The sequence below is a fragment of the Megachile rotundata genome, chromosome 13 (genome assembly GCF_050947335.1).
Source record: "Megachile rotundata isolate GNS110a chromosome 13, iyMegRotu1, whole genome shotgun sequence".
Taxonomy (NCBI): domain Eukaryota; kingdom Metazoa; phylum Arthropoda; class Insecta; order Hymenoptera; family Megachilidae; genus Megachile; species Megachile rotundata.
This window is the reverse complement of record NC_134995.1, coordinates 7012609-7156787: the sequence shown is the minus strand read 5'-3', so window position 1 is coordinate 7156787 and position 144179 is coordinate 7012609. Positions and strand designations below refer to the sequence as shown.

Genomic DNA, 144179 nt, shown 5'->3' with positions numbered 1-144179 from the left:
CCCAAATATCCAAATTCCCAAATATCCAAATTCCCAAATATCCAAATTCCCAAATATCCAAATTCCCAAATATCCAAATTCCCAAATATCCAAATTCCCAAATATCCAAATTCCCAAATATCCAAATTCCCAAATATCCAAATTCCCAAATATCCAAATTCCCAAATATCCAAATTCCCAAATATCCAAATTCCCAAATATCCAAATTCCCAAATATCCAAATTCCCAAATATCCAAATTCCCAAATATCCAAATTCCCAAATATCCAAATTCCCAAATATCCAAATTCCCAAATATCCAAATTCCCAAATATCCAAATTCCCAAATATCCAAATTCCCAAATATCCAAATTCCCAAATATCCAAATTCCCAAATATCCAAATTCCCAAATATCCAAATTCCCAAATATCCAAATTCCCAAATATCCAAATTCCCAAATATCCAAATTCCCAAATATTCAAATTCCCAAATATCCAAATTCCCAAATATCCAAATTCCCAAATATCCAAATTCCCAAATATCCAAATTCCCAAATATCCAAATTCCCAAATATCCAAATTCCCAAATATCCAAATTCCCAAATATCCAAATTCCCAAATATCCAAATTCCCAAATATCCAAATTCCCAAATATCCAAATTCCCAAATATCCAAATTCCCAAATATCCAAATTCCCAAATATCCAAATTCCCAAATATCCAAATTCCCAAATATCCAAATTCCCAAATATCCAAATTCCCAAATATCCAAATTCCCAAATATCCAAATTCCCAAATATCCAAATTCCCAAATATCCAAATTCCCAAATATCCAAATTCCCAAATATCCAAATTCCCAAATATCCAAATTCCCAAATATCCAAATTCCCAAATATCCAAATTCCCAAATATCCAAATTCCCAAATATCCAAATTCCCAAATATCCAAATTCCCAAATATCCAAATTCCCAAATATCCAAATTCCCAAATATCCAAATTCCCAAATATTCAAATTCCCAAATATCCAAATTCCCAAATATCCAAATTCCCAAATATCCAAATTCCCAAATATCCAAATTCCCAAATATCCAAATTCCCAAATATCCAAATTCCCAAATATCCAAATTCCCAAATATCCAAATTCCCAAATATCCAAATTCCCAAATATCCAAATTCCCAAATATCCAAATTCCCAAATATCCAAATTCCCAAATATCCAAATTCCCAAATATCCAAATTCCCAAATATCCAAATTCCCAAATATCCAAATTCCCAAATATCCAAATTCCCAAATATCCAAATTCCCAAATATCCAAATTCCCAAATTCCCAAATTCCCAAATATCCAAATTCCCAAATATCCAAATTCCCAAATATCCATATTCTCAAAATTCCAAAATTCCCAAAATTCCAAAATTCCCAAAATTCCCAAAATTCCCAAAATTCCCAAAATCCCCAAATATCCATATTCTCAAATTTCCAAAATTCCAAAATCCCAAAATTCCAAAATTCCCAAAATTCCCAAAATTCCCAAAATTCCCAAAATTCCCAAAATTCCCAAAATTCCCAAAATTCCCAAAATTCCTAAAATTTCAAAAACACCAAAAATTCTGAAGTCCCCAACTAACCAACGTCCAATAAGAATGTACTTCACACAGTAAACCCCAATCTTGAACTGACAAAAAAAAATTAGATCGTGCCATCGAACTAGAGTCGAATTCAGTCGAAGCACACAGTAAGTATCGGATATATTGCACGAGTTGCTCTACAACCATCTTTCGAGAATTCCTTTGTAAGCACAAGACCCTCTTCGACATAGGCAACTTGAGCCAGCGGAATGAATCTACAAATAACACCGACGAAGCGTTACGCGATCCTTCAGGAATGCTTTCTATAATGTACACCACTTCTTCATTTTTTTTTTTTGGTGATCACTTTTTCATTTGCTGACAACGGATTTTAAGAATGATAGTTTGAACTAAATTTAGAAATTTACAAATTTAAAAATTCACAAATCTTAATATTAAGCAATTGCAGAATATTGAATTTTACAAGATTTACACAAATATTGAATTTTAAAAATTCTCTAGTTCTCAAAGTTGTAAGTCTTAATATTCTCAAGTTTTATAATTCTAAAATTAATCTCTACATAGGAAAATTAAGAAATATTAATCCCCAAATCCCCTAGATTACAAATTCCAAAATTCCTATATATGTTACACACTTTTCAAAGTACCTAGTACCCAAATTACTAAATTTCTAAATTTCAAAGAACCTATATGCTAAAATTTAAAAATTCCCTAGTGCTTCAATTTCCAAACCTCGAATTTCCAAATGTATGTTAGAAATTCCCAAGTCTTCTAGTTCCCAAATTTACAGAGTCCCAAATTTAAAAATCCCCAAAATCCCAAATTTCTAAAATTCTAAAATTCCAAAATCTAAAAATTTGAAAGTTCAAAAATTCCAAATTCCCCTAACTCAAAAATCCCCAAATCTTGAAACACCAAAATCTCAAAGTTTCAAAATCTCCTAGTTCTTAAATCCCTAAGTCCCCAAATCTCCAAATCCCTAAATCTCCAAATTCTCAAGTCCTTAAGTTCCTAAAATCCCCAAATCCCCAAACTCTCAAATCATTAATTTCTTAAAATCCCCAAATCCCTAAATCTCCAAATCCCCAAACTCTCAAATCCTTAATTTCCTAAAATCCTCAAATCCCCAAACTCTCAAATCATTAATTTCTTAAAATCCCCAAATCCCCAAATCCCCAAATCCCCAAACCCCCAAATCCCCAAACCCCCAAATCCCCCAACCAAAAATCCACAAATCCCCAAATCCACAAATCCACAAATCCCCAAATCCACGATCCCCCCAACCCCCAAATCCCCAAATCCACAAATCCACAAATCCCCAAATCCCCAAATCCCCAAATCCACAAATCCACAAATTCCCAAACCCCAAATTTTCAAATTTCCAAATCCTTAATTTCCTAAAATCCCCAAATCCCAAAAATTCCCCAATTCTCCGAAATCCCAAATTTCCACCAAACTCTCGCAAAGAAAACTAAATATCGCAAGAATACAGCGTTTCAATAATTAATACAAACTATAATAGACGGATTAATTGCAACGAAGAGCGAGTCTATGATCCAACGGAAGATACGAAATTGGTGGGGCAGCGTATCAGAAATCCCGTACGCGGCTCACGTATCAATAACAAGGTGCACGCGAGTAGTAGGTGGTAGCCAGTTCGCCAGCAATTCCCGAGGGAAAAGCGCATGCAAACCGGAAATGTCGTGATACACCGTACAACACGGTTCATGCTCGACACCTGATGCACGCTCGCCGCCCCGTATCGCTGTACACGCGTCGCATCTACGCGCGGACGTTAATAATCCGCGTCGCGACGCGTTGCGTACAGGTGCTATTTGCATTCCTCGGCCTGAAGTTGTTGGCCGGCTGAATAATGCGCGATCCACGCTACTGGAGATGTATCGATAGCGTAGTTACTGGTCGACCAACAGATTCTCGTTGGCTCATTAATTAACGCCGGTTCTGGACGTTTCACACGTTTGACGTTTGCGATCCTACGTTTGCCCGACACTAAATCCTCGCTATAATTGCCATCACGCGATATGTCATCAATTTTCATTAGGAAAATATGTCCATCGCGGGCTCCTGAATATTCATAATTCGCGGCGTGTCAGTTAATTTCGCGTAAATGAATTTCATTCGAATTATTATTCCTTTAGGAGGACTTTGTCTTTCGTGTTTTTACGAGCGTCGTAAATACTTGTCGACTGTTACATGAAGAGTAAAACAGTAATAGTGTAGAAGAAGTTAAATAGTAGTAATTATTCTACAATTTCAAAATGAAGAAATAGTAGTACAATAGTACAATAGTATAATAATACGATAGTACAACAATATATTTGTAAATTGAAACAGCATAGTAACGTAGCAATATACAGTAGGATAGTAGCATAGTAATACAGTGATATAGTAGTCTAAAACTATAACATTATAGTACCGTAATGGTATAGTGGTTTACTAGTATAATAATATAGTAGTGTAGTAGTACAGTAGTAAAGTAGTATAATAATATAGTAGTGTAGTAGTACAGTAGTAAAGTAGTATAGTAGTATAGTAGTATAGTAGCATAGTAGTATAGTAGTATAGTAGTACAGTAGTAAAGTAGTATAGTAGTATAGTAGCATAGTAGTATAGTAGTATAGTAGTATAGTAGTATAGTAGTATAGTAGTATAGTAGTATAGTAGTACAGTAGTATAGTAGTATAGTAGTATAGTAGTACAGTAGTATAGTAGTATAGTAGTATAGTGTTATAGTAGTATAGTAGTATAGTGTTATAGTAGTATAGTAGTACAGTGTTATAGTAGTACAGTAGTACAGTAGTACAGTAGTACAGTAGTATAGTAGTATAGTAGTGTAGTAGTGTAGTAGTGTAGTAGTGTAGTAGTATAGTAGCATAGTAACATAGTAGTATAGTAGTATAGTAGTATAGTAGTATAGTAGTATAGTAGTATAGTAGTATAGTAGTACAGTAGTATAGTAACATAGTAGTATAGTAGTATAGTACCACAGCAGAAAAGCTATAATATTATGGTTGTATGGTAGTATGATACTTCAGCAATATAATGAAATATTGAACACATGAAATATGTAGTGCAATATTAAAATAATGCAATAGTGAAATAGTAAAATAATGTAATAGTAACAATAGTGAAATAGTAAAAAATAATGGAATAGTAACAATAGTGAAATAGTAAAATAATGGAATAGTAACACTTTAAACCAGTGAAATAATGAAACAGTGAGGAAGTAAAATGGCGAAGCAGTGAAACAGCAAAATCGTAAAACGATGAAACAGTAAAATAGCGAAGTAATGAAACGGCGTAGCAGTAAAGAAAAGAAATTGCTCGTTCGGACGATTTCTCATTCAGGGCTAAATCGTCGGGCGAAATAATATCGGAGATGCGTCCACGTTGAACGCGACCGTAGTACATTTATCTTCGAGCCACTATTTCAAACGGCCACTTTGTACAGTATTCAAGATTGTTAATTGTTCCCACCGGAAAATTCGATTCTGGTCCTGAGAATAGGGACAGAGGGAGGGCTAGATTGTTCGCGGCAAGATAAATTTACAATGTTTCGCGGTTACCAAACAGTACGCGTCTGTTTACTCTTTATCTCGGTATTTGTCAACGTAAAGCCCTCACAGCTTAGTCGGAGAAATCGACATTTCGATTCGATACGTTGGTTGAGAATAATTGATGTCGTGGTAAGATTGAAAATTATCTAGGAAGGTAATTATAGTACACAGTGATGTGATCTAAATGCCTGAATAATAATATAGATGTATAGTAACATAGCAATATTGTAGCATAACAATACAACAATCTAGTAATATAGCAGTATAGTAATATAATAATGTAACAGAACAACAATACACCGGTGTAATAACATAGTATGACAGTAATAGTTGTATAGTAATATGACAACGCAGTAATATGAATGTGCAGTAGTACGATATATTAGTCGAGTAGTATAGTAGTATAGTAGTATAGTGATATAGTAGTACACTATTATAGTGTAATATACAATTCCAAAATCTCCAAATCTCCAAATTCTCAAATCCTAACATCTCCACATCCCAAAATTTCGAAAACTCAATATCACAAAATTCCCTAGTCCCAATTCTCAAAATTTCAACATCCTAAAATTGTCAAAGTCCCTAATACCCAAATTTCCAAATTCCCAAATCGTAAACTCCCAGATTCCAGAAATTCAAAAATCCCCAAATCCTAAAGTTCCCATATCTTAAAATCCCAAAATCCCCTATTCCCATATCTTAAAATCCCAATATCCCCTAATTCCCAAATTTTCAAAATCCCAAAATCCCCTAGTTCCCAAATTTTCAAAATCCTAAAATCCCCTAGTTCCCAAATTTTCAAAATCCCAAAATCCTCTATTTCCCAAATTTTCGAAATTCCCAAATCCCAAATTTCCCAAATTTTCAAATCTTCAAATCCCAAAATCTCCAAATCCTAAAATCTCAAATTTCCAAAATACAAATTTCCAAAACGTTCACAAATCACAAAATCTCCACATCCGAAAATTCCAACCCTTAAATGCATACAACTCTTTTACCAAATAATCCTAAATTAAATATACAGAGCAATATGTAAATATTCCTATACGTGAAAACGTAAAATCAATGATTTTCACGGTAGACCGCATCCATAAAAATCCGAAGTATCATGCATTTCCCCGGTCGTCGAAGCGATTCGTATCGTAAACATCGTTCGCCGATTATCAAGCGTTAATTGCAAAAGTTTCCGTCTGTCTGTGCCGCGTCGAACAAAAACTTTACGCTACGAACGACGACGCTCGTATCTCGACGATCCAGCGTCGCGTGTCTGCACAGTTAGCGTTGTTCACGGGGATGAATGCACGCGTCTTCGCCGCGTCCCAGACTCTCTATACGCAACGTGAATGCTGTTGGTGCAGTTGCAACCTGTGTGTTCGCGTCTACGTGCAGTTGCAACCCGTGTGCCGGCTTTGGTCTCCGGTGTAATTGAATAGAGTACCGAGGCTGGCGGCAGAGAGCAAGACACACACCCTCCGAGACTGCGGGAACAAGAGGGGATGAAAACTGAGAGAGATAACTTCCGACAGTGCAGACCGGAACAGAGTTGTGCGCAGCAACGCGTCATTGTTTACGGATAAACCGACCCTACTCTGTTCGATGCGTTTACACCCTTTCGATCGAATTCTACGGGAGTTCTCTGCTTCCGGTCGAAAAGTGTACACCCTTTCATTTGCTGCGTTAGCTACATCTACTCGTCAACTTTAGCTACGTGTACATATTTTCTAGTGTTTGTCATTCATATTTTTAACATCTTTCGATACGGTGCAATTGTTAATTCTCCTTTAATTTATAGCTTGTCAAGAATAAAGGCTTAACTGATGTATCAAATTTAATATTAAGCTAGTTTAGGTAACATTTCAATCTGATTTTCAGGCGTTTCATAAATTTACCAACCCCTCACATTTTCAATGATTTGAGCAATACGTATACATATGTATATATTACCATGTATGTTATGAACATTACCATATACATATATGTATGCTTACATATGTATACTTACGTATATCATATATTAGTATTAGTATATTTACATGTATATTTACAACATTACCATATGCATATACATATACATTGGTATGGGCTCATATGTACATATGTATACATATGTGTGTGTTTATATGTACGTACACATATGTATATATCCAACAACATAACTAATATTTCAATAGTATCTCATACAAAATAGTTTGTGGATGTTGATCACACATGACAGTCATTTTCATAATCACATACTCACATGGTCACACATGGTCACATTCTCACATATGCAATAGTGAGAACATTTACCTTAATTTTACCGGTTTAATTGTACATGGAGTTACTTGTAATCAAGACAGAATATTCTTGGATGCATTTTTCTCTATTTATTCAAAATGTTCCTTCAAAACGTTCATTCGAATAATATTCAACCCCAATTAACAATAACAACCCCAATATCTTACCCGCGTTAAGAATCAGAATATTCGGTAAAAATGAAAATTTATCGAGCAACTCGAGAAGGTAAACGGAACTGAAGAAACAAGAATTACAGCGGATAAACGCGTTAAACATTTTTGAAGCGGCGGCGAAGAACCGCGGGGCATAAACGCGACGATGAAGAGAAAAGGCAGATAATGGAGGGTTGTTTTCTGACATCTTCGCGAGATAAAGGCGGACCGGATACTCGTCACCTGTCTTTTATAATACTAGGAACGACAAAGGGATATCGCGATGGAAATACGCGATAAAATTTGATTCACCCCGAGCAATTTTTCGTTAATTGCGAACGACGTACGTTTGAACGGGGATGCTGAAACTTAATGAGCAAACAGATCATCTATGACCGTCACCTCGTGGTATCTAATTAAATTGTTTACGATACACGGACAATATTTGCGGAACCGTCAATATTTAGTTACAGAAATAGACTGTACCGCAGGAAATTGGTTCTGGAACGTGTAAATATAATAATCCTGATTTGCTGTTGTAAATTAGAGAGCAAATGCGTTATTCGATCTAATGAGTTGGAAATAACGCGGCGAGTTCTGGGAAATATTTGAAATGGGAAGATATTCTTGTTTAATTATTTCTGGGTTTATTTGAGCTTCGTGGTAGTAACAATATTAGGATATATTAATTAGTTGAGTGAATAATAATGATACATAATTTTGTAATTCTATAATAATTACTTATTAAATATTCTACATAATTAAACATAGAAACTATATAATTACTTGTTTAAATTTCTATATACCTGTTAATACCAATAAACAAAGTACACCTGTAAACTTTGTTCATTAATATTAATAAATCTTTAGATATTTAAAAATGTATTCTATACAATATGTAATATAATCAATACATATATGTACATGTGTGTACATGTTTTAATATTCACTAAGATTTTGATAATTCTTTCAAACGAAAAATGTACCATTAAAATCAAAAATACAAATAAAATAAAAACACGATACTTGCAATTATTTTCAAAAATATATATTTTGCGCATTAACGAAGGTAGTTAGAAAATTGTTTCAAAAAACGTTGTAATTAAGGGATCGCATAAAATTCCACGATAAAAAGGATATTTAATTGCTGCGTAGGGAACACTTGCTACCTGCAATTACTATTAAAAATATGTATATATCGCAACGAAGGTATTTAACAAAATTTTTCACAGATTTTGCAATTAGGAGATGCCATCAAATTGTGTAAAAATAGAAATATGGTTTTTAAATGTTTCGATATGAAATCTTTGCGTTTTTATAATTGAAATAATAGGAAATCTTTGAAAAGAAAAGAAAAGAAAATTACTAAACTCATACTTTCTGAATTCGTAAATTACATAGTAGATTCTTCTCCACACTTTTCCTAACAAATAAGTTACATTATAAGATTAAATTATTAAAAAAAAACCTCGACAATAAGTTAACAAACGGAATAAAGGAGAAGAAATCCATCATCATTCCCAGTCGGACGCTCGAAATGAAACAAATATTGTTTCAACTTGCACCCCTCGCGAGCTACAAAAGCTAATACGTTCTCGTTCGCAAGGAGACTGTTTGTTTTCGAACGCTCCTCTAACTACTCTAAAATTCTATTTGCACCTTAATCTCGCCGGTGGACAGAGGATTTCATAGGAGAGCAGACAAAAAAAACGCGAGAGAGAAGAAAGTTTCATGTAAAATGAAGTAGTCGACAGTTTATTTCGGCTCGCTTGTGCAGTACAAACGGTTTAAAATTGCAAACCCACTCGATTGATCTCGGATGAATATTTAAGCCGCCTGCAAAACTCGCGTCGCTCACTTTCTCTCTTTTTCGCGACGCTTTGACTCGATCTCGTCACTGCACTCGCTATGTCACATCGATTAAATTAAATTTCCTTTTTTCCCCCGGCGAACTTTATACCATCCCTTAATTGCAAAGTTTGTGCAGGCTTCGCCAACTATCTTCGGCTCTGCTGCTCTTTTTAATACTAATTGCATCTTGCTATCTACTTATTCAGTATCTCTTTTTCGGGGAACAATTTTGAGCGGTTATTTACAATATTTAATGTAATATTTTACAATATTTAATTGTGGAGTTATATTTTAGTAGTAATTGCTGTTGGGTGGCTTATAGATGTTGAGGGGGCAGAGTTTTAAGTGCAAAGCTTGGGGAAGCTTTTGAAACTATGTTCACTTTGGTGCTCTTTTTGATACTAATTCACCTTGCTAGCTACTGATGTCAACTCACGAGTTGGCGCGACAGGTGGACCCAGTTCACGGCTTCAATTGGATGTCCAAATTTTCAAATTTCTAATAGGTAAATTTCTACGTTTCTATCTAAATTTCCCAATTTCCAAGAGTCAAATTTCTACACTTCTGCATATCTAAATTTGTCAATATACAGAAGGCAAATTTCTACCCTTTCAATATCCGAATTTTCAAATTTTCATAAGCCCTTTCTACTTTTCTAAATATCCAAACTTTCTAATTTCCTAAGCCCGCTACTTTTCTAAATATCCAAGCTCTCAAATTTTCATGAGCCCAAATTTTTACATTTTTGAATACGCAAACATCCAAACTCCAAATTCAACATTTCTGAACCCCCAAACCGTCAAACCCCAAATTCCACATTCCCATATACCGATGCAACCCACAAGCTTGCGCGTGGACCCAGGTGTTTAGAGCTACGGCTCCAATTGGCCAGAATAGAAAAATGGACGCCTCACACGTATTTTCGGCGGTATACTCTCGCGATCGCCAATTAGGCTAAAAACTATGACAAACGTCTCTCAAGTGAGGTGCTACTTGCGTTCAGCAGTTGTCATTATTATTCTTATTTGCCGAAATGTAACTGAAAGTGTTCATGGTGAAGCTTCTTTTACTTTCAGGCGCCAACTGTGATCTGATACTGATGGGTTGACATCAGTAGTTACTGAAGGTGGATCTCTGTAATACATTGACTGCCACACTGAAGCAGTTACAAAAAGCATCCAATATTCCTTTAACTTTTAATAAATTTAATATTTCCATAGTTTCTTGTTACATTTATTTTCCACAGATCTATGTAATTAACACAAGAATTTAGCAAAGTGAACCAATTTTAAAATTGTCAAAATTCTTAAATTTGTCAAAATTGTTAAAATTGTTAAAATTGTTAAAATTGTTAAAATTGTTAAAATTGTTAAAGTTGTCAAAATTGTCAAAATTGTCAAAATTTTTTAAATTGTTAAAATCCTTGAACTTGTCAAAATTCTTAAACTTGTTAAAATTGTGAAAATTGTGAAAATTGTTAAAATTGTGAAAATTGTTAAAATTGTTAAAATTCTTAAAATTCTTAAAATTCTTAAAATTCTTAAACTTGTTAAAATTGTAAAAATTGTTAAAAATGTAAAAATTGTAAAAATTGTAAAAATCGTAAAAATTGTAAAAATTGTTAAAATTGTCAAAATCGTCAAAATTGTCAAAATTTTTAAAATTGTTAAAATCCTTGAACTTGTCAAAATTCTTAAACTTGTTAAAATTGTGAAAATTGTGAAAATTGTTAAAATTGTTAAAATTGTTAAAATTGTTAAAATTGTTAAAATTCTTAAACTTGTTAAAATTGTAAAAATTGTTAAAAATGTAAAAATTGTAAAAATCGTAAAAATTGTAAAAATTGTAAAAATTGTTAAAGTTGTCAAAATTGTCAAAATTGTCAAAATTGTTAAAATCGTAAAAATTACTAAAATTATTAAAATAGTGAGAATTGCAAAAATCATGAAAATTGTTAAAATTGTAGTAAATTTTAAAAAATACACATGTTAGATCTTAGAATCTTAAATGTCAGTATAGAAACTAAAGTGTGACCCATATATTGGGGAAGTAACTATCAACGTGTTAATATGTGATCCCTCAAATATGTAACCTAACTCTGCAATTTTAAAAATAGTAAATGTATTATAGATTTATGTGAACATCCATCGCTAGCATCAAATATTTTCTTAAATGAATATTCTTAAAAAATGTGTAAGATTGAATTCAGCATGTAGAAAGGGTTAATAGTAGCAGAACAAGTGTATCAGGATTAAAAGTCTCGTTTTACCCCATTCTTTTCCTTTTAGATCCTTGGGACAATCCAGAGAGAAAGACAATCTTCGAGAACAGGAAGAAGAGGATATCGTTAGTCCTCCTGAAGACCCGCGTGACTTTAATTATGATGTAACCGGATCCTCGTCGTTTCCAGGGAAAGTAGGACAAGCAATAAAGGAATTCAAGGGTGGAAGTTATCGAAATTCATATTTTCCCTTTAGCGGATTCCTTTTACTGGAATGAATATTAATCAAAACAACGTTTAGGAGAAGCACATCGGAGAGGATGGGTTCTTGTGCGATTGCGATGAATTCGAGGAAGGAAATTATTATTCGTGCTGCGATAATTAAAATGATGAAAGTTTCTCTTGACAGAGATATTTATCTATCTTTGTATATATTTATACTTTATCTATGCATAAAGTTATAATATATTTATACATATAATTAGAAGTAATTCTGAGTTTCATGTGATGCTATCAGATGAAATATTTTTTGTAGAAAGTTATTATAGAAGATTTAGGGTATTTAAGTTACTTGCTTTTCAGTTCTAGGAAATTCGCTGAATATGCAGTAGAGATTATTATTATCAAACTTTTAGAATTTTTATGGATTTAACGGGTTTCACAATTTCGACGATTTTCACGATTACCACGTTTTCGACGATTTCCGCGATTTTCACGATTTCCACGATTTCCACAATTAACACGATTTCCGCGATTTCCGTGATTGCTACGATTACCACAATTTCGACGATTTTCACTATTTTTGTAATGTTAATAATTTCTAACAATTTTAACAATTTTAACAATTTTAACAATTTTAACAATTTTAACAATTTTAAGAATTTTGACAATTTTGACAATTTTAACAATTTTAACAATTTTAACAATTTTAACAATTTTAACAATTTTAACAATTTTAACAATTTTAACCATTTTAACAATTTTAACAATTTTAACAGTTTTAACAGTTTTAACAGTTTTAACAATTTTAACAAGTTTAACAAGTTTAACAATTTTAACAATTTTAACAATTTTAATAATTTTAACAATTTTAGCAATTTTAACAATTTTGACAAGTTTAAGGATTTTAACAATTTTGAGAATTTTGACAATTTTAAGAATCTTGACAATTTTATGAATTTTGACAATTTTAAGAATTTTAACAATTTTAAGATTTTTGAAAATTTTGACAATTTTAAGAATTTTAACAATTTTAAGATTTTTGAAAATTTTGACAATTTTAACAATTTCAACTGCTCTAACAGTTTTCACAATTTTCAGATTTTTCTATTTTTTAAAAATTATTATAATAATTATTGAGATTATTTCAGAACTCCCAAATTTCTAAGTTCTTAAATCTTAAAAAATAAATTTCCAAATCACAATCTTCAAATCCCAAAGTTCTCAAATATCTATTCTCCATAATTCTTTGATTACAAATTGCTACATTCTTCAATTCTTCCAAATTCCAAAATTATCAAATCCTGAAGTCTCCAAATCTCACAGTTTCTAAATTCTCAAATTCCTATGATGCAAAATTAGATCACCAAATTCTTATGCCCCAAAATACCTAAATTACCAAATTCTAAGGACCCCAATCCCCTAGATCACTAAATCCTAAGAATCCCAAATCACTAAAGTATCAAATACCATGGACAACTAATCCCTAGATCTCAAATTCCTATATATCCCCAAATCTCCAATTCTCCGCATCTCCAAATCCCCAAATACTCAAACTTCAAAATTCAAAAATTTTCAAATTCCAAACTCCGCAATCCCCAAGTCCCCAAATCTCCAAATGTCCAAATCGCCAAATATCCATATCTCCATATCTCCACATCCCCAAATCCTCAAACCCTCAAAATCCCAAAATTCCCAAATCCCAAACTCTCCACACTCCCAAATCCCCAAATTCCCAAATATCCACATTCCCACATTCCCACATCCCCACATCCGCAAAGCCCCAAAGCCCCAAAATCCTCAAATCCCCAAATGTCCAAATCTCCAAATCTCCAAATATCCACATCTACACATCCCCAAATCCTCAAACCCCCAAAATCCCAAAATTCCCAAATCCCAAACTCTCCACATTCCCAAATCTCCAAATCCCCAAATATCCCACATCCCCACATTCCCAGATCCCCAAAGCCCCAAAATCCCCAAATCCCCAAATCCCCAAATTCCCAAATCTCGAAATTCCCAAATTCCCAAATCCCAAATTCTCCACATCCCCTAATCCCCAAATCCTGAAATCCTTGTATCCTGAAATTCCTACATCTTCAAATTCTCAGATCTCCAAATCTCAAAATCCCCAACTTGTTAACACATGCCTCAAACTCCCCGAAAACCAACATACTAAAGTCTCCTCCCACAAATACCAAATTTTTCACAAACACGTCGTTTTTACCCTCAACAGTAAATGTTTCGATACACAGAACTTGTGTGAGTATTCACGATCTATTTATTTCAATATACTATAAAGCTTGACCCGTTCGCAGCGTTCAGATTTCCCGCAATCTCGGCATAAATCGAAAAATATCTCGCATCTTTCTCTCCGCACCAATCGGAAATATGATGACTGCGATCGCTCGTATCGGCAATTTCGACGTGATTCAACCGTACCGACATATCTGTACGGATCGGGCAAAAATTTCGCGAGATTCGAGCGTGCGGAAATGGCAATCGCGCGATCGTTTGTCTTGCGTTCCTGTTTCGACGCGTGAAAACGTACCGTGCGCTTATCGAAGACGGCCGGTCGTTCGATAACGCGAGCGTTAAAAAACAAAGGAAACAATAAAAAAAAAACACAGAGAACGAGAAAGAGAGACGGAACGAAAAATAATGAAAATCGAGACTCTTCCGATAAACGAATAAGCGACGAGTTTGGTCGAACGTGCGGATTCCACGGAAAGCCAATTTTCCGCTCTGGCTCCGTGGATCATGGTTCAGAAGGTATAAAATGGAGGAGAAAGAACGGGGAAACGAATAAAATGATACGGCATCGTACTCGAGTGCATCGTTACACCTCAGGAACGAATCACGGGTTTCTGTAACGGGGCGGCGGTGGCGGGGGAGGGAAACGGAGAACGAAATGAAGAGAATCGCTAGTGGAAAATATCGTTCTTTGAGTAGAACAAGATGGGAAATGTATATGCGGGAATGAGGATAATGTTACAAGGAGACAGTATTGTGAATTCTTTTCGTGTTATTACTTGCATTTGATATCACACTGCTTGAGATTGCAGATCAAATAGAGTCACGTCTTACTGTAGTATTCTGCTGTTTTAGTTATATTTGCAGAAACATGCAATCATTATTCGTCCATTCTTCTGCATTACTATTCTACTGTTTGTACTGCACATGTTTACTAATACATTACTATATTACTACACGGTATTACATTAGTATTGTACTGCTAATTTACTATTCTATCATTCTGCTATTCCACTATACCATTTGACTACTATACTATTATACTACTGTATTATTGTACTACTGTTTTATTGTACTGCTCTGCTACTATGCTACTATGCTACTATACTACTATACTACTGCACCACTATACCACTATATCACTATACTACTATAGTACTACAGCACTACACTACTACACCACTATTCTACCATTGTACCATTCTACTAATTTTCTACTCCATTACTTCACTATTTTACTCTTGCACCATATAATTAGTTTACTATTTCGCTTCTTTGGTGTTTCACTACCTATCTATTTTACTCATCTAATGCATTACTATACTACTATACTACTATACTACTATACTACTATACTACTATACTACTATACTACTATACTACTATACTACTATACTGCTATACTACTATACTACTATACTACTATACTACTACACTACTACACTACTACACTATTCTACTACTATACTACAATATTACTATATTACTATACCACTATACTGCCACACTACCACACTACCATACTACCATAATACTGCATTACTTCATTAGTGTATTACAACATTATTGTACTACCATAGCATACCACTGTACCATTGTACCAGAGTACGACTGTATCACTGTACGATACTGTATTACCATTATACTACTATACCAATATACTACTATGTCACTATACTACCATACCAACGTTATTAAACTACCACTATCATACTTGTATGCTGTAATACTACTATACCACTATGCTACTCTACCAATAGAGTGATATTTTGTTGCTGTATTGTTTCAGTGTCTCTATTATACAACTATGCTACTACCAACGTTATTAAACTACTACTACCATACTTGTATGCTGTAATACTATTATACTACTATGCTACTCTACCAATAGAGTGATATTTTGTTGCTCTATTGTTTCAGTGTCTCTATTATACAACTATGCTACTACTGTGCCACTATTGTTCTATTATTCTACAGTGTGACTGCTGCAGTATGTTACTATCATATTCCTCCACTATTCTGTTTGTTCCTCAGTATAACTATAGTATTATACTATAATTTCACTACTATCTTATTGTTTTGTCATTTTACTATTTTGCTGAAAATTATGCTACTGCAATTAAGCTACTATACAGTGATTTTGCTATTCTACTATTTTATTCTAGTACTATACTACTGTTACATGGTTTCACTATATCACTATGCTACTATCATACTATCTTGTTAATTTATCTACTTCTATTTTACTGTTTTATTATTTTATTATTTTACCATTTTGCTAGTTTGATAGTTTACCACACAAGGATTGTAGTATACAACTATCTTTACATTTTATTCCACTGAATTTATTGTACTATACTACTATCACAAGTATACTACTTCTCACACTACTACCTCAGTATTCTGTCCCACTATTACTGTCGTATCTCACTATTCAATACAAACATAATTTTGTACATCTCTTTTCTCTGATCACTCAAGCACAGTATCTGTTTTAGCGTAGAAACATATCCAGTACACAGGTACGTATAAAAAATCTAGAGCGACGTAATTGTATCCAGAAACAAACGTCCTCCAACTGCGCCAGTTCATTGAACCTTAACCGTACAAGGTTTAAAATATAGAGGTTCTCGGAGCATTTAAAGAGGAATCGATATCGCGCATAAAAAATGTGCATCGTCATCTCCGAAAGCATCTCCGCTAAACACGCTGAAGCATCTCCTAAAACCTCGACGCGCAACAAAACTTCGAAAACGAAGCGGCGTCGAAGTCAGAAATGAGCGATAAGGGGATCGAACGAAGCGTCGTAGCGAAGAAAAAGAGAGGACAGTTCGAGGGGACCGTGACCACGATTAGGAGCAAGAAGGGAGCAGCTTAAGGAACGCAGGGGGAAGAAGTTAAAGAAGCGTGAGAAAAAGAAGAGAAGGGAAAAGTGTCTGGGTACGTGGAGATAGAGAGGGCGAGCGAGTGGAAACGAGCGCATCGGGGAGAAGGGAAGCAGACTATAATAGAGACTGAAAAAGAAAGACCGGCCAAGGGAAAAAGAGAAGCCCGCGGACGGAGAGAGACGGTTAAAAAAGAAGAAGAAGTAGAAGACGAAGAAGAAGAGAGAAAGAGACGTGACGCGTGGCATCACGTGGTGTATTGATCGTCGCGCAGCATCCACGAGAGCCATTCCGGCTGCCAACCTTCCTACCTACCCCAAGCACCTACCCCTTTTCCCTCATCCCAGCCCCCCCCGCCCCACCCACTTTCCTCCAGACCACCATTCTCCTACGACCTCACCCTCCCCCACCCACTACTCCACTTCACCCTGTTCCATACTCCGGCTCCTGCAACAAACCACCCCTTGGCTGCCTGCGCTACCATCCACCCCTCCGTACTCGCCAAGCCCCCGGCGAAACCCCGTCAGACATCCATCCTCGTGTATCCAGCGAGTTAATTATTAAATGCATCGTCGTGCCTGCCAGGCCCTGCGATACACCGCCACGGACACACCTCCGTCTATATTTCACGGGGAAACTATCGAAAATAACTATGTGGAGGAAAGGATTGTTGGGAAGATTGGAGGTTTTGGGATGTGGGGATTTTGGGAATGGGGGATTTTGGTTGGAGATTTGGGAATTTGGGGGTTTGAGAGGTGGGAATCGGAGTTTGGGGATTTTAGACTTGGGTTTATTGGGGATTTGGGGTGGTGGAAGGGAGGATTTAGAATTTGAAAATTAGAAAATTTGTATATTGAAGGATATGGGGATTCGAAATTCAACATTTTAGAATTTAGGATCGTATCAATTTAAGAATTTGAATACTAAGAAAATTACAAATTTGACAAATTTATTTGGAAATTTGGGAATTTTCGAATATTAGACTTTAAGAATTTTGAATATTTGAAAATTTGACCAGGTCCAAAATCCCAAGGTCTCTCAATAATAATAAAATTCCAAAATTCCCAAATTCCGAAATTCCACAAATTCCTAAAATTCATCAATTCCCAATATTCCCAAATTCTCAGATTCCCAGATTCCTAAATACTCAAAATTCTCAAAGTTTCACAATTTCCCAAAGTTCTAATATTCCCAAAATGCCAAAAGTTCCCAAAATCCCCCAAATTTCAAAATTCCACAAATTGCCAAAATTTCCCAATTCCCAATATTCCCAAATTCCCCGATTCCCCGAATCCCAGATTCCAAAATTCTCAAAATTCCCAAAGTTCCAAAATTTCCCAAAGTTCTAATATTCCTAAAATTTCAAAAATTCCCAAAATCTCCCAAATTTCAAAATTCCACAAATTCCCAATATTCCCCAATTCCTAGATTCCCAGATTCCCAAATTCTAAAAATTCCCATATTCCCGAAATTCTAAAAATTCCCCAAATTTCCAAAGTTCTCTATATTCCTAAATTCCCAAAATTCTAAAAATTCACAAAATTCCCCAAATCCCCAATTCCCAATATTCCCAAATTCCCAAATTCCCCGATTCCCAAATCCCCTAAATTCCCTAAATTACCAAATTCCCCAAATTCCCAAATTCCCAAAATTCCCAAAACTCCCAAATTCCCAATATTCCAAAACTCCAAAACCCAAAACCAAAATTCCACAGCCCCAAAAAATTACAATATTAAAAAATCCTAAAATGTCGGGATTAAAACATCAAAAATTGACATAACCTTAAAACAACAATTATTCCTTAAACCCGTGATTTCACCGTGATTAAATTGTACCACGATTGTAGCGGACGATTTGCCAGCGAAACAGGCGCACCAGGTTAATTATTAAATGCATCGTCGTGTCTGTCGGTCTCTACACCGTATCATCCCATTTAATCTGTATGGCACGAACAAAATCTGTCGGGTCAGAGACACGATGAAAATGTTACAAGGTTATAGTCGATTGAAAGCTTTTAAGAGAGCTTAAGAGGAGACTTTTGTGATTAGCTATTAGCGGACACTGCTTTAGCCAACGACAACAATCACGCGATTCCGAGTGAAATAGTCGACGAGGGTGTATTCGGTGAAAACATATTTCGAATTATCATGGAAAACATTGGTCGATCGGTAATTGAATACCGATATAATTGGATGTAAACACGGTTGGTGATTATTCTCAGAGGGTTTGCAAACAGAATGTGGGATTTGACCGATCACGAAAATGTTGAATTGTGATAATTTTGTATCGACCAACCGGAAATAATTGTTTGACGAACGATAATTTATATTAATTGTTGAATTTACACTGGCTTTGTCGGTTCAGGTGTTAATCATTAGAGATTCATTTTCTTTTATCAATTTTTCATTATTTCTTATTTTCTGCTAATACATTAATCAGGGATTATATTAATTAGGACTATTAATATATTAAAATTATTATTGACAACATTTTTTTTTTTATTCTCATACTGTAGAAAGTTAGTATATTGAAATCTTCTCAAAGTCTAACCTCAAAAATTTTAAGAGGTCAAAGGCAATTTTTTATTCGTATATTGATTTGTTATCATATCGATTTGTAATTACAATTGATTGAAATGAGTGATTTAATAATACAAATTTGACAATAAAATTTATTCAATTACTCGATTTATTTAATAACTGTCGAGTACGAATTGAGGTACAGCAGCAACGAATAAAATTGGGGTGAATATTCTATAAAATAAATTAATTTAAAAAATATGTACATTGTGTAACAATAAATAACGCTCCACACTTTTAATTATTACAGTATTTATCCAATTAATTCAACTACTTAATTATTTAACGACTTCCACAAAAACTTCTAACCTAAAAATTTTTTTAGGTTAGTTAGGAGTTTAATTTACAAATTTATTTTGCAAAATAAGTTAATCTGAAAAATATATATCATAACGCTGTATACACTTAATTATTACAGTACATTTATCCAATTAATTCAACTACTTAATTATTTAACGACTACCACAAAAATTTCTAACCTGAAAATTGAGATATAGCAGTAATTAATAAAAATGGGGTTTAATTTAGAAATTTATTTTGCAAAATAAATTAATCTGAAAAATATATATCATAACGCTGTATACACTTAATTATTACAGTAAATTTATTCAATTAATTCAACTACTTAATTATTTAACGACTTTCACCAAAATTTTTAACCTAAAAATTGAGATATAGCAGCAATTAATAAAAATGGGGTTTAATTTACAAATTTATTTCGTAAAATAAATTGATTTGAAAAATATATATCGTAACGTTGTATACACTTAATTATGACAGTACATTTATCCAATTAATTCAACTACTTAATTATTTAACTTCCAAAAAAAATTTTCGAAGTAATTGAGGTACAAGGAATAAAGTCAGGGTGCGTAATGAAGACGAATTAATTCAATGCTGCTAATTAAAGCGTATTTTCTTAACGATCTACCTTATCCTTATCAATCTCAATTTTTCATAAGATTAGCGAATAATGAATCTATCTTTGGTCGTATATAACGCATTTTCGTTGAAACGACGTCGACAATGGCACGTGAAACGGACGTCAGAAACAGGTCATCGTGGTGCATGTACCTACGTTTGGGCAACCAATCAAGTTGCCTCGCGACGTTGCTTTGCACAGGATTGCCAAGAACGTTATTCACTTGCTCGGTGAATTGCCAAAATGTGTTGTTGATTAGAGAATCGTACAGTGCGCGATTAAAACTGATCATTCGTTTTGCAATTCGGAAATGGACAAGCGAGGATAATAACGAAAATTGCGTTTTGCGAGAATTTGCTTTTCGATTATTTGGATTAGTCATGAAGGATATTAAGGCGAAGTCCGATGACACACAAATTGAGGACTGATTTTTGGGATCTCTGGATTGATGGCTCTGACGGTTTAGTTGTTAATCGATTTTGCAATTTCGCTGTGAAAGCTTTTTCAAAAATATTTCTTATGAAGTTTCAAAAAATTAACGAAATTACAAAACTAGATTCTGTATAACAAAAGTTATAGTGTAGTCTGAAAAATATCTCTAAAAGCGTGACAAAATATTGCTCTTTGGTTTGAAACCAATAGATTTTTGGAATTTTTTGGATTTGGATTTTTTAAAATTTTTGGAAACCAAACACCTGTTCTTGTCGCTTCATTTAAGGACTTTGAAATCTTTAAACTTTCACTAACCTTGAAATCTTCAAATTTAAAAATAAATGAATACCTAGGGATTTTTTAAAAGTAATCTTAGAAACTGGAGACTTTTAATTGAATTTTAAGACCAGTTCTTCATAAGTTAAAGAATCTTTGAGTCTATGATCCTTAACACTTTACAACTACAGTTTTCATTTCTTCAGTCAACGAAACTTTGAATTTTTAAAATTTAATACTCTCACGTCAGAATCCTGCGATTATAGAATCCTTGTATTTCGGAAGCATAAAATTGTCGTTTTATCTTCGAACAGTAATGCATCGTAAGTGGGTCACGTAAAATTACTGTTTCCTAAAGCGTATCTCAGTTCATGAAAGTTTGAAAAGCTTTGCCCTACATAAATGTACGATCTCCTCTCCCTATATTGCCATTTTTCCTACGTAAGTCTCTCACGCCTGTTACTACACCAGTAAACCCTATCACGCTTGTTCAAAATTTACACTAGGATTAAGAGTGAAGTCGTGTGACGAACAAATTCAGGACTGATTTTTGGGTTCTCTGGAAAATTGAAATATGGTGCTTGTTTGATTTATGTTTGGCTAAAATTAAAAATTTCCATAGTTCTAAATTCGCAATAACAAAAGTTAAAAAATTCCAAGATTTACGGTTTCAAAAATACTGAGATCCCATAATTTCAAGGGCTAAAAATTCAAATATTCCAATATCCCAAAATCTCTAAAAATCTCAAAATCTTAAAAATCCCAAAATTCAGAAAATTTCAAAAATCCCAAATGTCTTCAAAGTTCTAAAAATCTTCAGGTGCAAAAAATCCCTAGATCCCGAACCCCTGAAAATCCCAAAACCTCAAAAATCCCAGAAATCCCAATAGTCCCCAAAGTTCCAAAAATCTTCAGGTGCAAAAAATCCCTAGATCCCGAACCCCTGAAAATCCCAAAACCTTAAAAATCCCAGAAATCCCAAGAGTCCCCAAAGTTCCAAAAATCTTCAGGTGCAAAAAATCCCTAGATCCCGAACCCCTGAAAATTCCAAAACCTTAGAAATCCCAGAAATCCCAAAAGTCCCCAAAGTTCCAAAAATCTTCAGGTGCGAAAAATCCCTAGATCCCGAACCCCTGAAAATCCCCCCCAAAAAAAAACAAAATTCCGCAAATCCTTCAATCCCAAACCCTTGAAAATCGCAAAATCTTAAAAGTCCCAAAATTCTCAGGTACGAAAAATCTCCAGATCCCGAATTTCAAAACGTCCCAACCTTTTAAGTTTCTAAAGATTGTCTAAACCTTGTCCACTCCTTAAAATCGTCTCGCAAAGTGTAATCGCTAATTTCGCACAATACCCCCGTTCGAACGAACGCGTGGAGAAACGATAAACGTCACTAAGAGTTAGGGAATTTACGGGACGTAAGAAATCAAAGTGAATAGTGGACGACAAGAGTCGAAGGGGTAGCAAAAGGGCTTTTCGCCGTCGACTTGAAGACACTCGGTCAACAAGCGGCGCGAACCTAAGTCCCTTCTCCTTTTGACGTTCGCGAAGACGATACTTTAAGCCGCTACCGGTCGCACGCTTTTTACCCGATTCAAGATACCGTCACGATTTTATCCTCTTATTTAGATGTCGAGTACAACCAGACAACTTGATGTTCATCCCTTGATGAGTTCCAAAATTTTTGTTGCACCAATTCAAAACATAGAAACGCACATATATAATGCTGTATTATTCATGTTGGTATTTAACTACTGCATGAATGATTCTTTATGATCGTTAATTTTATGTTGTTACATAATATTAATTATTATGTGGCTTGCTTAAGAGGTTTCGGTAATTTAATGTGTACGTGTAAAATTTATTTAAGAAGAAGTTTGATACAATTTGATAGTTTGTATCAATATGTTGATTAAATCTGGTAATTTAACGTCATTTAGTAACTTCATGTGTTTAACTTATATGTATTAATAAAATATGTTATTCCTTGTATACACCTCATTGATTTTTATGACCTTGAAATATTATCAAGGTTGTCAATGTCCTACATATACATATGCATATGCAATATGTAATATATACATATGCATATGTTATATTACATGTGATACTAACAACTTTTAATACAGTATTACATCAATATATTAATTATATTAATTTTTAATGTTTAATAATAACAAATAAATTTTTAAATTAATTTTCGACATTGAAGTCATTTTCAATAATAACAGACATTACACAGATAAATCTGAACAGACATTAATTCAGATTAATCACAATTAATATTATTCGGACGTACACATTTGAAGGTCATCAAAATGATCAAAATCTCCCCCAAATGTCCCTAAAAATGTTCACAAGCCCGAAATCGCTTAGCAGCCCGCGATACCGAACCGCAACGATTTCTCGGAGTAATACATACTAAACGCCGGATATCAAGGGACATTAACGCAATAAGAAGCAGAAGAGTGCGCCGCTTCTGTTATCAGCTGAAGGAGCACGAAATTAAGACGGTGGATGGCTGCGAGATAAGTGGAGAAATAGAAAGCAGAAGAAGGCCGAAAGAAAGTGGCGAGAAAGGAGGACAAGAGAGAGGCGGGGTGCGAGAAGAAGAGCAGAAGAAGTACTCACCCCCTGAGGCTCTCTTCGCCAGCCTCGAAGACACTCGGTCAACAAGCGACAGAAGCCCGTGTCCCGGTCGTTTTCTTCTGGTACAAAAGGTCGTTACACCGACCGTTGGTATCTCTTCGATTCCGTGACCCGACCTTCTTCTCCGTCACACAATCCACGGTTTACCTAGCGAAGAGTCGTCCGAGTATTTCGCGGCAAAATTTGCCGAATTTGCAGAGCGACTCGAAATAAGACCGAATTTGCCGAACAACTCGGAGCAAGACCGAATTTGCGACCGCGTATCGAGTTTGCCGAAGAACTCGAAGAAGCAGGACCGTGTATCGAATTTGCTGGGAGAGTCAAAGCGGCTGGGATCAGAAGGGACGAGGACTCGAAAGCGAGCTAGTTGCAGACCGACAGGCACACTCCTCGAAGAGGATGATGCAGAGAGGGAGACCGAGAAGAAAGAGGGGCTAAGTTTAGAGTACACTGAACGATACGGAAGAGACATAGGATGGGTGCATGTTGTTCTTCTGGAAGAACTAAGTTGAAGATGGCGATGTTAGGCTGTTAGATTTTGAAGCTGGCTTGGGGATTGAAGACATCGTGAGTCGAGATTTGTTTAAGGACAAGTCAAGATTGTTGGAGAACAAGTTAACAGTGTTATAGGGTAAATCAAGGTTGTTAGAAAACGGATCAAGTTAGACAAGTCAAGATGTTAGACAAGTCAAGATGTTAGACAAGTCAAGATGTTAGACAAGCCAAGATTGTTAGAAGACAAGTCAAGTTACAGAACAAATCAAGCTTGCTACAAGTCAAGATTGTTACAATTAAATGAATTAATACACTGAATCCAACCAGAAAACTACCCTCAACTAATTCTTTAAGAACAATAACTAATAAAATACAACCACTAAGCTATAGCCTATAACCTAATAAATCACTCCATTAAGTAATAAACCATCACTTCCCAACAATAAAAACAGAACTGAACATCAACAAAACATAAAATACCTGACACGTAACAAATTACAAAATTTCCGATTCATTTTCCCCATTATTCCCTTAACACAAAAGTTGTACCTACTGAAAATGATTAAACTATTCTGTCACGAATTACAAAGCTCAGTTCGGCAAACAATATCTTGCAACATCTCGGACAGATTTTATCCCATTACTCTTAACAAAACTTTCGCAGAAGCACTTTGACTAATGGTCCTGGCTGTCCAACCGACACGATCATTTATCGTTATTATCACGAACGTATCCTTTAATTTCCCATTTCTTTAATGTACCGTATCCAACAACTTCCAACGAAAGTTTCGACAAAGCAGTAGCATTCTCGGTTTGGTGTACCGATGTCAACCTACGAGGTGGCGCGTGGAGGCTGACATGTTTAGAGGAGCTACAATTGATCGGATTAGATGCGTAGACTCAGGATGCAACGATTATATTTGGTGCTCTTTTAATACTAATTGCATCTTGCTATCTACTTATTCAGTATCTCTTTTTTGGGGAACAATTTTGAACGGTTATTTATAATATTTAATGTAATATTTTACAATATTTAATTGTGGAGTTATATTTTAGTAGTAATTGCTGTTGGGTGGCTTATAGATGTTGAGGGGACAGAGTTTTAAGTGCAAAGCTTGGGAAAGCTTTTGAAACTATGTTCACTTAGGTGCGCTTTTTGATACTAATTCACCTTGCTAGCTACTGATGTCAACCCACGAGTTGGTGCGACAGGTGGACCCAGTTCACGGCTTCAATTGGATGTCCAAATTTTCAAATTTCTAATAGGTAAATTTCTACGTTTCTATCTAAATTTCCCAATTTCCAAGAGTCAAATTTCTACACTTCTGAATATCTAAATTTGTCAATGTACAGAAGGCAAATTTCTACCCTTCCAATATCCGAATTTTCAAATTTTCATAAGCCCTTTCTACTTTACTAAATATCCAAACTTTCAAATTTCCTAAGCCCGCTACTTTTCTAAATATCTGAGTTCTCAAATTTTCATGAGCTCAAATTTTTACAGTTTTGAATACGCAAACATCCAAACTCCAAATTCAACATTTCTAAACCCCCAAACCGTCAAACCCCAAATTCCACATTCCCATATACCGATGTCAACCAACGAGCTTGCGCGTGGACCCAGGTGTTTAGAGCTACGGCTCCAATTGGTCAGAACAGAAAAATGGACGCCTCACACGTATTTTCAGCGGTATACTTTCGCGATCGCCAATTAGGCTAAAAACTATGACAAACGTCTCTCAAGTGAGGTGCTACTTGCGTTCAGCAGTTGTCATTATTATTCTTATTTGCCGAAATGTAACTGAAAGTGTTCATGGTGAAGCTTCTTTTACTTTCAGGCGCCAACTGTGATCTGATACTGATGGGTTGACATCAGTAGTTACTGAAGGTGGATCTCTGTAATATATTGACTACCACACTGAAGCAGTTACAAAAAGCATCCAATATTCCTTTAACTTTTAATAAATTTAATATGAAAGTGTTCACTGTCAAGCTTCTTTTCACGCGCCATCTCATGGGTTGACATCTGTACTTTTCCAACTGATCTGCACAGTTTTCTGTCAACTTCTCGTTACCTGTTCCCAGTCCAAAGATCAATCACGATAAAACGAGTCTCTTTCTTTTCGTTGGATACCCAGTTCCATCGATGCCAGGGACAATTAAGTGGCCCGATCGATGCCGGCACAATTTTGTCCTCTTCGCTTTAAAGCCATCCGATCGTTGTTGCACTTTCGTATCAACTTACTGCCACTGCTATTTTCACCTTTTTTCAAATTCAATTAAGGACTTAGCTTTGATTTTTACTAGCGAATTTTTGTAATTAATTTGGAAAGAAAATTTTATAGGTATTGTTGAGGATATGTTTCGAAATTCTGTGGGTAGAGAAGGTGATTTTTTAAAATCTATTGTCACTTATGATTGTAAAGTTTGAAGTAATCAAGGTTTTAATGTATCAAGGTTTCAAGACCACAAAATTTCAAAATAGTTGTGGATTCAGGGTCAAAAAGTCGTAAAGTACACGGAAATTAAAAATTCGGGAAAAAAATTCCAAAGTCCTAAGGTCCTAATACCTTGAAAAATCTAATATCCCAAAATTGCAGCCCCCAAAGTCCTGAAGTCCCAAAAATCTTGAAAATGCCAAAAACTCCAAAAAATTTTAAACTTAAAATCCTGAAATACCAATATTCCAAAAATGCTTTCAACCCAAAATCCCTATCGTTAAAATCTAGAATACCCAAAATTAAAATACTGCGAGCGAATATCTTTCACGCGATTGCTGCGTACATTTCCCGCCATGTGTCGCATCCGCCATGGAGGAAAGTAAGCGTGGAGAATTATCCAAGGGTCTAAAATGGCGTTGGCCGTGGAATTCCGTGCTCGCAGCCCGTTACCCTGATAACTCACGAAATCTTAAATTAATTCTCGAGCGAGCGAACGGCCAGGTCGTAATGAGCGTAGACGGCTTTACGAGGTTTGTTTCCCCCGATGGGCAGGTCGTGCGAAATAACCGAAAACGAGCAGGAGGCAGAGAGGAAATGACAACACGCCGGGCACGCCAGATGAGACAGAGCAAAGTGGCGTGAAAATAAACTCGGCCGTAGCAGTTCACGAGGAAGTTTATTGCATACGACCGATTTTCTGAAAAGACGAGCCAGACGAACAGGTTACTCCCGCGAGGCGGAACGAAACACGAGCGAGGATCCTCTTCGGTCTGACAGTAACATGCAATAAAAGAAATTCATCTGTGTATCGCGAATAATTTTCCATCGTATAAAACGACCTTACGACGAATAAACTGCGATATATTAGATGCAGCACGGTGTCGAGTGAACAATTCTTATGATTTGATCACCTAGTATCATACAAAACGCTACTTTTGGTGTAATAGTTCGAACAGGAAAGTTTCTTGGACTTCGAACACAAAATGGCGGTCTGCAAGTTACGTGACAATGATGGATAGGAAGATTGATATTTGATGATGCAACAGTTTCACAAAATGGCACTTGTAGTATATCAATTTAAAGCTGCAAGTTCTGGGAGAATGACGATATGTATTACTTTGTCATTTTCTTAATACAAAATGGCGACTAAAAGTTGATCATGGATTTCAAAAGATATTGTAATTAATATGGTTTGATGAAGCAGAAATATCACAAAATGGCAGGATATTAATTTAATGCTTAAAGTTTGAACAAAATAGCTGGATAAACGATTTCAATACAAAATGGCGGCTTGCCAATTACGCTAAACAACAATCGATATCAAACGTGCAAAGTTTAACAATTTGACAACACAAGAACAAAACTAAAAATTGAATAAAATGACTTAAACGCTAAAATAGATTGCAATAAATTAACTGTAATATTTCAAGGTTTATGGGCGAAGAAAAGTCAAATTCCGTTTGCAGCTTCAGAAAATGTTTCACGTACGCCATTTATTAACTACAACGCTAAGTATGACACAGCAAGAAGAGGAAATTGCGGTAGCACTTACTCGGATAGAAGTGAAAAACTATATACTTCTCGTCTTTATACTTAATAATTTATTACTGTACTACGTCTTCGGCTATCCTCGTGTGTGCTACTATTGCGGGGCCATTATTTTATTTCTAACAATTATTCACTGCTTTATTTCTCCTTGTCCTCTTATCAAGTCAAAAGTAATCAGAGGGTTTAACTGTGGCAATTTTACCGTAAATATCAGACAAACGCTGTGTAAAAATTGTTGCTTAAATAACAAAAATTTTGCTTAAACAAGCAAAAACTACTAAATGGAAAATAGCGAACCAAAATTATGAAATTCAAAATGTTCATAAAAAATGAAGGTAAATTGTCAAATGGAAAATACAACTTATGTTAATATTTACGTTAGGGAAATATCAGATGGGAATTATCTGTAGTGAGTTCGTTACATATACATGACAGATAATTTCTTGTTAGATGTACATACTAAATAATTTCCTGTTAGATATAAGTATTAAATAATTTCCTATTAAATACAAATATTGAAGAATTTCTTACAAAATATAAATATTAAATAATTTCTTACAAAATATAAATGATACATAATTTCTTACAAAATATAAATAATAAATAATTTCTTATTAAATATAAATAATGAATAACTTCTTATTAAATATAAATAAAGAGTAATTTGTTATCAAACAATTTGCTGTTAAACATAAATACCTAGTTTCCTATGAATTACAAATACCAAATACTTGTCTATTAACTATTTAATTTCCTACGATAAACAATTTTCTTAAATATAAAACTCTACAAACATTCTTCACAATGTCTACACAACACGTACGTAGTTTTATGTACTAAAAGGAACATAAAAGTTAACAATGAGCAACGAATGCTATAATAGGTTGAAACCATAAGTAGATAAGGAGTAGACAAGCAAGAGTCATGTCACTGTTTTATATGCAAACGGCATAACATCGTTAATGGTTGCTATCTAAAACGCAAGTGAAAGCCTGTTATAGTAACCGTGGCAAATACGTTTGTCGTATAACAGGGCGGATAATCGATTAAGCCAAGAGATTCACTTACTTGTCGGTTCTAGCACGAATTTCGGAGTCTCAAAGCGCTGAAACGCGCGAACTACCTAAGACAAGGTTCTGCAGCTCAATTTACGCGGATTCGCGACTAAGCTTCAACAACTGAATATGATACATCTATTAACAACAGTATTATATCAGTGAAATCACAAAAAATGGGGATTTACAAATTTTTGGGTTAGTAACTTCAAGTATTTATTCCTAAATCACTAGATTGTCAAGTTTTCATAATTTTTCAGTTTCGAACTTTCAGAGATCAAATTATTTATTGTTAAATTTTCTTTGAATGATCGAATTCTTAAAATTCTTAAAATTCTTAAAATTCTTAAAATTCTTAAAATTCCCAAAATTCTTAACAAATTTTAATTTCCTAAAACTCATAAAAAATACATAAAAATATTTATGATATTAACAAATATTAATATAAATTAATATCCTTGTACATTTCAGTAAAATTTTATTAAAATTAATTCCTAAAAAATGAAAAACTGATCGCGTCCCCTGCAGCAGATAAAATGTGTCGTCCGACAAAAATTATTTATTAAATTTAAATAAATAAAAGCAGCAACTTGAAAACGAATTACCGGAACATCCTTTGAAGTAGAACAGTAAAAGGTTAAAAATATCATCGCATTTCGTTCTTCCAAAAAGCATGGAACGCAGAGAGAGTATTAAAATGATGTTATCAAAAAATTAATTTTTCAGTGGCCGATAAATTTTTTGAAAAGATGCCTGGCGGAATATTGCAAAATGATCCGGTTCAGAAAGGTCCGCGCAATTTATTCTCGATATTACAGTCCCTTAATGAACGTATTAATGCAGCGTGCGCGTATGAACTTAATTAAAAATGTAGCGCGACGTACAATTAAAAATATTGAGCGGGACGCCATTATCAGGAATTCTCTTAATTAAAAGTGCCATCGACGTTGACATGGACACACGTTGGAAACGCGAGGAAATAGATATTCCGGTGAAATGATTGCATGAAATACACGTATGTACATATATGTACACACATACGTGAACATGTAAATGCATGTTATACTTTTAGCTTCGAACGCATCGAACGAGACGAGCTGAATATTAAATCTTGTTTCTTCCGGTCCGAACGAATCGATTTTCAATAATAATGTTTCTATCGAGTTACTTGTAATTTCATTTACCGTCTTTATAATTAATTAGTTCGATACTGGCGGGACTTTTAATTATTTCGTTATTCTGTTTTTATGTTTAAGTTAGATGATTTTTAGGATAATGATTTTACCAGCTTTTTTTATTTCATTTACATATTTTTTTCTCCATGGAAGTTTAGAGGAATATTTCATTCTTAAATGATGCACATATGCACTCATATGAATGTATTGTACATACGTGTACACATATGTATATCGTTGTATGTACATATTATATGTATACATATACTGTACATATGTACATGTACATATACAAAAATGTAACGTATACATATGCACATATATACGAACATGTGACATATACATATGCACACATATACTAACACGTGACATATACATACATATGTACACATATACAAACATATACAAACATATGACATATACATATGCACACACATACAAACATGTGACATATACATATGCACACATATAGAAACATAAAACATATAAATATGCACACATATGGAAACATATAATATATACATATGCATGTGTACACATATGTGCACATACACAAACATATAACATATGCATATACATACATACGTATAAAAATATATGCACATTCTCATACACACAATATACGTTATTAACACACATACATGTACACTCGTATCACTGTGTTACATATGTTATTAGATCATAACACATATTAACAAATTAAAATTCAAAAATATGTATGTTTAAAAAAATTAATTACAAATACTTCGTGATATAAATTTAAGTTTAATAACCAATAAAAAGAATCAATAAAATATTAATAAAGATAATATTAAGAGTGCACGAATTTAAGGAATAGAAGTTTTATGAAGATAAAAGTAGCCGGTATTGAAAGTTTGATGAATAAATCGGTCGTTTCGGTGACTAAGTAGTAAGAAGTGTGTCATCGTCACGAGACTCAGTGTCTGAATGTATTAAAATGATATTTTTGAAAGAAGTATATGAAAAGTAGGGCAGAAATAGAGTGAAAAGCGACGAAAGTAGCTTGACATGGCAAAAGGATCTGGGACAAGTGGGTAGCAAATAAAATAAACACCGATGGTGCTCCACATCGATGAAACGAAGCTGAATATTACGATACCTGCAATTTATACGGTGGTTTTGATCATATTAAATCAAACGTAGGTACTTGCTTTGCTAACACCATTACGTAATTGAGGGAAATGAATTTCAGTCCGACGGATGTTCCTGCTTTGATCTACTAACATTGCTCGTTTAGATTAATTCCGTTTCAAAATGTAGCTATTAAAATTAGAAAGATCGATCGATCGAGATGAGTTAATGGAACTAGGAAACTAGTAATTAATTACTTGGGACGACATCGAGGTATGAGGGTTCCATTTCATTTTCTTTGTGGTGCTTACTTAGGGGATTTTTGTAGAATTTGGTTATGGGGTGAAGAGATTGAAATTGTAAAGTTATGTAACTTCTTAATTTTTGCATTTCTCGATTTTTAATATCACAAGTTTCAAAATTTCAAAATTTCCAAGTTTCAAAATTTCTAAATTTCTAAATTTCCAAGTTTCAAAATTTCTAAATTTCTAAATTTTCAAGTTTCAAAATTTCTAAATTTCTAAATTTTCAAGTTTCAAAATTTCTAAATTTCCAAGTATCAAAATTTGCAAGTTTCAAAATTTCTAAATTTCCAAGTTTCAAAATTTCTAAATTTCTAAATTTCTAAATTTCTAAATTTCCAAGTTCCAAAATTTCTAAATTTCCAAGTTTCAAAATTTCTAAATTTCTAAATTTCTAAATTACCAAGTTTCAAAATTTCTAAATTTCTAAATTTCTAAATTTTCAAGTTTCAAAATTTCTAAATTTCCAAGTATCAAAATTTGCAAGTTTCAAAATTTCTAAATTTCCAAGTTTCAAAATTTCTAAATTTCTAAATTTTCAAGTTTCAAAATTTCTAAATTTCCAAGTATCAAAATTTGCAAGTTTCAAAATTTCTAAATTTCTAAATTTCTAAATTTCTAAATTTCTAAATTTCCAAGTTTCAAAATTTCCAGTTCCAAAATTTCCAAGCTTCAAAATTTCTTTCAATGTCTATAATCTCCCATTATAATTCCCTATTTTTCAAATTGAGAAATTTTCTGATCTTCAATCACCAATATCATAACGTACCATATCAAACCACTTATTCTTCCCTTCTCCGGCGATATAAAATTTAGAGTCGCTGTCATGCAAAATAAAAAGGTATACAACATCGCCTGAAGTGGGCCCATAAACACCGTAACTCAGCGATTGCCCTAAAGGTTGCCGATTTATGCTCGAGAAGCAGCCTTTGAAGTCGCGTAAAACGTATAAAAGTTGCGAATATTGCAGCCATCCGCGACGATATTGTGCCACGAAATTCAATTTCAATCTTCCGCCACGCCACGATACTTCGTTAAGGACACTTCACTTCGGATGTCTTCTTTCTTGTACACTCAGCTGCAGCCTGAGACGTCTTTTGAATATGGTCACATATGAATATTCCACGATTCTTTAATTCCTATATTATTGTATATTCAAGTTTTCAAATTTTCTGATTTTTATATTTTTTTAAGGGTTGAATCTTCGAATTTTCATGTCATTGATCATCTCATTGATCTCTTCATGTCATTCATCATTTTATTGATCTCTTGAAAATATCATGTTTTCTTGTATCAATATCAACATTACTGAATTGTTAGATTTACAATTGATTAAACTGTATAATATTTAAATTCTTGAATTTGTTTTGCTCATAAGTTCACTTGATTCTCACTGGATACCTGAATACCTAGATTATTATGTTTCTGAATTGTCAAATCCACAAATCTTGAAATACTCACATCTCCAAAGCCTAAAGTTCCTAAATCCTCAAATCCCTATATCCAAACTCTTAAAATCACATAATCTCTACATTACCAAATCCACAAACTAGCAAACCTCAAAATCTCTACATCATTAAATTCCCAAATTTCCAAACCTCTACATTTTTACATCACCAAATTCTCAAACTTTCGAATCCCAAAATCTCTACATCAGCAAATTCCCAAACTTTCAAATCTCAAAATCTCTACATCACCAAGCTTGCAAACTCTCAAATCTCAAAATCTCTACATCACCAAGTTTCCAAACTCTCAAATCTCAAAATCTCTACATCACCAAGTTTGCAAACTTTCAAATCTCAAAATAACTATATCACCAAGTTTACAAACTCTCAAATCTCAAAATCTCTACATCACTAAGTTTGCAAACTTTCAAATCTCAAAATAACTATATTACCAAGTTTACAAACTTTCAAATCTCAAAATCTCTACATCACTAAGTTTGCAAACTTTCAAATCTCAAAATAACTATATCACCAAGTTTACAAACTCTCAAATCTCAAAATCTCTACATCACTAAGTTTGCAAACTTTCAAATCTCAAAATAACTATATTACCAAGTTTACAAACTTTCAAATCTCAAAATCTCTACATCACCACATCCAAAAACTTCAACATCTCAAAATTCCTAAATCACCAAATCTCCAAGTACCAAATCACAAAATTCCCAAATTACCAAATCACCAAGTCACCTAAATCCTGAAATCTCCAAATTTCCAATTCTCAAAATTCATAAATCTCCAAATCAGCAAATTTTTAAATCCTAAAATCTCCAAATCATCAATTACCAAAATTCCCAATTTTCAAAACGTCCAAATCTTACAATCTTAAATGTCAATTACCAAATACCAAAACCCCCAGATCACCAAATCTCCACATCACCTAACCTTTAATCTCCAAATCTTCACATCCCCAAATCCTCAAATCTCCAAATCTCCAAATCTCCAAATCCCCAAATTCCCAAATCCCCAAACCCTAAACCCCCAAATCCCCAAATCCCCAAATTCTCAAATCCCCAAATCTCCAAGTCTCCAAATGTCCAGATCACCAAATCCCCAATTCTCCAATTCCCCAAATCCCAAATCCCCAAATCCCCAAATCTCCAAATCCCCAAATTCCCAAATCTCCAAATCTCCAAATGTCCAGATCACCAAATCCCCAATTCCCCAATTCCCCAAATCCCCAAATCCCCAAATCCCCAAATCCCCAAATCCCCAAATCCCCAAATCCCCAAATCCCAAATCCCCAAATCTCCAAATCTCCAAATCCCCAAGTCCCCAAAACCCAAAATTCCAAAATCCCCAAGCACCAAACTCCCTGCATCCCCAAATCCCCAAATACCCACCCCTAAATCCTTCCCTAAACTCCAAACTTCCAAATTCCCATAAAACCAAAAGACCGTAATATCTGTTTGCCGCACAGTTGCCATATTTTCCCCGGAGAAAGGAAACTCGCTTTTGAGCGTGCATCCCAAAAGAAGAAGCGCCTTTCCTATGACAGGGCTCTCGTTCGCTCTCTCAATTGAATTTCAAGCCCAAGAAGGACCTGTGTCGCGACCTCTAACCTCTCTGGTGGAAACACCGAGGCGGGTCCGACGACGAAACTCGTCGGGTAACGCGATTTTCAGGTAAATTTCACTCGTCAACATTGCCATTAGGGCTACACGCCATGGCTCTTAGCCGGAGTACTGCGGATTTAGTCCAAACACGTCGGTTCTGCTACACGGCCACGCTATAAGCCACTTCTCACCCGTTAACCGGTTTCTATGTGTGCGATCACAAAAAGCCGCTCGAACGTTGCTGTTGGCCAGAATCGTTGATTCTATTCCGGAGTGAACATTCGCGCCATGCCACACCACGGAAAAACACCAACGTCAAGGAATTATTTGTCGCGGTTTTTTCGATGCGTTTTGCCACCGTGCATTCGTTTATGTACCCGGTTCGGATTATCGCTCTCTATTTTAGCATGCAGTCTTTTTCACACTAACGTTTGCATAACTAGGGTATATGTGTGCTCCAGATACTAATACTAGATACAGAATACTTTGCGTGTTTTGTATACTTGGTATACTTTGTAATTATCTCTGTATAGTCCCCATCGAATTTGGACCATGTACGAAAATTTCACTTTTGTGGTTATAACGTTATGTCATTTATGGAAAATTCTTAGGTCATACAAAATTATTACTAAAGCATATAATAAGCATATAGAAGATATGAAGCATATGATCCATGTATACGGAGCATGTCGGAAGCTGTGGCTAAAGTAAAGGGTGGAAATGGAAGATATTAACATGTAGTAAATATGTAGATATTAAATGTAGGAATTTTATGAAATTTTAAAAATATGACAAAATTTATGAAATTTAGGAATATGAAAAATTTGAGAACTTTTACAAGAATAAAAATTTTGTAAAATGTTAATGATATAGGAAATATGAAAGAGTGATGAAATTTCTAAAATATGAAAAAGTGATGAAATTTTAAAAATATGAAAAATTTATGAAATTTTAAAAATATGAAAAATTTATGAAATTTTAAAAATATGAAAAATTTATGAAATTTTAAAAATATGTAAAATTTATGAAATTTTAAAAATGTGAAAAATTTATGAAATTTCTAAAATATGAAAAAGTGATGAAATTTTAAAAATATGAAAAATTTATGAAATTTTAAAAATATGACAAATTTATGAAATTTTAAAAATATGTAAAATTGATGAAATTTTAAAAATGTGAAAAATTTATGAAATTTCTAAAATATGAAAAAGTGATGAAATTTCTAAACTATGAAAAAGTGATGAAATTTTAAAAATATGAAAAAGTGATAAAATTTTAAAAACATGAAAAGAATTTTTAAAAACGTGGGAAACTTGAGAACCGTAGAAAATTAAGTAAACACTCGATCCAGATGAAAATGTTCGAGTAATTTCCCGTGAAAAGAAAGCGATATCTCCCGTCATCTCAGCGTTTCGATTAAATTGCGACCGGAAGTCCAATTAATCCGACAATAGAGTATCCCAAATTTAAATTCCGTTTAAGTTTTAAACTAGTCCCGGACGTTATCTGAGAGTCAATTGATTCGGTGTCCCGCGCATTCGGCTAACGAATAAATTCATTTGAACGCACGCCGACTGCTATGCATTCTCATTTGCTTGAAAATAGCCCGGGCCGGCCGACAATGGGACCAGTATAATTAATGAGAGAGCTCCACTGAACGAAATAGTACAGTTGAATTGACTAATAAAGCTTAATTTTGCAAGCCCTGTTGACACAGATTCCTATCCCAACAGGTACTTAGCTGATGTTGCAGTTTCTTTATTTCGCGCCCAATTCCAATTTCAATTTCTTTCTGCTGTATCAGCCTAGAGTCATTGTTGCTATTTAATTGTCCTTTTCACACCCTTGCTTCTCTAATTTATACAAATTTTTTAAATTTATTCAAGCTTTTCAAATTTTTTATTTCATTTTGGATTTATTGAAAGACGAATTTACCCCAGGTTCCCATTTATGAACATTGTTTATTTTACATTGTTGTATACAATAATTAAAATATATTTCTCAAGACTTGGATAGAAAAATAATTAAAGTATGATGCTCAGGACAATTGCAGTTTAATTATTTCAAAGATTATTTTTCTTAAATATTGTAAAGAGTTGTTTGTCTACTAAGATGTTACAAAGTATAATTACAGATTTTTACAAGATAAGTTATTGAATATATTTCTAAAGTCACCAACTTCACAAAAAAGTTTATACGTTTATAATTCGCGCCCTGAACTGGCTCCGCCTCTCACGCGCCAACCATGGGTTGACATCGGTACAATTTATCTATGTCGATTATTTTTGCATTTAGAAATTAAGCTACCTATAAAGCTATCATATAACAAGAATATTATATCAGAAAACGAGATTGTCGATAAGAACCCCGAAGTGCGTCGATAATATCCTAATAGACTTTCCAGGGATAAAAAGCAAACGTTTCCAGGGTCCAAGCACCAGACGTGAAATAATCCCGAGAAAAACAGCAGGGAAACTCTCTCTGTTCGTCTTTCCTGAACTTATTCTTCCCCGAATGCGAAATTAAGACGACGCGACGCGAAGTTTGCACAGCGAGTGCTCAATGTTTAGAGAGGGGTCTACTTTTCAGACGGTGAAACAACAGTGGGCTCGATATCGATTTTGAAGAGGGGATAAATAAAAAAAAGGAGGAACAGGAAGAAGAAGAGAAGGAACATAATGGTCCATTCTTCGGGCAAGCGGCGTTAGAACGAAGGGAAACATCGTGACGAGGCCGGTGAACGTCTTGAAAGTCCCGTGGCGGAGATCCTTTTAGGGAATTACGAAGTTATCGGTAAAGTTCCCGAAAGGGGGACACGCCTCCCGGCATTACATTTAATAACGTCCAATAAATGTTCCTTCGCTGTTCCTTTTTTTCTTTCCACCCACCTTAAACGACCCACGGTTTTGTGATTCGAGAATCGCGAGCTCTTACCCGTGTCACGTTAAGGCGATCGATTAGGCTAGCTACGATATCATTTGCCCCGACAAATCCTCTGTCACGGAACGGGAATTAATATCTACTACCACTCGATCGTTTAAATGAAACATGCACCTGGAATTGGAGGTTCAAGACTTAAGGTGTTTTGCGATGACGAGGCGTGGTCACAAAAAGTTTGATGCTTTTTGTTGAAAATATCAATTTTCCTCGGTATTGATTAACTTTGAGAATAGAAACATTTTCGAAGTAGTTTTATAAGTCATATTGTATTTTACCCCTTCCTCCTTAATTTTTTTACCTAACAATACTTTAATTTATTAAATAGATCAAGAGAGGGGTTTGTAGTAAAATATATTTTGACAGTGCGGAGTATGTGACAAATACATTGTTAATTTATTATAAGTCATAAGTGAACGAAAATTTACATATTCAATCAATCTATTTGTCTAAATTATTTATAAGACCCAAGAGAAATATAATATTAAGCCACTTTCGACATAGGAGTGCTAAGGACTGTTTATATTTTTCATATATTTTTAAATTCGTCTGAGACTTCTGCATTCTTCACATTCTTTTACTATCTGCAGTCTTAGGTAGTTTAACTTACAGTCAGTGTTCCTTTAGTATATGTTATTTCATTTATTGTTCCTTTACTATATTTTATTTCATTTATTGTGTCTATATTTGTCATTTAATTCATTGTTTCAGTCTTAGCAATTTGAATTTACCGCGCCTTCAGCGCTCTTGAGGACGCGGAGGACGGCGGCCATTTTCTTTTCTATAGAAGTTCTAACGCTCCTTAATAAAACATACCAGTACTATAACAAAAATTAATAATATATTACAACAAATATATCATAAGTATTACTCGAAATCATTTAATAAAAGTCAACCATTTATTTATTATTAACAAATGTTATTATTTATTCATTTCAACCAAGCATTTATAAAAAGACGTCCTGCTCGTACTAACAGACTCTCTATCTGCTATTTTATCTAAAGTCTGTTATACAATCTAAGTTCATACTATTTCATTTATTTGAAACATTATTAAAATTATTCTTATTATTAATTATTCTAAATATTTTGATTACCATTCTTATTACTAATTATTACAAATATTTGTATAACCAATTATAAATCCAAACGTATCACAAATATGACATTACGAGATCCATAAATCGGTCCAATAATATCGCCCATATCCGAAGAGTATCGTTAACGAATCACGCAATCTTTTAATTGCTTCGTAGAAAGTTATCGTTTCATAACATCGAACTCTTAACGGTGGAAATAAATAACAAGAACTATCACGATGTTTCGTGTATCTGTATCGATGTTCAGAGGAGAACTCGCAACATTCTCTGAAGAAATATTGTTCGTATATATGTGCTGACGGGGACATAGTTTAAGGGAGTTATCGAACCTTCGTTGAGTCTCTGGAAAGTAATATCTCGACCATGCATCATCTCTTAAATCCGGTTTCACCGGAAACCAGCGACGAATTCTGAAAGATACTATCTCCCTGGCGTGGATTTCATGGATTTTCAATCCATCTTTGGTACAAAGTGTATCAGAGTTATGGACGGGACTTATAAATTATTAAATTGAAATACTGTGCCTGTCGTTTAATATGATTGGTACACTTTTTAATATACTAAACATTATGGTTAAGTATTATATACATTTCTACATATATTTATATTTATTATATTTATTATATATTTCTTGTATACTGTGAGGTTATGTTATCAAAGATTTACAAATTTGCATTTTGATCATTTAAAAATTTTCAAGCTTCAGAACTTTGGGAAATTTTGAAAAGTTAGGAAGTTTGTAAGATTTGAAGAATTTAGAAAATTTTTTAAATAAAATTTCATAACTTGAAAATACATAAATGTTGAAGTTAAAAAATTTATGTAATATGAAAATTTGAAATGTAAAAAATTTGAAGTGTAGCGAAGTTGAAATGTAACAAATGTGACCTGTGTCAAAATTGAAATGTAGAAAATTTGAAACGTAGCAAATTTGAAATGCAGAAAATGTAAAATGTAAAAAATTTGAAATGTAGAAAATGTACAATGTAAAAAATTTAAACTAAACAAATTTGAAATTAAAAAAATTTGAAACTCAAAACTTCAAATGTAGAAAATTTGCAATGTCAAAAATATGAAATATAAGAAAAGTAAAATATAAATTGCTCAAATATCTGAAACGTAAAATTTTTTAAAATTGAAAAACCGAAAATTTACCAATCTGCCAATATTTCAATTTAACAACCCATAACTATAAATTCCTTCTATGACTATAAAGTCTTCCATAAAAGATATCCAAATTAAAGAAAATCCAAAAATTTACCAATTCAATCTCTCAATTCAACATAGAATCCTAGAACTAGTAATAAAAAGTTGCGAAAAAACTTAAAAAGTATTGATAGTTGTAACGTTTGCTACTTGAGAGGAGGTTTCCCATAAGATAGCAGAGAGATGTTAGACCGTGATGGCCAGTTGCCAAGCAGACACAATCCATACTATAAATACTAGCAAACACCAATGGTGTCCCACCCTGGCCTATTCGTTCCATTCCGTTCCGAGCGACTACCCCCGTCCTCCAACTTTTTCGTCCAGGGTGCATTCCGTGCTTCGTTTACACGGCCAAAACGTACGAATCTCTTTAGTGCTGCGAACTTTTGCTTTACTACCGCTCTCCTAGTCAAAGAGCTTAGAACACTGCTTTTCAAAAGAATGTGGCGGCTATTAACTCTGCATGCTGCTCTTAAGTTAAGCTACGGAGAAGATGTGGGAGGAATAACCTCCTACTTGCGTTGGAATTTTCAAGACTGCATTTGCGAATTTATATTACTTTAATATATGTATTTATTTATTTAATATTTGTTTATTTGTACTTCAATATTTGCATATTTATAATTTCGATACTTTTTTGGATATTTATCGTTTTTGGTACTTTTTATAAGATTGAAGTAATATGAATTTGCAGATGTTTATGCTTGTGAATTTTTAAAGTTTGAAAAGTTTTTAATATGTGACATTTTAAGCATTGTTTATTTTTATATTTTTGTGTTTTTATATTGTAAAGGTTTAAAAAATTGTAGATTTAAGATGATAGATTCTCAAGTTCCGAAAGTTTCGAATTTTTATACTTTCAAATTTCCAAATGACTAAGTCTTACTTTTCCCAATTTCTAAATCTTTTACAATCATATTTCCTTTCTCAGTTCTAGAATTTCTACACCTCTTAAATTTCCATATTTCCAAACTTCCAAATCCTCACATTCGTAAACTGTTAAAATTCTACATTTTCAAACTTACAAATATCCTAATTTTGCTAAATTTCTAAATCCCCTAATCTTAGAAACCTTGAATTTCCAAATCCCCAAGTCTCAAAAATCTAAAACTTCTAAATCCCCAAATCTCAGAAACCTCGAATTACCAAATCCCTAAATTTCAGAAACCTTAAATTTCTAAATTCCCAAATTTTAAAAACCTTGAATTTCACAAACCCCAAATTTCCAAATCCCGAAAACTCAGAAACCTTGAATTTCCAAATCCCAAATTTCCAAATCCCCCGATTACCAAAATTGAAAATCTCCATATTTTCCAGCAACCTCCACCAAGAACTAAAAATTTTCCCCAAATAAAAACCATAAAATCTTGTCAACCCCAAATCATAAAATTTTACCAGCCCCAAGCCATAAACTCGTACAACCCCAAACCATAAAATCTTGCCAAGCCCCATCTCCAAATTCTCAAAAATGAACCTAAATACCAAACCTAAAAATAACCTTGATAGTCTCCCTAATAATAATTAACCTAATTCCACATTTGTCCTCAAAACGACCTTCGTTTCGAACTTACACCGACTATTACAAATGACATTCCATTATTCGTCGGATTCTCAAAACTTTCAGCGCAACCCACGCACGAGCTCCACCGAATATTACCAACGTTCGAAATCGCAGCTGCTAGATCAATTAATCACGCTGGCAAGGAACGTGGAGCGAATTCGAGATAAACGACAGACAGTTGGAAGTTCATGGGGATACGAGACGATCAAGAGATTCGTCAAATACGAGAATGATTCTCATACATGTATTCTTTACGATTGTGTAAAACTATTCGACAAGACATGGACGTCAAAGACAACAGACTACATTTTTTATTGCTGTGTTATCTTGTGAAATACGTAATTTTGTTTGTTTCGACTTCTTAAAATATTTTACTGAATTTATTGGTTGCTTTTATTTTGTTGTTAAAATTTGATTTTATTGTAATTATTTTTCAAAATTATTGTAATTATTGTAATATATTTTTAGTTGTTTCAACGTCTCCAAATATTTTATTGATTTTCATTTTATTCGATGCTTTTATTTTGTTGTTAAAATTTTATTTGTAACTATTTTTCAATGTATTTGTTTCAACATCTCCAAATATTTTACTGATTTTCATTTTATTCGATGCTTTTATTTTGTTGTTAAAATTTTATTTTATTGTAATTATTTTTCAATCTCATTCAGCTGACAATAATCTTTATAATTTAGAGTTAATTTAAGAGCACTTTATTGTTGACATTAAAATTGATATTAAAGTTCTTATAAATTGTGTAATGGATTCCATGGTGTAATAATGGCCGCCATTGTTTTTAATGTTTCTAAGCAAGTGGAATAAATATGAGGTATATATTTAATTCTGTAAGATTTATATTTTGCAATTTACCTTTCTATTATGGTCATCACAAAACTAGTTTAGTGCAGCCACATTGACTCACGAATAAAACATCAGACACTCTACAATGCAATACAGTACTGATAAATAATAAATGTGGCACTTATAGGACCCTATTATAGCTGACTATGATTCTATAGATTATCTAGTATTTGGTATATTTCGGTTAAGTTAGGTTTCGGTATACAGTGCGCTACAACTACTTCATGTACATTTTGTCGACTGTATAAAAACAGCACAATTAGAAATAGAAAAAGAATTTCTCATAAAAATGGAAGAATTTCTAGGCTGAATAAATTGATTTAGATACGAGAACGTCAATAATAGTAAGATCGTCAGTGATATGTTAAGGTTACTCTTGTTTAGCCGCCATCTTGTCAATTCCCAAAAGAGCAAAGTATCTCAGCAATAAACGGAAACATAAGTGAAATATAACTGAAATAAGCAAGCTGAAAGTGAGAACCCATGTTTGTAGAACATCTTGAGACATCATGTAGAGTTCCCCGTTACAAAGATACAGAAAATTCAAATTTTATACAAATTTTAGGCAAATAAAGATAGAAGAAGACTTTCTCATAAAAGTAAAGCTTGTAGGTTAAACGATAAACTGATTTAGACATAAAAAGCGTTAGTGTATTGAGAACATCAGTGATATGTGAGGGTTACTCTTGTTTCACCGCCATTTTGTCAATTCATAAGAGAACAATCAAAGCTTTCTGACAAAATACAATAAAACATATGTGAAATATAACTGAAATAAATAAACTAAAAAGTGAAAATCCATATTTGAATCACATTCTGTGCCATCGTAACAAATTCCATAATACAAAAATATAGAAAATTATAGAAATTTTTCACAAATAAAGATAGAAGACTGTTTTCTGATAAAAGTGGAAGAATTTCTAGGTTAGACGATAAACTGAATTAGATATTAAAAACGTCAATAATAGTCAGGATATCAATGATGTGTAAGATTACTATTGTCCAGCCGCCATTTTGTCAACTCCGAAGAGACGAACCAAAGCTTCCTGACAAAATACAATGAAACATAAATGAAATATAACTAAAATAAATCAACTGAAAGTGAAAACTCACATTTGAATCATAACCTCTACCATCATAAAAAGTCTCGAATACAAAACTACATAAAATTATACAAAATTCTGCAGAAATAAAGACAGAAGATTTTCTCACAAAAGTAAAAGAATTTATAAATTAAACAATAAATTAATATAAACGTAAAACGTGTCAAAAATAGTTAGAACATCAGTGATGTAAAAGGTTACTGTTATCCAGCCGCCATTTTGTCAACTCCGAAGAGAACAACCAAAGCAGGTCGTTTATCCAGGCCGGATGTGTGGATGAATCAGTTTAAAAGTTCGATCGGCAGTCGTTCGAAAGCTCGACCTGGCTTTTATTAGATCGACCTGACACCGAGGATCATTGCCAAACTAGGACCGCGCGAACAATGACTTCTACCTATCGTGTCGACTGCTCGAAAATAGCCCGACGTTTCCTGTCGCACTCTTTCGCGGGCAACTTGATCGACCCAAAAGGAAACGAACGCGAAGACGAGTGAAAATTAACAGCAGGATGAGCGACGGACATCTTCGTCGAGTCAATGCACTTGGTTACGTCAGAGTTTCTCAATGGTGGTAGAATAGCTCAATACATGGAGATAATATACTAGTATATTATGTATGTGTTGCATTCTATTTTGGGATTTGATGGTTTGGGGATTGGGGAATTTGAAAATTCTGTTTGGGGTTGCAGGTTTGCGGATTTGAGGATTTGGAGGTTTGGGAATTTTGAGAATTTTTTAGAATTTCGGGAATTTGGGGAATTGGAGGATTTGGGAATTGGGGGATTTGGGAATTGGGGGATTTGGAAATTGGGGGATTTGGGAATTGGGGGATTTGGGAATTGGGAAATTTGAGAATTGGGGGATTTGGGAATTGGGAAATTTGAAAATTGGGGGATTTGGGAATTGGGGGACTTGGGAATTGGGGGATTTGGGAATTGGGGGATTTGGGAATTGAGGGATTTGGGAATTGGGGGACTTGGGAATTGGGGGATTTGGGGATTGGGGGATTTGGGAATTGGGAAATTTGAGAATTGGGGGATTTGGGAATTGGCAATTTTGAGAATTGGGGGATTTGGGAATTGGGGGATTTGGAAATTGGGGGATTTGGGAATTGGGGGATTTGGGAATTGGGAAATTTGGGAATTGGGAAATTTGAGAATTGGGGGATTTGGGAATTGGGGGACTTGGGAATTGGGGGATTTGGGAATTGGGGGATTTGGGAATAGAGGGATTTGGGAATTGGGGGACTTGGGAATTGGGGGATTTGGGAATTGGGGGATTTGGGAATTGGGAAATTTGAGAATTGGGGGATTTGGGAATTGGGAAATTTGAGAATTGGGGGATTTGGGAATTGGGGGACTTGGGAATTGGGGGATTTGGGAATTGGGGGATTTGGGAATTGAGGGATTTGGGAATTGGGGGACTTGGGAATTGGGGGATTTGGGAATTGGGGGATTTGGAAACTGGGAGATTTGGGGATTTGGGAATTTGGTGAGTTGGGAATTTGGGGATTTGGAAACTGGGAGATTTGGGAATTGGGGGATTTGGGAATTTGGGAATTTGGGGACTTGGGGATTTGGAAATTTGGGAATTTGAGGACTTGGGAATTTGGGAATTTGGGAATTTGGGAATTTGGGAATTTGGGAATTTGGGAATTTGGGAATTTGGGAATTTGGGAATTTGGGAATTTGGGGATTTGAGGATTTTGGGATATGGAAATTTGGGGATTTTGGAGTTTTGAAATTTTGAAATTTGAGAATTTGGGAATTTAGGAATTTGGAAATCTGAGAATTTGGGATTTGGAAATTTTAAAATTTGGAAAATATGTTAGGACGTTAGAAAATTTGGGGATTTGAAAATTTGGAAATTTGGAAATCTGAAAATATGAACATTGGGAAATTTGGAAATTTAAAAATCTGAAAATTTGAAAATTCAAAAATATGAAAATCTGAAACTCTAACACTGAAAATCTGAATATCCAAAAATCTAAAAATTTGCAAATTTGACCATTTCAAAATCTAATATCTCAAAGCTTTGAACATACAATAATCACCAAATTTGAAAATTAAATCTTTGCAAATTCAAAAAAGAACGATAGAAAATAATCAGCGTTCCAAGTCTCGGAATCAGCGAACTTGCAAGAGAGATTGAAAAATGCCATCGAAGAAGACGAGTTCTTTTTTCTGAAAATATTTGACCAACGAATCCCAGAAGCAGTCCGTGTGCTGCGATCTTGAGAGCCCATCCTACGGGATTCCCAGACGGTTCCTGAACGCGATGGATCGATGTCAGAGTCTCCGAGAGACGCTTGGAATTTCGTGGACGGCGCTCTCGGCATTGAAACCGCTCCTCGATTTTCGATGTGAAACAGTGGTGAAAACGAGATAGTTGATACAGAGAATTTCAGCACTGACAACTGTTCTATGTAAGGAAACCCTTGTTGCTCTAATTCCAGACAAATAAACTATAAGAAACATGGACGCAAGATTTTTAATATTAAACCTCCGTTACATTGCTTTATGCATTTTGTAAACAAACTTCTTGATTTGCGAATATTTATTAAACATAGGCTCCTGGAACTCGATCTGCATTTTTTCATTTGTCTGTACTATTTGTTACTCTATTTGTACCACTCTATTGTCTGTACCACTACATTTTGCGTCCTTTGATTTGAAATTTTGAGGGTAGACTAGACACCCTAAATGTACTGTATAGATTTTGCCGGCGATTATGAATCTGTCAGCATCGTCAGCATCAAATCTAAAAAACCGTGTTTCGCAATTTTCGATAATTTTTCACACATGGAATCAACTAGAAACACGTTTGCTCTGTAACTCATCATGGTACTTGGTCGTGATTGATACGAGTCGTAAAATCAACAATAATCGTGTTTGGTATCATTTGGGTAGTATCAGACACGTTTAATCATTTGAACTTAAAAATCTCTACATCTTATTCTTATTCTACCTATATGTTTATGAGTCATATGATTATGATTCAAAATTTTAAATGCACACTCAAATTCATGTGAGACACTTGGTTTGTAGACTCATTAGTATAAAAGTAAGCTTGTAGACCCACTCTAGTGATTAATTTTGATAAGCTCATACGAAAAAAAATGAAGTGTGCATCGATCAGGTGAAAATCACGGCAGCTCCGAAAGCGTAGAACTTGGTATCAAGGCGTTAAGGGAAGGTCAATTGAGTGTTCGATGAAATTGAAGGTATTGTAACCGACGGAAGTACGTGACCTACGACAATGTTCCAGAGAGAAGCGAGAAATCCATCGAAAGAGTAGGAAATGAGGCGGAAGGTAAGTGGATGGAACCTTTGAGAATGCCAGGTGACTCGGTAAATGACCACTTTTCACGGGCCAACTACGGAAATTGCCAATTGATATGTACATAACCGAATGTAGCAATAAGCTGGTTGCCGCGATCAATGCGAAATATTCATTGGGGAAATATTTTCGTACGTGGTATACGGGAATCGAATCGGTTCTTAACACTCGACCACGTTCTATGAAAACGATTTGTGCGTGATTGAAAATATTATTGTGATCGAGGAAGAAACGTTCGCGATTCGATTCTTGAAATGGGAGGTAGTGGCAATTGTGACCTAGAATCACGGAATACGTGCGGAGCTGATTTTGGGAACGTTGAGGGTGAAGAAAATTTTTGGTAATAAAATTTCGGGTGATGTGTAAGGGGTAGCTTGAAGAGACGTTGATGTAGATATGAATATGTTATTGGTCTACTAGAGCACGATTTGGGGATTTGGGGATTTAGGAATTTGGAAATTTGGGAATTTCAAAGTTTAGGAATTTGGGAATTTGGGAATTTCAAAGTTTAGGAATTTGGGAATTTGGGAATTTCAAAGTTTAGGAATTTGGGAATTTGGGAATTTCTAAATTTAGGAATTTGGGAATTTGGGAATTTGGAAATTTGGGAATTTGAAAATTTGGGATTCTAGTATATTATGATTTGATTATTTCACTGTTTCGTGATTTTGAGGGTTGGATATTTTACGGTTTCACTATTCCACTATTCCACTATTCCACTATTCCAAGATGCCATTACTCCATTATTTGGCTATTCCACTATTCTACGAATGCACTATTCTACTATTCTACTATTCCACTATTTCACTATTTCGCTATTTCACTATTTCACTATTTCACTATTTCACTTTTCCACTATTCCACTATTCTACTACTGCACTATTCCACTATTCCACTACTCTGCCGTTGCACTATTCCAGTATTGCATTATTCCACTATTCCACTATTCCACTATTCCACCATTCCACTATATAACTATTCCACTGTACGACTATACTTCTACACTACTACACTACTATTTCACTATACTACTGTCCTACCACACCACTATTCCAGTATACTACTATACTACTACACTACTACATTACTATTCCACTATATTACTACACTACTATTCGAGTATACTACCATACTACTACACTACTATTCCACTGTACTTTTATACCACTATTCTACCATTCTACCATTATACAATTCTACTAATTTGTTACTCCATTACTCCACTATTTTACTATTGCACCATATAATTAATTCACTATTTCGCTTCTTTGGTGTTTCACTATCTATCTGTTTTACTCATCTAATGAATTACTATTCTACTACACTATTATACTGCTATACCATCGTATTATAATATTGTACTTCACACTATTATATTATGCTACCATAGAATTATACTACTATACTACCATACTGTTGCAGGTGCTACTAACTATACTAACTGCTCTTCTACTATAATACTGTAGTACTATACTAGTGTATTACTATACTATCATGATAAGCAATATAACTACCCTACTATATGTACTGTTGCATTGCTTCTACTATGTCGTTATACCACTTATCTGTTTATACTACACTGTTTCACTATAATGCTCTAGTGCCTGCTCATTATACTACTATTTCACTATTCTCCCATTCCATGTTTTCATTAGAACTACAATTCTCCTATTCTCCAATCGTTTGTTAAATAGACGGTTCTTTGATGATATTCAAAGATGGATTCCAAATTTCACCTTGAACATCAAACTAAAACAATTATAAATAAACAATGAATAAATAATAAATAAAAAATTCTCTAATAAATTCTATAAATGAAACAGTAATAAACACATAGTTATTAACAATTATGACCAGTAATGTACATAAAATTTTCAAGTAAAATTAATTCGTCCGTAAAAGGGTAATTTTAGCTCATAACGAGAACAGTGTAACTAGCATTGTTTCGCAGGGAACAAAAGGAAAACTTACGATTTATCGACTAACCGAGCGACGTTCATTTAAATGCGACACAGAAACGAAGCAACATTATTTACGAAAGATATAATGCCACATTCCAACACGTTTTTCGCTTTGTTCACACTGGACACGAGGCGTTCGAGCGAAGGCAACGTTACCGTTTTAGCCGCTCTTTTTCTATCGATTATCGTTACCCCATAGAGAATCCCGCGGAGCTTAGCACCGAGAGGGATGCTACGAACCGAGAGCATCCGCTTGTACCCGCGTGTCCCTAGGATTACTTCCGGCTTTAATGTCCAACGACAAGGGATTTCAAAGGTAATTGAATCGGGACACTGATTCGCCACACCTTTACATACGGACTTTCACCCGAAGACGTTACTTAACACCTTGCACTACCATTTGTTTGCTGGCTCGTACGTAACGAACTGTTTACCGCTGTTGTGTTAACTAAAGACAAAGTCACTAGTAGTGATTTATTCTAGTAAGCAGAAAATCATGATTGCGATAGTAACTTAATTTCCTTCACGAGTCGGAGGGTGTTTAGATATTTACAAATTGAAGAGTTTGGCAAATTAGCAAATTAGAGATTTGAAAATTTGGGAATTTGAAAATGTAATTAGGAAACTGGGAATTTAGAAATTTAGGGATTTGACAATTTGGGAAATTTGGAATTTTGGAATTTCAGAATTTGGAAATTTCAGAAATTTTGGGAAATTTTGGGAATTTGGGTATTTTAGGAATTTCGGGCATTTTGCGAATTTCAGGAATTTTGGAATTTTGGGAATTTTGGGAATTTTGAGAGTTTTGGGTGATTTTAGGAATATTGGGAATTTTGGAATTCTGGAATTTGGGAATTTGGGAATTTGGGAATTTGGGAATTTAGGAATTTTGGAATATGGGAATTTGGAAAATTTGGAATTAGGGAATTTGAGAATTTGGGAATTTGGGAATTTGGGAATTTGGGAATTTGGGAATTTGGGAATTTGGGAATTTAGAAATTTAGAAATTTAAAAATTTGGAAATTTAGAAATTTGGAAAATTAGAAATTTGAAAATTCAAAAAATTAGTAAATTAAGAATTTGGAAGATTAAAAATTTGGTAAATTAGGAATTTGGAAATTCAGAAATTTGGTAAATTAGGAATATGAAAATTTAGAAATTTGATACGTTAGAAACTTGCTAAATTAGAAATATAGGACTTTAGGAATACAGGAAATTACGTATACGGGACATTAAGTATACGAAACATTAGCAATACGGGAAATTAAGAGTACGGGAAATGAAGAGTACGGGAAATTAAGAATACGGAAATTTAGGCACACGCGAAATTAAGATTACGAGAATTTTAGAATTAGAAAATTTAAAAGCTTGCATATTTTTGAATGCAAGAATTTAAATATTGTAGAACTTACAGCGAATTTGAGCTTCTTAACAATGTTCTCAATTAAAATTAAGAAATCCAAAATCCGCTATTTTGACGATCCTCCATTTTGTCCATAAACCCAGTAGTACCCCTTGCACTTTGACAAGTCTCACTCCTATCGTACTCTCAACTCAAATGTGACCTTGCTCAAATTTTTAGTACTCTCCATCTTGAAATTTAGGCTCAACTATAACTTGTATAGTCAAGTATCGCTGGATATAAAATACTCTAAGAAATGAAGAAGAATCCGCAGAAGTAGATGAAGAAGACATCGAACTACAAATACTTTAACTAACGCATCAGACAAATAAATTATACGACGCAAGGTTAAGTTCATTCCGAAATAAGACGATCCGCAAAAGCAGATGAAGACATCGAACTCGATCGAAATGGCGACGAATTCAAGCGGGTTTAATGCCTGAACGAGTAACATACGTTATCCGGTTAATTCTTTTTGGCTGGCTCGGCGAACAGAACCGGAAGCGATGCCTCTTTTCGTGTCAGATGGCCCGTGTTCGTTGGCCAGGTCGATTCGGCGAAGCATCGTCGTTTTGATCCGCCATGTGGAAAGATTCGATCGCTATGAAACGAGCACCGTTAGCTACGCGAACCGAGCCTCTAATCGGATGGCTGAAGACTGCCTCCTTTCTCTGTGACAACACGAAAGGTAACCGCTTGTAAACATAATGAACGACATTTTGCTGCCGAAAGCCTCCGAACCACCCCTCTTTTCCTTCACCCGTTGGAAAACAAAGTGGCCAGCAAATGAACCGTCCCGTGTTGGCGAACCCTTGCCGCCGCGATTAGTGATGGGCTGGTAATTACTTCGAACAAATTGGCGCTCGTAAGTTCTCGCGAGTTTTAGACGGTTTCAGAATCTTTGGAAGGTGAGTCACCGTTCGGTTTAATACAATACATAAGTATTTTTTAACTGAATTTGTAGGGTAGAATGTGTAAACATAGCGAAGGACATAATAATAAAACAATAATAGAAGAGTGATAGCTTCAAAAATTTGATCAAATTGTTCAAGTAGAAAGTTTAAGAGTTACTCTTTACTAGCAGCAAAAATACTTATGAGTGCAAAGGGTTGAAATCAAGCAACTGTCGAATTCTGTTGCGAATATTTATTTATTACAAATTTTAATGTAAAAAATTGGGAAGTTAGAAAAGTCTAAGGTCTGGAAGTTCAAGGTTATACATACAGTATAGCAAGTATGTATAACCTTGTTATACAGTAGGAGAGTAATAGAACGGGAGAAAGTAAAATGACAGTCGTTTGAACAAATAGTTATCATTTTAATTTTTTTTGTATTAAACCCATTACTACCACTCGTGTATTAAACCCGTCACTACTACTCATGTATTAAACCCATCACTACCACTCATGTATAAAACCCATCACTACTACTTATGTATAAAATCTATCACTACTACTCATGTATTAAACCCATCACTACCTATATACATACAAGCCAAACCTTGCTAGATACGACTTTTTGTCAGAGAACCAAACTTTCTCAAAATGGGTCAAAACCCCTAGAAAAATTGTCAAAAGTGCCGGAAGGTGGCTAATGGAAAATCTATAGCGTGTACACATGTGAATATGAAAACGTGTAAAACAAGGTTTAATAAATATTATAATTTCTGCAACAACAAAATTATAATATTAATACAAAATTTGTACAATTGCTTTTATGAAATTTTAAAGTTAAAATTGCATTTTGAGTTAATATTACTTTTACGTTTCGTTTCACATCCCTAAATCGCAGCACACGTTTGCTAAAAAAATCCAACGTTATAAAATTATTCCAAAGAAAACAATGTTTCAATAAATATTATTTTAACGTTAACAAACAGACGAGAACAGTACAGAGCAATTTCTCTGAAATTATTCATTGTAAATTTGATTTTGATCTGAGCTTTTTATCTGTTTATACATGTTCATTCGATCGGCTATTTAACTGTCACAACGAAGCTTGCGTGTATTTTGATTGATTTCGATTAAATACTTCAGAACGAAGCGATAATAGGTGCACGGATGAAACTCGACAGGCGGAATTTTATTAATTAATTTCATGGCGTCATAGCGCGTAATGAAGCATTACACGCTTGCGGGGCTTCGTTACGCGTAATTCTGAATATTGTTCACATTTGAACGGGTAATCGATAATATTGCTTCTCTGGTACTAGGGTTTTTAATGTGGTTTCGTAATCTTAATATATTTTGATAATCTTGTTTAATGATCTTAATACATTTTGTTAATCTAGTTTCATAATTTTAATATTTTTTGTTAATCTAGTTTAATAAATTTAATATATTTTGTTAATCTAGTTTAATAATCTTAATAGATTTTGTTAATCTAATTTCATAATCTTAACATATTTTGTTAATATAGTTTCATAATCTTAATATATTTTGTTAATCTAGTTTCATAGTCTTGTCACATTTTCATAGCCGTAATATAATTTGTTAATCTTCTTTAATAATTTTACTATATTTTGTTAATCTAGGATGACTAGTAAAACTTCCTTTTAAAATTTGTATTAAATTTGTGAATAATTTTTGTGAAAATTATTGTAGAAATAATTGTGAATAATTATTTAATAAATTATTCCAACATTGAGAGATTATTAATAATTATTCGACAAATAAACGAATATTTTGTTAAATGTATTTAGTAATCCTTAAACACTTGATTAACCTTTTCACAACCAAATAAGTAAACAAATAATAATTTGTTAACTAAACAATAACTACCTAATCATTAATCCTGTCAAAACCGAACAAAAAAAAACAATTTATTAAATAATTATTAAATATTCAATGATGAATTTTAATAGAAACTTAAACAAGATTTATGCGAAATTAATGATAATACATATACAAAATAATAAATAATGCACAAGAATTATACTCATAATTTTGATAGAGTTTACGCATTACATTTTAGTGTATTTATCTTATAAACTTTACTGCACAAGTTAGTCACTTTCCACCATTTACTGCGCATGTTTATTTCCCATTGTCGACTGCGCATCTCTTTCCATCGTCGACTGCGCATCTCTTTGCGTCATCGACTGCGCATGTGTTTAACCTTCAAGGCTACATTCAAGGCTGTTAGTAAACATCCTTCATTTATAATAATCGTACAAAGTTAATAATTACGAAATAATATACAATTAAACCGTAATACATGATAATATTTAGTCCACACAACGCAGTATATAGTTTAAGGTAATTGGCGGGAAAATTCAAAATCGGATTTTCAATCTCGGAGTCATTCTACCAATCTCCATAAAATAAAGCAGCCACAAACTTTTAAATAATAACAGCAACATTACATAATACGTTGTATTCTACGTTGTATTATACAACAATAGTTTCATGAAATTATTCGAAATAATTTATTATCATATAATAATTTGTTACGATAGTTTCAAATTATCCAAAGCAATTTATTGTAATAGTTTTACGAAATTTACGTAAATTATCCAAATTACGCAATCACCCAAAGCAATTCACCACAATAGCTTTATAACAACAGTTTTAAGAAGTTATCCTCAAAAAATTCCTGAACGAATTCGGTCACAGCATCGAAAACAAGTGGCGCAACAATAAAATCGGTCAAGAGATTTGAGAGGACGTGGAGGTAGGTCATGTTGTAAAAACATTACGGTTACCATAGAATGTGAGCCTAGATAATTCGCAAGCACCGAGACTTCCAATCGTCTACACATCAAAGGAAGCTTGTGCCATGGCATGGCGGTTCGAGGCCACCTTTCGCACGCACGAATAGTCAGGTGGTAACAGAGCGCAAAGGGTTATTTTTAGTAGAATTTGTCGCTCGAACGATGCCGTAAAGCGAACGACACCATGTGTGTACCGGTCTATAGAAATTTTCACGTGTTTCTACCCACGGTTAAACGTCAGTCGCTGTTAATCGTTAAATGTGTCGCTGACGAACCATCTATAGAAAATAGGTCCGCTTTAGAATCCACCGTTTGGCCTTTCGCGAAACTACCTGGCTAAAATGATACTCGTTTCTTTCGAATCGTTGCACCTATTTTTTTATATTTTTTGTTGGTTAACACTCAGGGAGCTAAACGGATACTAGTACCTATTTTAGGATTTAGAGCACTTTATATTTTTTATTATTTTTGCGTTGATTTATGTACGTACAGTTTGGAATATTTCAGAATTAAGTGTGGTTTGATTACTTGGAGAACAGATTGGCTTCATTGAAGAGGTATGTTTATTAGGAATTATGGATTGTTTAGAGATAGATTTCAAATATGCTCATTTTTAGGGACCTTCAAATTTAGAATGATTTATTTTACAAAATCCCGTAGTTTCATATTCGTAGAACTTCACAGTTACAAGTCTTCATATTACCTGCTTATGTTTATCAGAAAGTGTCAAAGTTCAATAGCTTCATAAGTCCCAGATTTTAAAAATCTAAAAATTCCAAGATTCAACAATTCTATAGGTCCCAAGTCTTGCAGAGGTCCAAGTTTCAGAAGTTCAATAAGTCTTAAAATTAAAAATTCTCACTGTCATAAGTTTCTGAAGTTTCAAAAAACCCAACTTTCAAAAATGTAAGGCCCAAGTTTTTAAGGGTCCATAAGTCCCATATTTAAAAAATTGTTGAGTCCCAAATTTCCAAACTTCCATAAATCATAAGTTTGATAAATTTAAAAATTCCAAGTTTGAGAAATTTCACTGTCCCAAGGTTTGGAAAATACAGAATCCCAAATTTCCATAGAACTATAAGTCCTAAATTTGATAAGTCCCAAGATTGATAAGTGGCAGAGTCACTTTGCAAAGTTCCATAAGTCTAAAGTTCGATAAGTTTGAAAGATCCAAATTAACAAAGTTCCATAAATACCAAGTTCGAAAAGTCCCATTAGTCACAAGTTTTTACAAGTCTATAAGTCCTAAGAGTCCCAGATTTGCAAGAGCTCAGAGTTTTAAACTTCTCAAGTTCAAAAGTCGCATATGAGAAAGATTCTAGGGGATGTAAATTTCTGAAATTTCATAAGACCCAAATTTGAAAAATCTCAAAGTCAAACTTATTAAGTACCATAAGTCCCAAATTTAACAAATCTCAGAGTCAATCTTGTCAAGTAACAAAAGTCCCAAATTTGAAAAATCTCAAAGTTAAACTTATCAAGTACCATAAGTCCCAAACTTGACTAATCTTAAAGTCAAAATTGGCAGGTACAAGTCCCAAACTTGACTAATCTTAAAGTCAAACTTTCTAAGTACCAAAAGTCCCAAATTAGAAAAATCACAAAGTCAAACTTGTTAAATTCCAAAAGTCCCAAATTTGAAATATCTCAAAGTTAACCTTGTCAAGTACCATAAGTCCCAAACTTGACAAATTTCAGAGTCAAACTTGCCAAGTACCTAAAGTCCCAAATTTAACAAATCTCAGAGTCAATCTTGTCAAGTAACAAAAGTCCCAAATTTGAAAAATCTCAAAGTTAAACTTATCAAGTACCATAAGTCCCAAACTTGACTAATCTTAAAGTCAAAATTGGCAGGTACAAGTCCCAAACTTGACTAATCTTAAAGTCAAACTTTCTAAGTACCAAAAGTTCCAAATTGGAGAAATCACAAAGTTGAACTTGTCAAGTTCCAAAAGTCCCAAATTGAAAATATCTCAAAGTTAATCTTATCAAGTACCTTAAGTCACAAACTTGACAAATCTCAGAGTAAAATTTGCCAAGTACCTAAAGTCCCAAATTTAACAAATCTCAGAGTCAATCCTGTCAAGTAACAAAAGCCCCAAATTTAACAAATCTCAGAGTCAAACTTGTTAAGTTCCAAAAGTCCCAAATTTGAAATATCTCAAAGTCAATCTTCCTAAGTACCAAAAGTCCCAAATTTGAAATATCTCAAAGTCAATCTTCCTAAGTACCAAAAGTCCCAAATTTGAAATATCTCAAAGTCAATCTTTCTGAGTACCAAAAGTCCCAAATCTAGAAAATGCCAGAATTAAGCTTGTCAGGTCCCAAAAGTCTCAAATTCAGAAAATTCTATAGTCAAACTTCTCAAATTCCAAACGTCCCAAATTTGAAAAACCTCAAAGTAGAACCTCCTAGCTTGCAAGACACCCAAATTTGAAAACCCTAAATTCAAACCTCCCAACTTACAAAACTCCTAAACTTAAACTCCCTGGTCGTTAAACTTCCAAAATCCGAAAAATCTAAAAATTCCAAAAAAATTCGAAATCCCCATATCTAAAAGTTCCAAATCTCTGAATTTCATACGGTATTCCATCAGAAACACTTGGTCCAAAGAACAGCGTAATTCGATCACTGAACGAGGGTCCGTTCCTAATTGAAATCTCGGCAGATTTAAAAATTCAATCAGTAGCCTAAAGCCTCTTAAACGTGCACTGATAACGCATCTCGTGTAAGAGGATTTCACGGAGGGAAGATGTAACCGTGTCTTTGCAACAGATATATAATTGGACTGGCTTAATTAGCTCGTCTGCGGATACAGCCATCACACGAGCTTGATAACGCATTCCGCTAGTATTCAGACACCTAAAACCGTAAGATTAACAGCTCCATAGGGAGCAGGAAAGATGTAGATCGCATCAACTGAAATATTAAGACGTTCAACCGATCTGATACACTGATTAATCCTTTGATGAGTTAAGATCGATCTTTTTCGAACTTACCGAGAGTTTTGCCAACTTCGACGTTTTCTTTTTGCTTCTCTTACAAATTTTAGTTGGAAACTTCTGCGGAAGTAGTCGATCGAATCTTCGGTGATATTTCACGCAGAGAATTTAAAGGATAAGTTTAATGTTTGGTGAGAAAAGATACGAGGAGGTTTATTGGATTAAATCAATTTTCTTCGATGGGTTATCATTTGGCAAGATTTGGTAACTGTTTTAAAAGCACTTACTTTGCGGGGCTTGAATTAACAAAATGATAGATTTACTTAAAATTTTGTGTTTTAAAGGGTCTGTGTATGAATCAGCCATTTTGTATTTGGTATGTTAGTAAAGAATTTAGGTAGCCATTTTCTGAAAACTCTGAACTGTAAGTGGATGTACTGTGCTATTTTATGATACTGACGTGTCATATAATAATTATCATAATCACAGAATTATAATTATTTAAATGCAGTAATTAGTAGTGATAGATATGAACAATCTTAATGATTGAACAAGCAACATCTGTACATGCCATTAATATAATTAATAAATATAAAAAATTAAATTTCTAGTAACGAATAATGTATAAAATAATAATGATAATAATATTAAATATAAGAATTCTGTGTTTGATAATTATTTAAATGCAGTAATTAGTAGTAATAGATATAAACAATCTTAATGATTGAACAAGCAACATCTGTACATGCCATTAATATAATTAATAAATATAAAAAATTAAATTTCTAGTAACGAATAATGTATAAAATAATAATGATAATAATATGAAATATAAGAATTCTGTGTTTGATAATTATTTAAATGCAGTAATTAGTAGTAATAGATATAAACAATCTTAATGATTGAACAAGCAACATTTGTACATGTCATTAATACAATTAATTAATGATATGCTTGATTAATATAAAAAATTAAGTTTCTAGTAAGGAGCAATGTATAAAATAATAATGATAATAATATTAAATATTAAACTGTGTTTGATAATTATTTAAATGCAGTAATTAGTAGTGATAGATATGAACAATCTTAATGATTGAACAAGTAACATTTGTTCACATCATATTTCAACTAAAATTGAATGAATAAATAACAGTACTATAATAAATATGGTGGATAAACAGTTAAATAAGCAGGAAGCTTAAGATAAATGAAATAAAGTGTCATTTTCAACTAAAAAATGTCTAAGGGGATAACTGTGGTAGAGAAAAAGAGCGTCAAGTACGGTTTCTATTTTTTCCATTAACTCTCATGAAAATATAGAGTCGCGCGGATTACCGTTATCCGGATTTCCCGCGATAAAGCGTTTTTCCCCGAAGCACCCTTATTTACAGAGGGGTAAAGCGAGTGACTAAGAGTAGCAATCTCGTCCAGGGTACGTGTCGTCGTCACGGGACAACACGTGCCGTGTAACGAACTACACTTCCGCCTGTATATGTATGTGTACATGTAGGTGCGAGTAGAGTGGATTTACACGTATTCAGGTGCACACGCAATCCGGTGTGACGCACACCTGATGTAGGTTAGGATGTGGTCAATGAAGCATCGGATACGATAACGGTGGCGGTCAGGGACGGCTTTAAGTTACGTTCACACCTTTCTTTATATCTAATTACTGTACTTAACTCGATACTGAAGTGATTACTGACATATTTGTTATTATACTGATATGATTAATAATATTAATTACTATTGTAATGTAGTTACTATTACGATACATGTCATTCAATATTTAAGTAATTATAATTAGTATTATTATTATTATGATAATTATTGCTTAATATACATGTTCATTTTACACTCGATGCTAAAGTAATTATTGGTGTAATTACTATTGTAATTAATGTAATTATTGCTATGTTCTGATTACTACTACAATTAACATGATTATTATTATAATTACTCTTATAATCTAATTACTATTATAATAAATATGTTAACTTTTTATTCGATATTTGAGTAATTATTAGTATAATAACTGTTATAATTAATAATTTTATACAAAAGAATCAAATTGTAAGTTCTATATTTTTAAATAATAAAATTATGTAAAAAATTAACTTACCATAACTTCATCCAACATAATTGAGAAAATAACAGTAAAATTTAGAAATCACTGAATATTAAATATGGAAACGAAGAAAATGGAAAAACATAAAATAAATACTTTATTAATATTTTAACAACACAAAAGGTTTGATATTAAAAATGTTTTATCTCCTGAAAAGCACATACATTTTGTGAAACACGATACAAAAAAGATTGTTCAATATATATTATAAACAATCAATGAACCCTTCAAAAAAATAAATATTCTCTCTATGAAGTATTTGTAATTAAATTTTTTTCTAATAAAATCCGTCGAAGTAGAAATTTCTACGCTGTGAAAATCGTTAAAATAATTTTTCAGCGCAGCATGCTTCAACAAATATTTCAATATTCCTGCAATAACGAAAAGAGAAAAGAATATTTAAAATACACAACAAATATTGATGAATGTTACTAGTAACTTTATAAATCAAAATATAAATATTACAAATTTTAATACATATATGAAAAATTAATTTTTAATTTGCAATATTTTTAGGTATAAAATTTGTTCTTTGAATATCATTTAATGTGTTTGTGATGAAGATTTGATAATTTTAATTTTTTAGAAAATTTAATTTTCATTGTTGTTGTTAAACTTGTGCGATTAAAAAATATTATTTTACTTTTGCTATAAATGAGACATTTAATGATTGCTATAATATGTCTATTATATAAGTTATATGAGTTATATGAATTACATAAATTAAATTAATTCAATAAAATAAATAAATGAAATAAATTAAATGAATTATAAAAATTAAGTGAATTAAATAAACTAAATAAACTAAATAAACTAAATAAACTAAATAAACTAAACAAACTAAACAAACTAAACAAACTAAACAAACTAAATAAATTAAGTGAATTAAATGAATTAAATAAATTCAATAAATTAAATAAATTAAACAAACGAAATGAACTAAAAAAATTAAATAAATTAACTAAATTAAATGAATTATATAAATAATAATTATAATACCATAATATAAAAGATATAAATTTCCTAAACTATATAAAATGCATAAAGTGCATAAAATACATGAAACCAATATAAATATAAAATTGTACAAATCAAAACGCGAGACAGTTGAAAATTAAAATAAAGAAAAATCAAACAAGTAAATAATGTCGAATAACAATTAAACCGCGTCGTTGTGAACAACGCTTTAGCGTCGAATCGAAATCAATAAGCCGATTATTGGTCGGGTTGAACGGAGATTACGTTGCTTTGAATTGACACCCCGACACGAGCACTGTGCCGATTGAATTTCGCGGACTTTCGAGACGGACGGATATCCGCTCTAGTTCCTTTTTCCACGTCTGATACCGTGAAATCACGCTCAATGTAATCCTGACGGACACTTCGCGAAGAATCAACCTTTTGTGGCGAATCACGGCAAACTTTGCTACCATTATCCGTCCACGTTTATATGCTTACACGCTGACAAACAATATGGAGCAAAAAGTCAGATAAAAAAGTACCCTCACTTTTCCAAGCGACACTGAAAAATGAACTTTAAGTAGAACATTATTCTTTCAACTTATGGTAAATAAAAATAACAAATTAAATTTTATAAAATTCATTATAAATATTATGAAATGTTTTACTTATATTTTTTAGGTTATAATTTAACGTCAAGGTTGTAGAATGGTCTTAAAGGAACTCATTATAAAATCTCACCGTAGACACTTTATAAACTACACCGTAAAGAAATTAAAAACCTATGCAATTACAGCTGTGATCGACTGGTGCACAATATTTCAGTAGCTGTGTATATTAAAACGTCGCAAATCGCATTGAAAAATATTCAGAAGCACGTATGTAGCAGTTTCGTGGAACAGCTCAGTTCCACGAAACGCAATACAGTCTTTTGCTATCAGCAAAATGTTCGACGCACACAGGAACGCCAAGCACACTTTGATCTGTTTACTGTCGCGAACAAAAATACGGGAGAAAATAAATTAATCGTTTTGCGAAACCGGATAAACAGCGCGTTTATTACTTACCTCTGTGTTTCGATTAAAGCGATGCGAGTCGAAAGCGTACGAGACAGGCAAATACATCATCGTTGGCGACTCTGTTTACATGATTCTTAAGCAGATGGCGTCGAAACTATAGATCATCGGTCGTGTTTGCATTTTGGCGGATTCGAGCAGCAACAATGGGACAAGCCGTCGGACGTTTGCCAAACACATGGGATCATTTGTTGCAGGAAAAAGATCGTGTGTTATATTGGAGCGGCGAGGTAATAGCGCGAGTAGCTGATAACGTTAACGAAGAACTATCGTTCATGATTGATTACGGAGAGGAAACTATAGACGAGAAGGTCGCGTCGTGGATACAAAGGAATCGATCGAGAGTCAATAGAACACTCAATAAGTATCCAAACATGGAGTTAGAATATAGAACAAGAGTACAAATTGAACTTGCTAAGGTAATTACAACGTTTGTACAGTTACTCTGGTCGTTTACACAGTTACCTTAATATTCCAACTCTGTACTTCTGTATTTGTCATTGTGGAAGGAAGGATTTATGCTGCTTAAGATAACAAAAAATATTAATCTATTTTAGATTGAAAGTATATAAATTTCTTTTCAACTGCAACATGTATAGGTGTAGGAAAAACTGCAATTTTAATATTCTGTTGAAAAACCTTTCTAGTTATTAATTAGAAGAAGAAGAAGAAGAATGACTATATTATTATAGTCTTCATTTGGAGATAGATTAGAATACTTCTAAATCTTTATATTCCAACATTACTATACATCTAGATCCCTAAATTATTAGCTCTGTAAATTCTAATATCCTTAGATCTCTACATTCCAAAATTCCTATACACCTAGATCTCTAGTTCTGTAAATTTTAATTTCCCTAGATCTCTAGCTCTGTAAATTTTAATATCCCTAGATTTCTACATTCCAAGATTCCTATACACCTAGATCTCTACTTCTGTAAATTCTAATTTCCCTAGATCTCTAGCTCTGTAAATTCTAATTTCCCTAGATCTCTAGCTCTGTAAATTCTAATATCCCTAGATCTCTATATTCCAAGATTTCTATGCACCTAAATCTCTAGTTCTCTAAATTCTAATATCCCTAGATCTCTACATTCCAAGATTCCTATACACCTAAATCTCTAGTTCTGTAAATTCTAACTTCCTACAGTCCCTACATCCCTAAAACCCTATATTTCAAAATTCATACACTACTCCTATATCCCAATATCCCCAAGACCCTATATTTTTAAACCCCTATACCCCTAATATTCCTAGATCTACTGATTCCTTCTGCCCTACTGAAAACAAACAACTGGTCAAATAATAGTTTATTACTGTGTACAGATAAAAGAAGAGTTTAGATTTCGAATGAGAAGGGACTATTGGCAAGCTTATAAGGACATAAGAGAGTTCACAAAGAAAGTGGATAAGTTAGGAAAAAGACAACGAAAGCTACACGGCAAACTTCATGAATTGGAAACAATTTATGATGGAGACATAAAACAGTTTCAAAAAAAATTAGGCCTCTTACGGCTGAAGACGTTTCAAAACCTCAGAACAGGTGAAACCATGATGTTAAAGGATAAAAAACTTAAAACGGATTTCACCAAAAGGGTATTCTTTTTATATTAAACTTATTATGTATTCTAAACACTGATTAACCACGCGTCCTTATTAGGTGTGCGAAATTGATCTCAAGAACCTGCAAGACTGCTTCAAATGCATTGATAAATTAATTAAAAATATTGAGGACACTATGCGGGATTGATGACGCAAGCAGAAAAGCTGCAGTGGTAAATTGAAAATCATCTTCACTCAGAATCACTTTCTGAAAACACAGAGTCATTCTATTGTACTCATATATTCTATGTATTAAACATACATACGTATCTGAACTGTCTCTTCCTTGTACGGTTATCTTGCAGATTATATCTGCAAATAATTTAAAGGCAGCCATTTCCAAAGCGTAAGTTGCACAAATACCTCCGGACACACCGTTACGAAATATGACTGAGGTTCCTCAAAGGTTAAAAAGATACGGAGAGATAGTGAAACAATATGCATACAAGATAATACTGGACGACCAAATGCCGTTGAGGTAGACTCTTTTGGAGATTCTCATGATCAGGGTAGCAGGAACCGCACGGGAGTTGCGTGCGAGATATATCTTCCCTGCAGGACCGTACTAGACGTGAAACGTGTCTTATAAACTGGAGATTCCTATGATAAAATCATTATTTACGTATTGAAATTCATATGCATGAATACTTTACTGGAGTAGCCGTACGGTCGAAGCGAATTTTGAGATTACCTTCTCTCTTCTAGGCGGAATGTGGATTTGCATATTTTCACGTTGGTAGCGTCGGTACCCGAATTAGGTAGATACATTCCTGCGCATGATTCGCGCGGGAATCCTCCTCCGAATATGTCGTGACGTTCGAGGTCCACGTCTTTACGGTCGTCGGGAGTCATGCATCTTTTCCTCGATTCACGACATTGAAAATTTCCGTGTTCCGTACGTTTTTATGCATGCTACTTTTTATACGAATTGAAACACTGTTGCTAAAACCACGACGCCGCGGTAGCAACGGCGGTCGCTAAAAGCCGGACATTACTAGAAAACCAGAAATCACGAGGAGGTGTTTCGTCGTTGTCGCTGAAGTCACTCTTATCGCCCTCTGTCAATGTACATGCAAATTATTGTCACTGTACTGTTGACTAAAGATATCTGTGACTGGTACTAATAATATGGTTATAATAATATGGAAACATAGGAAATTACTCGAAAAGTGTTTCGTACAATAAAATGTATATTGCAATGCATTATGAAGAAAAATATATCTGCACTTTCGGACACACTGAATATATTGCAGACAGTATAAAGTTAATATTAATAAATATATGTCATAAATGTATAGAACATTAATCGATGAAATCATAATTAATTATCTTTTTTTTTTTAATGGAACAAATGGCGCCATCTCTCCGGCGAACAGGGTGAACTACACACTTTTGAAACTGCATTTTAAATAGTTCTAAGTTTCTGCCGCTAGATGGCGATTCGAAAGACAGAAAACAAGCTAATTAGACAAATTAATTACTCACTTTCTGATCACAGTCTATGCACTTTTATTATTAAAGAATGTTCAGTTACTTTCTCAGCTACTTTCTCGTATCATATTTGCTCAGACTTTTAATAAAATTAATTTGTTAATAACTAATAACCTAGACCAGCCACGGTGACAAGCGATATACACGAGGTCATTTTGAATAATTAATTACACGTTTTGTGGATATATTTTGTGCACGTTTATGATTGAAGAATGGTCAGCAATGCATTATTTACATGGTTCGATCATAAAAGTTCATAAATAATGTTCGAATAATGAGTAATTATTTTGTGTTTGCATTCCTATACGTACATGAACTGCCTATGTCAATTTTACTGCGCATACAAAGTGCAATATTTCGGCACTTTGTCGACGTAGTATGGATCCTGAGACATTTAGAAACAAATTTCTATTAGGATTTGATGCGTTTTGATGCCTAATAAAGCCAGAAAATCAATTTTTGTCGAATTTGGTCGAAAACGGTACAGGTGACGCCATCTAGCGGCGAGCGGCGGAACCACGAAAAACTAAAATTTCTATTTTCTCTGAAATTAGGCAATTTTACGTATTTCTGAGGGTCAGAAATTGTTCTGTTACCTCTCTAGAACCTATATATTGTCACAAGAACCTCCTCAGAGCACTAGAAAAGAAAATAAAAATATAGGCCAAAAAATGGACTAAAAAATTGGCGTCCATCTAGCGGTGAAAGTTGGAACTAGAAAATATAAAAATACGATTTTCTCGAAAATTAGCGAACTTTGAGTACTTCTGAGGCTCAGAAAGTGTTATGCGATCGCATTAAAAGCAACATAAAGCCATAAAAGTTCCTGAAAGCTTTAATAAGGAAAATAAAAAATATGTCATTTTATGGATAAAATTTGTGGCGCCATCTAGCGGCGAAACTGCGAACTAAAATGAAAAAACGTATGTCCGAACACGCAGTAAGGGGGTCAAATAAAAATTGATTTTCTGGGCTTAATAGGCAAAACAATGAATAACTTATTCAGCAAACACTGCTTTAAAAAGTCTGAAGAAGCATACTACGTCGTGAAAGTTGCGAAATATTACTTTTTATATTTTTCCTTAACGCGTGTACGGACATACGTTTTTTCATTTTAGTTCGCAGTTTCGCCGCTAGATGGCGCCACAAATTTTCTCCATAAAATGACATTTTTTTTATTTTCTTTATTAAAGCTTTCAGGAAACTTTTATTGCTTTATATTGCTTCTATTACGATCACATAAAACTTTCTGATGCTCAGAAGTACTCAAAGTTCGCTGATTTTCGAGAAAATCGCATTTTTATATTTTTGTAGTTCCAACTTTCACCGCTAGATGGACGGCAATTTTTTAGTCCATATTGTGGCCTATTTTTTTATTTTCTTTTCTAGTGCTCTGAGGAGGATCTAGTGGCATTATATACGTTCTAGAGAGGTCGCAGAACAATTTCTGACCCTCAGAAATACGTAAAATTGCCTAATTTCAGAGAAAATAGAAATTTTAGTTTTTCGTAGTTCCGCCGCTCGCCGCCAGATGGCGCCACCTGTACCGTTTTCGACCAAATTCGACAAAAATTGATTTCCTGGCTTTATTAGGCATCAAAACGCATCAAACCCTAATAGAAATTTGTTTCTAAATGCCTCAGGAACCATACTACGTCGTCAAAGTGCCGATATATTCATTTTTTTATTTTCCTTATATGCGTGTTCAATAATAAATTCGCTCGCTCAATAATAAATTCAACGACGTTCTTTTCAATACTATATTCATAATTTGTATATACATCAAGTTGTATCTCTACAATAAATATTATTTTCAGCAGAAATGTGTTCTTTACTTATCTTATAAGAATGTTCCGTATACACAATGACTCATTCATTTTTGTTAAAGTAGTAAAAGATGTTTTCTTTTCATGTTTGTATGCATTTAATTTAAAAGAATCAAACCGTACACGATTATATATAATACAAAAGAGATGTACTATATATAATGAGAAATAAAAACGATTAATATGACCTTCAATAGCCGTGATCGTCTAGTGGTTAGGACCCTACGTTGTGGCCGTAGTAACCCAGGTTCGAATCCTGGTCACGGCAATGCGAAAAGCATTGTCACGGGCAAGGTTTAATTTTTGCTTTTTTCAATATTAAAATAAATACATTATTAACGCAATTTACAATATTCCCCGAAGCATATATATGACTAGAATATTTTTCTAATTTTAATGCTTTGCTATTCAACTTTCATTTTTCACAATTTATTAAAATATGTAATATTGTACAATTAAATATTTTTATCTATTTGAAAAATTATAAGGACCACTCATGAATTAATGATGGTTTCTGACGAAGTATGTTGCAATCAGAAATACGGAAGGAAACATTCATTATTTGTATCAGTTGTTTAAAAATAAGGACATGTTTTATATATTGTCAGCAACTTTTATTGTTGAAAAGTCAATAAATTTCAGGTTTGGCCGTGCAAAATTTCAGTTTGCACTTCGCCTTTCAAAGTATATGCATAAGTTTAATTATCTCTAAATATGAAAAAGTATCAATTATTATTTTTAATTGTTGTTTTCTATTATACTCAGACCTATAAGTGCGGTATTATTTGTGCTAAATGTAATAAAATGCAACTATTTGATCCAGTAAAAGGTCCTGACTTATACAATTATCATAGAGGTAATACACATTGATGTGTAATAAATTTTATGTCATAATTATTTCCATATATATACATATTCCATTAATATAAAATGCAATAATTTGCTTAATCTTATTTTCTTTATACATTTTGGATACAGTACGAGCTGAAAGAGGAATAAAAGCATCTAACATCGATTCTAAGTTGGTTGAGAAAAGTCGAGTTCCACGTGGGACAGAATCTAAACACCTTAGATTAGGTATAAAAAAATAAGCTGTATGTGTTAATAATTTAGAATTATATTAATCTTGCATTTTCTTCATGAACCTTAGGAGATGCCCATCAAATTGCAAATTACTTCCTCACTGGAGGACCATTGAAAGGTCATGCTCACTTTACAAGATCATCAGACTGTGATTCAAATAATACTGAAACCAATATAGTTGGAATGAGTAACCCAATAAGTGAAAATTCAAATTCAACTGTAAATGAAGAAAATCCAAGTACAAATGGGTCTGACCCTATTACTGGAGCTGTGCACATACCAGCATTACCAATACACAAACCTATAGTTCAACCACCAAATTTGTATAAACCTCCTGCATTGCCACCTTTGCATGCGTTACCACTTATCCCACATATACCACATCATAGTTTCCTAGGTTCTATTTTACATCCCCGATTTCATCCACACATTAATACTTTACACAACATTCCTAGTGCTTTAGTAAAAGCAGCTAGTATGCCAGTACATGGTTTACTACAGGCGCAATCACATCTACATGACATTTTAAAACCCCAAGGACTAACTGGAGGTTCTCCCCTTCTTGGAAGTACTAACAAAGTAAGTAATAAGATATATCGAATGTACAAATAACTACTAGCATTTAAAATTTTATTCAAAACTGTATTGTGTCAAAGAAAATGAGAAATTTACATTGGACATTTTTCTCTAAATCTGTTGCTAGATGTCAAAACGTGCTAAAGCTAGAAAAAATTCTGGAAATAATTTGACGTATTTAATGGGACAAGATTCACCTATTGTAGGAGCATCCCGAAACGGTTTCAATAAAGTACATACAGTTTTATAGCAAATGTTTTTACACTAACAAAGATTATATGAAGTATATATTATGTTTACAGATTCACCGGTCAAATACACCACTCTCTCAGCCCACCCACCCTCAACCCACTGGATACATTGTACGATATGTACCCCACAATAAGGAATCAGAGCCATCATCTCCTATCGTTGGTGCAACTCAAAAAGAATCTGCTGCCAATGTAGACAATAATTCAGATGCAGGAAAAAATGTGACAGATTGTGTTAATGACAAAGATCAAGATGTAAATTAAGATCAATATTGATTGAATTAAAATGATTAATTGACAAAAACAGAACTATGAAATTTGAGATGTGACAGAAGTGGAAGTACGATATAATTCAATACAAGAAAATTTTTAAATTTTCAAAGGATGTACGACACATACTGTAATATTAAACATTTGATATACAATCTTCAGTGCTAGTTAGAAATTTTATACAAGACATAATACAATATCTTTTTGTACAGTGGAACAATTTTCATTCCGATATTAAGACACATATAAATGAAAAATGAAAATTATTTGTAAGCATTGTTATGCCCATTTCATATTATCATCTCCTTCCCTTTCCTTTTCCTTTCTTGGACGATGAACTCGATGCCTGTGCAGACTGTTCGCCAGTAGTTTGCTTTCCCTGTCGTGTTTTTAATTTTGGAATCGTGGTACCTATATAAGCCAGTACAGAATCTCTTGAAGGAAATTCAGGTTTCACAGGAGTACCATCATCATTTTTTAGTTGAACACGAATCCGACCACGATACAGCAATTCTTTACTGCGCTCTCTTGGATGTAGCTTATTCTCTACTCCAACATTAAAACCAGCTGCTACCAAAACATCACGAATCTCTTGATGTGTGGGATTTTCGACACACTTATCTTTCGCAAGTTTGCGACCTCCTGCTAAAGTTCTCTTACTATTTAGATACACAGGATAGATGCAAATCCACCTATAACAAAATCAAAATAATCATGCTTCTGTCAGTTTCGCGTCAAATAGGTTATGTAGCAGATGGTGTGTTTATAACACGTACAATGAATAAAATCAAACATATAAATACCATTATTGATAAATTAAAGTTTATTTATTAAATATATAGTTGAAGTAGTTATAACTAGGAACTTGGTTTGCTAAATTTACCTTTCTCGATCGCTGTGCTTCTTCGATGAGTTCCACGCGAGCGCCATGTTTAAAGTAATCAATAATATCGAAAATATATCAGTATCTTTTTATCGTTTAAAAAATGAAAGTAGGTGTAATCTATTGGATGTTATTAAATGTAAAATAATTAAAAATTGAAATAAAAAATTGGGAAACAAAAAGTATTGCAACAAATTGGGCTCGTCCGGGATTTGAACCCGGGACCTCTCGCACCCGAAGCGAGAATCATACCCCTAGACCAACGAGCCATGTAACAACCACGTTCCAATATAAACATTATAACGTACAAATAATATTCATTATTACTTTTTAATAAATATTTATGCAAAACTCAGAAATAGTACAAAAATGAATAATATAACGCTACAACTTAAACTTCGCGTGATACATATCGCAAAATAATTGTTTAACATTTACTAACGTTTTAATACATTCACGCAATAAATACTTTATTTATTTTAATTTTCATTACAGTCAATTACGTAATTATGTTACATAATAAATTGTTACGTTACAGTTATTAAGATTTTTTTAATTTTTCTCTTGTGTGTTATTAAAAAAAAAAATACTATTTTATTAAGATAGGATATTAAAAATAGCGTCTTACATATAGTACGTTGAAATGAACTATAAATCAGACACATTATAATTGATCTCTTCAAACCTACCTTGAACCATGACCTAATGAACAGTTCTCTGTACTTAATGACACACAGTACGGCGATTATGTTCATTAGAAGACTATGTAACAAATCCATAATTAAAATATGTTCAATCAACGTAACTGTATTACGCTGCAAAAATAGCGATATATTAAATCAAAAAACTCCATGTTTCTCCAAATTTCTTCTTAATATATTTTTTTTTATTTACTTGTATATAATATTTGCGCCATTAAATGTAAGTTACAAATTATATAGTAGAACAGAAAAGTGGGATAAAGGGTATGTGATCAATTTTAACTTTCACTATACGGACGCACTGCGTGGTTAATTAGCAATTATCAAGTGCGTAACGGTGAAAGTGAGCATTCCGTGGCTTACAATTAGTTTCACAAAGATCGCTGTATTAATAAGATCATTGGGATGCGTCACAATAAACTCTTTTCCGATAGATTGAACCGTGTAATTTCCGTAAGATGATGATGAAATTGTCGAAAACTGTGCCAGGTAATAGTATTATCGCTTTGCAAATATTTATAAAAATGTTCTTTGTGAAAAAATATCTAAATAAATATACTACAACCCTCAGGTTCAGATTGAGTGATGAGGGAGGGACCATCATTTTTATTTGATTTTTGGGGATCAAATTTACAAATTTACAAGTTTATAAATTTATAAATTTATAAATTTTCAAGTTTACAAATCTCTAAGTTCATAAATTACAAAATACCTAAATTTGCAAATTTACAAATTATAAAATCCTCAAACTCTCTAATTCCTTTATCTATAAATTCTCAAATTCACAAATTCCCAAGTTTCCAAGTATCTAACTCTAAAAATTCCCATATTTGCAAAACCTCAAATTCTCAAATCTTCAAATCTTCAAATCTTCAAATCTTTAAATCTTTAAATCCTTAAATTCTTAAATCCCCAAACTCCCAAATTTCCAAAGTCCCCAAATTCCCAAACTCCCAAATTTCCAAAGTCCCCAAATCCCCAAACTCCCAAATTTCCAAATTCCCAAAGTCCCCAAATCCCCAAATCTCCAAATCCTCAAGTTCCCAAATCTGCAATTAGCCAAAGCCTTAAAATCCTCAAATCTCCAAATTTTCAAAGTCGCCAAATCTCCAAATCTCCAAACTCCTAAATTTCCAAATTCCCAAAGACCCCAAATCCCCAAATCCCCAAATCCTCAAATTTCCAAATTCCCAAAGTCCCCAAATCCCCAAATCCCCAAATCCCCAAATCCCCAAATCCCCAAATCCCCAAATCCCCAAATCCCCAAATCCCCAAATCCCCAAATCCCCAAATCCCCAAATCCCCAAATCCCCAAATCCCCAAATCCCCAAATCCCCAAATCCCCAAATCCCCAAATCCCCAAATCCCCAAATCCCCAAATCCCCAAATCCCCAAATCCCCAAATCCCCAAATCCCCAAATCCCCAAATCCCCAAATCCCCAAATCCCCAAATCCCCAAATCCCCAAATCCCCAAATCCCCAAATCCCCAAATCCCCAAATCCCCAAATCCCCAAATCCCCAAATCCCCAAATCCCCAAATCCCCAAATCCCCAAATCCCCAAATCCCCAAATCCCCAAATCCCCAAATCCCCAAATCCCCAAATCCCCAAATCCCCAAATCCCCAAATCCCCAAATCCCCAAATCCCCAAATCCCCAAATCCCCAAATCCCCAAATCCCCAAATCCCCAAATCCCCAAATCCCCAAATCCCCAAATCCCCAAATCCCCAAATCCCCAAATCCCCAAATCCCCAAATCCCCAAATCCCCAAATCCCCAAATCCCCAAATCCCCAAATCCCCAAATCCCCAAATCCCCAAATCCCCAAATCCTCAAATTTCCAAATTCCCAAAGTCCCCAAATACCCAAAGTCCCCAAATCCCCAAAGTCCCCAAATCCCCAAATCCCCAAATTTCCAAATCTCCAATTGCCCAAATCTCCAAATCCTCAAATCCCTAAATCCCAAAATCAAATGCAATTTATCAAAGGTTCACTCTTTTGTTTTCCAAGCTAACTTCACATCAATAAATATTGAAAAAGGAGAGTGAACCCCAGCTTTTTTCATGGTTGTAATTAAAGTCAATCAAAACTTAAGAGGATTGCATAAAGTAATCAAAAAGTTAATCATGTACGATTACACGAAGTAAGTCAGTTGATTTCATAGCCGTAACACGAAATTTCCACAATTTCCCGTTTCGTAGGTTAGGGTGCCCAGATTGTTCAACCGGCTCAGATAATGATACTAGTTCATCGGCACGGTAAGTACATCCTAGTTGACATAACACGAAAGCGTGTCTTCGAACGTAATCGTACGAGTCATTTCACATCGTCTGATGATTCTGCCATTTTATTAATGTTTATACGTAAGAGGCCATAGACCGACAAGATTACTTGTATATTTACGTTTTACACTAAGTATCAATTGATAATGCAAGTAATAAATATTAAAGCATCAGGAGACTGTCATAAGTTTGTCGCGCGATGTTAGCATGATTTTTCTTATCGTTCTCCGTTTATCTTCGCTGTGATAATTCCGTAAATATTAACAATCATTTCGGTATTCCTGTTCAATATTTTTTCAGCATAATCCGATTCAGGTTAATCAAATTTGAACTTTTATCTCATTCGTGTATGTACATACTAAACATACACACATGTTACACATAATTAAACTCTGTAATTGCGTAAAGTGTAAAACAGGCAAAAAGTATCGAACCATTCACGATGCGAATGCACAAAGTGCAAACTTCAAACTTTTTTTTATGTTGACGTACTTATGTACACAAGTACCGCACTTTTATTGACGTGTTCCTATCGGCAATTTATCGAAACTCATACACAATCTTCCGTAGAACAATAACAGGCAATTTGCATGAACAAAGGAGTTTCACGCAAATTACATTCGATTCGAAAAATTCTTATGCAACGTGTCCTGTCACTGTAAAAATTGCTTCGTACGAACCCGTACCAGTCTCCTTTCGAAAACCCGTCACATTTCACCGTTCGAACAAATTCGAATCAAGACAACCCACAATGACCTAACCTAACAGACGCAGCAATGTCAGGTTTCTTTTTAATTGTAACACTGCGTAGTTTAATAGCTTTCGAATCACCTGTTTAAAAAAGAAAGACATACAGAAAAAATGTCGGCCTTAAGGCCGTTTTCTGCGATGACGAAGTTGCATCAAATAAGCAGGCGCACACGTTCTTTGGTTAGTTCGCGCGAACGTCAGTTACGTTTGCGATCTACTCGTGCTCGGAAGGATCGATTTCACTGAACGAAAGTTGCTTTAAAAAGAAAACGATTTTTGTAACAAGGGCACAGTGCTAGATTCACGATTCCGTTGAATTATGAACAGTCGTTTTTGTTGAACGTGTCTGCTTTTCAATCTTGCACCAATGGGAAACCCGCACTCGAAAGATAATCGTAACGGACAACGAAAAGGGTAAGTAATTTTAAATTGAAATTTTTGACGCAAAATGCGTTCAAGAAGCATTTTCACTGACGCGAAAAGAGCTGATTCGAACATGACGCTGAAAGTGAGTCATTGTGTTTTCTTTCTTTATGACTCTAACGATAAAACTATTGTGTAATTGAAAAACGATTTAACACGACTATTTTTTAAGTAGTTCAAACATTTTTTTTTAATAACTACGTTTAATGAACATAAGATAGTGTTTATTTTAATTTTGCGTTTGAAGTATAAATAAATGAAGTATGATTTGTAATTACAGGAATATGAATTTATATTTTGAATTAAATTGAAAATCATTGAAAGTATGTAAAAATAATTTGTTAAATGTTAAACTTCTTATAAACAAATTCTGAATTTTGCACAGTTTCTTCAGTACTATTATTTTGATTTACTACAAGAATTGTGATAAAATTAAAAATTAAATTAAAATTGCTGTAAATTCAGAAATACAATAATAAACAATTACAGTGATATTTTGTATAAATTCAAATATTGCTTCATTCAGGAAATATCAGTAAAATTGTTTAAAATAAAATATAAGTTTACTAGAATTATTAATTACTATATGAAAAGTAAAATTTTGTTAAAACTTTCATCTGCTTAAATTTGAATAATATTTTTGCCCAGGGCCTCACAAATTGTAGAACAACCCTGTCAGAATCTAAGACAAAACAATTCAGATATTAAATAATTGCACTTTGCCTTCATACTCCGTATTTCAAAAGAAATTACGGAATTGCTCTATTTTTCGACCTTTGCATGTTTTCATTTTACATGCTTCATTATAATCAAACCAATGTTTACACGTGGTTTTTTACAACTGTGTCGTATTGAACAAGTTAGCAAAATATCGCGAAAATGAGAAATAACCGAAAATGTGTCCTTCGTAGACGAATCAGAAAATGTGAATTTTATTATCTAGGCAATTAAACGGGTGACGATTTGATAAAGAAAGCATAGATATATCTTTTACTGTGTTATGTCATATAGACACATGAATTACAGTTTTCGTAATCATTTAACGATCACGTGCATTTTTCACTTCGTACGTAAGTATATCTTTTTTTGTATCACGCGATCGGTGTAGCTTTTGCATATCAAAACATACGAGCAATTACGTTATTTCGAAAAAAAAGAAAACATTAGTGGCCGTTTAACCTGACCCACGCAACCTTTTCTATATTTTTTTTAGATTAGACAAAATTATTTTTTCACTTTGTATTTTTTCTATCCTACGCTAGTTGTGGACTTAAAATTTTGCAATATCTAAAGTTCTAAATTTTTAAACTTCTAAATTTCTACATTTTTTAACTTCTAAATTTCTGAACTTTTATATTTATAAATTTTCAATTTTTTAATTCTTCAATTCTTCAATTTTTCAATTTTTCAATTTTTTAATTTTGTAATTTTGTAATTTTTAAATTTCTATATTTTTAAACTTCTATATTTCTATGTACATTTGAAAGTATTGACTTTGTATATTTCTGAATTTCTGCATATTTAAATTTCTTAGTCTACAAGTTTCTAAATTGTCAAATTACTATGTGGATACATTATCAGTCCACCACTGATTTATATGTATGGAATGATTCACTGCTTACAAGATATTTTCCTATCAGTAGTATCCAATCCTTGCAAAATTACCATACATAAAACACATAACAACGCAAGGATTTCCTCCACTAAATACATACGTATTCGTGTTTGTTATTATTTCTCTAATTTACAATATTTTTGTGCATTTTCCGCATTCGATACACTAAAAACTTTCCAACATAGCTTTCATTTTAATTCAACATCACGCGATAACAGGTTACTGGCCTGTGATCCGTATTATCGTACGACATGTGCAAAAAAATGTAAATTTTTGCTTATTCAGCTACGACAGAAAGAAATGCGACGATTATATTATCATATCTTTTTCTTTCTTGTTTTTAATTGAGACGTCGAATTAGATACCCATACAGAGTATTCGAAAATGTATTCTATCTTTAAATAATTTTAAATAACAATGTACGGTGTATTGTTAAATAATAATGTAATACCATAAATATTAATTCATTGAATTAAGTTGAATTACAATTACTGTATGTCAGTTAATCCTATCGGATATTGACAGACAGAAAATTTGATATTTTTGTTTCATGCCTGACAATCACGTGACCCATGCTACCAACTTATCAGCATGACATGACATCGCGTAGTAGTTTACGTTTAATCTGGATCGTAGTTAAAACAGTGTCCCGAGCGATGTCAGATCGAACGAAAGCAATAATCTTCGAAAAACGTGATTATGTCTGAGCGTAGGTTGCTACGATTAAAGTGTTACTTTAATAGCGTTCTATGTCCGTCGAGATGCTCAGGTTATGCTAGTGCAGTCCTTGAACCTGTCACTAAACAGTGGCTTCAGCTGTTCTGCAGGTAAAAGAGCAAATGTTGATTTTCATAGACTTCTATAAGAATTCATTCATTACATACTTGTATTATCTACAATAATTGTAAGGGCCTCCTTTATGTCATACAATTACAGTAAACTGATTACAATGTCATACAATTACAGTAAACTGACGCAACGATTAAATGAATCTTAAAAGTGCTTTTTTCCTGGTTCGTTTGAACGAAAATCGGTTGACGTAACAAAATATTTGAATGTACAATACATTCTCAGTACGTTTTTAGTACATGCGTTGTTGTGATATATTTCATAAATAACATGTCAAACCGTCCTCGCACGATGGACGCAGACGTGCGACTGCGCGATGCGCGCGCCTGCGCTGTAATACTTATACGCCCAGTGCCGTAGCATGCAATCATCGGGCTCCGATTCTTTCTAACACTAAAATTAATTACTTCGCTATAATCACTATTCCTATATATTCATAAATTAATTCATCTCATACAATATCCAACCACAAATATAATATTTATAAAGAATGCAATAAAAAAAAATGCAATAAATTCATAACGTCAAAACTGTGTATATACCTTAAAGTCATTATACAAAGATTTTCGGTGGCAAAAATTCTATTTTAAAATCTGAATTCGTATTTGCATAGTACATGTTCAGTTATCAAAGGGTTAGAAAGATTATAATTATTGCGAAACTCGCAGCCTTCAAATCATTACGAACGCCCTTGTTAGTCTTGACCTCCCGATAAATTATATTATCTAACACTCATTAGTCCATAAATAGTTTGAATAATTACGATTGCAATGTTGCGCAAAAAACGAATCTGACAGATGCGCGAATCGCGCCACACGATTGATACGCGGCTGAGTTACCCTCGCCCTAATCTCACCTCTCCCGTACGGTACTGCGTTCTGCCGTACCGACATTCTCGATCAGCCTTAAAACTTCGCTCGTCGTTTGTAGAAACCGAAGTACTGACCAGTTGTCTTGCGTCGAGGAAACTACGATGTCGACTCTTCACAGGGATCAGCTTGGGCAACGGGGACAGGGAGATGCCGTGTGCCCGAGTTTACTACGTGGCCTTGATCATTTGAAGAACCCTCAATTGAATAAGGTACGCTATAGTGCATAAAGTATTTTAATTTAATGTAGTATAGTTTGCCGGTAAAAATACTTTTCGCACGTATATTGATTTAATTTCATAGTTTTTCTTTTATGAAACAATTCATCATCAATTGATACACGTGTAATACGAAATGACAGTATTTCTTGTTTATTATTTTGTTGCTATGGTTTTTGAAGTACACTGGTGAACGGAAACTTTTCTTTAGGGCAACGATGCCCATGGGCCTTGACCCATCGATGGTCAGCTGATGTGCGGGATGTGAAATATTAAAGTGAATAGAAAAATGAGTGGTTTTTGAAAATTGCAGTTGGGATTTTTGAATTTTGAGATTTATGGATTTTTTGAGTTTGAAGTTTTTAAACTTGGGATTTTGGAAACTGAAGATTTAAAAATTTTTCAATTTCTGACTTTGGGACTTGGAGATTTGGAATTTTAACTTTTGGACTTAGGAAGTTCTCAATTTTTGAACTTTTGGACTTAGGAAATTTTTAATTTTTAAACTTAGGGACTTAGGAAGTTTCCAATTTTTAAACTTTGGGACTTAGGAACTTCAGGATATTTTCAAAGTTAAATTAAAAAATCTCCCAAGTTCAAAAATTCAAATAAAAATTTTCAGATCCCAAAATTAAAAATTTCTAAGTTCTAAATTTAAAAAATCTTTAAGTCCCAAATTTCAAAAGTCTTGAAGTCCCAAATTTTCAACTGTTAAAACCAATAAAATTAATCCATTATTTACCATCTGACTTCAGGCACAAAATTTGTAATTTAAATATAGTCCGTCAGACCCACCGAAAACTTTCCATCATTCTAACGTAAGCTATATGAAACCATAATTCATGAATGAAACGAATCAAGGTCAAAGTAAAATTACACATAATCTAATTTTGCAAAATTGTTCTGAGTATCCATAAAACGGAATAAATTTTTAAATTAAATTGTATGAAATATTACTTTGTGCGGACATAACCTAACGCGGTGAAGAGCTCGTAAACTGCGTAAGAGGATAATTATGTTACGTTGTATCGGTCACGTAGCGTCCGTGTTTCCGTGAAATTTACTTTCTCGTTTCCACAAAATCGAACGGAACTAAAGACCCTATGACAACCTGGATGATGAAACAGGTGCTTTTTACTCGAATGATAAACTGCTATCTGTCACACTTTTTTCATCTTTGCTACGATTAGCGAACAAAAATCTTACTCGACATTTACTTGAACTTTCGCGGTACATCTGGTGACATTTTTTTATAACCAGTTGCAGTTAATATTATTCATAAGGTAACAAGAATTTAAACTGGTCTTAGAGTTTAATGTTCATGCAAATTTTCCTTGCATAATCGAAGCGAATTAGATCGTGTTTAAGAATAATTTATACAAATGTAATATCGGTGTTTGAGGTTAGGAAATTGGAGGGAAAATAAAAGCGTACAGTAACGTCATTATCGCAGATTTGTTTAAAATAAGACCGATAATGGTTCCATTTATTCGTTAAAAGAATGGTAACATCATAAGTTAGCTAAAAATATATCGATGCAGACTGTGTTTATTTTTTAGCTCGCTAAGTTTATGACAGCGGAATCGGAAATTATTTTCTCGATGACTGAGCAAAATGGACACTCCAGGCGGAAACATTCGATCGTTGCGAAATTTACCTGGAATTTTACAGCTAACGCGACACTTTGTGACTAATACGATGGATTTTATATCTTGGACCACAGACACGCAATAACCTTCACTAAAATTAATTTTTCCTGCGACCTTCAGCAGATATAAAATTATACTACTTGTAAATTACCTTTTAATTTCATAAGTACATAATTACCACTTATCTAACTTATACATTTTTCAATGATCTGCAATTGTAAAATTATCTTATTTATTCTGATTTCGATAAGGCTTGACTAAATTCCAATATTATTCGCGTACCGGTGTCCTTTGATAAGGCGAATACCTATCACTAATATTCTGCAAATAGAATACCGACTGCGGTTTATGGATCGTATTGAATTAAATGGAAAGGAATGAGGTAACTTGACACTGCATTATTAAATTTTCAAACTTCTTTAATTGCTTACATTTTAAAATGATAAATTCCTAAATTCAAATCATGCATTTTGCTATTTTTTGAAATGCATAATTCTCTCATTTTTTTAAGTTTACAAGTTGCAAAATTTAAAAAAATTTTCAGTGTCGTGTAGTTTCAAAATTATGAAATTTTGAAAATCTAAAATGAAGTTGAAAAATTATATAGTTTTGAAGATCTAAAACTATAGTGGAAAAAATTATGAAATTTTGAAAATCTAAAATTGAAGTTGAAAAATTATATAGTTTTGAAGATCTAAAACTGAAATTGAAAAATTATAAAAATTGGAAGATCTAAAACTGAAGTTGAAAAATTCTGAAGTTTTGAAAATTTTGAAGCAGGTTTCAAGGTATTAAAGATCCAAAATCCAAAGTTTAAAGTTGTTCAAATCCTGAAGTTTCAACATTTGTTAATACGCCCTCAAGTTTCCATTTTTTAAAAATTACAAAATGTCGAAGTAACAAAACCAAAAAATTATCAGGATCCAAAGTTAAAAAATTCTAGAGTTACAGATCTTTAAGTCCAAAAGTTAACAAGTCCTAAAGACCCAAAGTTAACATTTTTTAAAGGGTTTCAAGAGTTACAAATTTCCATAATTAAAAAATTCCAATGTCACAAAATTCTAAAGTCCCAAAGTTCAAAGTTGTTCAAATTGTAAAATTGTAAAATTGTAAAATTCCACAAATTCTATAAATTCTATAAATTCTACAAATTCTATAAATTCTACAAATTCTATAAATTCTACAAATTCTATAAATTCTACAAATTCTACAAATTCTACAAATTCTACAAATTCTACAAATTCTACAAATTCTGCAAATTCTACAAATTCTACAAATTCTACAAATTCTAAAATTCTAAAATGGACACCAAAGTTCCAAATTTTTATAATTTCAAAATCCCAAAAATCCAAGGCACCAAAGTCCCAAAATCCCAAAAATCCCAAAAATCCAAGGCATCAAGGTCCCAAAATCTCCAAGTCCCAAAATCCTAAAAATCCAAGGTACCAAAGTCCCAAAATCTCAAAAATCCAAGGTACCAAAGCCCCAAAATCCCAAAAATTCAAGGCATTAAAGTCCCAAAATCCCAAAAATCCAATTCACCAAAGTCCCAATCTTCCAAAATTCCAAATTTACCAATTTTCAAATCATGTCCCAGGAGTCCATATTCTCAAATATCCAGTCTATTAACCTCTCCAAGTTCGTGGAAAAATTTCGACCCAATTCCGGGTATCTCGTGTCGTATCCCGGTGTCCGTTCCACGCAAGGATTTAACCACGTGTTAGTATAACGGCTGGATCCGACTTGCCGGTAGAACGGCGCATTCAGATTACGTGCGATACGCAAAGTCCCGTTTCGAACGAGCCTGTGATCCTTGCATTAGGTCGTGGCACGTTTTGCGACCAGGAGAACCCTAAAGAAGTAAGAGTGCTTGCGTATTGATCGAGGGACTGGCAAGCTCGAGGAGCCTAGCAACGGTTTCCATCGCCTAATTGTTTACCATGGGACTCGAGATGATCGGGAGAAGTAGTATAATACGCCCATGGGTAAGACACGGAAGAATGGACACGGATTGGTGGGACCTTGTTCCTGATTTTCATAGAACGACGCGGGTTCCTGAACCTCTCCTCGCTGCTGACGGAAGGGTATTCATTTCCTCCGAACGTTCGTTTTTGTTTTATTCCTCGTACGGGAAATCTTCGTCCTTGACGTCCTTGAAATTTTTGTATTGAAACTGGTTGGGATTTTATAACCGATTGTGCATGGTAATTTAATACGGTACGCAAGTTCCAAGGAAATGCACAGTTACGTCACGAATGTTTGTCATTGAACACTTTTTTCGCTCTGCGTTATTTTAATTGTGGAACGTGATTATCGGCTTACGCATGTTAGAAGCCATTTTGTGGTTTTAGGTTTATTGTTAATTTTCTTGATATTGTGGGACTTAGCGTATTTAATTATGTTTATTATTGAAGTGTATTTAACTAGATATTTTTCCAATTACTTTGTGACATTGTGGAAATATTTCAGGGTTATAAAGTAACAAGTTAAAGAACAATTGAAAAGATTTGAACGAGTTATCTTGTAAGAGAAATGTACGAGAAAGTAAGATAGAGGGACATTTATCGGTCTCGTACTGTTATTATAATTTATAAGTCAATTGACGTTGTTGGCGATTGGTCTAGCTCGAACATTGAAGCATTGTCAACGACCCCAAAGACTCGTTGCTAGTGGAAAAATACTATGCTTTTAACGGGTGCTTTGACCTTATACCGTCCGGTTCGACTTGATCAAGGAGCACCATGTGTTTAATGGAATCTTTTGAGAAAGGACCGTTGGTAGCTGGGAATCTAGGACATTTGATTATAATTCTTTTATACGTTGCTGGAAATACTTTTTTTTTGCAGAAAAATCGTTATTTAATTGAGTAGTCAATTTTAACTCCTAATATTTAACTAAATTAACAAATTGGGATTGATGTTTACAATTAAAAAATTAGTACTGATACACAAGAATAAAAAATCACGATTAACATATAGAGTTAAAAATTAAAAATTGACATATACTATTAAAAATTAGAGAAAGATTGACACATAGAATTAAAAAATGAAAATTAATACATAGAGATAAAAAATGAAAATTATCATATAAATTTAAAAAATTAAGATTGACATATAGAATTAAAAAATTAAAATTGACACACAGAGGTAAAAAATTAAGGTTGACATATAGAATTACAAAATTAAAATTGACACATAAAATTAAAAAATTAAGATTGACATATAAAAGTGAAAAATCTGTCTGATAGTTAAAGTCTTTTTTTATGCACACACTTATCTGTAATAAATAATATTTTAAAATCAGATTGGTTTTAATAATTACTTTGATAAAAAGCATTAACAGTGTTATAGCGTTTAAATAAGCGTTGAAAATCAAGAAAGAATTGAGCGATTGTAAATGATTGCTAAATAGATTTGCATGTTACAAAAATAACAAGCACAAAGTGTTCTCATCGCGTGATACACATGAACATATATAATACATTAACGTTCTTTTTTATAATTGTACATTGAAGTATGTAAATTGCAGTTAGAATAACAAAAGACGTTTTTTTTAGTGAAGTTACGTGTTCAGGCATTTGTATAAATATCAATAATATTTATGTATTGATAATATCATTGATATGTAGAAAATAAAATGAAACATTTAATTTTAATTGATTATTTTGTGCCACTGAAATGTATAACCTAACCTAACTTAATACAAAAATGATCAATTAAATTAGTCATTGATATTTGAAATCACGTTAGAATAAATTCGAAACAAATTAGATGTAAGTACGAATAGACTTGGATGATAAAATTATGTTTGAGGTTAGGTTAACTTAGATCGCGTTAGGTTAGATTTTATTTAAAGTTGAAACAAAAATAAAATTTCGCCTTACATTTTACCGTTTTTAATTACTGCCATCGATTTTTTATTTAATAATTAAAAAATTAATATTATGAATTTTAGAATGGTCGAATGATCGATAAATATCTAATTGTCTAATCGCATATCGATTTTTCATTGTCAGTTGCAATAATACAAACTAAATTGTCGTAAAAGGAAACGGTGCAGACGAAGTAATCAATGGTGTCAGACAAGTTTAATCAAACGTTGCACTCTATTTTGCATTTTGCGTGCATAATGTCGGATGATGTTACTTCCTATGCAATTAAAGTGAGGAAACCGTATCGACATACTGTTTACTGGTAATATAGAGACAAAACACTCGCTCATTTCACTATAATAATTGTAACAAATTTTGTATACTCAGTTTGTGATAATAAATTATAATTTAAACATTTTATTCATTTTTCTTATTTTTTATATGTATAGCATATGCATTTTTGTTAATATATTTTTCAAAATTATAATTATATTTTTTAAAATTTTCAGCCGTACTGCTACAGCAATTGTAAAACAAGATATCATCATTAAAATTGTGTGTTCAATCAAGAAAACATAACACTTAAAACTGTTATCGGAAAATGCATAAAAAATAAAAGTGTTCATTTATGATAAAGAATTGATATTGCATGCTCCATACAAGAACATGATAAAGTAATTAAAGATAATTTGATATTTGTGTAATTAAAGGAATACCTCAATGTTAATATTACTGTCATTAATCATTGATTGATTAATATGCTATAAGTAGTAGAAAGTTGTTTAATTTGATTCATAAATCAATCGGTATCGATTACCTTTATCTGCTGATCCGCTGCACTGAACGCAAATTATAGCTTGGCTTGCAAATTCTAATCATTTGGCTTCTAGTAAATTACACATCACTTCTAATTTCATTTTTATAATATAAATAAATTTGCATACTTAACCTAGAAAAATATTTAATATTTTTATATTGAAATATTTTTATATTACAATATTTTTAATTATTATTTGGTGTTGATATTCAAGGTGTATATTTTATTGGGACACCCTGTATATAAACACGTATTTCATTGAAATTTAGCTAATATTCTTATATTAAATATTTCACATATTCGTATGGATGGCTACGAGAAGAATTTAGGTTATTAATTTTTCCTGTTCAATAAACCTCATGCACAAGACAGTTATATGGGTTTCGAGAAATAAGAATCAATAACTTGCAGGTTATGTCATAAATGTTCGATGCTGTTGATCATTAGAAATGTTTTTTGTTAGATAATATTAATATCTATAATAATACTGTAGATATTTCTGGTGGATGACGTAATAAGGAAGAATCAATGATGCTATAGTGTTTATCATCGTTACTATTTTTAGCAGAGTGGATTAAGAATAACGATGAACGTGTTAAAGAATATTTGTATTTACTTACATCGATTAACTGCACAAAATTTGATCCTCTTCGATGTATTTCACTGGCAAATTAAAAATTTATACAATGCCACCTAGTGGATGGTGTTTTTGACTGATTTCAGTAGCTAGGGAATATGAAAGAGGAAGAGGTGTTTGATTTGTGCGCCTAGATGTAGATGATCAGGTGTACATACCGCCCACCAAAAATGGCGCCAAAATTAAATGGATTATCAACTGAACAATTTAGTTCGTTTCTTATGAATAATTTATAAACAATTTATCTAATGCTTTCTAAAATTAATTTATGCAATTTGTCTATTGCTTTTTAAAATATGCAATCTTAGAAATTTTCGCATATAAATTTCACATATGTTCCGCTTGAATTAGTAATAGTTTTTGAAGCAATGACGTCATCGAATGTCAACTGTTCTCAATAATTATCTGTCTTATAAATCATTCAAGTTTTCCGATATTGAAACTACTTTCTTACGTCACTTTGTTATAAATTATTGACCATAAATGAATAACTTATTCAAATTTCCACGTGCATGTGACGATAGCAACGTCTTTAATGGCGTCAGAATATTGTAAAAATGATGTACAATACGTTGTTATAACATTTTAAGAAGCAGTGTAATATCGCCCAAATTATTCGCAAAATACAAATTATATATTTGCCTATTACAATTTATTTATGGTCACGTCATTTTGGTATCCATTCTTGTAGCACAGTTTTACAAACACCTCTTCCATTTTCATGTTCTTTAGCTACTACAATCTATCGAAAACACCATCCACTAGGTGGCATTACGCAGACTATTTACCCGCGAAATACAGCAAACGAAAACCGAATTCGTCTAAATAAATTTATGCAATTCTTTGTTATTAATGCAACGTTTCAAAAATAGTACTGACGATAGATAATGTATTATTATTTTTCTTTATTACATAACCTATTAAAGTCAAGTATATATTGAAGATATTGACATTAAACAATAATGCTGCCAACATTGAATATCGTCAAACATACAGTACTCACCGATTACAAATTTGGAGAAGCAATCGTAATACACAAGTTGTTCGTAGATTATCGACTATTTTTACGTCGGTGTTGATTTAATTAACAAGACTCCATTTTCATGCGAAGATGCATTACTAGCTTGTAGCATAGCTGTGTAGCACATCTGTTGTCCTTTTCTTGTACCAAATATTTTCTCTCCGTCGCACAGTGCACCTCCTGCGTCTTCATGTTGTCCGACTACCAGGAGCAGACCTAACGTACCCCAAACGTTCGGATAGTGTTGCGTTAGGTCGTATTTGCGCGCGAAATTCAAACATGCGAATTCGTACAACTTATTTTTAAACTGTTTACTAAATACATTTTCATGGTTATCTCAGACAATTAATATTGCTGACAATTCTCAGTTCAGTGACCAATATGCGTTATCGATATCGCTCATTTAATGAAATAATACAATTTTGAAGAAAACAAGTTTATATGTTTTGAAGCATGCAAGATTGTACAGACATTGCATAAATAAAGTTGTTCCCTCATGTTTTAACTTGATAACTTATTTTTAGCACAGTATCAATAAAAAGCATAAACATAAAGCTTTTTATGCTAACAACTCGGAAATTATAAATTCCGAGTTATTTACTGTATCAGTTTTTATTTTTTGTTTTATGCACTTGTATGAGAGTTCATTGTACTCTTTTTAAAAATTTTGTATTTCATTCCGATTTCCTTTAAGAATGCGTACATATATTCTTTGAAAGTTATATCCTTAAGAAACTAATTGTCATACTTATAAACAGCTGATCGCCTTTCACTCACGTTCACCAGCACAGGAATTCTCTCGTTAACCCAATTCAGAGAGCAATCAAATAATTCTTGTCAAGGTCTTGGCATGATTCATGGTTATTTGTTGCATTCATATGTCACTGAATAAATATATTGATTTAGTTTTTTTTTGTTGAAGGAAATAATTCCACTTCTTAGCAACAAGTACCCTAATCAACATTTATATACAATTATTTTTTATTCACCAATTTTCATAAACTGTAGTTTTACAGTCAAAAATATTAATTGTAAAGTATATACTTATAGTATTAATTTATACTAATAATTCACTTATGAATTATTTGATATTTAAGTTATAATTACAATTTCTATAATCTGTTATACAATTATTACTTGACAAAACTTTTCTTGTTACATTAAAGGGAATATTTTATTTCAGGGTCTAGCATTTAGCCTTGAAGAAAGGCAAGTGTTGGGTATTCATGGACTTCTACCACCAGTGGTGAAAACTCAGGAAGAGCAACTGGAACAATGTAAACTAAATCTGGATCGCTATCAAGATGACCTCTCAAAATACATCTATCTCATTGGCTTGCTGGTATGATACATCACATAAACTCAATTTTTCTTATATTCTTTCACAAGTTTCATTTAATAAATTAAATACCTGAAGTGTTTCAATTGGCTCTGATAATTTTAAGGAATCTAAATTTTCAAATCTAATAATTTAAAGTAACCCATTTCATTAATTTCATGCACATTACAGGACAGAAACGAAAAGCTCTTCTACCGCCTGTTGGGTGAGGATGTAGCAAAAATGATGCCTCTGGTATACACACCAACAGTGGGTCTAGCTTGTCAGAAGTTTGGCCTAATCTACAGAAGACCCCGTGGTTTGTTTATAAGTATACACGACAAAGGTTACGTGTACGATATCCTGAAAAACTGGCCTGAACACGATGTACGAGCTATAGTTGTCACTGATGGTGAGAGAATTCTTGGACTTGGTGATCTGGGTGCTTATGGAATGGGAATCCCTGTTGGCAAATTGTCCTTGTACACTGCACTGGCTGGTATCAAACCACAACAATGTTTGCCTATCACTCTGGACGTTGGTACTAATACTCAGGTATGATTAATTTTAAATCATCAAACATTAGTCTTGAATATATTCTAAAATATGATATCATTTTTCAGTCCTTGTTGGATGATCCACTGTACATCGGCCATAAACATAAACGCGTCACTGGTAAAGAATATGATGAGTTCCTGGAAGAATTCATGACTGCGGCCGTCAGAAGATATGGACAGAATGTTTTGATACAGTTTGAAGATTTCGGAAACACTAATGCGTTCAACCTTCTTATTAAATATCAGAATCAATATTGTACTTTCAATGATGATATCCAAGGAACCGCTTCTGTCGCTGTTGCCGGTTTAGTGGCATCTCTTCGAGTTACGCATACAAAGTTGTCAGATAATGTAATCGTCTTTCAAGGAGCTGGAGAGGTAAATTAATAATCTAGTCCACATACAATATTTGTTACAGTCAATTATAATTGAATTGGTTTTCTCTAGGCTTCCTTAGGTATCGCAAATTTGTGCGTCATGGCCATGGAGGAGGAAGGTGTTAACCAGGAGGAAGCTAGGAAAAAAATCTGGATGGTTGATTCGAAAGGTTTAATAGTCAAGAATCGTCCAAGTGGTGGACTAACGGAGCACAAATTGGAGTTCGCTCGAGATCATAAGCCAATTAACACTTTGTTGGAGGTGGTAAAAATCGCGAAACCTACGGTTCTTATCGGTGCTGCTGCAGTTGGCGGTGCTTTTACCACTGAAATACTGGAAGAAATGGCAAAGAACAATGAAAGACCTGTAATCTTTGCTCTCAGCAATCCAACGAGTAAGGCAGAATGTACTGCCGAACAAGCTTATGTTGCTACAAAGGTATGTGTAAAACTTTTAAAATAGGGAGTTGTACTCCTGAGGATTACTCAAGTACTATACTAAAGTGTATCGGTAGTCTACTGATTGACTAAGAGATATTAAAATTTGATCATTTTTATATTTCTAGGGAAAATGTATATTCGCTAGTGGATCACCGTTCGATCCAGTAACGTATGAAGGCAAAACTTTCACTCCTGGTCAAGGAAACAACAGTTATATTTTCCCTGGAGTAGCGTTGGGTGTAATATGTAGTGGTATGAAAACAATTCCGGAAGAGACATTCCTCATTGCTGCTGAAACATTAGCTGAAATGGTTTCCGAAGAAGATCTAGAGAGTGGAAACCTGTATCCACCATTACAAGACATCCAGAAGTGCTCGTTAACGATAGCCACGGCAGTCATGAAATACGGTTATAAAAAATGTAAGAAAATGTTTTCTGAAAATGATATCAAGTATTTCAGTGTGCACAGTTGTCGCTCTAATCAATTATTGTATAATATAAACGTTTACTTCTTTTTGTTTAGGTCTTGCAACAGTTCATCCAGAGCCTAAGGATTACAAGCAATTCATTAAAGACCAACTATATGATCCCTGTTACACACCATCAGTACCTCCAGTTTATCAGTGGCCTAAAGCATAAATTGTTTTATACTATCATCTTTACAAGCAAAGCTTTGATAAAACGCGAATATGATGTCGCGTATGAATATGTACGCGACCCGCGTTTACTTACCTTTTTTTCTTATTTGGCATGGTATCGTAAAAGTCCGTTGAGCAGGTCTCCATATAACTATTTTAAATCTTTGTACGAATGTGAATAATTAGCATGAGTGTCCGTGTATATGAGTGTATAGATATCTAATTCGACCAGGAACACGATTTAATTTCGAACTGTATAAATTTATCACTACCGACCGTTTTAAATTATTGGGTATGATAAGTTTAATGAATGATTCAACGAATAAACATTTTCAAATGATTATTTGAAAGAAATGTGTTTATTGCTACTCGAAACAGCATTCCTCACAGTGCTCAGGACACATTTTTTTTCTTTGCACGAGCAGCCAGACATTTTTTTAAACTTTCGTCGCGTTGGTATATTTAATAAGAACCGAAAAAGGACAAACAAGACGCACATAAGTGATGGAGTTTTTATAATTTAAAGGTGTTTCTCTATTGAACGAAGTAAAAAGCAGAGACGTCCTTTATGTACGTAAGCTCGCACTTTTCACAGATACAGGCAATACACGCGTGAACCCATGTGTATTGGTTACTCAGAAATTCAAATTCGTCTCACACTTTCTTTCTATTCATCTCGTAGATTGCTGATGAAACTGAAAGCACACGTGATTGTCTGCGACCTCGTGAGACAATACAACGAAATTCAGTTCTACGCCGAACTAAAAAAAGAAAAAAAAAAGAAACAGCTTCGCATTATCTTCCTCCAGAGTTTCGGAAAACAAAACATGTTAGCATTTTTTCTAAAAATAACCACATACGTATTATGGTTTTCCGACAACGTTAACACGTGTACTTCACGACGATCAAACTGACGTCCATTGAATTCCTCACACGCACTCCCTCCCTTTCTCGCTCTCACTTTCTCCCCATTGTTAATCTTAATTAATGTCAACACGTACGCAATAATATTTACTTGTCTTACTCGCTAAGTCTGATTCTTACTATTAAACACGCCATGGTCATCAATCTATAACAAACAGAGTATAAACTGCGACCTCTTCCTTTACTCCAAACTTTGTTGCATGATAACATCGTAATAAAATTAAAAGGATAAAATGTACAGAAGAGCGTTTAGAAAATGTTTACAATGATGGGACTCTGTTACGCTACACTGAGCAGACACACTGGCACGTTTTGCATGCCAGTAACAAGGACTATGTCAAGTATAGTTTGGCCGTCTACCAATTTCGTCGTCTTTAAACGACGAGACGAGAGTATCGATGATTTCTCTTATATCCTGATTCGGAGATGTAGGTATCATCCGCCACGACATATTTTGTTAAGTCCAAGTTCCACAGCACCATTGCACTACTGCTTTTTTCATTCTTTATTTTACGTTTATCGATAAACAATACGATTACTTGCGATTTAATCGACATCACCGGTGTCGTTGTCATTCGATTTAATTAACATTTCCTACTAAAAATTTCGAGCCTCTTTATTTCAATCGTTTCACTTCAATTTTATCTCGTTATAATTCGCGTCGACGTCATCGAATTTTGTTACCACGCAAAAGACGCAGTCTTGTGAGGCTCAAGGATATCAGAATCGTTACGTAGGGCAGTAGTGTCGTTGATAGTGGAGTGTCTGTCCAGTATGGAAGTCGGTCCCTTTCCTAGCTTCATCGAGAAAGAGAATGCGATCGCTCGTGAGATTGTTGAGAATCACCAGCTGCACGTAGGTCCGGCAATCTTTGATGTGCTGGTAACGCGTCGAAGAAGGGATGTGCCAATGCGTCCTTTAGTACTATCCTCTGAGAAGGTTCGTATTCTAACATTTTCTGAATGAGGTCGAATAACTGCCGATGCTCCTCATCGTCCGATAACATACAACGCTATATAAAAACAGAAAAAAAATTACATTAATTACTGGAGGTATAAGTCTAGAAGTATGGTAATCTAGGAATTAACATATACGCCTCTGATTCTAACACATATATGAATTATTCTTTTATAGCATAGGCACTTAACTTTCTCTAAAAAGTTTAATTCAAACATTTCGTCAGCTATAAGAGCTCAAATATAAAGTAGATATATGAAATACAAATGTGTCTTTAAGCGGTTATATAATGTGATCGTTTGCAACGATTACTTACGTGTAAAGGTTTACAATTGTCACGCACGTATCGGCCGGCCGAACTCTTTTCATCCCAGTCCAATTTCCCGTGATAGAAATACTTAGTCTTAGTCTTGCGAGCCATACGATGTGGAATCGTGCCAAGTATACGCTCCATCATTGCTAAGTGCTCGCGGTTGTCGTGTGTTTGAAACAGAGTAATACCCAGGTACAGTTCGAAGAGGATGCAGCCAATCGACCACACGTCACAAGGCTGTGACCATCCTAATTCTATACAAACATAATGAATCAGTGGATCGAATGTCGCAATATAACACGTCATACGCAATATAACTTACCTAAAATTACTTCGGGTGCCCTGTAATGTCTTGTGCTAACGATCGTACTGTGATGCTCGTGGTCGAACGTGGCACTGCCGAAATCGATCAGCCTTATGTCCGTTCGTTTCACGCGCCTAATATCCTTTCGCTTAAATAGAAGAAACTTCTTTGAAACACTTCAGAGCATAATACTTAATTGTGTATCTTGCATAAAATTATCGGATGAACAATAAGTATGATTTACACACGAACAAGCTCATCGTGCCTCACCTTTTTGTTGTTATATATGCTCTCGTAATCGGAATCTACGAATAATATATTTTCGGGTTTCAGATCTGTGTGCGTGAGTTTGTTGTCGTGTAGGAATTTGACGGCGTAACACAACTGATACCCAATGTGCCTCACGTGTTCCAGTGGATAAGGTTGGTAGTTGTTATCTCTCTGCAAATGTCCAACAGTTGTAGTGTTGTATGTGGATTTGTGAATTTGTTGCTCCACGTATGAATTACGTACCAAGAAATCAAACACGCTAAGGCCTAGCATTTCGAAGGCGATGCACATGTGCCCGTGATAATTGAACCAGTCGAGCATCTTCACGCACAAGCTGAAATATAATAAAGTGTTAGGTGGATGAAGTTTGACATTATAGAGTACAGTGATGGTCTATTAAATACAGATAGTGGTACTGATAAACAGTAATTGCAGTACTTATGGATTACAGCAATTAAAAGTCGAATCGGATCAAATGTCAAGTTGAGTTACGTAGAGTTCAAATTTGGTGAATTGAATAATGCTAAATTAAATCAGGACGAATTGAATCACAGTTAAATTACATTAAGCAGAACTGCGTCGAATTTAGTCGGGTCAAATTGCATCGCGTAGAATTGAATCATGGCGAGTTCTCTCTCGCACACTTGATCAAATGACATGCAAACTGATGCTTGCGAATTCTTCTGCCACTTAATTAGCCCATCACTATCATACATGATTCCAATAATGAAACTGGATAGCATATTCCACAAAATGGCAGTGACGAATACTAACTGTTGGCCTTCCGGATCCTTGGTCGCAATTTTCTCTAAGGCGTTTATTTCGAGCTTCGCTGCTTCCCTATACTTTTCTACGTTCTTGATGATTTTCAGAGCCATCACGTGATCCCTGCAAACGTCATTATACTGTTATTAGCATACGTTGTTGCGCGTCCAGGGGACGGCCAAGTTCGACAATTCCACATGGCGGGAAGCATCGTGTGTCAACGTTAGGATGCGAGCGTACCAAGCGGGGCGCTATTTCTCTTTAAACCGAAGAGGAAACGACGGAGATGTCTCTCCGGTCGTTCGATTTCGAGCGCGATATTTTGCGTGGATTTAATTTGCCCGAGACGCTCGTCGAGGATGCCTGGCTGGCCAGTAAAACAAAGTGCAAGGCCATCCTATTATTGCGACTACTTGCGCGTCATTTTGTGACAGTGCGGCACGGCTATTTCTGACCCTGCTATGACTCGGGATATCGTGTTGTGTCTTCGGTTGGATAGAAAGGCAGAGAGACAGAGAAAGAGCAAGATGGTGCGAGGAAACGTGGACAACGAGAGGTGTGAAGCATGGGGGTAGAAAAAAAGTGAGAGCGCCGCAGACTCGAGGTAGAATTACCTACGTAGTAGTTACGTGAGCTGCCACTTACATTTGCAAGTCCTTAACCTTGACAACTTTTCCAAAAGTACCCTCTCCTAGGGTGGCCAGTACTTTATCTGCAACGTAAAAAGATAGATAAGTGTCCGGGTGGAGCGAAGACCTCGCGTACACCGAAGATCGTCCATGTTGCTGCATCAGAAACTCTTCATGGTTGACCAGGTGAAGCAAACAATGAAATACTGAACTAATGAACTTCACCTGATCCGTCCGATCAAATTGTCCGTACAAATTTGTAACTCAACTAAATAATCCAGGACTACAAAATGAAGTCTCCCGAAGAAGGAGCAACATGGACGTGCTTCAAGATGGACGTTTAGTCGGTCGTGTTCAATACGCCGTACGTTGTGAACGGATGTATGATTCAAGTGAAAAAAACGGTATCGTTAGAGCTCTGTTATCGATCGGAACTGCTGCTCTCCTAAAGGCCGAGGTACCCTAACCGTAAAATCGGCGATCGGAGGACATGAAACATTGACAATCAAGTCCCGTGGCATGATCCTTGACACGGTTGAATTTCTAATAACATTCTCAAACAATGAACAAAAAGAACCATCAGGATTAATGAGAGCGAATGTCGAATGTCCTCGTGTGCCCGTTTGAACAGAGAGGAGCACGTCATCCCGAAGAAGACGTATCGAGGAAATAGCGCAAGCGTAGTCTCTCTTTGTCTCTGCTGCTTCCTTCGTCTCTCTGTCTCTCTATTTTTGCTTTCATTCTCGATGATAGTAGGAGTATCATGGGACGTTTCTGGATCAAGAGAAACTAGACAAGAGTTAGGAACTTGGACTTCGTGTGAAGAAGAAAGCAGTCCAAGTTTCGTACAGAGAGGAAGTTATCTCTAAAATCAAATTTTGAAAGTTAGCTGTTAATGGAGTTTGTTTAAAGGTAAAGAGTTTTTTAATGACACTGTTGATGGAGAAGTAGGTGCACAGTATTGCACAATGTTGAGAAATATTTCGGTTTTCTGATTTGAAGAGGATTAACAGAGATTGAAAACGATTACGAGAGCGGTTGTTTTTGAATTAGTATGTGGACATTGTTTTAACAGTTATATCAGAATTCTTGAACTATATTGTAACAATTATGTTCATTTGGTTGTGACTGTCCTCTGAACATTATTTCAATAGGTATATTGGTACTGGTCCATAAAACTATATATCCTCGAACACTATTTGAAATAATATTCAAGAACCAACTGCGCAAATATCATAAATGTTAAATTTAATTCTTCAAACTGCATGTACTTGAACATCATTTTAATAATTATGACAGTAGTTTTGATTCAACAGTTTGAGATAAGGCTCAAGAACATGCAGTCTCAAGAACTAAATCTGTTGAAATTATGATGTTTGTTATAGTTTTAGAAACTATGTTCTTAAACCTTATCATAGATATGATCTCTGTCTTGGTCCAAAAAAATCTTTATCATTTCTATAATTATAACGACGATGTTCTTGTATATTATTTTAATGTTTTGCTCCATCAAACATAATAATTCTTAAATAACATTTTACGAATTTTATGATACCGTGTTCTCTTTTGAAACTACGTGTTCTTGAACATGATTTCAAAAGAAGATCTCGGTCTTGGCTCTTGAACATTATTTCCACAGTTCTATTTATTTTGATTCAGCAAATTTGATTGTTAAAATTTTATATTCCTCGCAGTTCTATTATTTGGTCCAAACTAAAGTTCTTGAAAATTTCACCAGTTCTGATATCCGTTTCTTGAAACAGTATGTCCTGGAATATTATTTCAATAACAGATTCCTGAAACTGTGTTCGAACATCACACGTTTCCAATAATAATTTCGATCATTCCAGCTAGAAACCGCTATTTCCGCTCAACCGTTTTCAACCACTGCTTCGAGTAGAAGAATGATCTACTTTATCTAAAACAAATGAGAAACATAATGTAGAATAGGACAGATATTCTGAAGGTATCAAACTAGATAAATATGAAAGCTCCAACTAGATACAGGTGAAGAAAGAAAGAAAGGTGCTAAAAGAGAGAAAGAGGAGAGGAAGAGAGAGAGAGTGAAAAATGCGGGGCAAAGGGTGAGCAGAGGCAAAGAGAGACGATGGGCAGATACCGTGGGTAACCGATCCGATCGATCGATCGACCAATCGATCTGAGGCTTGCTTAAATATACTACAATGAGTGTATTCACGTATTCACGAACATCTATTTGCCAGGATGTCGCCGGATTGGTAAACAAGGTGGCCGTCTTCGTCGTCCTCGACGGAGGGCGGTCGTGGGCTCTAGATATGGGCCGGCGGAAATCGGTAACAGCGGCGCGTACCAAGAGAGGAGCCCCAATCAGTGTTGGTAGCGCACCGAGAGTTTGGTGGTCCGACGATCGGTTCCCCCGTGTGTTTTGGTATCACGATGGAGACCCCGACCAGAGAACGTTCCCCACCGTAGGTCGTCGGTCGATTCACCAGACAGAGACAAGCGTTCGCGTCGTTGCGATGACCACCGAGAGTAGCGATGTCGTCGTCAGCCGTGATCCATTGGGTCGTGGTGAAACAGGTGGGTCCACATCATCCAGGGCCGTCGAGTCAACCGATCGCCAACACACCGTCATCCATCATCCACCACCACCACGAGGGCGGAGACCCGTGTAACACGCGGTAGAGAGGACGTGTGTAAGCACGGACGAACGTACGATTGTGTCGGTGGGGAGGAAGTGGGGGGATACATCATCATCATCGGTCATCGGTCATCATCATCATCGAGAGAGAGAGAACCACCCGATCCGAGCGCCCAGTCGACCATAGTGACCAATCCGTGTGCCATATCCAATTCCATTCCATTCCATTCCATTACAACGGAGATGGTAACCCAACAATCAGAGAGAAAGGGGAGAGGGCAAAATGGTTTGCCAAGTCAGAAAGTTGCGGTTACGAATTTTACCATCGGCACAAAGCGAACATTCTTTTTTTTTTCAGATCTTTTTTTTTATATATATATGTACAATTACGATTATTATATATTAGCGTTATCTCTCGTATTCTTAACCTCATTTGCATGTTTTTCGGTTATTTACTGTTCTCTTTTTCCTAGACCCGTTACTTTTTATTGCAGAGACGTATACTCATGTTAAAATTAGCTTCGTACTGTCTCGAAGAAACCGTCCCATGTCAGACATTTAAACATCGATACGCGTGTATGTGAATGACGCGTTTGTCACGTGCAAACCTGAACAATTTTCAGCGGAAAATCGATCGCTGGAAAAATACAATCGGACAGCTTCTTTCGAGAGTGTTCGTTATGTATTACTAGTTCTCTAACACGCTCGGAGAGGTTATTTTTTTTCTCTGTGTTTTGTTAATTGTCAACCGTTTGCAGAAACTTCAAGTACTTACGTGATTGCGCCAGGTGGACGCTTCACGACGACCGATCGATTGATAGATCGTCGTGACGCATCCGAACAGCGCGGCATCGATCGACACTTCGAGCCTACCTTTTTTTTATCAACGCGAAACGATCTGATGTTTCGTGATCGATTTCGTTCGAACGAATTTAAACAGGACAGTTCGTGGGAGAAAAAAGGACAGGACCACGGTACTCTTTCAATTGGCTTCAATGAATTTTTTTAGTAAAGAAAACAACGGAAGAAATTAATTTTAAATATGGGTACGAAACTCTCGTGTTACAATGGCGCCTCGAAAGATGTCCGGTATCGTTGTTGGTAAACTAAATAAACGATACTGCGTGAATAATTGCTCGTTCAACGGATCTTTGACACTGGGCCAACGTGCGATTATTTTAGATTGGTCTTCAAATCGGTATATTTATACTTTATTAAAAGATATAATAGCGCAGTGTTTTGAAAGATGTTCGGCATCAGTAACGCGTGTTTTCTGCAATTTATTATTTATCAGAAATTCGCTTATTATTTACAGAATTGTTTTTATGTACTTGGGAGTATGCAAAAGTTTCCATTATACATTTGTTTGGTTTATTATGTTGATATTAATTGATTTATAAAAAAAGAATAATATGTATTAACTTCATTGTCGTAATTTATGTAAAAGTGGTTGATAAAATATGTATTTCATGTTGTATATTTTAATTGAATTAATCTAATGGTTATTATTAATTTATTCATATTGATAGATTTGATGAATTGATTAAAATTATTGATATTGAAGACTGTGTGTATGAATACTGATTTTTTATTAGAACCATTTTTGTGTGGTCAAATATTTGAATTAAAAACATTGTATCAAGTATAAATTAGTTTATAACTTGTGCATATTATAGAGTAGTCTCGCTATAGGACCCTGAAAGGGCTAAGAGAGCAAAAAAATGTAAAAAGGTGGCACTTGAAATTTCTCAATACCTAAATCTGTAATCTCTGAAGTCCCAAACTAATCCCTCAAATCTTCAACTTCTTGTATTCCTAAATCCCTAGATGTTTACCTCGAAATTTCTAAATTCTTAAATCCCCAACTCTCAAATTTACAAAACTACAAATCTCTAAATTCTCATATCACACAACCCCCATCTTAAATTCCTAAATTCCTAAATTTGCAAATTTAGAAATTCCCAAGTTTGAAAATTCCTAGACAATCTGCAAAATTCTAGATCTCAAAACGTATCAACCACAAATACAAGCAATTTCCAGCCTTACATCGCCATTTTTCCAGCGAGTCCTACAATGTCTCCCATCATACACAAAAACATGGCAAAATCTCTGCGTTCGATACATAATTCAACTCAGCAACTTCTAAGTTATCTACAACTCACCATCGTGTATCAAACCCCAAAGTGTTTCCCTCCAAATGTTTATGAAACCGAACATCCTTCGAAGCACTGCATATCTCCCCTACACCTTGGGAAACACGTTCCCAGCACTAAAAAACCTGAACTCTCGGGTACGCATGAATCATCCCCAGCGTTCAAGACACAAAATCCAAGGTGTCCACATTGGACTCCATACAAACAAACACATCTTGATGATTAATTCTGGTACGCGGCAAGAGGCACGGCCACGGTCAGCCAGGTGAGACAGAGGACAGTTAACGAGCGGACGCAAAACCAGGCACGCGTGAGGAGTAGGCAAGGGTTTCAGCAACAACAGCAGCAGCAACGGGCACGCTCTGCTCAACGAAACAACACTCGTTGGCGTTCACAGGCGACAGGAAGGCATTATTGCGCGCGGTTCGACAACTTACAATCGCGTGGTGGATCGTGTCCGAGTTGTTAACGACACTCGGCGCGTTCTTCGACGCGTCTTTACGCTCGCCTTGCTGGCTGCCTTTCCTATACTTGCTGGCGATAATGTCCGTGGTGCTGGGCCGCATCTTCACCTGGCCACCGGCGGCCAGCTGACTGTACGTCTCCTCCATGGCGGCGTACTTCAGGATCAGACTCTGTATCTCCTTCCGTTTCGCGGCCCTCTCCGAGATCGCGGGATCAGAGTCCTCCGAGTCAGCATTCTGTACCACGTTGGTATCCCTGATCACGCTACCGGTCGGCGTCTTATCAGGGTCGACATCGTCGTTCGTCTCTTTGGTGGTTAGCTTCATGGGTCGTGCAAGTCTCAGCGCCGTCGACGAGCTCTCCAGTTGCTCGCTCTTGCCGTTTCTGTACGGTCTAACCTTCCGAGTACGAGTTTCCGCATGGCCAGACTTGTGTCTGCCGTACCTGCGATAGGTCTCGGAGTTCGCAAGGCCGTGTCTGTCGGTCCGATGATAGCCGGGTGTCTTCTCGCGCTTGAAGTCCTTCACGGCAGAGGACTTAACGTAGGGGTACGCTTTCTCGGACAGCAACACGCTGGTGGGACTCTTGACCACCGTGCGAGTCATCGAGGGCTCCAGAGTCTTCTCGTCACGCACGAACGGGCTGTCTTCCCGCCGGAAGTAGCTGTGGTCCCGCTCACGAGTGCGTCTGTAGTCCGTAGACGGGTGCTCGGCGCGTTCGTGACGTTTCTTCCTGGAGTACTTGTCTAGGATTGTTGAGTACTTGTCCTCTATCCGAGACTTGGTGTTGGCCAGGTTGATGCTGGAACCAACGTTGTCGTTCAGCGTGGACGTACCCCGTACCTTGGTGGTCAGTCGCTGCAGGAGACTCGAGCACGAGTCGCTGAGCATCTGTGTGACGCTGGTGGTAGTCGAGGATCGCGCATATCGATTTCGCCGGCTCGTCGATCCCTGACGAGACGTCGACATATTGTCACGTGGCGCGAAGATGAACATTGAGAAGTCGAAAGTCGCCCACGCGACCTCGAATTCGGCGAGGCGAGCACACCCCGAGGAGGAGAGTCGATTACGCGATTCGCTTTCTCGTGATCCTTGTTTATTTTCTTGATTTCGCGACGGTGCGAGTTAGGTCGTTCTCTTCGAGTCGGTTAGGCCTCAAGGTCGTTCCGCTAGACCTTGTCGAGTGTCCTGAACGTGACGCATCCAAGATTCGTCGGTTCGCAACGCGCACACAACACGGTCACACGACGATTCTAGTATCCGTCAACGATCGTCAACCAGCCAGTGACAAACGCACACGACTCCTGGCCGCAGGTGCATCACCGCACTACGGAGGTGCGAACATGTCGATCACGCAATCCGAGGGACGCCAACGAAGGCACTAAACTACGACCACAACGGCGGTCACGAAGACGACGGCCGACGTGGACCGTTCACGAAGACGAGGAGGCGAATCGGTGCGCCCCGCCAAATACTCTCGTCGCACTAAAAATACCGAGCAGCGGTGGTGAGCTCTGCGCTCCGACCAACGGAACACGATTCTCTTTCTCTGTCTCTCTCTTTCTAGAAACGAACACTTCTCGACCGATGAAAAGCAGGAGGCGACAGAGGGATAGAGAAACGCAGGACGATTCGGGAGGGAGAGAGCGGTATCGAATGAAAAGGGAAGATGAAGAAAGAAGGAGAACCGAGTATTACGTAAATTTGTCCCTCGCTTATTCGGAATGATGAAGTTTGACACGCTCTAACCCTTTACAAGTCACTAATTTGTTCTTTAGATACTCGACTGGATGACCTGATCTTATCTTATCGTCGCTTCATCAATTTTGACCTCCATCTTACTTCTTAAGAATATTTAGAGTACAGTTGCTCATTTTTCTGTGATATACTGAGTTATCTTCAAACTTTTATTATACCAATTACTAATCTCATATATTATCTCCGTATCAGTATCTTAGAGCCTAACACAAGTTTTCTGTTTTTTAAGAAAGGTGTTCATATTTTATCTATAAACATCCATTGAAACTTGCAATTAGGTTAATCTAGCTAGTCAGTACACTCATGATGTAATAATAGATCAACTCTTTGTAGTTGGTAGCTTTTCTATAACACTACAATAAATTAACTATAGAAAGTTCATAGAACTTATTCGATTAACATATAAACGCTAAGAATGAACTATTTGATCTATATAACAATATTGTTACTTATATTACATCATATAAAGAGTTGAGTCCACGTGTGTCTTCAAGATTATAAACAAAAATGATCACAGTATATATGAAACAACAAACGACCGAAGAAAACTAACAAATAACTGTACTATATAAATTCAATATTATTGAATTATATCCAAGTATTTTACTGAACTACATCCAAGTGTTCATATCACTGAATTATGTCCAAGTCGAATCATTAAATTATGTCGAATAACATTGCAAAATATTTTTCAATTCATAATTACTCACACATAATACAAATAAAAATATTTTAAAACGCATTATAATGAAATTTGCAATGTGGGTCAGAGCTGATCTTTCAACAATAAAATTTTTCGAATTACATTCATCACGAAAGAAGAAAGTGATCAGAAATAAATTAAGAACCATTCATCTGTCATTAGTCGAGTACCTATAGATACAAGTAACGCATTCTTAGGATTAAGTAACGAAGTATAAATGAACACAATGTTGAGTCAGACACGATATTAAAGAGTAAAGGGTTAAAGATCGGTGTTGGCAGCATCGCAGCTTCCTGCTGCATAGAGAGGGAGAATTCGTGCACAATGGAGCCATTGCACGAGGAAACGATCAGAGGCCTTGTGTTTTCGCGAACATAGCGCCTTGTGTCTCCCAGCACGCACCTTGACACATATAGAAATTACGAAATCGTCCGAGCACGACGTTCGAATGGGAGCAAGCTCTCGTGGTGCGCGATGAAATACCGATCTACACATATCGCATAATTAGAACGGGTCTAATTCGTTCGAGAGCGGCACCACGTGGACGCTGGCGAACTTGTTGCACCATCTGCTGAATGAATCCCGAAGACGAACCTCAACTGCGACATAAAGAATCCTTTAATTGTGGACATTCTGTGTCTGAACACTGGAAGCATCACTTGCAAATATTTAAATTAACTTTAAGTCACTTGTAGTTTTCATATGTTAAACCTTTATTATTCAACAGAATTGTTGACTGATGAGGTCTACTTTCTTGTTTCATCAAGACTCAGTAACGAAGAGAAACTTCTAGGACTTAGAAGAAAACAAGTATAAAGTAAGCTTGAAGAGATGAAACATTCTTTCTAAATTTTGACTACATTGCTCATTCATTGTTTATTCATCACTGTACCAAGAATTGTAACTTCCTGCTGGAATGAGAAAATTGTCAATGAAATTAAACTGAGACTAAACTTGAAGATATATGAAAGTTATTTAGAGTAAATATTGGAATAGAATGCTACCTACAGATTGTGTACCAACATACTGAAGATTTGAGTCATTATGACCAATTAGAATGAGAATATAGTTTATCAAGGATTCAAACTTTGGGTCTACAATTGATGAACCTAAGTTTTAATAGCGAAAAGAACAAAATTCTTCCTTGCTAAGCAATTGCAGAAATTCAAAATACTCCACATCCAATGCAAATCCAATAGCTAACCCATAAAACATTCCTGAAGAGTTGTAGCGATTAACTTGAAGACCATTCACATCAGCTATCACAGATACAACATCAGAATCGATTGGCTAGTTTCTGCGTAGCGTTTCCAAGATTCTTTCCGATTATAAATCCTAGATACTCGAAAAGCTCGGAGTGGAAGGTTGGAATCGTTCTAAAAATAGAGCAGGGGTTTTTGTCTTCAAGGTTGCGGATTCGATGATATCGAGGTCTCCTCCGGGTGTCGTGGATCCTCCGCGAATTCGAGTATCGGTATAAATACGCGTGGCGTAGAAAATAGCGGCGTAGTTCTCTCGCGACGCGTCGCCCACGAGCACCCACGTTTCTGCGCGAAATTTCTATCTGGCAACGTGGATTCGTTTCTTTCGTCGCATCCTCGTACATCACGCAGAGCGGTGATTTAGATTCTGGTTCGATTCCCGTGAAACTCGTGTTCCGGTACGAAAATACTCGAGCAAAGAACTTACGGTACAACGAAACGCCTTGAACGACCTCAAGGCTGCGGATAACACGCGAATCGCGAAGATAGAGATCATGATTGTCGAGCGTGCACCAAACCGCAGAGACAAAGAGACTTTCGTCCAAGAAAAGAACATGTTCGTGCAATCAGTATCGCACTTTGATCGCTTCCGTCACTCTGACGGTTCCAGAAACGCGTACAATCGTTATCTCGAGAATAATAGAAAACGAGTTGCAGTTTCAGAGGGGGTTACAGGAGATAGGGCACGAAGAAGAACGAGAGAGCGCGCGTCTATCGTGTTCCTCCGCTCGAGTCTGCCAAATATAACCGAGAAGCGTGAAACGCGTGCACCATGATTGCCTCGTAAGACGAGCGAGCGAGCGGATCGTTGTGGTTGGGCGGCATGTTTAAATGTTAAGGCGAGTACCTAGCTAACTATCGCTCGCTCACTCGCTGGCTTATTCCGCTCGTTTCGTGTCACCGTTGCTGCTGCGCGTGGCAAAATGCCAGAAGAAACAAGTACACATGCGTAGGTGATTCGCGATGTTACGCCGAGTTCAGTCTTGGGTACATTCTAACGCGGTATGCGTGCTCTTCAACGTCGTCGCTTTTATCACGCTGCTCGAAATGAAGGTTTACTCTGATACGCAATTGACGTAAGGTACATTCACTTTTGTTTGTCCTTTCGTATCGAACATGTTACCTTTACTCAGAGAGAAATACAATATAGTTCCTTATATTCGTCTTAACACTTATGTGGACAATTGGATACCCTGTGTTATTATTTAGATTTACCGCTTTAACTTTATGTGGACAATCATGTGCCTGAGACTTTAACATGAGGTTATACAATCCTTCATCTCCACAAAAGTTATTCAATTCAATATAAGTAACCTAAGCTGTGTCATTTTGAAAAATTCCACCAGTATTAATAATTTATGTAAAATATTTTAAATCACAAAGTCTTCCATTTTCATTGTCCACATATGGATTAACAAGTTCTCTACCATTATTTAAAAAACATATTGCTCTTCACAGTCCTTGTATCTAATTATTATAATTTAACACAACGTTACTCATGCTTTTATAGACATACTACCAAAATACACTACTTAGTATAACAAATATGTGATGTTAGACTCTAACTCTTGTACTATACATGTGTGATATTTGGTAGTGAAAGTGTTAATACTAGAAAATTGCTATGTACACTATCTAATAAACGAGTGTACAATAAAGCCAGAACAGAATCATGTCGTGTGAAGTAGATATAAGATAACGGGCCCCACAGTTGGACGGATACGTAATTGGACAGGTCCATTTATGAGTGCTTTTCTTGCATCTGCTGAGTCAAAAGCGTCTAAATACTGGAACTGTCCAAGTAGTCGTCTCACTGTTGGACCGTTATCTTACATTAATTTTAAAGTACTGTAAGATCTGCTTCTATATCGCTTTTCTCTCGAGGAATGCTAACATGCTCGGTGGATCTCTGTATGATTAATTTTCCGAAGATGAAATAGTAAAGTATCTTCTTCTAACACATCTTTAAAACATTATCAGTCATTCTTCTCCGACATAGGCTATGTAATCTCTCGATTTGTCTAAATGACTCCTCAGATCTCATTCGACAGCAACCGAGTTTTGTTGTGCAGCCATATCAAAGTAAAAGCGTGCCAATTAACCAGCAATGATTAATGACCTCTAGAACATGTGTACGACAACAGAAAGTCTTATCTTCATACTGGAACATGTAATGCAAGCTATCATTCAAAGACCATCCATTATACTATGTCATAAATAAGTAACAGAAAAATACCTTACTATTCCATTTAATTCGCAAAATAACCAAAGATGTAACATATCCAGACGTGTTCAAATCGTATCAAATCGTCTGATCGCACTCAACTAGCTCCTCCAACCGTTCACGTTAAACCTGAAAATCTGGAGCACGTAAAATTAAGAACAAGTGAATCGACTGAAAGTTTTCTAGCTAATAACGACGTACCCAAGACTGGACTCGCGAGGGGATTATCAGAACGCGATTGGTGAACGTGAGATCACCAGAGAGTACAGAAAGCCCGAATGATTACAGCGATGCGTTAACACATACACACAGACACGCACACGCACGGTCTCTACCATTATCGCAGGATGTATCGTTACGGTGTACAAGCATCTCGTTTCGTTCATGCTACCTCGGAAGTGGATGTGCCGTTAGACTCCGGCGTCACGTCGAGCTTCGTATCCAGTTGCCCAGTCATTTCGGGCACGTTACACTGCACCCAGGACTCCCAGCCGTGTCTGGGCCACCAGGAGATGTTCCCGGTGGGCATCAACAGGTTCAGATCCTGTCCAGCGATCATCGACGACGACGACGAAGCTGAGGACGGTCCACCGTCCGCCAGACCGCCGCCGCCACGCGTGCACCAGCTTCCAGGATGATCCAGGTTGACGGTATGCGTTGGGTGCGAGGCAATTTTGGATTCTAGGATAAAACACCTCCGTCGCTCTCACGGGAGCATCTTGCCAACCGCTACGAGTATTTCTAAATCCAGGTTGTGATCGATTCTGGGTCAGCCCGCTCGGATGATCTAGCGCCTCGGGTTACCTCACCGCGCGTAAACACCGTCGGGTCTTCCTTCCAAAGCTAATCTCTTCAGCATCCAACCTCGATCTCCTTCAGGATACGGTACACTTTGTCATCCACTCTGGACATACGTGTCTTCGGTTCAGGACTGGAACATCGTGGCTCGAACAGAACTCGCACGCGGATTTCGCGATCGAACCGCAACTTCCCGGTGATCGATCGGCGAGGAAACTCGTGTGTTGGCCTCCGGCGAACCGGCTTCCCTGCCGGCGCGTTTTCCGACGACGATGCGGACGGTGTTGCGCTGGCCATCTGGCGCGGACTCGCACTAAAACCGCGGCGGAACCGTGTGTCGAGTCCTCCTCGAAAATAGTCACCGGTCGAAAATAGCCGACGCTGGCTAAGAAAGAAGAATCATCGGCATTCGGCTCCGGGTACGCGCTAGTCGCGTCGCGGCCTTCTCCAGAGACTGATCTCTCTCGCGCGTTTCTGGCGCGTACCGATTCTCCTCCTCTTCTCACGATTCGACTCTTCTTTTTCTTATTTTTCTTGTCTCTTCATTCCTTCCTCCTATCGATCTGCCTTCTCTTCGCCGCGTATTTATATCTCCAAGATAACGATGCTAACAGCGAGAGGACATCGCGCGTCCCTCGCGAACCCAGGGATGATTCACGCGGTTCTATATTGGAAGAGCGATCGCGAAAATTCACGGAAGGCCAGGACGACGAACTCGTGAGAGTTTCGAGCAATTTTTAAGAGTATCGTGGTACCTGTCAGAGGGTTTCAGGGGATCAGAGGGTCCGGCTGGTGTACAGGGATCAACAAAACGATCCTACATTCACGATCTTAAACGAGGCTAGGACAGTTTCATGGCACCTTTAGACTCACCTGACTTCTGGAGGACGGCGAACGATGCCGATGCCGATCCTGGCTGGTCGACGATGAACCATGATGGCGATAGATCCTTGCACGCCTGGACGAGGTCGGATGCGCTAAACGATCACGATCGCGATCACGATGTCCGTGTTGTCGGCCACTGCTCGGCGATCGACGATGGCTCCGCTTGTATCGCCGCTCCTGGCTCGTTCCACGGTCGTGCTGACGTGACCTCAGCACGCGTTCTCCGCTGAAAACGTCAATGTTTATTGAGATTTATCGACGAGCTGATGAAATAACTGTACTTGGTATGCTGGCGGTAAAGTGATTGAAGAGTTATCGGGATCGGTTATCGACGTTGTAATTCAGAAAATACCGAACACAGGAACTTCTTACACATTTGGGGAACACATTATTTATTTTTGCATTTATAAAAAATGTAATTTTAAGTTATCTGATATATTTCAAAATTTGCAAATGAAGGCAGTTATGAGATTAGAAATAAGTTTGAAGTTTAGAAATTTGAAAATTAAAAAATTTGGGAGAATCTAAGATTTAGAAATTGGTGAACAGTAAATGTTGAAAATTTGAACAGAAATTTGAAAATTAAGAAATAAAAGTTGGAAACTGAGAAATTCAAAAATTCTAAAAAATTTGAAAACTGAGAAATAAATTTGACAAAGTTGGAAATTAAAAAATAAAATAATCTGAAAGTTGAAACTAAAAATCTAGAAAAATAAATAACGTCAGGAAATCTGAAACAGTTTTAAATACCGTTGCGTTTCTTGTCCACATTAGAACAAAAATTAGAAACTCCGCTGATGTTTGGTAGAATCTCACTTTCACTCGGCTTACGGTGATGACCGCGCAGTAAAAACGAGAGAAAGGAAAATTACGCTATTTTCTAACCGATAGCAGCACGAAGATCATTATTTTATCAGAACAGAATATCGCAATAATTTTCTGAACGTTTCTTTCGATACGGTAACTCGTCTTCCGAGATCATTGAAGTTGAAACGAGGTTCAAGCTCACTTGGCTCATTATCCGCGATGATCTTGAAATTTAAATCTTCTGGAACGAAAACCACAAACCTCTATCGTGTACGACTTGCCGAGCGTATTAGAACGAATTAAACAAGCTAAAATAGCATTCGAGTAAATTATTTATAAGATACGCCTCGATCATTAACGATAAATGTTAACTGTAACTGGCGATTATAATTTACACAGCAATTAAATTGATTTACACGGTAATTTCATCTGAATTGTTCGTTCAATTACTTTAAGTAGTATGAGTCTAAAAATATGTTGTAAATGATTTCAAATTACAAGGTTGAGAGAAAACTATTTCCTTGGTGATTGTAAAATATATTATCTTTTATTTTTGAAAAATTTCAGTTTCTAAATTTTTAGGTTTGAAACTTCAGGGATTTTTAAATTTAGAACTTGAGAATTTTTAATTTGGACTTTTAGGAATTTTCAAATTTCCAAATTCTTAAGTTCTATATTTTCAAATTTCCAAATTCCTAAATTTCTGTATTTTCAATTTTTACCCTTGAAATTTCTATACCTCTAAATTTTCAAAAACCCAAATACTGTGAATTCAAAATAAAAACCTTTCAAAACAAATTTTGCAATATCACAGAAATGCCAGGTTTTTTAAATAAATTCTAAAATTTATCTGCACTAAAATAACTTTTTTTTATCACAATGTCCTCAACTCTGACATTGGATGTACATGAAATTATTAATGGTTAAAAATTCTTTGCAACCCTCTGTATTAAATGTACAAAAATGTAAAGTAAAATGCAGGACAAGATTTATAGCTCGAAACGCTTAAACATAGAATATATTTGGATTGAAAATGGAACTGACTGAGAATCAGGCTTTACCCTGCACGTTGCAGCACGAAATGTACCACGCATTTCAAAGCAACAGTGTGAGTTGACCTACTTAAGCTCTGTCTGCCTTCAAATAGACCATTTCACTTAAGAGTATTCTTGCTGACGTCTTCTGCAACGTCTTGATCGAGTTGACTGCGTCAGAAATCCGAATTTCAAGGTTGCATATCTGTAACCTTTGTTCTTTCTTTGCTGGTTGTCTGTTATCGCTTCCCGATGACGGTTATCGTATTCGGTTTTCATGAAATCGTGTCATGCAAAAATTCATTATCTGTGCTTAAAGAATTTTTAGGGAGAGGTTATACACCCCAGTGCAAAGATTTATCAAGTCTGAAAGTTAGTCATTTAAAAAAGTTTCACACATTTAGATTTCAAATTTTCATGTTATTATATGTTTTTAATTTCTGGATTTGTAAATTATTAGATTCCTAAATTTCAGAATTTTTGTATGATATTTGCAAATTACAAATTACTCCTTTAAATTTTTTAATTATCAAATTACCAAATTCCAGAATTTCTAAATTCTTCATTTTCTACATTATAAAATTCCTAGGGTTCACAATTTTTATTTTCCAAATTACCAAGTTTCTTGCATTTCTGAATTTTTAATTTTTCAAATGACTAAGTTTCTGAATTTCTTAAATCTGAACTTTCCAAACTTCCAAAAACCCAAATCAGTATTCTTAAATTTCTAAAATCACAAATTCCCAAATTTAAAATGATTATTTTCCCTAAAAAACTAATTACAAAAAAGTCTACCATGTCCGCTAATACACCTATCTCCAGTAATTAACAAATCATGATGTAATCAAAAGAAAAATTCCACTGGGTGAATGCCATTTTTCACTCAATTACAATAGAAGGATAAAAAGTAGAGATAGAAAGAAATCTGAGACAAAAAAGGCTCGAAAATTTGCCATGCTACCGATGAATCATACAAAGGAAGTCATCAAAAGATTTTTAATTGGACAACGTGCTAATGCCACGGACTTTCAATGAGGAACTATATAGTACACAAAAACGTGTGCCAACATACGTCCTTCGCTTTTTTCTCCCCTTATAGATCTGATCATCATTTGGAGTACCATTATTTGATAATAAACTGTCTTATGTGTCTAGAAAATATTCTTCAATGCTTCTTAATTTATTTAAATGATTTATGAAATAACTTTGAGGACAGCTGAATACAAATAAACAGTAATATTATTGATATTATTAAAAGTCTGCTCCTTGTAGTTTGTAACTTTGAACATTAGTTTCTATATTTTGTAAATTACAATTTTCAAAAGTTACAAGTTTCTACATTTCACAATTTGAAATTACCAAACATCAAGCTTCGAGAATTTATAATTATAAACATTTGAAAATGCAAAAATGAAAGGATGAAACTGACAAGTGTTAAATTTGAAAATCTCTCAATATGAAAATGTTCAAATTTCTAAACTAGAAATTTCCAAAAATATTTGGAACTTGATAAACAATTAACAGAAATCAAATTCCATCACAGCTTTATCACATTTAGTTCGACACAACCAAGGTTAACCATAACATTTGACAGAACAGTACAAAACATCATTATCCCAAAATTGATCCTATCCGAAACGGTCAGATATCCAATTTCCTAGAGAGGGTCACATTTGTCCAGATCGTATCGCAAGCCCTCTAAATCCAACGCACAGCTAATGCAGAATAAACGCATATTCACTGAAATACGAACCACAAACAAATCTTGGCGTGCTTCGATGAAACCGTTCAACATTTATTGCGTTCCTGTAGCGGAAGAAAATAAAGGCTGACACGAGTTGAAGGACGATCAATTGTGGACACTGTGATCGCGCGTTTAAAAGAGAAAAGAGCGGACTGTCTATGGAGACGTATAAAACAAGACTGTTCGGAAGTTGTGCTCGATGTAAATCACTGTGTGACGCGAGCGTGTGGAAGAAAATGTGCTCGACTCATCGCGTTGGAAGTTTCGCCACGGTAACATGGATTGGTCGAAATGTCCGGGAGCGCATCCTCAGCAGCTTCCCTTCAGATGCGTTTGGATCCTGTCCAAAAATCCTTCGAAACGCCTACGGGAATGTGGAATTGATAGCGCACCGAGTGTATCCTTTTCGAAGGATCGTGGCGTTAAAGAGGTCATAGGATTATGCGCAAAGGCCACCCTCTTTAGCCGCAACGTTTCCTCCCACCTTTGACCGTGGTTACTGCTGCCAAAAAAAGAAGGACCATCCGCAGGAAACAAACAACCTCCTTCCGATATTCTTTTCTGGCAACTTTTGATCACACGCAGTTGTTTTGCAGGGTCGAGAACTGCTATTTAACTTTGAATTACACTTTAAAGTAGCTTTTCAGCCCTTCCATAAAACCGAAGTTTAAGAATTTCTGAAACATGATTAATCATATTACCGTTATATTCAGGATCTTCCAATAAAATTTATTCATACTTTGAATAATAAAACAGTCATAAAGAAATATCAGAATGTAGTCATTTGATATTAATAATGCATATTTCATGTTAGCGGTAGTCGTTTTGCACAATTGTAATTTTAAAATAGCCAACATGTTATGAACTTAACCTCTGTTCAATTCTTTCATCTATATAACAATGATGTATGCATGTATTTTATTGAAATACTATTTCTATTCCTAATTTGCTTCTAATAGAAGAACTATAAAAAGCATGTATAAATACATTATGTTTGAAGTTCAAGCAAGATCAAATAAACTAACCTAACTTTTGAGGTACAATACATAATCTATCCTAACCTTTGAAGTTCAAATAAAAATAACCTAACCTTTGAAGTTCAAGTAAAAATAACCTAACTTTTGAAGTTCAAATAAAAATAACCTAACTTGTGAAGTACAAATAAAAACAACCTAACCTTACATGAGACGAAAATAAGCAGATCTGAATGAATGGATTATGTACCAGAATTGTGACAAACATATGGATAATTTTGTCTGGTTGCAGTCTTCATGTTCTCTTGCTTGATTTACTTCCACCACATGGTTTCAGGTAAACAATAATATTTATCTCTTATAGCTATATTTATTTCTGTTGCTGCTCTTTGTTCACATATCTTTCACATGTCCATCCTGTTGAAGCCAAAAAGCAGAAATTGTAAGGGATGTTTATAATGTATCAACTCTAAGTAATAAGTATTTTTCAACAAATTATAAAGAAAGAAAAATGAAAGGAACTATTACCCAGAAGCACATGTATTAATTTAAATGTGTATACTGTTTTATTTCTATTACTGTATAATAGACACACTTTAATAGCTATGATATACTGTAAAATATTTAACACTTTAGTTTTGACCTTAGAATTGCTACTTCTTCCTCTACTTTTCTTGTCTGCTATCACCATGTTGTGAAATATATAGTGTCAATTAAAAAAATTAATGAAGAAATTATCTTTGTTGGCCTTTTTGACCTGGGTAATTACTCAACGTTTTCAATTGAGTATCTATATTTATGTTTCTTTATTTTTATATAAATAACTTATTATCACTAATTCACACCAATTATATATTCAAATCTGTCAATTTTATACTAGGAAAATATTAAACCAATACTAATGGATACTGAGTGTCAAACAAATATTTTCTAATGCAGAAAAAGTAACAAATAACTTGTTTCTATGAAATTCCAAGGATTTTCAGTTCAATAGAACACTGTAACAAGAGAATTACAGGCTTCGAAGTGCAAATTATTAACAATTAACCATTTTCTTACCACAAATTATACATCAAATGACCAAGATAATCTTCATAGTTAATTGCTATAGAATCAACTTCTATAATACAAACTACTAAGCGGAAGTTAGTAATAACAGTGTCACTCATTTTGAAGCGACTCATTTGAGCTCATTTTACATTACACATCAGATATCAACAGGATATAAAAATGATAAGCTAAGAGAAGCATTAAAATACAGTCATGATTAAACTGAGGATGTTTACACAAATGTTTGATTTTAAAATATTTTCATTTGTTAAGCAACTCATATTCTGTGCGGTTTGTTTTATGTTTTTACAGTTAGGTATCAGACAGTTCATGTATTCATTAAGCACTCTAGTAAGTCATAAATATAACTCTCAAATTCAGAAATTTAGAAATTTGATAATTAGGAAATTTAAAAATATGAAATTCTGTATTTCCAAAATTTTTTAATTTCAAATAAACAAATTCCTAAATTCTTAATCCGAGTAATGGATACCGGTGCTTTAAAATTGAAATACACTATATTTCTAAGTCATGGTAATTAAAAAGTTAAGTAATTTTACCACACACAACCCTTATTGAATTTCAGAATTAGTTCAAAGTTTCGCAAGAGAATAATTACCAAGCGTGTATTTAATTTTTAGTCAAAACTCTTCATATAGTAACGTATTATTTTTTCAGAGTATGTTTGTACTTTTGTACAAAAGTACACTTTCAGTACATTTCTTAATTGTTTCATTTCTCACATGTGGCATCTGAAACGCCTATCGATATCTATGAATTTCTTAAGAGTTATTTTGTTATTCTCTGTTGTAGAGGACGTTTCAAGCATACCGTACCTTGGAATCCAGGAAGCGAGGGCGACGTAGAGGACCGGCATCCTTTAACTTCCGTCCGTCTTGTCACCTGAATTATAATTGAACAGTTTCGTGATCGCTGGCGATGTTATCAGTGCATCGTTTCCCACTTCGACGTATCAAAGAATGATATTGTAAATTTCTTTGATCAATTATACCTGACACTCGTTTAGGTTAGAAACGAACCAACTCGAGGAATCTCTGTTTATATACAAACTTTCGAAATTCTCCATTCGTGTACAAAAAACGACTCATTCTGCGTATTATAGGCGTCTGTTTACCACGAGATAGAAGGTTCTCTCTTTCGGCTATATTTAAAATTTCTTAGGCCCCCTTTTCAACGACACATCACCGGAGAAGATGCTTGGTTTATTTAGAGCAACTCGCGCTTTTAAAAATAATCATTTTGGTGGGTGGATAATGATAAATTGACAAATAATTTTGAAATTTTTGTGTTACTTAATTTTTTAAATTTATTGATTTAGAGGTTAAGTTTGAAATATTCTATAATTGAAAGTTTGAACATTTTTTAAATAAATTTTGACTTGACTATTTTTATATCTTCAAGTTAACAAATTTGTAAATTTAAAAATTTAATATTTTCAAATGCTTGAAGTAAACAATTTAAAATCTCAAAATTACTAGATCACTGTTTCACACTGATCTAATTCCTTCAACAGAAATTAATAATGCTAATCGATTTAAGCAAACTGAACATTTAAGCTAAGAGAATACTCTGACCAGGAAGAGGAAACGAATTCGAACGAAGTTCGAAGGTCGAACACAACAAAAGAAGTTTTCTGTATAGAATACAACTTCGTTTTAGGTTAGACAGGACTCTAAAGAGGAACAGTCCTTGATCTCTTCGAAAAACCTGCCTGAATATATGGCAAACAACTTATCAAGATTGTCATCTTTTCACAAAGACTTTTTTTCTTCGATCACGTTTGCTGCATAAAAGGCTCCTGATTACAGATAAGCATTTCGTTTTATGAATGAAAATAAACTGCTTAAAATTCATATAAACTGATACCCTTTACAGGCTAAAAGTTTTATTATACTGTAAATTAAAATTTTATTCAAATTTGGTATGCATTTTGCTCTTATTTTTAATTAATAAATTTAAAAATAAATATTGCAAATACTAAAACTCAGGGACTGTAATTTATTCACAGTTCATTCATTTATCAAGTTGAACCATTAGGGTAATTAGTATTTTTTAACGTTACAAGTATTATTTTTTCTGTTATTTTAAAATTACTAAACAATTTTGTTTTAATTACCAATTGTTTTCAATTTACTTGTCCAAAAAAAATAAATATTGTGTGGTGATCACACAATAAGTTAGATAATTAATAAATGATAAAAATTTTAAATATTACTGTGCCAGTTTAAACTGTGTCAAATAGGGTGATACGTATTTTTAGTAACAAATTCTACAAAGTTTGTCGACCCTGAGCAAAGCCCTTCAGATGGATGAACAAATAAAGCTACTCGAGAGAAAATAAACAAGTACGAGGACCTAAATACCTAGATTCTAAGCTCGATCAGTTTTCTCCGTGCTATATTTGTTAACCCTTTCGCTGCATTGAGCAACGAGAAACGACGTAGGAAAAAGTAATTTGTGTAAAATGAAGAAATGCTCGTTAGTAGCGGGAGACTGCTTTTATTGCAACAATATAAATGTATGAAGCAATTATAATGTTAAATAGCGAGGATTTTTATTACTGCACGGAACAATATACCATAGTCAGATGCTGTTTTGTATGTAACAATGTTTTATTATCGTACGATCGCACGAACGCTTGCAGCTGCGATTAATTATGCCGGTAACGAAGTTAATTAATTCGATCGCGGTGTAATTAAAAAGCTTTATAGATTTTTTGCAAACGATTCCGCGAAATTTTATGGTTCGTGAATTTCTAGATTTTTAAACCTTTCATCTTTAACATACAATTATAATTTTTAATATTTAATACTTTTAATATGTGATAATTTTAATATCTACAATTTGTAATTTGTAATATTTTCAATATGTAAAATTTGTGATATGTAATATTTTCAATATGTAAAATTTGTAACGTATAATATTTTCAATATGTAAAATTTGTAATATGTAATATTTTCAATATATAAAATTTGTAATATATAAGATTTTTAATATTAAATTTAACTAAAAATATATCTAATTGCACTTAAATTTTTTATTACATTATAATATTTAAAATAAAATTTATCCCTAGATCTTCATATCCCTATAACCTTCATACACCTATATCTCTAGATTCTAAATATTTCTAAAATTTCTAGACTTCTCTATGTTCCTACCATAAATGAAACAAAGAATCAAAATTAAAAATAAAAAAATTCAATAAAAATATTGATAGTGATTTCATGCTACCATCATCACAGTGATTACAGTCATTATTGCAGTTGTAAATAACAGCATAAATAATCGAATGAAAATAATATACTGCACTAAATTATTAAATTCCGCCCAGCTCTATAAATGACCGTATAATTCATATCTGGTCTTAATGGCAATAAAAAAATTGCGCGCTCAAATTGCTGCAATTTTATAAACGCAACAAGAAATGTTGAAATTGAGACTCTGAAATACACAACATGCAATTAGGATCAGTCATCGACCTGCAGAAGAGCAGGAAGTAAATCCAAAGAGAAATTATCAGTGTTCATTAACGCAACCTTAAAGGCAACAGAGGGAAAAGCTTGAAGATTTAATTAATCGTTGAAATAAATCAGCTCGTTACGTGTTTCACAGTCTCATTAACTCGCGAAATGCACGATTAATCGATTCTACTTAATTCGGGGTAATTGTGCGTTAACACGTTTTTTACAAACAATCAACATATTTACATATGCATCAGTTTATGATTTACCGTAAATACAGTATATTTAAATAGCAAGTTATTCAAAGAATATCAAATTTTAAGATAATATATCAATTACGTATAATTAAAACGGAACGAATCGTAAACATCCTTGTTGCGCACTTAAAAGTCATTTTAAGCATTTATTTCTCTTGGAAAAATAAGATAGTTACTATTTTAATTGTTTGAAGTCGAATAGTATTTATCAGTGTTGTTTAAGCACTTCTTTTTAAACAAATAACAAATCATTATGTGCATTTTATTGTCGGACAAAGAAAATACATTTGTACGTCACGCGTCACGTGACCACTATGGCGAGCTCAAGGGCACATAAATTTGTAGGTAAATTAAGAAAAATTGTTGAACTAGTTCATACTAGTATATTAGACTTTAAAGACTAGTTAAGTTATAATTTTTGAAAGAGTAATAAACTGCTGAGGTTTGACAGACTTTGCAACTACTAATTACCTGAGCTAGCTATAAATGAAAACATTAATGAAAGACTAGTTTCTAAAATCTTTACTACTGATTGCTTGCCAAGATTTCCAGCTGTGGAATGCTTTGAAAGAGTAATGACAATTGGCGTCTGAGGACATTTTAATTAAACGATCTCAACTCTTCTGCAAAACGATATCATCCTCGCGCCTTCGTGTGTCATGGCACGTTTGCAGAAGAGTTCTTCCGCGTTGTTGACGAGTCAGACTAACTAAATCAACACCAATGTCGAGATTCGATCACGAACTCATTCCTTTCCTCGAGTCGACTTTTTCCTGCATAAGATAATTAACAATCCGTATATTTAAACGAATCTATATATGCTATCTTAATAGATAACTGATTCATCGTTTTCTTCCTGTAGAAATTTCCATTTGAATTTTTATTACTCTTGATTTTAAGATTTTAAGCAAAGTTTCAAAACTATTTGTTTATACAAAATATAATTTAAATTATTTGTATAATATTTGTTATGTGGAATGGAAATTCAATAACAGAAAAATAAATTATATAATTAAATTTACCTAAAACCTTATTTGGGGATTTTTTAATTCTGGAATTAAAAAATTTTGAGTTTCAATATTTTAGAATTTTGTAGTTTTGGAATTTCTGAACTTTAAATTCAATCCTAAATTTAGAATGGTCAGAGTCTCAATTTTGACTCAAACTGAGTCAAGAATTTTGGAGCTCTAAAGTACTAATTTAAAAATTTCAAAACAATGAAATATTAATATTTTGAAATTTTACTACTTTAGAACTATGAAATTTCTCAAAATAGTAATATAGATTTTTAGGCCATTAACACACCCCAACTTTGAAATTTTTAAACTATTATTATATAAATAAAAAATGATTATATAACAAGATAATTATTAATAGATATCATCTATTTAACACATCTGTCTTACATCTAACATAAAGCTTTATTACTTTAAATTACTCAGGAGCATTACCTATGTATGTAAAGCAGTTTATTTCATTCATAATTCAAAACCAATTACTATTGTAAATATCAGGTATTCTATCAGACTAACTAAACTTCGTTTGAAGCTTTTTAAGATAAACATATATTTAACAAGCATTCAAAATATATTGCAGAAAACGCGATCACGAACAAAGGAATCATTTACTCCTAACTCGTTAGGTCGAAGAAGAAACCGATAACGAGCCCTAAACATTTCTTCCCCCATGAAACGTTATCAGCAATACTGATACGCAAACTGCGTTCTACTCGTAGAACCAAATAAAGATTCTACGAAAACTAACTACGTTTTCATTTGATATTCAACAGGGATTAAACAATAAACTTCACACTTCAACGTGCGAGTGTATTAGAAGAAATTTCGTCGACAGGTTCACTCTTATTATACCTCTTTGCAACTCTTTCCAAACGAGATTCCAGATAAAAATCACATCAGCACTCACGTATGCTCTGCAAATTGCTCGACAACAGCCAACGTACGTTCAGACGATCCTATTCGGATTTCGGTAAGAACGTGGATGCTCTCGAACGCACCGACCACGACTGACAGCCATAAAGATCTCATGGAGAATATCTATTCGCTTGTTCGTGTATATACTAGGAGCGCTTGGAGTGGGAGACCGTACGCGGCATTGGTCTCGTGCGTAGCTCCACTTATTCCCCTCCTCTTGATTTTTCATCAATCTTTTTTTACACAAGTCTTATAAAAACCGTGCAACAATTATGCCTGGTTTCAGTGAAAGACATTGGTTCAGCAAAAGAAATCTACTGTTTTTTGTTGTTTACTGTAGTAAGCACTATTTGCTCTCTGATCTTATGCTTTGAGACATAGTGTCGATGAATATTTTATCACCTGTACAATGTATGAACTTATTGATTGACTTGTATATATGTTTTAGCAGATCTACTGCAAGCTTTCTCTTACAGAGCATTACATGAGTGTTCTTACAAAGAACATTGGGTATTAAATGTTTTGTACAGACATAAAATTGCCTTGTATTCTCAGTCAGAACCGTACTGACAGAAATGTTTAAGGACAGATGTTTTTGTTAATAACACTCACCTATACGTTCCCTTGCTTTGCGGACTTTCATAATCAATGCGTCGCCTTTTGTGTTCATACTGTAGAGAGCCTGCAGAATGTGAACGTGCTCTTGAGTGGCTACGAGTGCGGTGACGCCTCTTGCTTCGTGGCATCTAAAACACATAACATAATATTAAATAGTAATAATATGTATATACATTTTGAGATCACATATTACACAGAAGCTACGTAGCTGAAGACACATGGATTTTGAAGTAGATATAAATTCTGAAGCAAAGCTTGAAGAATATAGTATTATTCTTTTAAATTTATGATAGTCTGTACATATCAACAAATTTGTACAAAAAGTGATAAACAATAGAATACAAATTTGTGATAAATAATTATTCACTTATATAGCTAATATATTAACAAGTACACAAATAATGCTGCTCACATTTTTGTTAAAGCTGATTACTTTATAAATGAATACAAATATTTAATTTGTACCATACCATGTTGCCATACCATTAATTCAAGGTAAAGAATAGGAATAAAATGTAAGGTGAAAAAAAATCAGTTATAACTGGAGGAGGTAAAAGTCAGTGGTATCAATAAACCAATTTTTATTATGGAAAACAAAATACTTTAGTAAAATGACAAATAGATTTATGACACATACCATTTTTTTTTTTTTTTTTCAAAGAATAAATATGTACAGATTGTATTGGTTAGGTCATCCTATGAGTTTGTATAGAAATGCATATATACAGTTTACTTGTTAGTACATGGGCAATGGTTGATAAAAGGCCAATGCACTTTAGCTAAGATATTTGAGAACAGTTTTGAGAACAGAAATGGTAAATGCACTGATCCCAGACAATGAAAAACCATGAAAAGAGTGCATAGTGATTTTTAGCATCTTATATTACATGAATTTCAGAAACAAAATTCAGTAATAATTGTTACAAATAATATATGTGCTATGTTGTTATTGTCAAAAATGTTTTAAATGCTATGATTAAGGCAACTTTTGTTTAGAAGAATAGGATCATTTTGGATCAACCTTCTCAGACAATTGAAGATAAAATGCATGGTCTTAAACATTAATAGAAAATTTATTAGATAAGAAGTATCAGAAATTTTAGATAATAGATGGACAATTACAAACAAAGGGAGTAACCTAACAAAAAAAAAAAAAAAAAAAAAAAAATGGCATGATATTATAAAACGATCTAAGATAAACTTAGCTGATATGATTATGACTTTTACCTTCTGAGTGATAGACAACCTATAATTATTATAATACAGTTTTATAATTAGGATCTCTGTAAAGAACAAATCAGATTAGTAGTACTATTGAAAGAAAGAATGGAAGATCATGAACATATGAAATGTACACAAGATAACGATACGTAATCGTACAAAAGATATTAGGACCAGAGCCTTTTTCTACTGAAACCACACTACATGTACTTACATTAGGATGGCGAAAGAGGCTCACTTGGTCCCAAATGAAATTGAAGATGGATGATACCCAGGAACGTGAAGATGATGCTTGTGGTATGACACTGTTTTTCGACAACGACGTGGACATCAGCTCAAAAAACTCTGTAAAATGTGGGCAGTTGCATCGTAAAAGAATACTAAGCACTGTAAGGAAAACAGCCCACTTCGAAAGGATAAATAAAGTACCTCGAATTTGTCAGGAGTGTAATTGTGACCCTATAAAAGCCTATAAACACATTTATTACGTGAAATCAGGAAATAAATATCCCGCCAAAACCCTTTTAATCAATCTTTCCACAAGAAATATCGAAGAATAGACGATTAGAGTGGTGAGGTGACATGAATGATGGCAGACTGATCAAAAGTAGGATAATGAAATGAAAATGTAACGAGTACGCGTGGGCACGCTTGTACCAAAATTAATGCTAATGAAGTGCTAGCTTTCCGAAACGGAACGTTGAGTTTGGATGCTCACATTCTTGAAGGAGCAGACAGTATATTGGAACAATGTACAGCGAGCGTGTACTCGGTAATTGTGAAAGAACGAATACGATGAAATTTACAAGTAACGAAACAAACTGTAAGGCATACGCCATAAGGGAACTTCCATGAAACGACGGCCATCTTGGAGATAGAGAAGCATCAAGTACCAGTGAACGCTACACATGCACAATTTCTAGTGGACATCACTTAATAATTCTAATTTAACTTATGGCAATAGTATGACTGGAAATAGCACTTACATTGGAGAGATCAATCAGGCTCGGTTGGTCCCAAAAAGTACTCGAAAACACAAAATATTCACAGAGCGCAACGATGTGCTACGTACAACACTATTGTGTGACAACGACGTGGAAATCGGATCGATGCGATTGGCGAATAGAGCTCGGCTATATTCGTGCGGAATCGTGAAGTCGACTGTTTACGAGGGAAACCGAACGGTTACGAAGTTAACCGACTAACCTTTATATACGTATTTCCGGTAGATACAAAAACGATACAATATTCATAATTTTTGCCGGTTACTACAATACAAGAAGAATTTTAAAAATTTAATTACAATTGTTTATGATATAATATAAATGTAACCACATTCCCAGTAACTGTAATTTGTGTGGAAGGTTACTTTAAATAATGTATGTGCGTTATACATGTTAATTACTGTTACTTTAAGGTTAAGAAATGATATGTTAATATTACGACAAGAAAATACTATTAAAAAAATCATGAATCAATCGATTTGTAACATTTATCAATTATTCAGTATAAATACGTGAAACAGATAAAGATTTTAATATTCACATATAATAAACCGAACAGCATACATTTTAATACATGCATACATTTAAAAAATTGACCGTCTTTATTAATATGATACAATAGTGAGCCGTTACATTAATTATGTAATCAGTATTGAAGAAATATTAAAGTATTTCTGTTCTACTGAACGATGTGTACTGTTCACACAATACACATACGATAACCTCGTTTCTAAATGGCACAAAAGAAATTTACACTACACAACAAATAAACGGTAATAGAGTTACAAATTACTGAATCTTGCACTCTTGAAATCATCATAGAATCAAATTTTTGTCTACACCAATGTAATACCTAAACCCTCTTACTTATCAAAATATCAACCGCGTTATTTACGATTCGTTAAAGAAACTTTACATACCTGTCCCCAAATCAGATTACTAATTACTCGCACGACACCATATTTTATTAAAGTGAATAAATTCCAGAACATACTTAAGTTTTAACCGAAAATAAGAAAAATCATGATGTTCATGAGGTTTTGAGATAAACACATAAATACCGAGTGACTAGTTGATGACCTCTGAACATTATCGTAGGTGGCACCACACCCCACGTATTTTGCAAAGAGTACATCATTATCGGTAAAAGAAACAAGAACTCATTTATCTCTATGAAAATAGGTATGTATCTAGGGCCCATAAAAGATAACCCAAAGAAATATTTACTATTATTTTATTAAAAAAATTCTGTGATAAATAAATTTACATACATCAAAGTTAGGAAATAAACATTTTCAATTTCTTAAAATAATTTAATATTTCTTGTCTTTTAATATTATTTTGTAATCTTCAACAAGAATATTGTAAATTAAATACCACGTCAAATATAATTATTCAAATATAGTGGTTTTAAATATTCGCTCTTGTTTCTATTATATAAGGAGTGTCCTATTTTTTATTAGTATGACTAAGGTTCGAAAGATTTTAAACACAGCCCTGTTACGTCCTTTACTTTCGTGTTATCCTATTATATTATTTTTAGTTCAGAACATACTCCGATAGGTGACGTTTATCCATTTCAAATTTACGCGCGCAATATGGCGACGAAACACTGCATTCGTACAGTAATTAATAACAGTTGATTTATTAGAATATTTTTATTTCAGATTATAGATAAACACTTACCTCTATTATCGAATTAAACGAGACGGGTTTAGACTGCTTCTGTATGTACTTCTTCATTATCACAGATGGAATTAAGTCTTCGACAATTGCCCATAGTTCCTTGTACGTTTGCTGTAATCATTTTCACCACTATCTTAAAATTGACATAAGTAGGTTCACATTTTTATTACGTACTAAAAATTTATAAAAAATTTTTAATTATTTATAGGCCACGGAAACTGATTTCTAGGAAAATGATAGATGTGCAAAAATTCATATATCGTCCACAGCTAACATGACATTGAAGATGTTAATACAAACGGTCATTCACAAAATTACATCTCTAACAATTTTGATATTATGTTAGTCATTTTTATATGTAAAATTGAACTGTTAAAATTTCTAACTAAAAATTATGTTTAAAAGGACCTGAAGACATTCTTCTATCCATGAGAATTAAAAAGTGTATCATTACACCACGGCACAACATAGCGCTCGAAGAACTGCGCCCTTCGAAACAAGGCACCTGCAATATCGATAAGGGTGAGTCGATAATTCGACATGACCGTGATCACAACCAAGGCCACGTGACTGGACCTGCGCCAATCGTGTCACGGAGGGAAAATCATGATAAGTGAATTAATGGTATTAATGGGGTTCTAAATGTCAAATAATCCTGAATGAAAGCTCCTGTGATTTCTACTTGACCTACCTTCAGTCCACGATGAAATCCCCGATTGTTTTGACCCTTAATCGCACTAAGCAAAACGGATGAGCTTCTAACGGTAACACGATAAAATAGACACTGTACTAAACCTGCACCCATCTTATCCGGGTGACTGCGGCTTACCAGAAGGACTAGGTGCAGGTAACGTTTTACTGTGTGGCGCTTGCGCTGTGTGTCAACTAACTAACCCTCAAATACGAAGTCACTTCATAATTGTTATCGGACAACAAAGAGCACATTATGAACCGAACGTGTAGTACAGCACGTTACCTGAGTAGTGCACAAAGGGACAAGCAGCAGAAGGAGCCCAAAGTGACTCACGGATTAATTATATAAGCTTACCAATTGGAAACTGTCCATTGATCACGTCCTTAGTTTGAACGACGGGGAAACATACCGGGAGAAATTCGCGTTGCCCGTGTTTGGGTATCGCTTCCTGTTTCCCTTGAAAGATAACATAAAATTTAACGAGAAAAGGCAATGGAAAGAACAATCTAGAATCAATTGAAAATCAATGATTCTGCGAGACATTCAGATTTAACGTTGGCCCTTAACCAAGAAATGAACCTTATCCGGTGCTTGATCTAATGAATAGGCTAAAAATATGGACTGCCACTCACTCTTTACAAATTTGAAGTTTCGACATTGGCGTAATTAGGTGGCGGTCAAAGTATGGGATATTTTATGAAAGACTTGCAATAATATGGAGATGTAACGCGAAGTTCATTTCATTAGGTACGAACTAGAGTACCCAGTATAGTAAGGTTACGTATAAATTTCATTGTGTGTATTACATTATTAATACATGTAATAATATGTAATAATATGCATGTAATAATAATGTATGCATAGTTATACCATACGTAATATAACGCGCGGCAATGTAGGAACGACCCTCTGGAAAATCCTAGTTACGACAATGAGACTTGAGGCAAAATTAGCTTTCGAATATGTCCAATAAATACGTCGATATATTGAAGATACAAACTTTAACTTTATGAATGGTTTACAATTAGAACTTTATGAAGGTAAAAGTTCAAAATAAGTGATAGCACCATTGTGTTTTATATTTTTCAGAAGTGATTATAACTTAATCAATACAAAGATTGTACTGTGCAAATTGAGGGTAGAGAATTTATTAATAAACTCCTGAAAAATGTCATTCTTCCTTTTAATTAACCTTTCCTATAAATATCGATCGAGGCTCGTGCATTTCCTAAATAACTCGGTGGGAGCTATAAAAGGCACTCGCGTGGATACTGAAGTTTCGAATAATGCTCACAACAAGTACAATGAATAATACTTGTAGTTCTAGAACAAACAATAAGAAAGAACACAAAACAAGTTCACAATAAAGATGTAAAGGGATATTTATAAAATAAATTTCAATCTGCTCCAAATGCAAAGACAGTAAATTAGTCTTCAAATATATTCAATATAGTTTTCAAATATATCCTAAAATATTTTCACTGGCAAATTACGATTTTCAAATATAATTAATAAAAAGCTTAAAACTTGTTATTTAATTTTTCTATTCAAACATCTCGAGAAATAGAAAGCAATATAATTAGGATCTTCTTTAACCCCATTCATCCCTATAACAAATCATTTCCTAGCGCAAGTACCTTTCAAATGACCAACACGTTTCCCCCATATATTAGTGAAAGTGACATCGTTCTACAAATTGGACAAACGTGGAGGCGAAAGGGCTGCAACCATGGGCGTAAATAGGATTTCTGTTCTAGGTGCTATTATGTAGATATTTTGAAGTACAGTGTAGGTCAGGTTTATCTAGAGGGAAATGGTGATATAAGGAAAGGGAAATCTACAACTATGGATTATAGCTGTAATGCAGTAATGGGCATATCAAATCTAAATGTGGAAATTTAGGAGTTTGATAATTTGGACGTTAGTGAGTTCAGGGATTTTAAGATTTGTCAATTTGGAAATTTAGGGACTTTAAAATTTGTGGATTTCGAAAAGGGATTTTGAGATTTGTGGATTTGCAAATTTAGGGATTTTGAGATTTGTGGATTTGGAAATCTAGGGATTTTAAGATTTGTGGATTTGGAAATCTAGGGATTTTAAGATTTGTGGATTTGGAAATTTAGGAATTTTAAAATTTGTGGATTTCGAAAAGGGATTTTGAGATTTGTGGATTTGCAGATTTAGGGATTTTGAGGTTTCTAGATTTGGAAATCCAGGGATTTTAAGATTTGTGGATTTGGAAATCTAGGGATTTTGAGATTTGTGGATTTGGAAATCCTGGGATTTTGAGATTTGTGGATTTGCAAATTTAGGGATTTTGAGATTTGTGGATTTCGAAAAGGGATTTTGAGATTTGTGGATTTGCAGATTTAGGGATTTTGAGGTTTCTGGATTTGGAAATCTAGGGATTTTGAGATTTGTGGATTTGGAAATCCTGGGATTTTGAGATTTGTGGATTTGCAAATTTAGGGATTTTGAGATTTGTGGATTTGCAAATTTAGGGATTTTGAGATTTCTGGATTTGCAAATCTAGGGATTTTGAGATTTGTGGATTTGGAAATCTACGGATTTTGAGATTTCTGGATTTGGAAATCCTGGGATTTTAAGATTTGTGGATTTGCAAATTTAGGGATTTTGAGATTTGTGGATTTGGAAATCTAGGGATTTTGAAATTTGTGGATTTGGAAATTTAGGGATTTCGAGATTTCTGGATTTGGAAATCTACGGATTTTGAGGTTTCTGGATTTGGAAAGCGAGTTTGAAATTTGTGGATTTGGAAATTTAGGGATTTCGAGATTTCTAGATTTCTAAATTTAGGGATTTTGGGATTTGTAGATTCTGAACTACAGGAATTTTTAAATCAACGAATTCTGAGTAAATTTGAAAATTTAAAACCTTGGTAATTTAAAAAATTAAAAATTCAATGATTTTAAAGTCTAAAAATCCAAAAATTAATTCACAGATTAGCAAATTCAAAACCATCTAATTTCCAAATCTTCAACTTCTAACTACAATCCCTATATCGCCACTATATCATATTCATTCGAAGTTGAAATAAATTCAATCCACATTTCCGCATTTCATCCAGGACCACCCCTACGAAGTTACGCCAATGGCTGCGTCTCCAAATAACACAGCTGGGATAAATCAGCTCGCAAGCTCGTGGAGCCTGGTTGCAAGTATTCGACGGGGTGGATTCCCTCTGGCAATGAAAAGGATCGATGCGGTTCCCGTGGCAACGGCACCGTCAGAGAGGTCAGAACCGCGGATGGTGGTGGACGGAGTACGAAAGTGATGCAGTAACGACACCGTCGTCGCCGACGTCACAGCTGCTCGTCGGCTCGTGGCACTTTGTCCCGCGTGTGCTTCGAAACCTTCCTCACGGCCATTCAAACCGCACGACGTCGCTTCGAAACGACGAGCATCATGCGGAGGTGTCAGAACCTCCGCTCCAGGACACCGGTGACCCAAGCTCGTTCGATCGCGAGAAGGAAACGATGCACCAGGATGAGACACCCAAGATTCGACTGTTGCGACGATGGAGCGACATGCCACGGCACCTTCAATTCAATCCTCACATCCGGTCTGGTTACAGGCCGCTCATGACCGTTCGCCAATGTCTCGGTAGCTTGTTCTACGTCCACAACGAGACCGTTAATATCATAACGCACGGTGAGTTTCAGATTTTAAGTATGACATGGTCCTCACCGATTTTTATGAAATTTGCTATGATGATGGTCCTGTATGTGAATTAAACATTCCTTTAATTTTAATACCGAATAACTGATTAGGAGTATAATGGACTTGAAGTCTGAGGAAATTGATTATTTCGAGGTAGACCTGGTTTAGATCAAGTTAGTAGATAATGACCGAGGTAGTAGTTAAAGTAGTTAATGCATTAAGTTTGCAAATCTGATCAAATAGGGTTCAAAATCCTATTCCTACAGAAATTTTCTTTTAGTGCAACCATAATTATGACAATTTTATTTAAGGATAGTTTGTTGTAAATACACAATTTTTAATTTGTTACTAATACAACAGTTTATCTTATTTATTTACTATTTTTTGTGAAAGCGTTTTATACAAAATGAAATGAAATTAAAAATGTATTTTAAAAATGAAAAATTTTAAACTGTAAAAATGGAAAACTTAAAATGAAAACACAAATTTTGTTTGTAGGTAATTTGTTGTAAATACACAATTTTTTATTTATTACTCGTACAACAATTTACCTAACTTTTTTGTAAAAGGGTTTTGCACAAGATAAAATAAAATTAAAAATGTATCTTAAAAATGTAAAAGTTTAAAATTTTAAAAATGAAGAAATTATATTCCATTGTTAATACCAGGGTTAATTAAAAGAAGCCTAAATATCTTGTGAGATAATTCTGGCATATTGATCATATAAGTATAATCACCTTTGCAAAGGTGTCTGAAGGCAATAAAAAACGAGATATAGCTATTGTGATTCAATTAAGTAGAAAACTGGATTACCCTTGAGTTACGCGACTTCAAGGTCAATTTCTGCGAGAAATGATTATGTATGAGTACACCTATCGGTGCATAAAGAGATAATTCGAAATCGATCAATGAAGCCATATATTATCTTCCTTAGATTTGTTCTTAATCCAAATACTTGACATTCATAATAATACATAATGTGTACGCATTACCTATGCTTATGAACTTCATTCATATTTAAAACTAGCGATTTACGAAACCGATTTAAAAATACATTAGGACATTATTGAAATGTTAGGACATGATAGAAGGTGCAAATAATGGATTTATAATCATTGGCGTAACTGGAATTTTTTTCTAGGATAGATATTCTAATTTTATTAATAGCGTTAATTGAAAAAATTGGGCAGGAATTAGTGAACCTTGGAAATTATAGAATTTACGATTTGGAGATTTTTACAGGTGGAATACAAATTTGAAGAGCTATAAATTTGAAGAACTAATTTAAAATTTCAGGATTCGAAGATTTAGAAATTTAGGAATTTGAAAATTGGGGTTTTTAATTTTCACATCTTATAAACTTGAGAACTTAGAAATTTACAAATTTGTAAACTTGAAAATTTAGGAACTTAGAAATTCGGAAATTTAAGAATTTGAAAATTTGAGAAACTTTTCTATTAAAGTACATAAAATATCCTAAATTCCCAGTTACGCCAACGTTAATCACAAAACAAAAACGATTACAAAAATAAATATGTCAATTGCATAAATATATCTACTTCACGATGTATTTTTTATTGCCAACATCGTTCACTTATGCATGAAAATAAAACGATTACTATAAGAGACATATATGAATTATTCACAAGTCTATCAGGTCAAAGCTTTCTCTACTGAATCATTAAAGACGCCCCTAAGGCATTTCCTAATTAATTATCTTCATTACTTATACGAACAAGAACACTTGTTGCATTGTAAGAGTAGTACTATCATCTCTGTTGTGAACTAGTTATTTTTTAATTTACAACTACACAATTTTAACGGATTACAGGATTAGCGATCTTGTACATGCTACTGACGATACCACAACTTCTTCCATGGAGTACTCAAAGTATCCTCCTAGGAATTTTATCGTGGTGCCATTTGATCGGCGCTGTTAGTCCATGGATTGGTTCCTTCATCTATCATCTCTTCATGAACTTAAACTATGATGAAATCTTCTATAGAACGTTGTTGAAATTAGACATGATCGGCATATGGCTGTGCCAAAGTTTCGGTAATACTAAAATTGTATTAATGTAATGTAAAATTTTATAGTAGTAAAATTATCAAGGAATAATGTTATATAAATATTACCATTCATTTCAGGAGCAATACCCATGATGGCTGCAACAGTTCACTGTCTACCCAATGGCTACTGGTACTGCTGTATTTTCATCTATTGTTCCCTTAGTATTTGGGGACTTCTCAAGGTACATCATTCTCTATGTGCTTCTCATTGGTGTAACTAGAATTTCTGAGAGGACCAACTTTAGACATGTGTGTATTCTTACATGTTGTTTGGCCATGTGTAGTCACATCGTTCGAAAATAGACACTAGACTATTATGTGCTACATTATCACACACTGAATTCCTACACGTTAGGTCTTATAAGTTTGATTTCTACACGTTACATTTCTACAGGTGGAGTTAGATGTCCACATAAGAGAATGATCTAAAATAAACCAGGTCCACTCTGACTCTCAGTTACGCCAATGAAGTTCCTGTCACTGTGAATTCTTATAATCTCTGAAACAGTCGCGTGTTTTATAGGCGATGCACGCACGATCTCCCTGGGAGAGAAGATTATGTTTCGCACCTCCTTTTTTGATGAGGATGTCGGTGATGATCCTGCGGTGTTTCGGTATAGGTGGAGGATCTCCGAACGCTTTGCTTCACATTGTGTTACAGGTGAACATCCCAAAGTACTTGACCACATTAGAACTTGAGCAATAAAAGAATCCTGCAATATCAAATGAACTTCTTCAGGATCTAATAGCCGTGGTGGGAGCAACCATTGGTGCCATGCGTATTCCTGAAAAATGGATTCCAGGCAAATTAGATTTGGCGTTGAATTCTCACAATTTGATGCACGTGTTGGTCGTTCTGGCTGTGTGTTCGATGCATGCGGCGACTCTTCAAGATCTTGCTTGGATGTCGGATCCGTCTGCGTGTAACGAAACGAGCTCCGTCGAGTTGATGCACGATGAACTGTGATTGAATATTGTTCTTTGAAGTCTGTGATAAATTGAGCCTACGAGAATCGGCGGTTATTTATGTAGATACTAGCTGACCAGGGAACGCTCCGCGGAGCGGATAAATCTTCGAGTACAACTGTACAGAAATGAGATATATATAACAAAATTTTGTGCCATAGCGGAATCTCGCTGTACCAATGAGTTCTACCATAAATTTGGAAATTAGAAAATTTGTGTTCAAATGTAAGTGGGAGCCGTATAGCGAGACTGCACTGTATTATAAAGAAATGCATGTAATACGTGGAACAGTTCCGAGTACAACTATCAGTACAAACACGATTTTATCATATCCATACAAGAAACTGGATGAACCAATGTGTATGTACTTTAAGTATCAGTTGAATTCTAGAGGGATAAAATGATTGAAACGAAATAAGCACATCAAAAATACGTTTATTATAATGATTATAAGAATTCAATACCCACAGCAAAGTACAAGACATGTTCCCGGACATTCGTACCTTTGATTCGAGATACATTGCTAATATCATTTTTAACAAATAAAATTGTTCCAAAATATCAGTTAAAATTCAGTTAGTTCCACGAGTGATGGTACATAAACGGCCCATGTACATCTGAAAGTTATAGGCATAGACAGGGCTTGTTCTCCGCCATTCAATAGGTTTCGTAATTAAAAAATGAAGAATACATATATATGTATGTGTGTATTTAGTTAATGTATCTTAAGTTTCTTCCATATACTTTGACTGAATGTACACGTTTCCAAATAAGATTCTATATGAAACTAAAGAACAGAGCCGCAAGAAATATAACATAATAAATATATTTTAACTGAAATATAAATAATAAAATAAATAACACCTGCCAGGTGGATATATTTTTGGTGTAACATTACGTGTATATACGTTCTTGCGGTTCCGAACAATACATTTCAAGTGCTTACTCCAGGTAGCTTATAGTTTCATAAAAATCACGAATAAATCTGTTATGTTATAATCACCGATCTCTAAACTTATTTATATTATTAAATAAATGGTATGGACATAAATAAAAAAACTGAAAATAAGTTCTGGAATACAAGCACCTACTTTGAAAGCACATAAGGCACTATTCCAGTGCGTAATATATCTCGATAAATCTGTGACTTGTCTGTGTTGTCTACATAAAAACGTAGCTGATAGAATTTAAGAGAAAACTGTAATGCGAAAATTGCGGTAGGTTAATAAAAATGTAATTAGTGAAAATAACTAGGAAGGAAATATTTCGGCATGAATCTCAAAGAACATCATGCTAATGTTTGTAGTGAAAATATATGTCAAGACTGATTGGCTCGTAGAATTTAATTTTCTCTTAAATTTTAGCTCCATTATTGTACTCTTACGCGACCCAGACAATTATTAATTCTGTATTCAGTTATTGCAAAGGAGCTTCGCTTTCTTGAGTATAACTCTTAACTCTACTAAACTTAAGAGGCGGGTATCGTCCGCCGATTGCCGACACTCTCCATTCTCTGACAGATGGCTCCTTCAAGCACATTTTTACTTCGTGTCCGTTTCTATACTTTGTAAATATAGTATAACTGAGCCATTTTAATTGTGAGTTTAACCGTCTATGGTGGTCCTGAATTTCAAATTCCTGCAAACGTTCATAAGAATAATTATCTGTTATCTCGGCAACATCTGTAACATGTACTAATCTAATATTGGTACCATAAATACTTACAAGATGAAAAGTTTGTTCCCCACTATCATGTATAGGTTCTCTTTTCTTCTTTCTGTATGTATTCACAGGTTTCGTTTCTTGTTTCTTGAGCACTAAATTAACATAATTATCGTGCAACCTGTAATGGCCAACAAGAATCGATGAATTTCGTGGAGCACGGTTTTTTAAAGAGTTTACACAATTTTGTGCTTCATCTGTCGAGGTTAGCATTAAAACTCTGCCTTCTGGAAAAAATCTATTTCCAAAGAAAACTTTATAAAGATCGAATATTGTTCATAATAAATGTTTTATGAAATTACACTGTGACATACCTCAGGTACCTGAAGTATTCCACCAAATGCCAAGGTCTGTAAAATCGATCTTGGAAACTGTTTTCACCATCGCGAATATAACTGGTTTTACTAATATAACACCCATTGTATCTTAATCTAGGCCGTTGTAAATACATATCTCTCCATGACCGATACTTGGGAGCATAGGTACCGCAATTTACACCCCATACTCTGTATAATTTCATGGAATTATTATCGAAATTGACTTAATTAAACAGTTTCTATGATTTACCTAATACAGGCAAGTCTCCAGATCTCTGTGTCTCTTGCAGATATGTAAAATCCACGACACACTCTGGAGAACATTTCAAGGGATCTCAAATCTAATTCGGAAGACACAACCCATCTTAATATATAAAGCATTATTTCCATAGGCAAAGCAGAAATATGAGTTGCCTGAAATAAGGAATGCTCTGTAATATTTATCAGGATATTCGACAACAACAATATAATATAAGACCAAGTACACAACTGTATTTTATACAATTATACTACAACATTAATATAGCACAAATACTTACATCTTGCTGAAACTTAGGAAAACAAACGCATTTGTTATGATTTACAATTTTACACAATTTAACAAATAAATCAGTTTCTTCTTCTTCTTCTTCATTATGATTTTCAGTATTATCTTCAATACTATTTACGTCATCCTCTAGTTGTTCACCGACCTCGTCATTTGATTTGAGTTTGGTCGATTCGTATAAACGTAATTCAATATCAGGAACTAACAGTACAGCGCGTTTGTAAAATTGAATAGCTTCATAAAACTTCCTACGTTCTTCATATTCAATTCCTTTCAAAAACAGATTTTTTGCCTGTAATACATTATTCTCTCAGTTATATTTCTTTTAAAAAATATAGTAAATAATACTGTACTTTATTTTCAATGGTATCCAAGGACTCTTCTCCATTGGAAACATCAAAGTCAACTAGTTTTGTGGAACGAGTCTTTGATCTTTCTCGTTTCGGAGATATTTCTAACTCCCGCTGCCATTGCTCTCTGAAAGATGTTAAAGCATCTTCGATATTTGTCCCCGAGTAAGAAGAACTTTCCTGGTCATCTCCACCATCGTCAGATTCACCAGATTCACAGTAGTGACTCTAATAATATAAAACAGAAGACTAATTAGTTATTTGTTTAATTTTTAAAGTACAGGGCATTTTATAAACAATCTAGTGGTGTCGTTATAGTATTTCACTAAAATAGAAGTATTCATTCGTTTCAATAATTATTTTAATTTATACAAAGTTATAATTCCACATTAACATTCATAATATTTATTTCCACAAAAGCAACAGGTTCTATTTTATACTTAAAGACAAAACAAATGACACTCAATGAATAAGGAAAAGTAAAGTAGCGAAATTCTATTTATTAGCCACATGTTTGAAACAAATGACAATATAATAAATGACGTTGTATCTCAGCAGCTCCGATCAAGGTTATGTTGACAGTTACAAACGTTTTACATGGCAACACTAAAAGGACAGTCATTGTTTTTGACAAGTTACATACCATTTTCTTTCCTGATTCAATTTCCACGGTAATATTCATTCAACGCTTGTAGTCTCGGTCAGAAAAACGTACAATACAGCGAAAGTACAATCTCGCCAACAGAACCGCCGCCATGGTTCTCGCTTTTCTGTCCTACAAATTTAATTTAAAGTCAAACTGCTATAGTTTATTTTTCTATTTTCATCTGATGCAATAAATGTGGAATGTTTATCATGACATGCAAATGTAATTCTAAAAATATTTCAAGAAATATGTTACGGATTATGGTAGCACATTACGTAAAGGAATTTCTGAAAGAACATATTTTACGTCAGCATACTGATAAAAGTTTTTGATAAATAGGTGACAATTAATGTAACAGTATTATCACATGACCTTTCACAATGGTTCTAGTAATGTTTCCATTGGAATAGAGTGGATAATAGGTTAATGTTTATGCGATTATATCGTGGAAATTTAATTTTATATTCAGTTGTATTTTTTGGGCAAATTAGAAATTCAAAAGACGCTATCTAGCGGAATGCGCAGGAAGCTGTATTTTGGTAGACTCATGGCGGAACTTCGGAAAATCTTCTTGCTTTGATACTGACAACATTTTTTAAATAAGCTCTTTTTTGCAAAAGAAAATATCTATGAGAATGGTTTGTGATGACTTGAAAAAAAATTTGTTTGCTATTCTTATGACATTTACTATACTACCCTTCTTAGGATAATCCTAATTATCCTAAGGGCTTACTTGGTGATCACCAGAGTCGTCGGTCAAGAAGAATTCTGTTATCAAAGCCGCCGTTCAAGAAGAATGCTATTTGTATTTATGAACAAATGATTTTGTTTTTAAAATAAAATTAAATATGATCAAACGACGATAGCTTTAAACATTAATCATTTGTTAACAAGAATTCTTCATGATCGACGGCTTCGATAACAGAACTCTTCTTGACCGACAACTCTGATGATCACCTTATTTTCAGGCTAATGTTGCGCCACCTAGCGGTGGAAGGAGAGAACTAACGAAACTGCTATTTCAAAAGTGGGTAGTTCACCCCTTTCGCAGAAGAGATGGCGCCACTAGTTCGATTTTTCTAAAAATGCAATTAATATTGATTTGATTGATTAATATGCAATATATGTATTAATTATTAATTTGATAATGTTTGCAATATATTTCGCAGGTCCGAAGGTGCAGATTATGTGTTCAGAACAATTCGCATAGTATACTGTTTCTTGTCGATGATATAGGGAATGACATGCGATTGATAACAAATTTTCTTTCGAGTCGTCAGAAACCATTTTCGCAAATATCTTTTTTTTTGGAAAGGAGAGCTAATTTGCAAAATTTGGTCGATAGCCAAAAGTATAAAAATTGTCGTCAGCAGCAGTTAGTATGATAGATATCATTTTTATCGGTTGAGTTAACTTTGGTTCAAATAGTTCTCGTAATGCTGTCGTGTGCCGAAGAATGATTTGGAGATGGCACATCGTAAGTACGAATAAATATTTAAATTTACTAATTTAGAAATTAAATTAGTAATTTTTTAGTTTAAATTTGCTAATTCGATTTTTCGATAATTTGATAATTAAATAATTCAGGAATCTGTAAATTTAGGAATTCAGGAGCTCGTTCACTAATTTCTAAATTTATACATTTTAAATGTTGGAAATTTAACAATGTAACTAGATAATTAATATAAATACTGAAGATTAAATCTGTGATAATTAATTTGTGAATTTAAAATCTGCAAAATTCACAAAATTGAAAAATGTGGTAATTAAATAATTTTTAAATATAGAAATTTGAAGATGTAATTTTTAAATATTTTTCAAATATTGTTTAATGATGTGATAAATAATGTGGTGAAGAATAATTAATCTGGTAAAAATAAAGAAACTGGGGGATATGAATATTTAAATATAAAAGAATTCAAAGATGTGATGATATGAAAATAAATATATTTTAGAGATATGGAAATTTAAAAATAGATAAATTCTGGTAATAAAATTGTTAAAATAATTTACAGATATAGAAATTTAAGGATAAATAAATTTGAGAATATAGAGATTTGAAAATCAGTAAACTTAGGAATTTACTGATTACTATAAAGCTATGAATTATTATAAATTACAAAATAAATAAATTTAGCGACGTGATAATTAAAATAAGCAAATTTAGATTAAAATAGCAAAATAGCAAACTATTAAAATATCAAATTTTCCGCTACAAATCATCAAGCTTTCAAAAAATTATTTAAATAGAACCTCCCCGTCAACAGCATCAAATTCATGACACCCTGCACCTCGCCCTGCGGGCACTGTTGCCCATTTGCTCTAACACACGTACCACCGACCAAAGCTTTCATTCGGCTCACGTACGCGCTAAAACTATTGACATCCGAAACATATTTACGATCGATAATCCCCGTAGCTGAAAAGAAATATGAGCATCAATGACTCGATAAGAAATAAAAAGGGAAAGAGAAGAAAAAAAAGACGCAACTCTCTTTTACAGATATACGATAATGGATATAATCCTGCGCTATCTCATTCATTATGGCTATTACTCATTTATAAGCGTTTTTGGATCACGTTCAATTGTCTCGTTCCTTTTCTGCGATCTTTGCGGCGCCCTTGGAAATAAAACCATTGGCCCGGCTTCACTTTCTTCCCATTTTTCATTAGCACAATCAAACTGGCCGTACACAGAAGAAACAATGGCTCCTCGTCGTGGCTGGTTTTCCACGCCGAAGAAAAAACCTATAGATTATCGAGAAAGTCGATTGGGGTTTGTTGGGGGTTGATTGCTCACCCCTCGTGTACTTTTCGAAGACGGCGACGCGTGTGCTCTGTTCTCAAACTCTCGCAAAGTTCATTGCTCGATATCTGTAGTCGTTTTTTAATTCATGGGTTACAAACTTTTCTACGATTTGTGAATTCCTAAATATATAAGTTTCTCATTTTTTCATTTAGAAAAGCAGATTCCATCTTTTTTGGATTTGTTTGAAAGCGAAGCCTTATTCTTTAGTTTGAAAATTTTGATATTTGCAGATTTGAAAGATTATGATTTTTATAAAATAATTTATTTTGTTAAATATTTGATTTAATGTTTTTAAACTAAATTAAATTCTACTTCCATTTCATCTTTGATCGTTGCTTCCTTCCCGAATCTTTTACGATTTAAAAAAGTTTTCAATTATTATTTCTTCAAATAATTATTACGATGTTATTTCGTTCGATAATCTTTTTCTCCTGGCAAGGAATTGGTATTAATTAAATTTTGTTCTAATTTACTTTTTAATCTTTACAAACGTACAAAAGACAAAGTTCAGAGTAAGTAACAAAGAAAAATCAGATTTAATAGGAATATGTATTTTAAATCGTTTAAATAAACCATCGAACGAATTGTTCCCTTTAATCTTTTCAATTATTCACCGAAGCAATTATCCCAGTTTCATGTATCTCAGTAATGATTTTTTATTCGTGGTTGAGAATCGATTGTCGACTGAGGTTAGTTTAAATTGTCTCCGCTTCTTCGTGTGTTTCTCGATGTCTGCTCAACCTCCATTTCTGCAACTTTCCATAAAACTCGTTGATTTTAAACGTTATTATTCTTCACTTATTTTTTATACATTGACTACTTTTTCTTAATTATTAAATTTTCTGTGTAAGTTGTTTCTCATCTTTCTGTAATAATGGAGAATATTTAATGGTCAGAGATTTATTTACTCTTTTTAAATTAAATTAAATATTTTGTTTCATCATGAAATCAAAATTACGTTCTAACAGAAATATTCATTCACAAATTTTTACATGTTAATTTAGTATTGAATTCGATATTAATTTTGGAATTAACGTTAATATATTTAATTTAAGGGTGCAATTTCAAATTGTGTTAATAGTGAATGATAAAATTATTGATGTGGAAAATAAAAAACGCAAAACAAAATAATAGAATAAAAGATAGAACAAAATGGAATAAATAGAATAAAAGATAGAATAAAATTAAAAGTACAAAAATAAGAAAAATATTGATTAGGAAAAATGAAGTATACAGAATATAAAAAACAGGAGAAATGTATACAGAAAATATTGAAAAGTAAAAATTGTGTCCAGAGAAAATTAACAGGAAAACTATAGAAAATATCGAACAGGAAAAATGCTATAAAAAAATAAACCGCAAAGTAACAAAAAAATATAAAATTGCTAAATACAGAATAAAAGTCTATAAATTAATCTAGATTTTGTGCATATTTGCAAAATAAAGATTGAAAACATATGCACCAGAAAGAAAATTGTAATAAATATTCATAGAGTACTTATTACAATACTTGATTCCGGGTAAGACGTCCGGTAGAAGGCACCGGAAACGAGAGGGGGTGGCTGGCAAGGGTAATCGGGGCGGCTTTAATTATCCCGTGGCCTCCTAACGTGCAATTAATTCCGAATGCGGTTTAGTTTAGCGAACGAAGAGCAAACAATGTATTACCCTCCAGACCTCCTAAATGTAGGCGGTTATGTCGAATCGAAGAACAGAGGGTGAGTCGGGGGGTGGTTCAAGATGGGTTAGGAGGGAGGTTAGGCCACTTTGCACAAATAGCACGGATCCTGCAGATAGTGCATACTTCCCGTACTCCTGCCGCTTCTCTCCCTTAACTCGTCATCCCTTCGCGCTCTTTGCATCCCCTGTGCCTATACTCTATCGCCTCTGAACACGGAGTTAATGCTCTGTGAATTTGTGATTGCCTCTAATGTAAATCCACGGTTTTAGCGGGTGCAAACTCGAGCCTGCTAAAGAGAGCCTCTCGAGAAACGAGTCCCTTTCTTCGATTTCCTCTACAAAACTGCGCATGCTTCGGTGTAATTATAGGGTGGGTTTTGACCATGACACGCTTACGATACCATGCTAGTAAATATAGAAGATTGTTAAAGGAAAATGTTAATTCAATATTACTCTTCAATGTACACTTTTCTGAGGACAATACTAGCTGACTAGGGAACGCTCCGCGGAGCGGATAAATCTTCGAGTACAACTGTACAGAAATGAGATATATATAACAAAATTTTGTGCCATAGCGGAATCTCGCTGTACCAATGAATTCTACCATAAATTTGGAAATTAGAAAATTTGTGTTCAAATGTAAGTGGGAGCCGTATAGCGAGACTGCACTGTATTATAAAGAAACGCATGTAATACGTGGAACAGTTCCGAGTACAACTATCAGTACAAACACGATTTTATCATATCCATACAAGAAACTGGATGAACCAATGTGTATGTACTTTAAGTATCAGTTGAATTCTAGAGGGATAAAATGATTGAAACGAAATAAGCACATCAAAAATACGTTTATTATAATGATTATAAGATTCGAGATACATTGCTAATATCATTTTTAACAAATAAAACTGTTCCAAAATATCAGTTAAAATTCAGTTAGTTCCACGAGTGATGGTACATAAACGGCCCATGTACATCTGAAAGTTATAGGCATAGTCAGGGCTTGTTCTCCGCCATTCAATAGGTTTCGTAATTAAAAAATGAAGAATACATATATATGTGTGTGTGTATTTAGTTAATGTATCTTAAGTTTCTTCCATATACTTTGACTGAATGTATACGTTTCCAAATAAGATTCTATATGAAACTAAAGAACAGAGCCGCAAGAAATATAACATAATAAATATATTTTAACTGAAATATAAATAATAAAATAAATAACACCTGCCAGGTGAATATATTTTTGGTGTAACATTGCGTGTATATACGTTCTTGCGGTTCCGAACAATACATTTCAAGTGCTTACACTAGGTAGCTTGTAGTTTCATAAAAATCACGAATAAATCTGTTATGTTATAATCACCGATCTCTAAACTTATTTATACTATTAAATAAATGGTTTGAACATAAATAAAAAAACTGAAAATAAGTTCTGAAATACAAGCACCTACTTTAAAAGCACATAAGGCACTATTCCAGTGCGTAATATATCATCAACCATCAAGATGAGGGTTGGAAGATCCTCTTTGATGATTTAGGAATCTTTATTACTTCCTTTACATTTGCTACTATTTTCTTACTGTATTTAAAATTATTTTATTACAGGTATATGTAGAATATTCGATGATTAAAAATTATATCAAACTTTTGTAAATTAATTTTGTATTAAGGTATTTAATTATTCTGGCATTACTTTGCACCTTGATACTTCCATATGTGGAAAGATATTTTTCTTATTTTAAAAATAAAGATATTTGCTTGTCAGTGGTTATTTGAATTAAATTTTTTTAAACTTCTCAAGCGTTAAATGTCCTAATCCAGAAATTTATGTGTACAAAAATACTGGAATTTCATATTAAAAATTTTTAAAGTTAAAATGACTTAAAATTATATTAAAAACCTTAAACAATATTATTCGACAGAACGTAAAATATATATTTCACTGTAGTTATTTTATCTCCTGAATAACCATAATTCACCGTCAAAATTATTTCTAAAATAACATCAGAAATCTATGATCATCAGAACTAGCTAATATGAGAACGTGAAGAATGCACAAAATGGCCGGCAATATGTGTCCTCTCATTCAATCAGCATTTAATAATTTTGAAATTACTGTTTCCCTGTTTTCACCATTTAGTTAAATTGATGACCGAGTAGCTTCTAAAAGCCAAGAAGGTTACACCGGTTATTTTTCACGCCTCTTGAATAAACAAGCTTAAAGCTTGTTCTATAATCTTATGATTGCTTCCGACATAAATCCTAGGTTTTACCGCGAGCGTGTCTAAGCCTCTTAAAGCTGAGCTTTCAATAAGTGAACATGTTGATGCGCTACATAGATACACGTACATATGTATATAACCGCTGTAACATTATTATAGATCACGTAAATCCATCAATGCATTTAGATAAGCTCAAGTTACGAAACATTTTCATCGGAAGGGAGCTGGTCAAAAACAGTTTACTTCAACTGCACATATCTTGCATTTTCATATTATATCTAATATTTCATTTACATTATCACATAATATCTAATATTTTATATTTGAACTTATTAAAATGATGTGCAACACCATTTGTTGGAAAACAAATTAAAATAAAATTATTGAAAGACAAAGTAGTTAAAGTAAATTTGGAGTGTTGTTGAGGATGCAAGTTTTATGATGAGAAAGAAGTATGTTGATTTAGTTAAGAAGAATAATTTAGTGTTTGAGGTGTTCAGTCATATGTTAAGTGTGAACACGTTTGATATACTTTGTTATATTTTAGGTGTAAATACATCTCATGTGATTTGTTAGATTTAAGTGTGAACATGTCTGATGTTAGGCTCAAGTGTAAACATATTTGATGTTTGCTAGACTATACTTGTTATCACATGTGATGAGTTTTATTAATCTCATGTGTAGACATGATGTGAATCATTAGATCAATTGTGAACACATGTGATACATTTAATTAATCTTATATGTAGACACATATGATGTGATTCATTAGATTTCAATTGTGAACATATGTGATACATTTCATTTATCTTATATGTAGACACATATGAGGTGATTCATTAACCTAAAGTGTAGATACATCTGACGTGCCATTGCATCTTAAGTATAAATACATCCAATGTGATAAATTACATTATAAGTATAAATACATTCCATGTATCTCGATACATCATACAATTAACATCTGAACATCCAGCAAGGATCAGAACCAATTTGCGTTTAAGCTCAACCGATATCAACTGGATTCAGCCTAGCAGACATAACAACGTCGCCCATAAAGATTAAGTGAACACCCAAAAGATTTTAGCGAAGCTCCCTTACCCAGAGAGGTGTTTTACGGCTGCAGCTCCAGTATCCTAGATTTAGTAGCAATCGTTGTTTCGTCGGTTGTAAAGTGACGCGTACGGTCTAGTCTTTACGACATCTTGGACCTTCGATCATCGAAGGTTATTCGAGACGGAAGCTGTAGTTACAGAGTAGGTTCGCAGGAATGGTCTTTTTGAACGATGTAGACGAAGACCGGGATGATCATCGCAGAGGGTAGGAATCGAAGAGACAGGGCGAGAATAGAGAAGCGGCTGAAACCGTGAAAGGGGAAGAAACGTTAGGAACCCGGTGTGTGGAGGTAAGAGACGGCGTATGGATGGACAGAGAGAGAAAGAGAGAGAGGAGAGTAGTTCGCGCGAAGCGAATGACTGCGATTCGTCCAATTATCGGTTGGCACCAAAAGTGCTGGGTCTGGCTCGCCTGCCAAATGGGAAATAGCCGGCGAACTGCAGAGGCAAGCTATAGCCGGCTATGGTCCTACGAGCTGTGTGTGCGAGAGAAGCCTCTACCTTTCTACTCTCTCGTCGGCTACGATATGAACTGGAAGACTATAGAAGCCGTACGATGTAAACGGCAGTCGGAAAGATAATTTCACCTTCTACGATTCGCTACTTCTCCCTTCTTCCGGTGTCTTCCTCCTATGGACTCCGGGATTCGTTAAGGATCGGAAAACAGCCCCCATAGAGATTAGAACTTTACGCTTGCTGTGTTTTCGCTCTATCTATAGTTTACTCTATGGTTACACGGGCAGATTGTCGTAAAGGTTATAACTAGCAGATGCACCGAAAAGTTGATGATTCGTTTTAGATCGGAATATGGCGAGATCGTTTTATCTCGTTTTTATTATACTACAGTAAATGTATATGTTACAGTTATATGTTGCAATGGATTCATTTAATAATGTTATTTTATGTTATTACGTTATGATGTTTATGTTATAAACTGTTGTGCTGACGGACATTATATAAATGGGTTGTATCAATAATTCATGGCAATGGTTAGCATTATTAGCTCTCCCGAGACTGAATTCGCTGGGGAGACAAGACATCAAGATCATCATCGTCATTATGATACAATTAGAGCAAACACCGTGCGGAAAGCAAACTGTAAAATTGAAATAAAATTTATAAAATAGTGGTCAGACTCTTTTGTGGAGAAAAAGAGGATATTTTCAATTTCATATATTGAAAAGTTCTGACAAAATACAATTTGGGATTGATATCGTTAATAAATCATAGACTTCATAATCTAATCGAATTCAATTATAAACTAGATATATGTATAATCTAATCCAATTACTAACCAAATTTAACCTAGCGTGATCTAACATAACCTAGTTGAATGTAATCTGACTGAGTAACCTAAATTAGCTTCACAATTCATGTTCAAATCAAATTCAATGTAAATTAATTTACCTTTCAAGCTTTTGCAATAATTATCATTTCTGTTGGAGTGTTTGAATATTTTATTACATTTTATACTAACAATAAGTTCAAACTTCATGTAACTAAATTTAGCCTAATCTAACATAACCTAATTAAGCTTATTCTAGTTTAATTTAATATAACTTATTGTAGTTTAATATAACATAACTTAGCTTATTGTAGTTTAATATAACATAACTTAGCTTATTGTAGTTTAATATAACATAACCTAGCTTGTTTAATATAATTTATACTAATCTAATTATTCCAATTCCTTCAATTAAGTTAAACTTAATTTAGCTCAATTTTTACCTCATTTAGTCAGACTTAATTTAGCCTAATTCGGTCCTAACCTAGCTAAGTCTGATTTAGTTTAATTTTAACCTAACCTAGTCAAACTTAATATAGTTTAATTCTGACTTAACCTAATCAAACCCGTTTTAGTTTAATTCTAACCTAACCTTGCAAAGTCTTGTTTAGTATAATTCTAACCTAACCTAATCAAACTTCATTTAATCTAATTCTAACCTAACCTACTCAAACTTCATTTAATCTAATTTTAACCTAACTTAACCAAATTTGATTTAGTCTAATTTTAATCTAACCTAGCCAAATCTGATTTAGTCTAATTTTAAACTAAGCTAGCCAAACTTCATTTAATCTAATTCTAACCTAACCTATCCAAATCCAATTAAGCCTAATTCTAACCTAATCTATCCTAACCCAATTTACTCTACAGAATAAATAAATAGAATAAATGTTATCAAACAAATATTATTAAATAAATAAAATATCTATGACATAAATAAATAGTTTTCACCTAGCAAACATGATAATTCATTTAAAATTAAAAAATAACATTTATTTAGCGAGTAATTTTTCAACCATCTTCCAACAGATTTTATCTTAATATTTGATCTTAAGATTTTATCTCAATTTCTCTTATCTCTTTTCAAACATCTCCGTCCGCGTACAAAGACAAAAGTACGTAAGTCTACGAATAACATCTTCCGTCATTCAGAACAGCAGACGTCGTGACAATGTTTCAAAGGGAGATCCAGCTGTAACTAGGGATTTGATATCAATTTGTCGCTCCTTGCCCAGGCAAGACGATCATCTTGTATAATTTAATGAGGTGATCCGCAGTTATGTCCCTATATGATTCGGAGCTGCGTGAAATGGTCGGTACTCCCGTATAGACTGGGAATAGTAATTGGCGAGGTAGGTATGCAGATACACACCACATGTATTCTGGATAGAGGGGCGCGACACTAATATACTCACACGTGTTAGCGACCCTGTCCCCAGGATTTGATTGTCCATGTTACCTAGAGAATTATCGAGTTCGCCGGATTCTGCTGTAGCATTTGCGAGCAGAAGTGGCCGCTACGATTCAGAAACATTCACCCATTGTCTAACATACCGTCCTGTACAATCTTCCCTTGATTAAACTGTTGCGTATCGCTACAAATCAAATACTGTTTGCTCGAAAAATTTGGACACAGAGGTTACAAATTATATTCTATAGGTTGCACATTTTTTTTTTTAAATTAAAAATATCTTCTGGTGTAAAGTTTTTTAAGTTGTAACGAAATTGTTATTATTTAGGCAGAGTACATTTTTTGAGTTTTTGAGAATTCTTTCATTAGAATACATTAAAATTCTTTCTCTTTTTATTTTATAAAGTATACTTTGAATTTTAAATTATCAAATAAATCTTCACATTTCAACGATGGAGTAAAAAAATGATAAATGATCATAGTTAAAATTTTTCGGGTTACAGGGTGTGCTTTGAAAAATTGAAATATAGCATGTAATCAGGTCTTCCTTTGAGTCCTTTGTTGTACGGAATGGCCAACAGAGTTTCGTGTAACTTTATGGTGGTGGTACAGGGTATCGGGAAATCGACCCATCGATCTTGAAGGGTAGAGAAACTGGATGGAGAAATTGTGGGTCAACGGTTGGGGTTATTCTGAACGCGTCAGCGCTTTAGCTGACGTCATTTACTTGTTTCAGTGAATGCTGTGTCACGTGAGAATGGCAAAAAGAACGAAGAACAAGAAAGAGGACGATTGATTGGCAAAAACTTCGGGACTGGTCCGTGAAAGGACAGATAAGGGAACCGTGCAAAATGCGAAGCAATTTCCCGCGCGATTGTTAAACGAATGAAAATCCCGGCAAATTCACCGAGTTACGTATAGGGTGCCCGATTTTAATCTATGAGCGTAATTATAGTCTAAAGTATTCGTATTTCGACTAATTTTTCTTGATGAGTTTTGTTAAGTACTTCTTATCATTGACACTTATATATATTATATAATATATGTAGTTGTTTGAAAAATTAGTCGACATATGATGACTATGTATATTACACATATGCTGTATTGTATGTGACATATACATGTATATAATATATAATATAATATTCAAAATTGTACATCAGGTTGTTGTATTATTATATTACATTAGTATATTATAATAACAATATAACATATAACATATGTTATATTATAATCACATATGTGTTATAATAACACATATTGTATGTACATATGTTGGTTGACAATAAGTGCTAATATGTAAGCTCAACAATTAGTAAATATTTAGAATTTTATGATACATTATATTTTAATACAACACAACATATGTAACATATGTAGATATGTTGGTTGACAAGTGATAATATGTGACCTTAACAATTGGCAAATATTTTTAATTTTGTATTTAAAAATTTTTTAATTCTTGATGTTAGAGTTCCAAACTTGCAAACATCAAAAAGA

General features: G+C 34.2%; 8 protein-coding genes, 4 long non-coding RNA genes and 2 other non-coding genes across 25 annotated transcripts; 7 read left to right on the top strand and 7 right to left on the bottom strand.

Moving 5' to 3' along the window:
• Nucleotides 1-60245: 60245 nt before the first annotated feature.
• Nucleotides 60246-63312, bottom strand: LOC143265665 (uncharacterized). Its single transcript, XR_013040350.1, has 4 exons — nucleotides 63179-63312; nucleotides 61302-63120; nucleotides 60903-61224; nucleotides 60246-60796 (listed from the first exon to the last, which is right to left on the bottom strand). It is a non-coding gene; the product is annotated as an uncharacterized LOC143265665 (long non-coding RNA).
• Nucleotides 61457-63380, top strand: LOC100883602 (uncharacterized). Of its 2 annotated transcripts, XM_012293140.2 has the most exons (4): nucleotides 61457-61729; nucleotides 62637-62906; nucleotides 62971-63085; nucleotides 63218-63380. In XM_012293140.2, exons 1-3 carry the CDS (start codon nucleotides 61457-61459, stop codon nucleotides 63058-63060), a joined length of 633 nt encoding a protein of 210 aa, XP_012148530.2. In that variant the 3' UTR covers nucleotides 63061-63085; nucleotides 63218-63380. The 2 variants fall into 2 exon arrangements, with proteins under 2 accessions (XP_012148530.2, XP_003706737.2); XM_003706689.3 differs by lacking the exon at nucleotides 63218-63380 and having other exon boundaries at nucleotides 62971-63187.
• Nucleotides 63381-66425: 3045 nt separating this feature from the next.
• Nucleotides 66426-66497, top strand: TRNAH-GUG (transfer RNA histidin (anticodon GUG)). Its single transcript has one exon. It is a non-coding gene; the product is annotated as a tRNA-His (tRNA).
• Nucleotides 66498-66732: 235 nt separating this feature from the next.
• LOC105663549 (uncharacterized) lies at nucleotides 66733-68675 on the top strand. Of its 2 annotated transcripts, XM_012293119.2 has the most exons (5): nucleotides 66739-67085; nucleotides 67208-67306; nucleotides 67380-67891; nucleotides 68016-68120; nucleotides 68191-68675. In XM_012293119.2, exons 1-5 carry the CDS (start codon nucleotides 66944-66946, stop codon nucleotides 68401-68403), a joined length of 1071 nt encoding a protein of 356 aa, XP_012148509.2. In that variant the 5' UTR covers nucleotides 66739-66943; the 3' UTR covers nucleotides 68404-68675. The 2 variants fall into 2 exon arrangements, with proteins under 2 accessions (XP_012148511.2, XP_012148509.2); XM_012293121.2 differs by lacking the exon at nucleotides 68016-68120 and having other exon boundaries at nucleotides 66733-67085.
• Srp19 (signal recognition particle 19) lies at nucleotides 68567-84821 on the bottom strand. 2 transcript variants are annotated; one of them, XM_012293123.2, is made up of 2 exons: nucleotides 83956-84821; nucleotides 68567-69101 (listed from the first exon to the last, which is right to left on the bottom strand). In XM_012293123.2, coding segments are annotated over exons 1-2 (396 nt in total). In that variant the 5' UTR covers nucleotides 83958-84821; the 3' UTR covers nucleotides 68567-68707. The 2 variants fall into 2 exon arrangements, with proteins under 2 accessions (XP_012148513.1, XP_012148512.1); XM_012293122.2 differs by lacking the exon at nucleotides 83956-84821 and adding an exon at nucleotides 69293-69503.
• On the bottom strand, nucleotides 69490-69561 carry TRNAP-CGG (transfer RNA proline (anticodon CGG)). The gene has a single exon. It is a non-coding gene; the product is annotated as a tRNA-Pro (tRNA).
• On the top strand, nucleotides 72041-91264 carry Men (NADP-dependent malic enzyme). 3 transcript variants are annotated; one of them, XM_012293124.2, is made up of 9 exons: nucleotides 72041-72135; nucleotides 72194-72250; nucleotides 76842-76992; nucleotides 86177-86335; nucleotides 86504-86866; nucleotides 86935-87246; nucleotides 87316-87684; nucleotides 87812-88106; nucleotides 88210-91264. In XM_012293124.2, the coding sequence occupies exons 1-9, from the start codon at nucleotides 72056-72058 to the stop codon at nucleotides 88323-88325; spliced, it is 1902 nt and encodes a 633-aa protein (XP_012148514.1). In that variant the 5' UTR covers nucleotides 72041-72055; the 3' UTR covers nucleotides 88326-91264. The 3 variants fall into 3 exon arrangements, with proteins under 3 accessions (XP_012148514.1, XP_012148515.1, XP_003706736.2); XM_012293125.2 differs by lacking the exons at nucleotides 72041-72135; nucleotides 72194-72250 and adding an exon at nucleotides 73234-73438; XM_003706688.3 differs by lacking the exons at nucleotides 72041-72135; nucleotides 72194-72250 and adding an exon at nucleotides 75754-75889.
• Nucleotides 75491-80341, bottom strand: LOC143265653 (uncharacterized). Its single transcript, XR_013040316.1, has 4 exons — nucleotides 80223-80341; nucleotides 76768-79227; nucleotides 75947-76304; nucleotides 75491-75883 (listed from the first exon to the last, which is right to left on the bottom strand). It is a non-coding gene; the product is annotated as an uncharacterized LOC143265653 (long non-coding RNA).
• On the top strand, nucleotides 78189-82938 carry LOC143265652 (uncharacterized). Its single transcript, XR_013040315.1, has 2 exons — nucleotides 78189-78281; nucleotides 78558-82938. It is a non-coding gene; the product is annotated as an uncharacterized LOC143265652 (long non-coding RNA).
• Doa (CDC like kinase darkener of apricot) lies at nucleotides 88665-99114 on the bottom strand. Of its 5 annotated transcripts, XM_076538977.1 has the most exons (10): nucleotides 97697-99114; nucleotides 94696-94774; nucleotides 92503-92569; nucleotides 91867-91980; nucleotides 91336-91426; nucleotides 91093-91263; nucleotides 90841-90988; nucleotides 90522-90772; nucleotides 90095-90260; nucleotides 88665-89393 (listed from the first exon to the last, which is right to left on the bottom strand). In XM_076538977.1, the coding sequence occupies exons 1-10, from the start codon at nucleotides 98717-98719 to the stop codon at nucleotides 89389-89391; spliced, it is 2115 nt and encodes a 704-aa protein (XP_076395092.1). In that variant the 5' UTR covers nucleotides 98720-99114; the 3' UTR covers nucleotides 88665-89388. The 5 variants fall into 5 exon arrangements, 4 of the variants coding, with proteins under 4 accessions (XP_076395092.1, XP_076395090.1, XP_076395091.1 ...); XR_013040312.1 differs by having other exon boundaries at nucleotides 88665-89085; nucleotides 89185-90260; nucleotides 90841-90970; nucleotides 91093-91426; nucleotides 97697-99109; XM_076538975.1 differs by having other exon boundaries at nucleotides 88665-90260; nucleotides 97697-99108.
• A 1212-nt stretch (nucleotides 99115-100326) lies between these two features.
• On the top strand, nucleotides 100327-113802 carry LOC143265651 (uncharacterized). Its single transcript, XR_013040314.1, has 4 exons — nucleotides 100327-102527; nucleotides 109007-109335; nucleotides 110140-110249; nucleotides 111776-113802. It is a non-coding gene; the product is annotated as an uncharacterized LOC143265651 (long non-coding RNA).
• Nucleotides 104229-121990, bottom strand: LOC143265650 (uncharacterized). Of its 2 annotated transcripts, none has more exons than XM_076538980.1 (5): nucleotides 121856-121990; nucleotides 121165-121275; nucleotides 117248-117381; nucleotides 105342-105579; nucleotides 104229-105132 (listed from the first exon to the last, which is right to left on the bottom strand). In XM_076538980.1, the coding sequence occupies exons 1-5, from the start codon at nucleotides 121967-121969 to the stop codon at nucleotides 105076-105078; spliced, it is 654 nt and encodes a 217-aa protein (XP_076395095.1). In that variant the 5' UTR covers nucleotides 121970-121990; the 3' UTR covers nucleotides 104229-105075. The 2 variants fall into 2 exon arrangements, 1 of the variants encoding a protein (XP_076395095.1); XR_013040313.1 differs by lacking the exon at nucleotides 104229-105132 and adding an exon at nucleotides 111799-111865 and having other exon boundaries at nucleotides 105478-105579.
• A 489-nt stretch (nucleotides 121991-122479) lies between these two features.
• Nucleotides 122480-131237, top strand: LOC100883377 (progestin and adipoQ receptor family member 4). The gene is made up of 6 exons (XM_076538979.1): nucleotides 122480-122605; nucleotides 124947-125530; nucleotides 127371-127595; nucleotides 127688-127791; nucleotides 128133-128270; nucleotides 128349-131237. Exons 2-6 carry the CDS (start codon nucleotides 125080-125082, stop codon nucleotides 128574-128576), a joined length of 1146 nt encoding a protein of 381 aa, XP_076395094.1. The 5' UTR covers nucleotides 122480-122605; nucleotides 124947-125079; the 3' UTR covers nucleotides 128577-131237.
• LOC100883154 (F-box only protein 9) lies at nucleotides 128991-132410 on the bottom strand. Of its 2 annotated transcripts, none has more exons than XM_012293139.2 (7): nucleotides 132155-132410; nucleotides 131515-131739; nucleotides 131154-131453; nucleotides 130865-131028; nucleotides 130612-130803; nucleotides 130301-130535; nucleotides 128991-130213 (listed from the first exon to the last, which is right to left on the bottom strand). In XM_012293139.2, the coding sequence occupies exons 1-7, from the start codon at nucleotides 132191-132193 to the stop codon at nucleotides 129992-129994; spliced, it is 1377 nt and encodes a 458-aa protein (XP_012148529.2). In that variant the 5' UTR covers nucleotides 132194-132410; the 3' UTR covers nucleotides 128991-129991. The 2 variants fall into 2 exon arrangements, with proteins under 2 accessions (XP_012148529.2, XP_076395093.1); XM_076538978.1 differs by lacking the exon at nucleotides 132155-132410 and adding an exon at nucleotides 131906-132078.
• Between the last annotated feature and the right edge of the window lie 11769 nt (nucleotides 132411-144179).

Coding starts and splice junctions, on each gene's coding strand:
- Men (XM_012293124.2), top strand. CDS start 72,056: ATGGTTGTAATTAAAGTCAATCAAAACTTAAGAGGATTGCATAAAGTA. Junction 76,993..86,176: donor AGAACCCTCAATTGAATAAG/GTACGCTATAGT, acceptor ATTTTATTTCAG/GGTCTAGCATTTAGCCTTGA. Junction 86,336..86,503: donor TCTATCTCATTGGCTTGCTG/GTATGATACATC, acceptor TGCACATTACAG/GACAGAAACGAAAAGCTCTT.
- Doa (XM_076538974.1), bottom strand. CDS start 98,719: ATGTTCATCTTCGCGCCACGTGACAATATGTCGACGTCTCGTCAGGGA. Junction 90,971..91,092: donor GCATATATAACAACAAAAAG/GTGAGGCACGAT, acceptor CTTCTATTTAAG/CGAAAGGATATTAGGCGCGT. Junction 90,261..90,521: donor ACAATTGTAAACCTTTACAC/GTAAGTAATCGT, acceptor GTTTTTATATAG/CGTTGTATGTTATCGGACGA.
- LOC100883154 (XM_012293139.2), bottom strand. CDS start 132,193: ATGAATATTACCGTGGAAATTGAATCAGGAAAGAAAATG. Junction 130,804..130,864: donor TGGAGACTTGCCTGTATTAG/GTAAATCATAGA, acceptor GAAATTATACAG/AGTATGGGGTGTAAATTGCG. Junction 130,214..130,300: donor GGGAACAAACTTTTCATCTT/GTAAGTATTTAT, acceptor GAACGTTTGCAG/GAATTTGAAATTCAGGACCA.
- LOC100883377 (XM_076538979.1), top strand. CDS start 125,080: ATGCGGTTCCCGTGGCAACGGCACCGTCAGAGAGGTCAGAACCGCGGA. Junction 125,531..127,370: donor CGTTAATATCATAACGCACG/GTGAGTTTCAGA, acceptor AACGGATTACAG/GATTAGCGATCTTGTACATG. Junction 127,792..128,132: donor GTATTTGGGGACTTCTCAAG/GTACATCATTCT, acceptor CGTGTTTTATAG/GCGATGCACGCACGATCTCC.
- LOC143265650 (XM_076538980.1), bottom strand. CDS start 121,969: ATGGGTGCAGGTTTAGTACAGTGTCTATTTTATCGTGTTACCGTTAGA. Junction 117,382..121,164: donor CGTTTAATTCGATAATAGAG/GTAAGTGTTTAT, acceptor TATGTGTTTTAG/ATGCCACGAAGCAAGAGGCG. Junction 105,580..117,247: donor CAAAGCAAGGGAACGTATAG/GTGAGTGTTATT, acceptor TGACGTTTTCAG/CGGAGAACGCGTGCTGAGGT.
- LOC105663549 (XM_012293119.2), top strand. CDS start 66,944: ATGAAAAAGTATCAATTATTATTTTTAATTGTTGTTTTCTATTATACT. Junction 67,086..67,207: donor CTTATACAATTATCATAGAG/GTAATACACATT, acceptor TTTTGGATACAG/TACGAGCTGAAAGAGGAATA. Junction 67,307..67,379: donor ATCTAAACACCTTAGATTAG/GTATAAAAAAAT, acceptor CATGAACCTTAG/GAGATGCCCATCAAATTGCA.
- LOC100883602 (XM_012293140.2), top strand. CDS start 61,457: ATGGGACAAGCCGTCGGACGTTTGCCAAACACATGGGATCATTTGTTG. Junction 61,730..62,636: donor TACAAATTGAACTTGCTAAG/GTAATTACAACG, acceptor TACTGTGTACAG/ATAAAAGAAGAGTTTAGATT. Junction 62,907..62,970: donor AAACGGATTTCACCAAAAGG/GTATTCTTTTTA, acceptor CGTCCTTATTAG/GTGTGCGAAATTGATCTCAA.
- Srp19 (XM_012293122.2), bottom strand. CDS start 69,339: ATGGCGCTCGCGTGGAACTCATCGAAGAAGCACAGCGATCGAGAAAG. Junction 69,102..69,292: donor AAGCACAGCGATCGAGAAAG/GTAAATTTAGCA, acceptor ATTTTGTTATAG/GTGGATTTGCATCTATCCTG.